The sequence below is a fragment of the Hippopotamus amphibius genome, chromosome 3, assembly GCF_030028045.1.
Source record: "Hippopotamus amphibius kiboko isolate mHipAmp2 chromosome 3, mHipAmp2.hap2, whole genome shotgun sequence".
NCBI lineage: Eukaryota > Metazoa > Chordata > Mammalia > Artiodactyla > Hippopotamidae > Hippopotamus > Hippopotamus amphibius.
Window position 1 is genome coordinate 47,032,113 of NC_080188.1, and position 137,196 is coordinate 47,169,308.

The following is a 137,196-nucleotide window of genomic DNA, read 5'->3' on the forward strand; positions in this document are numbered from 1 at the left end:
ATTTCGCCATACTTCTGACAACTATAACTATCACATCTTTTTGCAGATGTGCTCAGGAGAAACAGTGGTGCCCATGCTCTCACATCCCTCACCTTACTCCCAGCTGTACTTATGATCATAGAATTATGCCTGATGCAAAGCAGGAGGTAGAAGAGATGGAATTGGAAGAAGGAAATGTTGGACCAGGACAAGGAAACCCAGGAGCAGAAACCAGATGCAATCTGTAATCTAAGAATCATGTGGGGGTCCTTAGCACCAGTAACAGCAGTTTAAGAGGAAATGCTAAGAACTTAGCACATTCAACAATTTTACAAGTTATTTTTCAAGTTTCAGGAACTGTATGCCAGAAAATGTGCTAGGCACTAGAGAAAAAACAAGGCCAGTTCCTGCCCACAAGCAGGTTAGAGACTAGTGAGACGTTCCAAAATCCATAATTCAGGAACACCAAGGAGTATATTTCAGAAGGATGGGCTGCCTGATGCGTTTCTCCTCACTGTGCACTGCTTTATTAGTAGACACACATGCGCAACAGAATTCATACCACAACATCTTAAGTGTTTGAGTCTTGGTCTCATTCATTTACTATTTATCTTAGGCACATAAAAAAGTTTATAGACTAGCGTATTTAACATCATAACCCATTGAGTGTGCTGCCTTCAAAGCCCCAGACACTATTGTGAGGGATGCAAAGATGATAAGATGGAGCTCACAGCCTACAGGGACACAAACACAGAGAAGTGGGCAACGTGTCAGGACTGGGGCAGTTAAAGTAGATGACTATGGAATTATCGGAGCCTCCAGGTTCCAAAATGGAACTTACGTGTCAGTGTGGGCACTTTTAAGGTTCTGTCCCAGGGCCTGGATTATGTTAGCACGCTCCTGAGATGTGACCCAACCACCTGGGGAGAACCAAACAAACCTGGGTTCAAGTCAAGCCTGCCAATTTATTACATATGCGACCTGGGCCAAGTTACTGAACATCTCTGAACATTTACAAAATAGACAATAATACCTTCTTCACGCTGTTGTAGTGAGAATTATATTTAACTGGTTGTAAAACATAGACCATACAATGAGCTTTCTATACATTATTTTTCTCTCTTTAAATGCCATGGCAGGAGCATGGGGAAAGGAGATAAGAACAGAAGGAGGGCAAAACACAAGAAGAGATAATGCACTTGATAGGGAATAATAGTATAGGCAACAGTGGCCAGCTGAGCTAGCTGTGCCTTAAATAAACCTTCCCTCTCTGTGGCAGCTCAGAAGCAGGCAAGGAACATTGTCCCACTGAAAGGGAAAATTTTATTTAATCACATCCTCCCATGTCAACCCTGAGAAGTCATTTAATCCATCTTAGATATGTCTCATTCATTTATTCATTCAATTTCATAAAGCACTTTAGACAGTGCTTCTCATCATGTGGGTCAGAGACCAGTGTCCAAGTGATGGAGCTCACACCAGAAAGTAAATCAGCTATATCACCAAGCCCACTATTTAGTCATTTTTTCACAGGAAGGTTTTCTCCATGAATGAAACCGTGTGTTGATTTACATTCTAGAAAGAGTGCCTTATCTCATTCTGGACTAGCTACTTTGAATAGCAGTGTCTGAGAGTATCCAGTCACTTACTAAATAGACAGTCTTTGAACTAACCTTAGCTCCATGGTTTGTGGTCAGTTGATAGCTGAGGAGTCCCCGACAGATTTGTGTCGGATAATAAAGTCCCCAAATCCTTATGGTAGAGCTTGAAAAAAGTTGAAAAAAGTACCATCACATCTGACTCAGCAAATCTGGCCTCATGCTTTTTAGAAGTGTCTTATTAAACAAAGGTAAGGAAGCACACAGGCCATGCAGGGTGCTAACCACAAACACCGGCGGTGAGCACCTTGTGGAGACGGGCATCAGCCGCAGACTTGTCAGCAAGGTGTACTCCACACAGAATTTAACTAGAAATGAAGGGTACGAGTGCTTATAAAAGAGATAGACTTTATAATGGTCCAAAGTGCTGCCAAGCTACGCAGCTGAAGGGAATGATCTCGGAAGTCCTGAGGATTTAAAACAATGTTTTGGCTGCCACTCTCACTGTGACACTTGTGGGTGAGTCTTAAGAGTAGGGAATGCCTTATTGAGATGTACATTTCACCCTTCTGTGGCCATCACCATTATCTGAACATATTTTGTTGAAAAGATAGGAAATGGTTTTAGCCAGCAATGAAATGTGGCTATCCGAAGGATCAAACTCACCAAGGCCCACAGGCACTGGAAAATTTTAGAGTGAAATGAAAATGTGTTCCATAATGTAAATCTAAAAACAGTTTCAGCAAGTTACTTTTAAATGTACCTTATGGCAAAGGTACTCTGCATGCGTCCAAAGAGGGCTGTGAGAGGATTGTGTGTAAGAGCAGAAAATGGAAAGCAACCCAAATTCCATCAAGTGGTGAACTGATAAATAAAACTATGGTGCACCCAAACAAGGCAATAACAAGCAACAATTCAAAAGAAAGAGACGGATCTCTATGGACTGGCATGGAAAGAAAAGACATATTTTAAGTGAAAAGAAATAATTTAGAAGGCAACTCAAAATATTATCCCATTTATACAAAAACTTTTTAAACCCACCTACAAAACAATTTCTGAGTGTGTGTGTGTGTAAATATATAGAAAAAGGAATGGAAGGGTATATAGCAAACTGTTAAAAGTGGTTAGTTCAGACTTCCCTGGTGGTACAGTGGTTGAGAATCCGCCTGCCAATGCAGGGGACACAGGTTCGATCCCTGGTCCAGGAAGATCCCACATGCCGAGGAGCAACTAAGCCCCTGCGCCACAACTACTGAGCCTGAGTCCCACTCTAGAGAGGGGAGTGTATACTTCCTGTGCATGGCGGGGTGGGGGAGGGGTTGGGGGTATGTGAAAGAGAGGAAGGAGAGGAAGGAAAAAGGCAGGCGGGGGGCAGGGAGGGAAAGAAAACATTAACAGCATTCTACAACTTTAAATCACAACTATGCCATTTCTGAAAAACTGGGAGTTGCTTTTTACCATTACCCTCATCATCTCCTGGAGACATTGGCTAAAGTGGGATCCAAGGCTTAAATTACTACCATTTCCTGTAACTCCTGTATATCTCAAAGAACGCTCTCAAAGCCCTGCCAGCTTAACTATTGCGATTCACAGAAACCACTGTCTGGGAAGGTATGATGACAAGATTTTAGTTAGCTTGTGTCTGACTGGTCACCTAGCAGAACCCTGAAGAAAACCCCCTTCATTTCCTGTTAAGAACCTTCCCATTCAGCTTTCCAACTGACTCAATACCTCAGAAAACTAAAAAAACAGACCTTCAAAGTACTGCTATCTGAGAAGTATTGCACACTCTCACAGAAATGTTCACAGTTTTCATAAATCCTCACCTTCTGCCTTTGTTTTGTTTCGGATATCTAGGTTCTAGAGGAAATGTTTGTCTCAGGCAGAAAGGTATTATTTTCCAGTAGCAATGATAGCTAACATTTACATGGCGCCCATCTCCACTGAAAGCGCTTGAATGGTATTAACTCATTTAACCTCCCAACAACACTAGGAGGTAGGTACTGTTGTTATTCTCATTTTATAGATGAGGAAATTAGACCGAGAAAAGTCAGGTAACTTGCCCGTGGTCTCACAGCTGGTATAATGACACATTTTTTCGTCATTATACAGAGACACATTGTTGTCAGCCCTGATCTACAACTCCAGACCCAGAGATTTCGATTCCCTAAATGCTGAATCAGGAGCTCCCACTGGAGCAGTTAAAGGCTGAAGGACAAAATGTGAACTCGCCCTGTGTCTGAAGCTGGAAAAGCCCATAGTGACTCATCGCCACAATCTGGATCTGTCTGATGCTACCGCCAAGCATAAACAGGGCGGCTGAGTATGCAGGGTGAAGTCACCTCACCGCATATATCGCCAAGACATTCAGGTAGCCACAGCTTCCACCTGCGCGGGAGTCTGTCTAGTCACCGGGTTTCTCTCAGCTCTCAGGAAGAATGCATGGAATGAAAAAAAAGATTGGTCTTAATCTCTGCAAATGCCTATCCAACCACTGGAACTGACATAATTTTCTACTCCCTGTCTACTTCTATAGTTTGTAATCAAATACAAGAATATAAAAGTTAATAGCTCTTCTTTCCGTTTAGCAACACTAGACTTAAAATAGAATCTTTATTCTCTATTGTGATTTGCTACTATAAGTCTATGTTGGTAATACTTTAGAATCCATTGTTAGCATACCACATGCCATGCACTGTGTATGGCTTCAGGTATAGCTGGATCCAGGGGTTCAAATGATGTTGTCAGAATCTGATATCTCTCCACTCTGTTTTATTGAGCAGACTCTCTCTTCATATAGGTATGTCTCTTCCCAACTTCAAGTCCAAAGGCAAAATGTGTGCCTCTTTTCCAATCACTTATACAAAAGCCCCCAACTAGTTTTAACTGAGCCCAGTTGACTCAAACGCCCATCCCTAACCCAATCACAGTGACCATAGGAAAGCTATGCTGTGATTGGTAAGTGTAGGTTATAGACAATCCTGAAGCCAGGAGAGTAGAGAAATGATGGTTCCCCAGGGGGAACTCAGGGTAATCAGTGGAACTGGGATGGATGCTGGGCTGGGCAAGCAAAAACAATGGCAATGGAGATCAGAGCAGTGTTGCCTCTGGGAGGCGTGGTGGTGGGGACATAGCTTCAGAGTGAAGGTTTCTGTGTTAGTAAATCTCTTCACGTACATTTGTCCAGCAGGATAAGGTATAGGAGTATTTTGGTCCTTGGTATGATTGTGATAAATAAAGATGCCTTTAAATGCACGATTTGGTTAACAGAAACATACAGAATCACTTCATCATTATATTTGGCCCAGAAATTAGATTCTATTCCTGATCTCGTGACAGAATGGTTCTCCAACTCATTGTGAACCAGATTCATTTACATTCATTCATCCATATCCTCATGCATTCACATCGTTCAGAAGAATCCACTAAGAATCTGCCACGTGGGAAGTACTGGGGGTCACCCTCAAATCAATGACCCCCTGGAAGGCAAATCTCTGAAGAAGCGTCCCACCCCCTCTCTCCCTATGGGCTGTCATTCTTCCCACCATCCCTCCTTTGACATTTCTGAGAGAATAAAACAAACATTTATACAGGGTGATTGTTTAAAACTTTTTATAATGGAAAGTTCCAAACAAAAGTAGAGAATATAATAAATTCAAATGCACCCATCACCCAGCTTAAACAATTATTCAACATGGACAATCTTGTTTTATCTATACCCCCCACTCACTCTCCATCCTCTGATTATTTTGAAGTAAATCCCAGACAACATATAATCTATAAATATTTCAGCATCTATCTCTGAAAGGTAAGGACTCTATGTTTTTGACAGTCATCATTATCACAATTACACTAATCACTTAATATCATCAAATATCCCATCAGTGTTTATATTTCCCCAATTGTATTTTCTTTAACAATGTATTTGAAGTAGGATCCAAATAAGTTCCAAACGTTGTAATTGTTTGATGTGTCTCTTAAATCTCTTTTAATATGTAAGTTCTCCCTCTACCTTTTTTTTATGTATTTATTTTGCCTTGGGAAAAAAAAATTGTTTTAACAAACCAAATCTTTTGTCCTACAACACTCTGGTGGATTTTCAGGATACTTTCACAGAGCTTTTCCAGCAGTAAGCTGATGACCAGGGGCTCAGAGCCCACCTAGCACAGCAATGAAAGCAAGAATTCTAGAGCCATATTGCCTGTGTTCATATCATGCCTCTGCCACATATCAGCCACACAACCTCTCTGTGCCTCAATTTTCTCATTTTTAAGTGAAGATGACAATAGTACCTACCCCATTGCGTTATTTTGAGAATTAAATGGCTTAATGTATGTACAATAATTAGAACAGCGGTGCTTAGAACATAGCAAGTGATATATTATACAGATGAGGAAATTGAGGGTCAGTGAGGCTGACTGGTCCAAGGTCTCATAGCTAATGCGTGGCAAGGCACAGACTGGAACACTGATTTATCCCACTGGTTTAATACTGTTTCAAACCATTGAGAAATGAGGGCTCTCATGTAGTGGGCATCACGCTGACCCTGATCAGGATGTTCTTGCCTTTCTGCTGTTAAATCATTGGGATGACTTTAGGAACTTTCTTCAGGCCTCCGTCTCTGGATCTGCAAAATGGTGGAGTTGGAGATATGTCTAAGGTGCCTGAAATCCCTTTTAGGAGAAATCCCAGCAGAAGATACTCTAGCAAGCCTAACAGGAGAGTCATACAGGCCACTCCAGAAGCAGCGCCTTCAAATCGGCGCCAACCACAGAACCTTTAGATTTCCTGAAGGAGTATGTCCTTCCAAAAGAGAACACAAATCCACCCCCAGGCCTCCAGGAAATAAGCCTCCCAGCGCCAGGCGCTACTCTGACTCAGGGGTCAGGCCCGGTACACATCACTCTCCACGCTACCAGTAATCCTGACTCACAGCAGCTCTGATGGCAGCTTTTGGGATTATTCACACGGCCATGTAAGGGGAACCGCCTCCCCCAGACAGCTTCAGCGGTTTCTGCAGCAGGAGACCAGCCTCACTGGATGTAACTGTAGCTTGCCTTTGGTTCTCGAAGGCCTGGTAGCAAAATGAGGACTTCATCCCCACAGGACTGCAGAGATGAGCAAGGCAAGGTGCAGCTGATCTTCCCTCAAGCGGATATCCTGGGAGTCCTTGAGCATGTGAAAGGCGGTTCTGCTGAGTGGCCCTCAAAGCTGCAGGTGCACAGCTAGAGAAGTCCAGCCTTTCTGAACATCGCTGATATAAAATGCAACATACAAATAAAATAAATTGTCAAGACTTACTCTATAAACCAACAGTAAAGATATGTCAGTGGGACTTCCTAGGTGGCACAGTGGTTAAGAATCCACCTGCCAATGCAGGGGACAAGGGTTCAATCCCTGCCCCAGGAAGATCCCACGTGCTGCAGAGCAACTAAGCCCGTGTGCCACAACTATTGAGCCTGTGCTCTAGAGCCCATAAGGCACAACTATTGAGCCCATGTGTCGCAACTACTGAAGCCTATGTGCCTAGAGCGTGCAACAAGAGAGGCCACCAGAATGAGAGGCCCATGCACCACAATGAAGAGTGGCCTCCGCTTGCCACAACTAGAGAAAGTCTGTATGCAGCAACGAAGACCCAACACAACCAATAAAAATAAATTAATTAATTAATTAAAAAAAAAAAGATATGTTAGAATCTTCTGTCAAATAAGAATTCAATGGGGACTTCCCTGACAGTCCACTGGTTAGGAATCTGCCTGCCAATTCAGGGGACCCAGGTTCGAGCCCTGGTCCGGGAAGATCCCACATGCCACAGAGCAACTAAGCCCATGCACCACAACTACTGAGCCCAAGTGCCACAACTACTGAAGCCCACGAGCCTAGAGCCGCTGCTCTTCAACAGGAGAAGCCACTGCAATGAGAAGCCCGTGCACCACAACTAGAGAAAGGCTGCACATAGCAACAAAGATCTAACACAGCCAAAAATAAAGAAAATAATTTAAATTTTTTTTTCAATTTTTAAAAAAGAATTCAAGGAGGGACTTCCCTGATGGTCCAGTGGTTACGAATCTGCACTTCCACTGTAAGGGGCACAGGTTTGACCCCTGGTAGGGAAAATAAGATCTCGCATGCCACACAACCAAAAAAATTAAAAAAAAAAAGAATTCGATAAAACTTTTAAAAATTTCATTCCCTTTGAAGTTTTATTCCTTTATTTTATAAATTTCAGGACAATGGATGCAAACAGAAAAAGAAATTAAACCATTTTGCTTTCGTTATTTATTTTCATCAACATTTCAAATGAAAGGTCATCAGAAATCCAATACAGAAAAGAAAGAGGATCAGAAGAAATAATACAAATGTCCATCAACAAAAAATGTGGTTAAATAATTTGCAACAAATCCATAAAACAGAACACTGGGTGGTAATTAAAGAGAATGTGTGGGTCTAATTTTTTTGGCATGGCAATGTGATTCCAATTCAGGGGGCAAAGGAGTACATGTAATACACACCCAGTGACGTAAAATTAATTGTTTCTCTGCTGCATAGGCCCCAGTACTTCCTTCATCTTAACACTCAAACCCTTTCCTGTTGTTCCTTAGTTAATATTTAATGTCCCCGACAGACTGGAAGCTCCATGAGAGCAGGAACCCTATCTTTAGCCCCAGCACCTACACCAGACCTAGACATGGCACAGAACACAACGTCAACAGAGCCACTGAATCTAAGGAACTGAGTTTGTTCCCTACTTCCTTTCCAAACTGCTGGCAAATCGTCCATTTAGTCATCTGTTTCTGGAATTTTGCCTAGGATTATCGTCAAGCCTGTGGAAATTACCATTTTCTCGTTGGTGAATGTTTGCATTCTTCTTCACTTTGGTTCTCAGTTTGCACAGTCTCCCTCGTTAGATGGTCAGCCCAGGGACTGTGTTCTGTTTTGTTCTTTCTGCAACAGCCAAGAAAAGGTCTCTGCTCAACATGGAGACCTTTGAGTGATTGAATGAGTTGGCAAGTACAACCTCCTAAGAGAATTGGAGTCACTGTAATTTAACTGCAGCCACAGCAGCTCCCTTTCATGTGCCAGGCACTGTGGTTGGAGCTTTATGTCAATTACCTCTTTTACTCATCACAACAATCTCTGAGGGAAATACTACAAGCCCCATTTTACAGATGAGACACCTGAGGCTTCAAGTCACCCAGATAGTAAGAAAAGGAACCAAGGTTGGAACCAGTTTGTCCTAATTACAAGGTCCATGCTCTTTTTTTTTTTCATTTATTTTATTGATGTATAGTTGATTTACAATGTTGTGTTAATTTCTACTGTACAGCAAAGTGATTCAGTTATACATATATATATACACACACATTCTTTTTCATATTCTTTTCTATTGTGGTTTATCACAGGATACTGAATATAGTTCCCTGTGCTGTACAGTAGAACCCTGTTGTTAATCCATCCTGTATATACCAGTTTGCATCTGCTAATCCCAAACTCCCAATTCATCCCTCCCCCAACCCCCCTCCCCTTTGGCAACCACAAGTCTGTTCTCTGTGTCTGTGAGTCCATTTCTGTTTCATAGATCAGTTCATTTGTGTCGTATTTTGGATTCCACAAATAAGTGGTATCATATGGTATTTGTTTTTCTCTACCTTCACTTAGTATGATAATCTCTAACTCCAAGGTCTGTGCTCTTAGGCACTTGTGACCATCCCCTCCCATTCCTCCAGCAGCTGATGGGAAACAAACTGGGCATCCTGTGGGCAATTTGATGAATCAGAGGGCACCCTGGAAGGACAACTCACTAAATTAATCTTCCAAAATTTTCATTTGTTTAGACAGCGACCATGGTGGCTACTAGAGAAGATAGTTTTCTGACTCTGCTGCTCTTGGCTCTTCGACAAAAGCAGAGAAGTCGTAATCCCTGATCCGAGGTCTGTAAACAACCTCTTAAAATCGCCGGGGTCACATAGCCTGTGATAATGTCCTCCTTGTCCTGTTTGGCTTTGTTAAGTAAGGAAGCTACACAGAGGGAAGCGGTGCTGAATATGTCCTGGACAGATTCTCTTGCTGAGGAAGACCTATACATACAAGTAACGAGAAGGCACTAAGAGGAAAAGATTTGAAGGAATTAAAAGGATAATGAGGGCGTGGTTCTCCACAATCCAGCTCCAACCAAGGACAGATGAATGATGTTTGGCTGTCATTACAAGAAGCTCTGGTTGTTAAATACTGTCTGGTATTTCCTTGCTGATTTCTTACCCTCACACCGCAGGCCCTAATCGCTGTGGTCCACTATGCAAATGCAGTCTCCCTGAATCAGGCTGCAGGTGACTCACCAACCCCTTTAAAGCCACCTTGGGTTCAAGGCCGTGACTGCTTGGGGTAGAAGCCATGGCTCACAGACTCTGCTTCTCCTACTGGCTATTGGTTTGCTGGTTGGTGGTAAATGTGGCAGAAGGTAAGGATTTTGTTTTTATTCTACTGTGGGTCCAGTAATTAATAAGTTGTGTGAAAAGACAAAATTTGGCTCCATGATTATACATATCATGAATTGGAAATATTTACGTCAGCTTTCATCAGCTTGTGTGGTTAAAGAGAAAGAGGCTGAATTTTATTATCGGAAGACCGTGGTCCTAGTCTCTGCCCTAGCTATGTAACTTTAGACAAGGTTAACTGCTCTGATATCTGTTTCCTCAAGTGTGAAGTGACAGCATTAATGATGTCCATTATCATATGAGTTGTGAGGACCAAATGGGCTATCATGCAGGAAAAGCTCTTCATCCTTCAAGCGCTATCATGAATACCAGGTATTATTCTTATAAAGCTAACAATTTCCACCCTGAATTACAGCAATGTCCACCTCTTCATATCCCCAGCACCATGGTAATTTGCACATGGTGGGTGTTCAGTCTCTGATTGTTAATTGCTTTAATAAATCACGTCTAGTCAGTTGTGTCTTGGTGCTACGGAGGTGAGCCTAGACTTGCTTTTTTAAGATTCTATTTGATTCAATTTCTCTACTACTCCTTTCTCTTTCCTTTCCCCCCACTACAAAATTTCCAGGTAGCCTGAGCCGGAGAATTGGTTTGAAAACCCCAGGGACAGGAAAGAAAAGGAGGAGAGCTCCAGGAGTCGATCTGAGTCCTCCACCCCTTTCACGTGCCCTGGGGCTTTGCAGGGGCTCAGTCAGACCCTAGTCAGCCCCTAGTAAGTTTTCTGCGTCCATCCACCAAAGCTCACAACAGAGCAGGGAGGGGCAGGAACGTCAGAGCTGGTGGTGAGGTCACCAGAGATCACCTTGTCCAATCCCTGCATGAACTCAGGTGATCAGAGGGCAAGGAGACATAGATTACAAAGAACACCTGCCCAATTTCCAAGACAAGATCTGAAAGCATCACCTGCTAAAAGTGACATCTGAAAGTGGCACCATAAAACAAAACTTGCCACCTGATATCTTTCCAGAAAGTGAACCACGCTTTAGGAAATCCTGTAAACACATAGCTAAATAAGTTATAATGCAATTAGAGGTTTACTCACATTTTTTAAAAAACACCATTAAAATGTGATTTCTGATTTGGGCTCACTCTTCCCCACTGTCCCTCACACTAACCTCAACGACCTTCAAATGCAGCTTCACTCTCTCCAGTCAGCCCTGGTTGCAGGTCATCACCCACTATGGGGTCACGTGTGGGTCTCCAAATTCACCCGGTTCTCTCTCTCCTCCACAGCAGCAGCTATGACAGCCCTCCTTCCTGCTTTCACCTCTGTTTATTGCAATTCTGCTTCACATGATGACGTTTAATATCACTATAGTATTACCTTCACAGAGGCTTTCTTAAGACACATAGCTTTAAAACTGCAAACTCCTCTCTGACATCTTTGAATGGTTACAGCAATTTGTACTTCTCCCACAGTACTTACTGCATTCTGCTCTGTGTTATAGATCCACGTATTTGTAGCGTCTCCCCACTTCTCAAGGGCAGGCCCTGTGTCTTTATCATTTCTGCATTTGCCACAGCACTGAACACAGTAACCTGTTGAAATGACTAGACTTACAGCATACGATTGAAAGAGGCCTATGTGAACGTGTGTAAACTGGGCTTCAAAGTAAAACTAAAGATTTGACCAAAAAAGCCAGTCGTTCTGTGAGGCTACAAAATGAATTAAATTGCAGTTATTGTAAGCAAATTAATCACAGGACTTATATTTCTTTTTGGTTCAACTCTGAAGGCACCTGAGAATTTTTCTGATACTCCATACTTATACATCATATATAAAACTTACTTCTCTTAAAAATCAGGGTAGTTCACTACAAACCAGCTATTGTCTGACCAAATAACCACAGACTACAGGTAATTACATATTTTTTTAAAAGGTCATCTCATCCTTACTTTTTTTTTTAAAGTACCAGTTGTTGGCATACCATGAATTTCATGTCTAGACTATAATAAACCCACTTAAAATTGATGTCCAAACTCCAAACAATATTTTGGCTTGATTATTTTATTATCCTCTAATTTTTAATGTACATTATAATTGCCAATTTTCTGGGACTACGTTATAATTGCCAATTTCCCTGGCAGTGCAGTGGGTAAGACTCCACACTCCCACTGCAAGGGGGCACAGGTTCGGTTCCTAGTTGGGGAACTAAGATCCCGCGTGCTGTGCAGCTCAGCCAAAAAATAAAAAAAAAACTTAAAAAAAATTTTTTCTGGGACTGGAATGAACTACTCATTGAGCTTCACAGACATCTACAGAGAGGAACTCAGCACGTACACCCAACATCTGTCTGGCCATTCATCCAATTCATCAGCTATGTACTGGGCACAAGGCTAAGCCAGGCACTGTTCTGGGTACTAGGGACAGAGCAATGACCAGCAGAGTCAACAGTCCTTGTCTTATGGAGGCCCAATCACAATAGCTAAGACCTACTAAATGCATACTGTGTGTCAGGAATGTTCTGAGCGCTTTACATACCTTTTTTTAGACACTACAACAAGCCAATGAGATAGGTAGTATTATTTGCTCCATTTTACAAATAAGGAAAAGAAGATTGGGAGACGTTAAGGAAGCTGTCAAGGATCACACAGTTGTTAAGCAGCAGAGCTCAAGGATCCTATGCTTTTAAACACTATGCTGTTCTGCCTTTCAAAATGTTTCCAACCTGCGTTTAAATATTTGCCCCACTTTGGTCTAATTAAGGTTGCAGAAGAGCTCTTCTTTTTTGATATTCAGTATCTTTGGTGTCGTGTCAGTATGTTTCATAATGAGAAATATTTGCATATTAATGATCACATTATCCCTGAGAGGTAGGAACGTGGTAACTTTTGCAATTATGGAAGCTGAGATTTCTCTCAATCTGTTCAAGTCTAATGGAGGCACTGGACTAGCGATGAGGAGACCAGGTATACAAGATGATCATGCAGATACTTCGTTGGAGGAGGAACATAACCACTGAATAGTAACCACATGACTGGTGAATAGGAGGAAAGGGGACTAGGGAAGCAGATTGCCAGGGACCTTAAGCCAGCCTCAGGGGAGGCAAGGTCTCCCTGAGGAAATGGGATGTGAAATCTGCATAGGAGTAAAACAGGCAAAGAGGGCAGGAAGTGGTGCTCTAGGCATTTGGAACCGACTTTCTAAAAGCCCAGGACCAAGACTTCCCTGGTGGCGCAGTGGTTAAGAATCCACCTGCCAATGCAGGGGACATGGGTTCAATCCCTAGTCCAGGAAGATCACACATGCTGCGGAGCAGCTAAGCCCATGTGCCACAGCTACTGAGCCTGCGCTCTAGAGCCCACGAGCCACAACTACTGAAGCCTAGAGCTCATGCTCTGCAACAAGAGAAGCCACTGCAATGAGAAGCCCACGTACCACAATGAAAAGTAGCCCCTGCTCACTGTAACTGCAACTAGAGAAAACCTGCGCACAGCAATGAGGACCCAACGCAGCCAATAAACAAATAAATTTAAAAATAAAAAATAAAAATAAATAAAAGCCCAGGACCATTGATGATTTTTGCAAAGTAGTTTTTGTGAAATGGAGGAAACAGAGTCAGATTCCAGTGGATTAAATAGGTGGGAAGAAATAGACTCAGAAGTGTACAAACTACTCTTTGAAGTGTGAGTAGTAGAACCAAAGAAGTTCATGGCAGATCACTGAAGTTTTCTCTCTGAAATATGAAGCAAAGTAATCTACTTAGAAAGGTAGGGAGAATTGTGAAGAGAATTCTTCAAATGAATGAAGAAGAATGAGGCTGTTGAAGAGGAAAGAATGAGTAATATGGGATTTAATCATCCTCTGTAGTTTGAAATGTCTTAATCTAGTTTCGACCATAAGATTTAATACTCAGTAGCCTGTGTGGGTATGGGAGAAAGGGTCAGTATTTAATTCAAGAAACAGACACCCATTCAAGCTAGTTTAAAAAAATAAAAGAGCTGGAGGTGAAGTGATAACTATAGGTATATTTCCAAGAAGCTTAAGTACAGCCAGCCCTCAAAAAGACCAGCCCTGGAAAGTCAAGAGCCAAGGTTGCTCTCATCATCACTCTGTTACCACATAGGCACTTGTCTCTTTTTCTCTCTGAGAGGTCTTCCCCATTTTACAGCTATGGAAAGATTGGTTTCTGTGTTTATTCAACATTGAATCGGCCAACCCCTGACACTCCAGCCCCTGCCCTACACCTTCCACTAACATCTTCCACTAGCTGTGTTTCTTTGTTGAAATTCTTGAGTGAGAATTGATTGGTCACTGGTCAGCCAATGAATGAGTTGAGTGTCTAACAACAGTCCAATCAGCCATAGCCAAAGGGGTGTAGCACTGACCTTTCCAGGTATTATGGGTGAAACAGAATCTCTAGAAGGGGCTATGAACATAGGGAGTCAATAACCATATCCAGTACAACCAAGAAAGCTGAATTTAGCTGTTTAAAAGGTGAGGGGAATCTAGCTCTCAGCTTACTGTGAGGAATTCATGTTCCCATCATTCACGCTCAGCAGCCCTTTCCAGGCCTGTTTTGGTAAGTTTCTAAGTGAGTGAAGGAATAATTTCCTAAAGGAAAGCTTGCTTTTTCATAGCCAATTTGATTATGCGATACAGCTAGAGGGAAGACCTTGACACTGGAGACTGATCCAAATTTCTTCTCAGAAACTAATGTCATCCTGGTCCTCAGTGCTCATTCCCCTGTTGCATGTAGATGTTCCCTCCCTTCCTCTTCAGGGAAAGATTTCACTGCTGGGGAAGTGAAGCAGGCCTTTTCTTTTCTTATTACATTTTTTTCCATCACATTTTCTTTATTTATTTATAATATATGCACAGTAAAATGCACAAAGGTACAGATTGATCACATTTTACATACGTGTGTGTAAACATATGTGTATACATATGTGTTTTTGTGTATCTATGTATGCGTGTAAATATAAATGTGTGTGTATATCTCCATATTCACGTAACCACCACCCAGATCAAGATCTAAAGAATTCACTGGTTACTTTTTCCACTAAATAACACCTACACTAACCGTAAGGTAACTATTTTAGGTTTTTTTTTTTTTACCATAGGTTAGTTTTGCTTGTTCTTGAACTTCATATAAATGGAATCTTACAGTATGTACTCTGTTGTGTCTACCTTCTTTTGCTCAACTTAACATCATAGGATACATCCATGTTGTTGTATCAGTAATTCTTCCTTTTCATTGCTGAGTAGTCTTTCCTTGTATGAATACACCATTTGTTTATCCATTCTCCTATTAATGGACACTGGCATCGTTTCCAAGTTTGGGTTAATATGAATAAGACTGCTTGAACGTTCTTGAACTAGTCTCTTGTAGGCATAAGCACTCATTTCTCTTGGGTAAATTCCCCAGAGTGGAATTTCTGGGCCATAAGGAGTGTCCATGTCTCATTTTACTGACTTGGGTGGTTCTCTCAAACAAGCTTTCAGAATCTAGAATTTGCTCTTTCCCTCTTTCTCCCCTGTCTTTACCTGACGACTCTCCCCTCTTCTCCTGCCATCAGGCCCGTTTCCTGACTTGCACTTTTCTCCCCACAGGACAAGAAGAGGTGTTCACCCCTCCTGGAGACTCACAAAATAATGCGGGACCTACAGACTGCCAGATCTTTACACTAACCCCTCCCCCCACCACAAGGAAACCGGTGACAAGGATCCAGCCTGTCACCAGGACACCCAAGTGTCCCATCCATTTTTTCCCGCCACGAAGGCCCAGAGTCCACATTAGGTTCCCATACAGACCTTTCCTCCCTCCAACGTGCAACCACCATTTTCAGTTCCAACCATTTTTTTGGCCACGCAGTCGCCTTCCTCCTTATTATAATTATTTCCCCAGAAGAAGATTCTGGAAGGGAAGCTCCTCTGAGGAAAGCAGAGAAAAGAGAGGAGCCCTAAACATGCTGAAGTAAAAGAAGCCAAGGCCTCAGAAAAAGACTGGAAAAAGATTTCTGTTTTCAATTTCCAAACTTCAACTACTGGACTGGAAAATTAAGCATCTTAAACTCCATTGACTAGAAATTGTTCTCCTTGTCAGCAGTGAACGTATTGGTTTATAGCTTATTCGTGTTTGCAAAATAGAAGCAATAACTACGTTATTCTTATCCCTTACTTTTTATGAGCACAGGATATTTATGCAAGAAAACTTTCTAAAATTGGTGGCTCCAATAATTCCTATCATCCTGCAATACCAGGAGAATCAGCTCCATCTTCTAAATTACAGTGAAGAGCATTTAAATAAATTGAGATTGTTATAAACCAAATGGAGACATTAATGACACCCTTTTATACTCACTGGAAAACGTACAAAGCAAGACGCATTTACAAAGTGAACTTTAAAAGAAATTATAAAAAACTGAAAGCTTTATTTTATTCTCTGGCAGTGATTATTTATTCATTTTTAATTGGGATATAATTGATGTAATAGTTTATTAGTTTCAGATTATATAACATAATGATTCAATATTTGTATATATTGCAAAGTGATTGCCACAATAAGTTCAGTTAACATCTGTCACCATACATAGTTACAAAACTTTTTCTTTTGATGAGAACTTTCAAGATCCACTCTGTTTTCTAACAACAACAACAACAGCAGCAAAAGAAATTATAAAGATTAAAACAAAATAGTTATGGGGAGTCTGACTATAGCTAATACTTTAAAGACATTATAAACTAATTTACTTAACCAAAAACCTCTTTTTTAACTGTAATATCTGTGTATTTTAATGTTAACTGTTTAAGCAACCGATAAAAATTAGTTTGATGAGTATCTCACTGTTTCTCCTGTTATCGTCATATAGATACTAGTTTAAATGATATGCTTCCCCTAAAACTTTCAACATGATTCCAGGCTCAAAATTCTGATTAAAAGTTTACAGGGGGGACTTCCTAGGTGGCGCGGTGGTTAAGAATCTGCCTGCCAATGCAGAGACATGTGTTCGATCCCTGCTCCAGGAAGATCCCACATGCCATGGAGCAACTAAGCCCGTGTGCCACAACAATTGAGCCTGCGCTCTAGAGCCTGTGAGCCACAACTATTGAGCCTAAATGCCGCAACTACTGAAGCCTGCATGCCTAGAGCCTGTGCTCTGCAACAAGATAGGCCACTGCAATGAGAAGCCTGCACACCACAGTGAAGAGCAGCCCCTGCTCACCGCAACTAGAGAAAGCCCATGTGGAGCATCAAAGACCCAACGCAGTCAATAAATAAATAAATAAATTTATTAAAAAAAAAAGTTTACAGGGATGTTCTCATATCTGTAGGACTCCACAGACACAAGTTCACTCAACTATAAGAACCTTGTATTCAGAGGATGCCATGTGAGTAACAAATCCCTCAGGCTACATTCCTTGGCTATTTCTTTAGCCATTCTGTAAAACACTGCCTCCTTTTTGTGCTACTCACCTTGCCTGTAACATAGGAACTTTGGTTTCTCATATGTGGTCAGTGGCTTACACCTGTTGCTCCCAAAAGCTGTGCAAAGTTGCTGCTGCTTCTTCTACATGGGAGACATAAAGACATGAAGATGCTGGGAATGTTGCCTGGGAAATGGATGCTCTGTTTCCTCGCCATATGAAAAGATAAAAAGAAAAATACTATTTCCTTTACTCACTTCATAGCAAACTTTCATTCTAAGAACAGATATGTGCTTCAAAATTACAGGCTTAAATAAAACCTGTGTTTGAAATCCTCATTAAGTAAAAAATTCTATATTTTGTAATAAACTTGCTCATTCTTTTGCTTTCTTTTTGGTTCATGGGGCATAATCAGAAAAGGGCCAACCCTGGGCAAATTTGAAGACAGGTCAGTGCTGTATTTGAACCTCACCTCCCTCCCTGGACCCCCTCCTTCATTGCCTCTCACTGCTCACCAGCTGTTCAGTGAGCTCACGGCACTCCACTGCCCAAAACCAACCTGCCTTTGACTGGGCTTTCTCTCCCCAAACATGAGAACTTTTGCAGTCCAAAACTTAACTGCTCTACAATCCAGTCCCTGAAGGCCTTGCTAGGTAATACATAAACCTCAGGAAAACTAAGACAAACTGAAGAGGGAGTAGCAGCTTCAGTGCATCTGTTATAGAAAGTGGGCTACTCCTGGCATGTTTCATAGTGAGGGTCTTTTTCAAAATAACTCCAGGTAAAATTACACCATTCCTCACCCTTAAATATGCATAGAGTGGCCTTCATGAGAAGCAGCCCACAAACTACAATTAAAAGCATATGTCTTTGTGACTTTGGGTTAGTAAATTTTTCTTTTAAAACCTGGTACTTAGCAGGTTTATTGACTCAGGGGGGATAGTTTTCAAGCACTAATATGTCAAAGTGAACTAGTTTATCACATATGTTCCTCTTAGCATGTAGGTGGGATTGTCTGCTTTTGAAGCAATGGCAGTCTGTTGGGAGCATGTGTTTTTTTCTGCATCTTTTATAACCTTTTATACATGCTTAAATGCATCTTTTGCTCTGTGGCAGAAATAGCCTATGCAAGTCTAAAGTCTAATGATGCTAAAAAGGCATAACCTGAATCGAATCATCCAGCAAACCCAAATTGAACGACATTTACAAAACAACTGCCCTGTAATCTCCAAAAAACGTAGATGTCATGGTAGACAAAGTTTAAAGGTGATTAAAGAGATGTGACAACTAAATGTAACATGGTCCTGGAGGTCAGGAGGAAAAGGATTGCTATAAAGGATATTATTGGGACAACTGGCAAATTTTTTATGTGAATCATGTTGTAGGTAACAGTCTTATATCAGTGCTAAATTTTCTGAGTTTGATAATTATGTAAGAGAAGATCTTTACATAAAAATCTGTAGTATTTGAAAGTAAAGGAATATGAGTTCTACAACTTTCTTAACTTATTCAGGAAAAATGTGTGTGGTGGAGGAAGGGAGAAGGAGGGAGAGAGGGAGAGAGGGAAGGAAGGAGAGTAAAAAAACATGGCAAATGTTTTTACTATTGATGTACAAGGGTGAGTCAAAAAATATCTGCACTCTGGTTATATTAAAACTTCTGTTGGCCGCACTGTCGCATCAGCGCTTTCCATTCAAGGCTACTGTCTCCCCAGTCACTGCTGTGTGGGTGTGAACATGTTAAATCAGTTCATTTGTAACTGTGATGTGAGCAAAAATGGATGCCCCACTTGTGATCTGCACCAAAGAAGAGCAACGTGCAGTGATTCGTTTTTTGTGGTCTGAGGGTATACATGTCCGCACACTTCTGCCCACACTGTCGACACTCAGCAAAAACTTTGTTTTTAGGTGTTAAAGCATCCTCCCTGTAGTCTTGATCTTGCTCCATCGGACTTTCACCTGTTTGGTCCCCTGAAAGCAGTCCTACGAGGATGAAGTTTCACTTCTGATAAAGTGAAGACAGTGGTGCATTTATGGCTCACAGCTCAGCCTAACACATTTTTTAATGAGGGAATACAAAAGCTTGTTGACAGATGGACAAAGTGTATTGAAAAGCAAGGAAATTATGTCAAAAAATGATGTGTCTTTTCTAAAAGTTAATTAAAATAAATTCTACAGCCAGAGTGCGAATAATTTTTGACTCACCCTCATATTTGGGTGAAAGGCATATAGCAGTTCTTTGTACCATTCATGCAACTTTTCTGTAGTCTGAAATTATTTCAAAACAAAAGTAAAAAGACATTATTAAAAACAACACAAGATTTAGCAACAGGGGTTTAGTTGTAGGGGAGGAAGTTGGCAATTCAGGGCCTCAGGGGACAGATGGGGACATGACAGAGTTAGATGAGACTGGGGAGTGGGGACAAAGAGAAGGAAGGTTAAAAAGAAGACTAGATTTTGGGGGAAATGTTCTGGGAAAAGCTGCATTGAAAGTGCTTCTTTCAACATAATTACTAATCATTTTCTTCCCCTTGACAGCATAAAGGTTTGAGTTCTAAACCCCCCAAAAAATTCACAAAAAATTACTCTTGAATTTATCCATGCCTTGAAGATAAGTTAAAAATAAAACCCTATTCCTACAGCCCACAATACCACCAACCTTGTAATGACTCACTCACTGGTTATAAAAGTTATGGGGCATATAGATTGGTTGAGCTGGGACTCACATTCACTGATATTTGGGGAGGGTAGTTTTTAATTGGGGAAGGAGGGGAAGTTTGGGTCTCAAAGGGAGAAAAAGAAGGAATAAGATGGCATGTACTTCCACAACCACCACTTGGACTGAACTGGAGCCAAGGTAGTCAGCAGTGAGCAGCGGAAGCTCTTCAAAACGTCTTTTAAAAGAACTTTAGGAGCTTCTGAACACAGCAGAGCTGCTTTGGGGCCAACATGACGAAGTATCACACAGATTGGAGAAGAAGGCCCTTCTCCCCACCTCTGCACAGAACTCACTACTTCTCTGGAAAACAGCAGCTACTCTTGGAAAGTCAGTTCGTACCCTGGTCAGGGAACTAAGATCCCACAAGGTGTGTGGTATGGCCAAAAGATTAAAAAAAAAAAAAAATCACACCGGAGAGACAAAAGAATCAAGCAGTGGGAGGTACAAAAGAGCGGACACAGCTGAAACAATGTATTTGGGGCAATTTTACATAATTCAGCAATGCCTAGAGTTGTCACCACCAAGTAAAACCACTGAGTCATCATAAAATAGCTCTAAATTGGAAACAGCATGAATGTCCATCAACAGTAGAAAGGATAAATAGTTATTGTATCATACCCTGGACTACAACACAGCAATGAAAAACAATGGACTGCTGCTTCACACAACAGCATAAATGAATCTCACAATTTCGTGTTGAGTGGAAGAAGCCAGACACAATACGTATTAGGACTCCATTTACGTGAAATTCAGGAACTGGCAAAACCAACCCATAGTGTTGGAGTTCAGAATAGTTATGACTTTTGATGGGTAATTGGCTGAGTGAGGGCACGAAGGAGCCTGCTACGAGCTGAAGATATTCCATAGCTTGATGGGGGTGATGGTTACACAAGGTGTACGCATTTATAAAACTTCATCAAGCTGCATGCTTAAGATTTATGTATTTTACAATATGTAAGTTACATATCAGTTGAAAATATTTTAAATGCTGCAGTATAAAGGAAATCAGTAAATGTATACCAATTATAATTGTAGATTTCATTTATTAAACAAGCATCAAATATTCATTGACTGGTAGTTAGCAGGGTTATATTAAGTAATATTTCAGTAAGTCAGACATAGAAAGACAAGTACTGTATAATATCACCTATACGTGAAATCTAAAAAAAGCCAAACTCACAGAAACAGAGAGTAAAGCAATTGGGGGAGGCAGGGGAAATGAGGAGATACTGGTCAAAAGGTACAATCTTCCAGTTATAAGATTAACAAGTTTTGGGGATCTCATGTACGGCATGGTGATTATAGCTAATAATACTGTATTATATATTTGAAAGTTGCTAAGAGAGTAGGTCTTAAGTGTTTTCATCACAAAAAAGAAATGGTAATTATGTGACGGGCTGGAGGCATTAGCTAAGGCTTTGGTGGTGACCATTTTGCAATACGTAAGTGTTGCAAAAGCAGCATGTTGTACACCTTAAACGTACACAATGTTATATGTCAATCACATCTCAACAAAGTGCAGTGGGGGTGGGTGGTTGGGGGAGGCAATATTTCACTGCAGTATCACCTCCAACAGTAAGCAGAAGACTGCATGTTTTTTAGCATGAAACAATAAGTATTTGTCCTTCCAAACTAAGGCAAATGTAAACCAGAAATTTTTTAACAGCCTTAAATATAACCATAGAGTTAACTATCAAAAGAACCATACAAAGAGACAAACACACATTCCAAACAGAAAATATCTCCCTCAGTGTCGACCCTGGAAATTTATGATCAGCATGAACTGAACAGTAGCAGTTCAGTGATTTGTATAGAAGGGGCCATCTACGCTAACACATCTGAAACCTCCTGACACAGCTGTCCAGGTCCTCACAGTGGCCTGCGTGACTCGGCCTCCCCAGGCCTCATCCCCAGCCTCTCCCTCTCCGATCTCATCTCACTTCCTCTCTGACCTCATCTCACACTCCGCCCTTCCCGTCTCACTCCACTCCAGACACACGGCCCTGCTTGCTGGTCCTCACGCAGACCAGGCTCTCTCCCTCCTCAGGGTCTGTGCCTCTGGCCATGGTGCCCTTGCCCAGATAATCCACGTTATCCATAGGAGTCCTCCCCTCACTTCTTTCAGGACATTCATAAATTGCCACCTCTCCATTCCCGGCCACTCTGTTTAAATGTGCACACACAGAGCTACTTCCTCTTCCCCTTCCCAGCTTTATTTTCATCCCTAGCATGAACTACATCCAATCATTTTATATATGCATTCTTAGTTACCTCTTTTGTTATTTGCCTTTTACATCAGAAAGAAAGCTCTTTAAAAGCGGTGATTTGTATCTACTGTGTTCATTCCTTTACCCCTAGGACTTAAAACAATACCTGCATATAGTAGGGATTCAATAAAGATTTGTTACATACATGAACTTTTAAGCCTTCTAGTATGTTAACCCTATTTGCTTCCAAATCAATTCCCCCATGTCAGGCGAAGTCTCAGGACTTTAAAATCTTCTCCAGCAAAAAAGAACTTCTATTGAGGAGAGAAAGATAAGGTGTAAACATCTCCTTCAAATAAGTTACTGGCCACTGATGCTTTCAACCTTCTTTGAGGAATTTTCACTTGAATCTTTCTCTTTTTAGAGCTGATAAAAGTTTTCCCTTTCAGTAGTTCGTTAGAGAATAGGTCAGAATGGTAACCAGAGACAGAGAATCCTCCAGTTTCATTGCTCACTTAATTTTGTAATTTTTTCAGGCTTTTATTAGCAGCATCTATCACTTTTTTCAAAATCTGAGTCCAATCCTCTTTGTAAAATGTCTCCAGGCCAGGTCAAGACATATAGATTTACTGGGAAAGCTATTATTTGAGATGATCCTTCAAACTGTTATTCTTTAAATATTTGTTCAGCAGGCAAGGAGAAACTGATTTTCCAACAACAAAATTTATAGATATCTTGGCTTATGTTCTCAATAGGAGATTTATTATGTTCTGCACATAATAAACACTCGTTTTTGGAAATATCATTCACCATGTTTCTTCCCTTGGGGAATTAGATGCCCACCCTCACTCAGAATAGAGGTAGATTTCATATAGTCATAGTAATAAAATTGTGTATAAAATGTGTTTTAAGTTTCTGTTTCCATACTGGCAAAGTATTTCTCTCTATAGTCTCTTTCCAGTTTTCACTGGTGATTTTTTTTTCAAACCAACATGTTGAGAGATACACTGAGGACTTAATTTTAGATGTAACAGACAACATTTCCCCTAAGCAACATGCCCTGCACTTTTGTAAATTCAGAACTCCAATGGACTGACCACTGACTTGACATACATGTTAGCTGACTGATGCCAAGGTTGGAAGTGTGTCTGGGGCTGGACCACACAGGCTCTCTACGCTGCGTTCCAATATAATCAGTGCCAGTGTGGACTAATTTTTCAATTTCCATTCACTGTGAGCACCAACTTACATTTTGCTGCTTGTAAGTCACACTTGAAAACCATATTTCCAATTCATTCCAAACATGTTCCGTGCCCTTTTTGGATTAGCACTGTTGGAAGTAGTCTGATCGACCTTCCTGCCGCTCTGCCTTTGCCCATATGCTCACATTTCACCATTGTGAGGCAAATTTACACTCCTAATTCTCCAAGTTCTTTTTCTTTTACTCAGGATACTCAGTGACGTTCATAGCCCCTCTTCACCACCCCCACGCTCCCACCACCCCAGCTCTCCTCCAGCCACTAGTTCTGCCTTGCTGACCTCTGAGTCACCAGCCACCTGCTGACAGGAGGGGAGCCCTGACCCAATCAGAGAGACAAAGTCCACGTGCCTTGGGTCCCTTCTGCTCCCACTGTGCTTCCCAAACCTCTAGGAGGGGACTCATAGAGTGTTTTCAACTATCAATGTCCACCAGGGTGCGCCGCTCCACGGCCGGCAGCAACTGATGGCCCGTCTATTACAGTTCTTCCTTGCCACCCCTGATGTTCAAATGGATTAAGTAATCCTTAACACTGGACCCTTAAAAACAGGGAAAGAAGACCGCTTATTGTATGGACGAAAGAGCAGCTAATACACCTCAGGTGAACTTCGTCACAGGTTCTAGCACTTTTCCTCATGGGAAGGAAATGGCTTGCAGTGAGTGGGGTTTTACCGCCACCTCCTGGACCACGCTGGGCAGCACTGGGCAGTCCTAGGCAGAGCCAAAGGAGTAAGGTGTCATCGTAGTGAAATGGATGTGCAGCCAACTGCAGCAACCCCTGAGCTCAGAACTTTCCTAACACTCCTTAAATAATTCCTGTCCATCCAAACAGAACTGACTTCTTCATTCCTCTACCCTAGAAGGGAAAAAGTGTTTCTCTCTCATCAACTGATCTCCTCCCAAGACTCAACAGAAGAAAGAGACCTGACCACCTTACTTAGGATAAGTATAATTAAAAACACATTCTTCTGGCTGGATTGTATTTCCCAATTTAAATTAATTTTTGATCTACAATATACTTTAAGCCAAACTATATTATCTGAATCGGGTGTTTGCCTTTGTCTTCAGAAAGTACGAAACCCATCTACAAAGGAAAATCTCCAATACTTGAGCTAAAATCTGCTTCACTTTTTAAGACCTTTAGTATCCTTTATTCAAAAAAGGAACCCAAATGACCAATAAATATGTAAAAAGAAAAAAAATGAAAATATGTGTAACCTCGTTAGTAATCAAAAAAATGTAAACTAAAGCGAAAGCATTTTCACCCAGGAGATTGGTCCACATGTAAATTATTATAGTATTATCTAATATGGTCCAGGCATGGGGACTTACTTTCTCATACATTGTTAGTGAGAATGTAAATTGGTAGGTATTTTTGGAGAACAATTTGGCAGAATCAGTGAAAATCTAAAAGGAAGCATATCTTTTGCTGCTTCAAAACGTCCCTGGAGCACTGTGACTGTTTCTCCAGCATCTATTTCCTGTACACCTCCCCAGCTGTGTAGAAGCTGGGTGGTTCCATGGGTAGGCTGTCATCAACCTAAACCAATCAGTATAATCCCATTTCCTTTTGTGCTTGTTATTAATTCAGACAAAGGAATTTAACAGAGACCCGAGCCAATCGGTACACACCATTACCCTGGCTACAATGCCTGATTCAAGGTAAGCAGTATCCAAATCTGGTTTAATTAAAGTGAAGTTTTGTTTATGGCTGGAGAAACATGCTTCCTCCTCTAAGCTCTCAAAGTTTTTATTATCTAAACAAAAAAATTTTAATTGGTTCCAGATCTATGTAATCATGACCATATATTTATTTCAACAAACATCCATGGCTCTATCATTTATTGAGTGACACTGAGTAAATTTCTTAAACTTTCGAAGCCTATACAGCAAGTCCCCTACATACAAACAAGTTCCATTCCGAGAGTGTGTTCGTAAGTCCAGTTTGTTCCTAAGTCCAACAAAGTTAGCCTAGGTACCCAACTAACACAATCAGCTATATAGTACTATACAGTAATAGGTTTATAATACTTTTCACACAAATAATACATAAAAAACACACAGAATATAAAGAAAACATTTTTAATCTTACAGTACAGTACCCTGAAAAGTACAGTAGTACCAGCTACATCACCACTGCTTTTACTTTTGCTTCCAGACACCCTGGGCTTGAAATAAAGACACTGTACTACTGTATTCTATACAGTACTGTACAGTAAAGTACACAAAAGCACCACCACTTGTAGAGGATGCACGCATGTGACAATGTATGCCGAATATGTGAACTAACTTATGTGACTGGACATGCAAACGCATGTTTACATCTTTGGAAGTTTGCAACTTGAAGGTTTGTATGTAGGGGACTCACTGTACTTTGCCAATAAACCATGACTAACATTCCTACCTTCATAGGAATTACTATTTCTATTGTCATGTAGAAATCACAGAGCTAGACAGTGTGGAACGGAAATAGATAAATAAGATGTGGTCCCCAATCTTTAGAGACACAGAAATTTTGGTGGGGGCAGGGACACTGGGTATTGTTCTTGTCCGTGTGCCTTCAGAATCTGGCCCTGACTCTTTTGGAGGGTCTAGGAGCAATTTAATCAACAGCTTTTCTACTTAAAAAAATATACAGTGGAGGAGACAGACAGGTAGGTATACATGCAAGCAAAAGGAGTGATGATCTAAGGAAGACTAAACACAGGTTCAGGAGGGAAGTAACCAATAGACATTGTTATGGAATGGAAGAATTGTTTTAAATTCTAGGAGCAGTGTTAGTGGAGATCACTTTCCAGAACTAGAGGCCTGGAGATGATAGCTAAATGGACATAAACTGACATAAAAACCTGTTCTCTTAACTGATAAGAGATCCTACCCTAGTACAGGGACAGGAAAACGCGCTGAATTGAAATATTTTGGTTTCATTTCCCTGACTCTTTCTTATTTAATTCATGTTAACCAACAATGCAGTTTCCAAAATTTTGCTAGAACCTTCTTCACTTCCACAGGAGATGATCCTGCATGCCAAAGTAGAACAAGAAGGGATTAAATAAGGCTATGCAATGGGAGGAGATAAAATTTAACTGAAAGCAAAGGAAAATGACATTTCATGGATGGGTTTTTGTTTTGTTTTGTTTTCTGTTTCTCAGTATTTAGTAGTCAACATCGGATATCCACAAACATCTACAAACACAAAGCTCTAAATCACAAGTTACTTACAAGTGATGACAAGTGATTTGTGGTAAGGCACTTCTCAGAAAGACATGTTGGGACTTTCCTGGTGCCACAGTGGTTAAGAATCTGCCTTCCAATGCAGGGGACATAGGTTTGACCCCTGGGCTGGGAAGATTCCACATGCCAAAGAGCAACTAAGCCCATGTGCCACAACTACTGAGCCTGCACTCCAGAGCCCATGAGACACAACTATTGAGCCCTCGTGCCATAACTACTGAAGCCTGCACACCTAGAGCCCATGCTCCGCAACAAGAGAAGCCACGGCAATGAGAAGCCTGTGCACTGCAACGAAGAGTAGCCCCTGCTCACCACAACTAGAGAAAGCCCACTCAGCAACGAAGGCCTAACGCAGCCAATAAATTAATTAAAAAAAAAAGCAACGTGAAAACATAGTTTTTGATTCACATAGAGGAGTGTTAAGGCCCCACTTCTAATTCTAAAACACATGAAACAATAGAGAAAAATCCATCTAGTCCAATTCTCTAGGACTAGCCTTAAAACCTTATGTGCAGTGATGCTGGTGTTTCTAATTCCTGCCAATGGTTCAGTTATATAGAGGAGGGCTTAGAAAACAAGTGAAGCACATTTTTCCATTTAGTCTGACTCATAATTTAGTACAGATCCAGCCTTATATTGTAGCACAACAAAAATAAAGGAATCAAAACTGAGAGAGTCACATAAGAAAACATATCTTCTTTGTCCCCACGTCTAAAAGAAGTCAGCTATTCTAACTGAGCGAGGGATTCTCAATCAGAAGTGTGAGTCTGCCAGTACTTTCACTGGGTCTCTACAAGACATGCTACTTTAGGACCAGGTTGCTTGTATCACTAGCTACACAAGAAAATTAACTTGCCACCCCTATATCCACAGTTTCAAAAAGAGAATTAACAGATTATTTCAAGTTTATTAAAACTGTGCCGGGTCATATACATTATTCATGATCTCAATAAATTCAACTAAAAACCATATATGGAGCTCAGTAAGATATACTATTTATTAATTTTAAAACATACACGTACACAGCAAGTCCATTTCCTCCCACCAGTACATACACATATTTTCTATTAGTAAGTGGCTTAATCATATGCTTGTAGGTGAGACAAGGTAAAGTAACCTTAAACTGAAAAAAGGGATTATTTTGGTTCAGTATCTATGGCCCCAGTTTGCAAAATCTTCTTTTTCAAGTAGTTCTGCCAAGGTTCTAACCAGATATGATCCTCAAGTCTCAACGTGGACTTAATTCCACGTTGAGACTTTAATTCTAAAGTTCACAAAACGTTTCAATACACAAAAAATACCGAAAGCAAATATAGAATTGAGAAGGTAATTGATTTGGGGCCCTCAGACATTGAGGTGCTATTTTCACACTGATCTTTAACTAAAAGTAACATTGAAATAAGCTGGAGAAACACTTGGCTTTTAAGTATTATCTGCTTTCCGTGCTACAGAGCCTGTTGACAATATTTTTCAAAGTAAAAGTAAAAATAATAATATTTTAATGTGAAGCCTATTACTACTTATACACTAATTTTGTTCAGCATGTTAGTCATAACAAGCTAGTCAAACACCTGGTCAGAGGTTAAAGACAGGGCTTCAAAATCAAGGCCAAATTTTAGTTGAACCACCTACAGACTCTACATTGGAGCCCCTTATTTTGCCTCCTCCAGAATGTCCTACTCTTTTGAAGCCCAAATGTCTAAGGTCGGAATTTCAATATGAAGCTCCGTAGAGTAATAGAGAAAAGCACTAGTTACATTTTTAGGCCAAGTTCTAGCCCATGCCTTTTGGAAAAAACAACATATTGTTAATTGGTTAAGGCAAAAACGTCCACACAAATTCTGGTCCCCTTAACAACCATTCTCTAAAACGATGAATGCAGAGCATGACTTACAACCCAGAAACCAAAAACGTGCTGTCCAGTTGGTTTACCTCTCCCACCTAAAAGCTGTGGACAAGTACATTAGAAAAGACGTGTGGGCTGTAGGTAAATGATTTTGCACCTTGGTGAAAAGCTTTGGGGAAGGCCTAAGTGCTTGAGGAAACAAGGAGACAGGAACATCTCTAGGTTCTGTCCAATATCACCTTCAAACTATCAGTGGGACAAGAGTGAAGTCCTAACAGTGGACATCCCCTCCCCAAAGCCTCTCCAACTGGGGAGTTCCATAGCAACTGGCCCAGAAAAGAGTAATCAGCCCTAGACACTTGGTAACCCGGCTTCCATCCCCAAATTTTGTATGTCTACCTCTTTTTTTCCAATGAGAAGCACGGTACTCAGCTCCAAGGTAAACTTACAGAATTCTCCTTCACCACCCTTGTTCCAGTCACGTTCCTATACACAGGAACATTAGCACCAGAATCTTACAAAACAGAGGACTATCCAATGCCAGAGTCATACTAGGTCATTAGAAATAAAAGGTTTCTTTGCGAAATTTGCTTTAGTGTGGTTCTTCGAAGATCAGCAGAGAGACCAGATTCCCACAATAACACTGATCAAACATCAACAATAATCACAGAAACCAAAGCTGTACATTTATTCATAGAGAGCAGTTACATTTCTCCTTAAAGCCTAGAAACAAGCAAGATTTTTAAATGTGTTTTATAGTTAAGTTAGGGTAAAGGAAACTTTTTCTCTTACTGATCCTAGTTTTTTTTTTTCATTTTCTTCAACTGATTCTAGCTTTTATCACCTACCTCCACCAAACCCATGCCCAAATAAATGTACACATTTATACAGATAACACACAAGATTCAATGCATAAATAACATGACTTTTTAAATTCTTCTTTTTTTCTCCCTTTTTTATGCACTTTAAACACACAATCTACTAATACTAAATAGACATTTGTGTAACAAGAACCCTATCATGATTCTTTCATTGGGTATATCTTGAAACAGCATCAGTGGACTTGAAAGGTGATGAGATAACAGTTGGAAAGGGGCAGTTCTTCAGTCTTCCTTTGAAACACATGGATGTCTTTGTCTTTTGTTCTGCTGTGAGGCCTTTCTCAGAAAATTTAGGCAGTTCAGAAGTCAATTCTCAAAACCACGAATCTCTGCTTCTAGGATATCAGCACTTCTGTTGCACAAGGATGTCGTCTTAAGTGCTAGAGCAGCATCTAAATGCAAAGAAGGATATATGCCACCAAGTAGTTTACATAAATGCTTTCTAGAAATTGATTTCTACCTCTCTTGCTTTCTCACATTGTATATATTGATAGTATTGGTAGGTATTATGTGGTCTAAGAAAACCTTAGATCATATGTATCAAAAACAAGATTTTAAAGACAGTCTTCAGGATAATTACACACCAAAACTATCATGTGTAGCCCAACATCTCCTTTTGTGTAAATAATGACTAATTTTGACGAAATAGATCCAAGTCTTATAGAGCCTGCAGTTTATGTAGTAGAGCGAATGCACTGCAATGATGTCTACCAGGGCTTTGGAAGGGACCTGTAAAAATGAGAAATTAAAACTTAATATTTGTTCCCGTCACAGTAAATTCACATGTGATGTCACAGGCATCCAAAATGCTTTGTGGAGGTTAACAGATTAATTCAGACAACACAGTTATGAGAATGTGGGATTTTATTTTTGAATGACTTGTATGAGCTCACATAGCAAACTAGCAACCAAAAAGGTCTGTTGTTGTTTTTTTTTTTAGTACTAAAAAGCTATATTTAAAAGGAAGGAATCACTTGGTGTAGTGCTGATCCCTCTTTATTAGGAAAAAGATTACCAAGCACACATTTACTCTTTCTTGCTTTACAAGCCCAAAGGGCAAATGACTGATAAGGGAGATCAGTATATATCCTTCTGGAGCACTTGTCACCCTAAGTTCACATGACTGTATCCAATAAAATACAGGAGATTAGTTTAAAAGCAAGCTCTATGAAAAGGGATTTCATCCTGGAGACAGACGCTACTCCTGTTTTTTTAGCAGCATAACTCTTTATCAGGAGTTCTCATAGAGTCAGTCACTGGAGACTGTTTCAGCTGCAGAATTTGGAGCTTCAGCAAGCTACAAAATATTTCTCATGAAAGACTACACAGCTTCAAGTGTGAGAAATCAGACCTACCCAGTTCAGAACCAAAATGACACTCAGTGCTGGTGGTCCACTCGAGGCAAATCAGCCTCTGAAGCATCTGACAGGGGAGACCCTGATACCTACAAGGTAATAATTGAGCATTAAAGATTCTCAGTAATTGTAAAAGCCCTATTCCCCCCAAATCCCAATTCTTCTTCAAATATCAGATGATTAGAAATACCTACTCATAGCTCAAGTTGCTAACAAAGAAGAAGATGAAGTAAGGGCTTCATCTTACTCTTCGACTCCTTTGTTGATGCACATGTTAGAAGATACTTCTGATGTGCCAGGGCAATGTAAACCCACTACAACCCACGTCTCCTACCTATCACCAGAACAAATGAACAAACAAACAAAACCCTTCAGAAAAAAATACAGAAAGCGACTGAGGATTAAGGACAAGAGTCAAAACCCCTTCATGTGGGGGTAGGTTTCCAATTTTGTTTGCTTTTCACTCTTATGACTTTGTCCAAAGGGCAGGCCCTCGTCTCAGAGTATTATTAAGGAAGTGCAAGAAGCTAAAAGTTTGAAAGGAACCCCATCTTTACAACCAGAGAAACCAGGAAAAGGGGTCCCTACAAGGCAAAAATTATGGGAGTAGGGGGAGAAATTCTGGAGGGAAGAGAACTAGAGAAGGGGATCCTCTAATTCTGTGTATAAACCCACAGAAGTCTCAGTCCAGTTCCTGAGGTATGCATGTATGGGATAGCTCCAAACAGCAAAGCAAAGGCTTACAGAATTGAATGAGATTTAAATCACTCGTACAAGCCTCCAACTAAGCCCTGAACTACACAACTGCAGGGCAGATGCAAGCTAGGATGACAAAGACTTAGAGAACTGAGATTTAAACCACCTCTCCCAGAAGGTAAGGCAGAATTTGCAGTGCAAACAAAACTTGGGTGACTGCCTACTAAAATAAAGATTTCAACATTCTCCTGAGGATTATAACAAGACCCAGAGACTATACAACATTTACAATATCCGAGATACAGTTCAAAATTACTGGACATAAAAAGATCCAGGAAAGTGTGATTCGTTCTCAAGGGAAAAGGCAATCAAAGATGTCAACCCTGAGGTGGCCCAGATGTTGGAAATTTACACATACTTGGAATGAATGAAGGGACAGAAATTCTTAGTAGAGAAACAGAATCTCTACAAAAGAGCTAAGTGGATATTTTAGGACTAAAAAATACAGTATCTGAAACTTTAAAAATAATAGCGGAGTGGAAATGACAAAGTAAAGAGTCAAAGAACTTGAAGACAGATCAACAGAATTTACCCAATCTGAAAAATAAAGAGAAAAAAGATTGAAGAAAGCGAACAGTCTCAGGAACCTGTGAGAAAATACCTACCAAAAGTCTAACATATATGTCATTCATTAGAATTTCAAAAGGAGAAGAGAAAGAAATTGTGGCAGGAAAAAAATGGTTGAAGAAACAGTGACTAAAAACTTCCCAAATTTAGTAACAGAGACAAGTTTACAGACTCAAGAAGCTCAGCAAATTCCAAAAGGATCTACTCAAAGAAAACTATGCCTAGATACATCATATTCAAACTAATTCAAACAAAAGATAAAGATCAGATCTGGAAAGCAGCTAGAGAAAAATGAAACACTACGTATAGGGGAACAATTAAAATACCTGAGAATTTCCCACTAGAAATCGTAGAGATTAGAAGACAGAGAAATATCTTTATAGTCCTGAGAGGAAAAAAAATTTTTTAAACCTACCAACTCAAATTCTATATCCAGTGAAAATGTATTTCAGGAAAGAAGCAAAATAATGTCATTCTCAAATGAAAGAAAATTAAAAGAGTTTGTCACCATCAGACCTGATCTGCAAGAAACGCTAAAGGAGGTTTCTCAGACTGAAGGAAAATAATACCAGAAAATAAAACTGTACTCTTTAAGAAAGAAGGAAGAACAACAGAAACAGTAAGTAGCTAGGTAAATATAGAAAACAACTTTTTTCTCATAAAATACTTATGACTATTTAAAGCAAAAAAATATAACACAGTATAGTGAGGTTTTCAATTTTGTGAATAAAATATAAATGCTAACTCTAACATAAAGTTCAGGTAGGGGAAGGGAAATACATTTGCAAGGCTTCTACATTTTATAAGTGGTACAGTATTTACTCTAAGTAGACTGTGAAAGATTAGCTGTGCATATTATAATCCCTAGAGAAGTCACTAAAAAATAATGCAAAGAGGTATCTCCAAAAAGCCAATACTAAAAATATTCAAATACAAGAAAAAGACTGGCAAGGGAAAACAGAGGAACAAAAAACAACTAATAAAAAGACAGAGCTAGATCCAAACATATCAATAGTCACATTAATGTTAATGGCCTAAAAATTTAGTGGTAGGCAGGATTCTAAAGATATTCCCCTAAGATTCCTATCCCTGGTTAGTCAATCAAACTAATTTAGCTACTGCTGTGAAAGGACTTTGCACATGGAATTAATGTTACTAATCAGTTGACCCTAAGATAGATTATCCTGGCGAGCCCAAGAAACCACGTGCCCTTAAAATTGAAAGAACATCAGAGAGATGAGGCAGAAGGAGAGGTAAGAGAGCATCGAGGAGTAAAAAAGGTTTGACCACTGTTACTGGCTTTGAGGATGGTGGAATCAGACCATGAGGCAAGGAATGTGAGTGGCCTCTACAAGCTGAGAACAACTCCCAGGTGCCAGCCAGCAATGAAACAGGGACCTCAGTCCCACAACCACATGGAACTAGATGCCGCCAACAACTTGAATGAGCCTGGAAACGGATACCCCCTAGAGCCTCCAAAGAGAAATGCAGCCCTGCTGACTACTTAATTTCAGCCTATGAGACTCCTAAGGGGAGCAGCAGCTGTGCCTGGAGATTGTTTTACATTGGTAGTAATTTGTTAGCAGAAATAGAAAACAAACAGACATTCTAATGAAAAGAATCAGCATTGACAGAATAGATACAAAGGGAAGACCCTAACTTACATGCTGTTGGCAAAAGAAACATTTTAAATATAAAACCAGATAAGTTGAAGGTAAATGAAAGTAGAAAGATATACTATGGAAACAAATAAGTGTAAGCAGGCTGGAGTGACTATTTTAATCTCAGATAAAATAGACCTCAAGGCACAGAGCAGAGCACCATGAGAGAGAGACACTTCATAATGATAAAAGGGACAATGTATCAGGAAGACGAAACAAGTATAAGTGTATATGTACCTAATAAGACAGGTTTAAAATACACGAAGCAAAAATAAACAGATATAGGAGAAAAACAGACAATTCCTCAATCATAGTAAAAGATTTTGACAGCACTCTTTCAGGAACTGACGGAACTAAACAAAAAAATCATCAAGGATATAGAATGTCTGCACAATACTATCAATCTTAATTGAATTTCACATTTATAGAACACTACATCCAACAAGTAAGGATATACATTATTTTCAAGAGAACAAGGTTCATTCACCAAGATAGACCGTGTGCTGGTCCAGAAAACCCATCTCAGTGAATCTACAAAAATCGAAATCATACAGAGTGTATTCTCTGACCACATGGAATTAAATTACAAATTAATAATAAAATATCTAAGGAACACCCAAACACCTAACTAGTAAACCACACATTTCTAAAGAATTACTGGGTTAAAGAAGAAATTACAAGGAAATTTTTTTAAATGTTTGAATACAGCGATAACGAAAATACAACATATCGAAATCTGTGGGGTGAAGAAAACAACGTTTAGAGGGAAAAATCTGAAGCTATGTCTGTAAGTGCACAAGATGTGTACGCAGGTAGGGGATGAGGGAGTGGAGACAGATTCCATGGATTAAGCAATACTTTACTTACAAAATCTACCTTACAGATTGTTCCAGAAGGTAGATAACAGACTTTTATACATGTGAAGATGTTTGTGTTATGTACAGGAACAAAATGTAGCTCAGTGCGTTGGTGAAAACCACAAAGGAAGGGCGCAAGGCCGCTCACAGCCTCCGCCAGCAGGCCTTTTGCTTTCAGTCCCCTGTTGTTTCTCTTGCCACTCAGATTTTCCACACCTAAGCTCATGTTATTTTGGTGTTAATTTGTGTTTTTCGCTACACCTACTTTCTCCTTTATTGTATTCTAAACAAATACACTGAGAGTGAAAATACAGAACCGGTTTATAAATAGAAAAAGATGAGTTCAGAACGAGAAATAAAAATATTGAAAAAGTGGGAAGGCAGCCAAAGCCTTTCTTCCATGGCATGGAACTAGACTGAGCTATGTCAACCCTGAAAAATGGTTTGAACAACTGTGCGCTCACGAAGAGCAAGTGTGAAATTCTGCAGCCTTCAAATCCACATTTAAGTTTAGACGCATACAGGAAATTCCTGAAACTCTGTAGTTCCTAAACGTAAAGTCTGCAGCAGTGATTCATCTTCACACAAGGGGAATTTGCTTAGCTTTGACGATGTTGCTCCCGAAATTGCTGGCAAGAGATGAGGCAAAAGCAACAGCAGTCTATAAATGTTTTTTTTCAGAATCACCGGGTAACTGCCTCTGTAATTTGTTATCCTCGACAATATCATTCCCCTTGTTTGCAGAGCTCTACAAAATCATTTAAAGTGTAATAGTAGGAGAAAGCATCCACATAGAGAAGGGGGCTGCATACAGGAGCTGACTATGAAATGGAAATACTCAAACAATGAGGATGGAGAATTCCAAAACAAAAGTTGCCTAGCATCGAGCAAAGGAGCAAATCTGTTTGAAGAAGCTAAGGGAAAGTTCAATGACTCATATCTCAAGTTTGTAGTTAGTTATGGATGGCTCAGGAGATTAAAAAGTTTGCCAGTTTTCTTAGTGATATGACTGTTGTTGATATAAAAGTAGCAGAAACATAAATATTCTGAAGATAAGAGGAATTATAGAAAAAGACTATACAGAATAGAAAATCTTTAGCATGGATGGAATGGACTGCCCTGGGGAAAAGTGTCAAATAGACAGTACATTTAAAAAGAATAAAAACAATTCCAGAGTTTCACTCTTTGAAAGACAGGTAATAACTTTGGTATTAATGCAGTGAAATACCATAAACTACCATGAAGCCTATAGTTATATAAAAGCCACAGCTAGGCTACACACACACACACCCCCAATTTTTTAACCTGTGAAAACCTGATCACTGTAAGCTGGGAAATGTTTATGTAAATATATATGCAATAAGGGTGCTTAATGCAATGAACCATAAAACAAAATTTAACCTGTAAAGTTGTATAGATGCCACTAACAAACCCTTAAGAGCAAACTCTCCATAAGACACTTTAAAAGGAAATATGAGAGAGACCCGAGTTCCACGCGTCCTACAGACAGTATTTCCGTACCTGACGTAACGCAATACTGGGGGTGTACAAGTCAATAGCGGCCAGAGAAGGAATCCGAGATTCTGTAAGATTTTTGTTCTCTTTCTTTATTAGCCTGGAATTTCGAGCTAGATAAAAATAACCATAAACACAGTGAGAAAATTAGATGTTTTTGTCAGCTCTTCACTTTCTGTATCTGTCCCTCAGTATGTACTTATTGCACATAAGTCTGCACATTTTCACATACTTAAATATGTCATTACTATAAATTTTTAACATTCTATTAGTTTATTTAACATGCATTTTAAATAATGTAAACAAAAGTGAAAGCATTAGAAACATACCAATGCCTTCCAAGGCTTTTAGCTCAGGGAGATGGTTATGGTTTAGTTCAGGCAAATGGACATCTGTCTTTGAGTATTCCCTTCTTTTCTTACTTGCCTGAAGTAGGCTCTTTTCACTAGCAACCTAATATCATCAGAAAGGTTAACACAAACGGATTAGCTTCCAGGTAAGTTTGCCCCATTTCATAACTACTATGTTCCTCTCCTAAAATTTATAGAACTGAAAAGCTAGAATAATACAAAATTTGAAGAACACTGATAACAAACAAAACAATTTCACCCAGATATGTCAAACCTCTTCCTCATTAAATGTATTAAAATTACTAACAAGTGGATTGGTTAGTTGCCATGAGTTTCTCTTTCTCTCTCCACCAACCTACAGTGTAAGTCCTGGCAAGTAGTACAAGGTTAAAAGCTGGGCATCAATGTCCTGGTCTCGCAGGCCAGCAAGGTCAGGTCTTATGACACTTGCTGGGCTTTTCCGCATATAGTTGCCCTCGCCACATGAATTCTGAATAGTTCCTCTTGTCATGTATATCACATCTCCTAGCACATTTTTCACTTTCCCAATAATAATCTTGTTACTCATTTTTTAACATTTGCCCTTATCTTGCTCCTCAGTGTTAGCAAATATTATCTTCCTAGAAACACAGTTTATGAAGTATAAAATTATAATTTCAATTATTTTCCTAATCTTTCTTAGGACTATTACTTCATATTTGATAAAGTCTGGAAAAATAATACAGAGAAGAACAGCAGTAGCACTTCAGTTCTGCACCTTTATGAATCTGACACTTTCCCAGTCTGTTTCATTTGAGAATCACAGAAACTCTATATTCTTTTCCACATTTTCAAAACAGATGATACACAGAGAGATTATATGATTTGCTAAAGGAAAAAAAACACATATAGATAATGAAATCATATGTATGTCCATGTATGTATACTGAAATACACACACAAAGACTATGATGACACTATTAAGCCACTGAAATTCCAGATACCTCAAGTTTAATATTCTGTGAATTATGCTACTTTGCCTCCCAGAAAGTTTTCAGAAGTCCTGTAGTGAACTTTTGAGTGTCTTTCTTTTGGATGTTTCTATTTGCTCTTTTAACAGAATAAGTGCTAAGGCTCAAGGTTCAAATCAGCTACAAAATAAAATAATTAGTTTAAAAAAAACTATCTGCAAGTATAAAACAACATAAAATAATGAGTCTAAGCTACTAGATTTAGATGCTGAAAAAGTGACAAGTAAAATACATGAGATGTTTATAATAATATATGTATTCACATTTCAGAATTAGGGCATAAAGCATGGGAGAAGGCTATTGATATTCAACCTAGAAGTTGAAGAAAGTTTAGGCTTAGTTCTGCCTCTGTTAATTTTCATTAAGAAAAGATTCCAGTGGGTCTTCTCCCCACTAATCTTTACCTCCTTTCTTGATTTCATGTTCCAAAAAAGGATAAACAGAAATGAGATCTAAAATTGTCAGCCAGCATTGGTTACGCAATGCCTGAAAGAAGGCTAATATCCATTCCAGCAAAATGGTATTAAGCCAGCTACTTTGAAAAGTCTTGCTCATCAAAATAATCTTCCAAAGCAGACCAGGAATGTAAAACAAAAATATCCACAAATAAATGAATAGGGTATATACTATGGGTACAGAAATTATTGGCTAAGAATAGTTAAAAGAAAAACAAATGCAATGTCTAAATCATGAGAGCTGTGAAAAGAAGGCTATATTTTTCAGCTCTGAGGATAATGGAAGGGGGTAGAGAGGGGAAATTTGTGAGAAAAATACTCTTTGGGAATACGTTCATACCTCCCCTTCCCTGACAGGAGAATACATTCACCACATTTCTTAAGCAGCTTCAATGCGCTACACACTGTTCTAGGTGTAGGGCACAGCAGTGAGGAAAACAAAACACAAATCTCCTCCTTGGAAGTTTACATTTGGGATGGGGGGCAGGGGGAGGGAGAGATGGACAATATATAAATAAGAAACTACAGAGGATGTCAGGTAAGAATATGGAAAAAAAAAAGAATTAAGCAAGGGGAGGGGAGAGAATAATAGGAGACAAAATGAGTCAAAATATTTGGGAAGACCTCACAGCAAGCTTTCATGTAAGCCAAGGAGGAGAAAAAGCAAATTCTTTGGATTATCTGGGGAAAGAATGTTCAAAAACAGAGGAAATAGCAAGCGCAAAAACCCCAATGTGGCAACGTGTCTTGCCATGTTCCAGGAATAACAAGGAAATCAACGTGGTTGGAATAGAGTGATGAAAAATGACAGTAGCCCTAAAAGCACTCTGGTCTTTACTCAGAGATGAGAAGCCAATGGAGGGTTTGGAGCGGAAGAATGATTCAACTTAACTTTAAAAAGAAGCTTTCTGGCAGCTACTGCTGAGCTCCTCTGAAACTTCAGAAGACCTCTGAATCTTGACGTGCTTCTACCACTGCAACCTGACACTTGGTTTTAATCTGTTGATTCTCTACTAGACCATGAGATTCTTGAAGAGAAAGACTGATTTATTCTTCTCCAGTGTCTTAAACATTATAGCTAGTCAATAAGTATTTATTAAATGAATAAATAGAATACTTCCACCAGAAATCTGGTACGGGTGAGATAAGATAACTTGTCTTCTCATCTCTTCTAAAAAAAAAAACTGATCACCAAGCATTAGGTTAAGAAAATTTACCATTGTTGAAAAATTAAAACAGATGTCATTTTAATAATATCTTTTTTATTGAAGTACAATTGATTTACAATGTGCTAATTTCTGCTGTACAGCAAAGTGATTCAGTTATACATATATAAACATTCTTTTTTATATTCTTTTCCAGTATCTCATGATATTGAATATAGCTCCTTGTGCTATACAGTAGGACCTTGTTGTTTATCTATTCTATATAATAATAACATCTTATATTTAAATTTCTAGACTTATAAAACTTAAACTTGACTTTCACATTTGTGATTTTGACTGGCTGGGATGATATATACATAATTAAGCTTCTGCTTTATGATACATCTCCCAATAAAACTCTCAGTTCTTCACTCTCATGTTTAGTATTAATACAAGTCTAGAAACAACTAGTGCTCGCTCTTCTACCACTGAGGACAGATCACTTACCAATGTGGTCACATTAATGTTATAAACTCCTGGTGGAGAATGTTTATTTGGTTTAACAAGTGGAATACAATACTTCTTGGTTTTCTCATCCACTCTGTAGCAAAAACAACAAAAAAATTTATGTTACAACCAACAGCAATTATTTTCTTCAAGCGCAAGGTCAAATAACCCAACACCAAGTGACATGCAGTTTAATCAGAATTTAATGCCTATTCTTGAATATATGATGCTCACAGATCTGGTGAAACATTCTATCCTTTACCACCACCCTCATGACTCCCACCCAGCCTTCAATGCTTCATTTCAGCAAAATTCCCCAAAGGAGGTTCTTTGCACGACGAGATGCCCACACCCACGCCACGCAGCAGCAGATGCTCAAAACCAACTATCTCTTCTATTATGACAGCCTCCTTTTGTGTTACTAGACTACATAGCTATAGATTCTCTTCACCTTAAATAACAGAACCCTATTTTCTTAGGACTCAGGTAAATTTTTTGATCAAGTGCTAATAATCTTCATCACATTGGCCAAGAAGTCTTTTGAAACAGCAACCTGACAAGAATGAAGAGCATCCAGAAGCCTGAGGGTAACAATATACATGGCTGAACTGATAAATATCTGCAGTTTGTAAATATGTCCTTAAATGACATTTTGTTCTTATCTTCCTAATTCATACCTGTAACTCTGAACTCCTGAGAGAGTTCCCATTCCAGAATTAATCGTGGGAGCCACTGCAGAAAGATTGTGCGTAAGTGGGGGAATTGCCATGCCTGGATGTCTTGTGTGGTCCACACTGCCACTGCTGCACTCTCCAAGGCTTGTTGAAGGCACTGTTTTGACGTGGTTCGTCCCATTGTCATTGAGACAGCTGGCATTTGAAGCTCGACTGACTTTTTCAACTTTTTCTCCATCCATTTTTGACCCTTTTATTTTAAATACTTTAGAATCCTTAATTTTGGGATCAGCATTGGTATCCTGTTATAAAAATGTTTATAACATTAATGATCTGAGAATGAAAAGTCACCTTTTCCTATAAAGTATTTATCAACGAAAGCAGAATTCCAGAGATACCACCTTCTCGTGCTCCAGTTTTTCTTATTCTGCTTATGGAATTATAAACCTGGGATTCTCAGTCAGACATCTATTTCAAATGAAAATGCAACTCATGCAAGCTCTGATATATCAAATTTACTGATATACACGCATATCACATTCATATTTCAGTGGAAAACAATGGGAGAGGACTCAAGCGTGCTCATTTTTGTTTTATATATTTAGACTCAAGGAACACAAAATTGAGGACTCTTCCTTCTTTGGGTTCACTTGAGAAAATGGGAGTGGGCTGGTGACAGATTTGAATTATCTTACCAAGAACAGATTCTGGATAAGTTATCAAGAAAAGGAAACTTCAAATAAATTGAGTGCCCAAATCTCAATTTTTAAGTGCTTTACTTTATGTAAAATTCTAAAAATTGTATTTTTCTCTCCTATCATTTATGGCAAAAAAAATGGTGTGTGCATGTGTTTGCATGTGGGGTGCGCATGCATGTGGGGTGTGCATACACGTAGGTCTAAATGTTCTTAGATGAGTATGATTTCCTGACAAGCCCTATTGCACAGGCTGGTATACAGCAGGCACTCAATACATAATATGCTAAGTTTTTTTGTTAAATAGGTAATGTCTACAGAGAAGATACATATTTACAGCTAAGCTAAAAGTTAACTTGTTAACCATTCAGGAAATTTTTAAGATCTTCATTATTCCCTGCCACCCCCCCAAATTTAAGGATATATTAAATGTAAAATTTAATATTCATTAAAACATGGAAATTTACCTGAATCACAAGGGTTTTTCTCTCTTCACCCAAGGAATCTTCTTTTTCCTTTTCCTTCTTTCTGCTTTGTGGTTTTTTAGATAAAGAAATGTTTCTGGCATCTTTCTGTACTTTTAGCTGCAGTTCCTGAGAAAACCTACATAAAAATACATTTGTCGATAAAGTAAGATTGTAGGAGGCAGATAAATCTGGAAAAAAATTGGTTTTCAAGATATTTATTTTTTAAAATTAAAATTAAACTAGACTGTGTTATTCTAAACAAGAAATGAGGTAGTCTGCAGACCCCGGGGAATCCCTGAGAATCTTTCAGGAGTTTCATAAGGTCAAAGCTCTTACCTTATTACAAAGGTGACTTCTTTTTCACCATATTAACATTTGCACTGATGGTATAAAAAGCAATAAGGGTAAAACTGCAGGTGCCTTACCAAGAATTGAAGCAGTGGCACCAAACTGTACTAACAGTTATTGTATTCTTCCTAGCCACACATTCTCAGGTTAAAAAGGGAGGGAGGGCAGTTTTGTTTAAGAATGTCCCTGATGGAGCAGTAAAAAAAAAAAGTATTTATTTTATTCAATCTAAACCCCTGAACACAGCTTCTTCCACATTCAGTGTGAAAAAATAGGACTGTGCATAAAGTACCTCTGCTACAAATCAAAGTGCAATGGTTGTCTTAAGAAGAGCACTTGTGTAACTGGTTGAGATACAAGCTAAACTAGCCACTTTCTGCATGGAACAACATTATTACTTGAAAGACTAACAGAAAAATTATTATTTATTATACTTATTATTATTATTCAGACAGGGTATTCCGCAGATATTTTCTTTTAAAAAAAAATGAAGGAGCTTGTTACTTCAAGGAAAACAACCGATAATATTTGCATCAATGATAAAATTCAAATTTTTATGCAATATTAGAATTCTGTTCAGCTTGTCTCCACTACCATGAACTTAGCAGATTCCTAATACTAAAGACTTCTCTAATGAGAGAGAATATGTCTTTTTGATACTGTATATTGAAATGTCAACATTTTAAAAGTTCTGCGTAATTTAGCAAAACAATTTCCAAATGACTAATGTATGATGCTACAAAAGCATGCATGGGTAAAAGGTTAATTCAAAGTGCAAGTTAGACAAGTTGACTTAAGTATAATGGGGTAAGAAGTTCATTGATATGGTTTCAGATTCCACAATGCAAGCAACCTTTAAGAAACTGCCACTCTCAGTTTTGATATAGTATCAAAGTTTTTGGTATAGAATCAAAGAAGAATACCAACAGTGATCTAAAAGGACTATTAAAATACTTTTCTATTTTCCAGCTACGTATTTGTGTGACGCCAGAGTTTCTCCATATACTTCAACCATAACAACATATCACAACTAATCGAATACAGAAGCAAATACAAGAACCCAGCTATCTTTTATTAAGCTAGATAGAAAATAGATTTGCAAAAATATAAAGCATGTCATTGTCACTCATCTCACTGTTTTTGTCAGCTGCACTGATGCCAGCAGCTGGAACAGCACAGGAGACCATGCCAGCCGCTCTGGCACCTACAGGTTTGGGTCTCCAGCACATCAGCAGTGTCAACAGTGTCAAAGGACTGGGTGTGGTGCGAGTTCAGCAGCAACAGGAGACAGCACCTTTGCAAACACATCAGCACCCAAGATGATGGCATCACACAGCTGGTAGCAACACAGAAATCAGTGACCTGCGTGGTAGACGTCACCACGGGGAGACAGAAAGAACAGCATGAAGGGACTGCTTTGTGAAAACCAAGAGCCCTAATTTAGTGAATGCATTATTGCTAAGGGTGAATGGAGGGAGGGTGGTAAATATTTAAGATCCAGTAATAGTATGTGGGTAAAGAAATAAGAGAAATACTGCTCGTGTTTGTACTGTTATGCGGGCCTTACTTCGACTCTAGGAAAACACAGTACTATACCTCTCAGCAAATCCATCCATATGAAAGAAATCATGGTGCAGGAGCTCAGCACAGAAGGGCCTTTTGTCTGGGTCAATATGTAAGCATTTCTGGGAAATCAAGGAAAATATACAGTTCATATCAAGAAAAACTGCCTACGTTTACATTTCTAAATATAGAAAATTCCTTTTCATAGTCAGTGAGTTTTAAACACCTATAATATGTGACTTTGGTGTACCTCAAAAGCTGGTTAAAAAGTGTAAAGCAACTATATTCCAATAAAGAGCTTTAAAAAATTAAAATTAAAATTAAAAAATGAACTGTCAAAAATAAAAGAATAAAGCACAAATCTTGACAGTGACCACCAATGATTGCTAATATCACAAAAAGCAAGACCACCAGACACTCAGTGTCTCTGGACAGAAATATACAAACCTCTTGTGAAGTAGCCTTGCCAAAAACATCAACCTGATTCTGATCAGGCTCTAGCTCTACTATGAATTTATAAGAAATACAGGACACAGAGGAACATATTAAACGACGCTATGTGGAAAATTCTAAGGGGCAAACAACCTATTTTCTTTAACAGATAAATGGCAAGGTTCAAGCAAAAAACAAAGAGATGAAAAGGAGCTTGTAAATTAAGACTCCTAAAAGACATTAACCAATTGCCATTTCTAGACTTCATGTGGATCCTAATTCAAACTATAAAAAGAAATTATGAGAAAATCAATGAAACTTTGAACACTGGTTAGACATTTTATGATATTGAGGAATTTTTGTGAATCTTTAACATTTAAAGTACTTGCAGAATGGAAGGGAAAGAACCTACTCTGTGCTTATTACTGTGATAGGTACTTGACATTGATGATTTTATTTTATCTATGTTCTTTCATTTTACTATAGATTTTTATTATATCTTGTTCTGATTCAGAACCACTCACTGCCAGTAAGAGTAGAAGGCACTCAATAAGTAGCTTTAAATGAACAAGAAAGTTCAACAAATAATTAAGGCATTTATAAGTGAAATAATATAATATCTGGGATTTGCTTCAAAATACACCAAAAAAAAAAAAAGTTGCTGAGTGTGTGGACAGGATGGATGAAATATTTTCCAAAGATTGTTAATTGCTGTAGCTAATGACTAACTGCTGAGGGTTCATTACACCACTGTTTTTTCTACTTTCTTTCCCATGTTTGAGATTTCCTATAATAAAACGTTTAAAAAGTTATATTATTCTACCATAAGGGACATAAGTTGGACAACAGCTGTACCTTTATTCCCTCTAAATCTCTTCACAGATCATAAAGCTAGTCTCAATGAAAAATATCTGTATTTGTTAGAGGACTATGTAGAAAGCTAACAATGTATTATTCTAAGAACAATGTATTATTCTAATTGTTATAATTAGTTATAAGCTTACTAAACTTTTTTTTTAATGAGTTATTTAAGGAAGTAAAAAAGCAAAAAATAAATGTTATGTGACCCTGCTCTTTTAGAGACACTTATTTTTATCAACACTTTAGGACAATCCTAACTAATAATAATTTTTTGAGCTAATAATTCCAAAAGGTCCGCTTTTAGAGACAATTTGATCCAGTAGGAATCTCCTAATATCTTCTTCAATAAAATACAAGGCAAAGGTGATGATCATTTAAAAATCAGCTTCAGCGAATCTAGTGGTTAAACAAAAGCCTGTTTTTAACAATACACTACAGGTCATGATTCTACGCCTTAGACTTAATATTTTCCTACTTCTCTACCCTTCTTTTTATTTTCTTATCCTATTTTTCTTCTCTTTTCCAATTATACAAGGCTCCCATTTTAAAGGTTAAGCATTAAAAACATATCATTATGAGAATGTTTTCACACATGAGACATGCTAGATAACATGAAATGGTTTCTTAAAATAAGCAAAATTTTTGGCCTTTATCTCTGAAGTCCCTCCATCCCCACCCACCTGCACGAAATTAAATTCTTTCTTAATGTATGAAAATTTAAATCATTGGAGGAAATTAACCTAAAAGATCAACCAGACAAGAAAAAAAGAAGAGAAAATCAAATCTCCATAATGTAAATTCTCTGTCAGAAAGTGCAAAGAAAAAGTATGATTACCTTTGCTAAATCTATCACAACTTCAGAGAGCCTGGGATAGCGTCTTTCAAGAGGAACCGTTTCTTTGATTTCAGGCAACCTTACTCCAGCAAACACAGGATTTTTATAAAACAGCTCCTGATGTCTTGGAATTAGATTACCTGGCAGTGAGAATGGCACATATCTCTGTCACTATGCATCACGGAACAGGCGGTGTGGAATAGAGAAGAGTATGACATAGCTTGTAGAACGGGGACTCTCTCAGCATGCAAAGGCAACCAAACACAGTGCTCTTATTGCGGTGGTGCCTGGCAGTCTTTATGGTGGTTTTGACATAAGTCAACTCAAAAGAAATTAACATTCTTATCTCAACACACTCATTCAGAAAAGTTCACATGCTACTATACATAGAACTGAAGACATGAGGGAACATAGGAAAAGGACAGGTAAAGAACATTTTATAATTTCTTAGATATACGTACTAGCACTTCATTTCTAACAACAAAGCATAAAGTGCTGACCAAAACTGAAAATATTAATAGTCATATGGTCAGAATCTAATCTAGATAAATAAGTTCCACCCTTTAAGAATTTAATTTTTGCCAGGTGTACCTGTATCTAAGGTCTAGTTTGATCACTTTCATCTTTTCTCTCAACTTTAATACCTAACCTAATATAAAATATATATGAAAATTCTTCTATAAGAAACCATTGTATTGTTTATTGAATTTCTAACCTGGAAACTAAAATCTAAGAGGTAACTAAACCTCAAGTAAATACCCATTATTTCCATTTTCCAAACTCCCTCACCCAACAGAAAATTGATATTTCAACAAATGTAAGACAACTCTGATAGTCTAGGTCTGAAATTCTGTCCAAAGCACTAGCAACAAAATTCAGAACTGCAGCAAGATTAAATTACTTTGCAAGTCCCTGCATCTCACAGTTTGAAGATGGGAATGAGGGTAATAGTTATATTATGCCAAATGCTTGCTGACCCAAAGATAATATGATCATTTGTATTCTCTCTGCATGTGATTTACTGAATGCAAAAGTGCAGAGAGAATGTACACTGTTTGCTCTTTTCTTTAGGGGGCAGGAGGGCAGGAGGGCAGGTGAGAGCATGATCAGGACCATATGTCAGATAGACAAAAGCCAAACTGAGAATGAACGAGTGAATATATATAGAGAGAGACATAGATGAGGTTTTCCTATTTGCTCCCTACATTCCTTCAAAACACGTATTATCTTTAATGTACCAACAGCTTGTAAAATCAATATAAACAAAAACATAGGGAAAACATCACTAACATTTAAAATGCAGATGTTTAATCTTACCCAAACACACCATAATATGATATAGCTGATCAATATCAGAATCTCCAGGGAAAAGGGGTTCCCCCATGAGCATTTCAGTTACCAGACAGCCAATGGCCCACACATCAACAGCCCTGAAAGAAAACCAATGTGGTGTAAAATCTGGCATCCAAATGTTTACTATCACTGAATCTGTTCTGCATATTACTATTTGATATTCTTGGTATTGAGAAAAGTAGTAGTAGTAAGCCTTAAATTACCCCCCAAAATACATTTCCCTATAAACTTAAAGTGCTAACTTCCAATTTTACATAAATCAGATTTCCAGAAACTTCAATGATGTGACGTAAGAGGGAAAAGGCTTCTGAAGAGTCAAAACAGTTAAGTATATTTTATTCTGAAAATAAGCCTTTTGGGTTTCCATTCTGTGGCTATTCATTATTTGTTTACACATAATTTTAACAAGGTTCATCAGTCTGTCCCACTGTACACTGAAAACAGCATACCAGAAGGAGATGGTTGTTGGGGACATAAACAACAAGAACTGAAAGCCTGTATGGGGAAAATAGAAAAACCATCTTAAAAATCGGTCACAAGAACTTAAAGAATATTCTGACATCATTACCATAGGGACAACTACCTTGAAATGGCTTAAGGTCATGGCTGAATTATAACATGGTACAAAAGTTACAGTATGATGGTCAAATGAGAGCTCAGAGTAATTAAGAAAATATTAAATGATGTGTGCTCTGAAAATAGAGAAACTGTAGAAAATATTTTAGAACAACTTCTATCAAAACCAGTAAAACTTACAATCTCTTCTTCTTTGAAGAGTTCATTTATGAAGACAATTCGTTTTTAAAACTATTCACTCAATTCCGTTTCTACCCTCACCCTTGCCCACTGTACGTCACCTCATTGCAAGTGTCACACTTACCCAATCAGTGTTACCTTCCTTTACAAGTGATAAATATACCTATTTCTAACTTAACATTAAAAACAGACTACTAACTCACCTTGATTTCCCTGCCTTTAAAATAATTATACTCACACCAACTTGTTTCTCAAGAATGTTTAAAGGGGAAGCACCAAAAATGATTACAAATAACTTCATAAAGTTCTCTAAACTGAAAACTTGCTTTCACTGTTAGAGTGATCTTTCATCATATTAAAAACATGTTTCATTTTATCAAGAAAAGAGAGTTAAATCTGCCCTCCCCAGTCCCAACCTTGCAGATGTCTTACTTGCCATACTTGACATCACCAACCAACAGTTCCGGAGCTCTGTACCACCGGGTTGCCACATAATCAGTATAAACCTCCCCAGGAGCCGCCAGTGTCCGCGCAAATCCAAAATCACATAACTTGACAACACCAGACTGGGAGACCAATATATTCTCTGGCTTTATATCTCTGTGTATGATCTAAGACAAAAAGCAGAGTATGACATATATTGCCACATCAAGTTAAGCAAATTAATTATTTTTTTGAGCACCTGTCATATGCAGGGCACTGTTTTTATCCCTATAGTAAGTACAAATAAAAGCATATGAAATTGTTCCTGGCTTTAAAGAACCTGGGACCTAGTTGGGAAAAACAGAACATGTATGCTTGAAATTTTGTTTAAACGATCAAAGATATTGGATGAAATATATATTATTAATTACCAAATTAATTGCTCTGATAATGACTGCTCTTTAGACTAAGAGAGTTAAGCTATTATTGAAGACAAGGCTGGTCAGGGAAAATTTCTGTGGAAAAGGGTGGGCCCTAAGACAGGTCCTTAACACTCGTATGACCTGGATAAATGTAGAGATGAAAGGGCAATCCAAGTGAGAGTAACAAAAAGAGCAAAAGAGTGAAAATAGGAATAGATGAGGAGACCCTGGGGAAATGTTTTTTCTGGAGTAGAGGTTATGTACTAGGTTATGCCTCAACTGCCAGCCTGAGTTTGTGTCAAGGCCATGGGAACCCATGGAAAGTGACATGACCAACATGGTGTTTAAAGAAGACGTTGGCCATGAACAAGGTAAAGCAGAGAGGGGGGCTAGAAATGGGGAGAAGAGCAGTGGGACAATTAGAAGGTGATAAGGGCCTACACTAATTTGGTGCTCAAAGGAATGGAAAGGAAGAGGTACAGTGTAGAAATATTTTAAATCAAGAATCAACAGAATTTATGAAGTAATGTCAGATATTTTACTTAAACCTCAGAATCTAAAAGAATAGTGCATCCATTAGCAAAAATAGAAAAGTCAGGAAAAAGTTAGTTTTGATTAAGAATAATTAGTAGTTTAGTTTTAGCCATATGGGCTTTTAGGTGGATTTCTGAGCACCCAGGTAGAGGCATTCATCAAGCAATTATAAATGTAAAGACAAGGTCAGCTGGTTAAGATTTCTAAAAGAGAGGCTATGGAATAAGAAAACAGGCCACTGGGAGACAATACTAAAAAATTCTAGAGCTGGGCAAAACAAATTATTAGGTCTAATTCTCTAATACAAGTAAACTGTATTTTGAAACTTTAAAAAACATATTTATTGTAAACTCTTTCAGAGGACCAGCATCCTAATTGGCATTGCTGAGCATTTTTCATAAGCAACCAACTTCTATTACATCCTATTCATCCACGGTAAAGGTCACAGGGCCAGCCCCACATCTACTGTTAGCATTTACTTTTATAATCATACCAAAAATGTCATTTAAAATATTTTGTAAAACTGGCAGAATCAATGTGTTGAGTTATTCATTTCATACTTTATAAGTGTCATTTTACCTAGAACTGCTCCTATATGATTGTCAAAGGACATAAAATTGTTGTGACAGACAACAGAGTAATAGCAGGGATTTTCATATTTTACAACCAGGCAACAGAATCTGAACTAACAAATAAATGGATCCGTAGGTGTATGTATTTGTCAAAACTCATTACTTAAAGTTTGTGCTTTTCACTCAGTAAATGTTAGCTCAAAAAAAATAAAAAACAAAACAAAACCTGCAAACAAACTCTAGTTAATGACACGCATAGCTGAAATATTTAGAGTTGAAGTGAACTGATGTCTGCAACTTACTTTAAAAAATGCATAAGTAAGACAGATTAATAAGTAGATAAATGGATGAACAGATGAATAAATATGTTATAAAACAAATACAGCAAAATGTTAACAAGTATGGAATTCAGTGGTGGGTATATGGGTGTTCACTGTATACTCTTCTAACTTTTCAACTTTTTAAATAATTGTTTAAACACTTACATTGTGACTGTGACAAAATCCAATTCCATTGATAATCTGAAACAAATACTTTTGAACTAGTTGGTAGTCTAGTCCATTTGGAAAGAGCTCCAAGTCATCAAGAACTGTATGGTCAACAAATTCAAAGACTAGGTACCATCGCTTTTTTTTCTTACACACTTCCAACAGATTCACCAGATTTTCATGTCTCAGTTGCTGTTATTTAAAAAAAATACAAAATAGTTTTTATAAGATCAAATTATGAGTAATTAATCACAGTCTAAAATAAATCTTAGCATAAGGAAAACATAAAGAAAATGTATAAACAGTATAAATTGTGAAAATATACCCTGGTTTTTAAATTATAGTCAAAAGACCATATTGCCCCATTCTCCTCTCAGAGAACACAATAAAGTCAATGAGAAAGAGAAATGTAGCTCCATCTTTGATGAAACTAAGAAGGATCTATGACCCCTACCCACAACAAACGAGATGGCACTATCAAGATACCAAGAGATCATCTGTGGCTACAAGCTGGCAGAGCAGAGTTTTCCAAAGTGGGTAACATACCCTGAAAAGAAAAACAACAACAACAACAACAAAAATAAGAAAGCTCCTTTGGTATAATGGGAACAGGGTTCACAGACTGTCAGTGAAAGCATCCCTAGAACTGAACGGCACCAGGGAACAGGAGGGGAGGGGATCTGCATAATCACAGAGGAACTCTTGTGCTGGAAGCAATCTGTCAGTGAAGCCAAGTGGAAGGCAAAACAATTCATTACGAGCAAACCTGCAACTGATACCAAGCAGGGCCCTGTGGGGCTCGTAGGCACAAAGCCTTTCTGTGTCCCCTATTTCTTTGATTAGAGGAAACAGCCTTCATTCAGCCTCCATGACCTTCCCTGAGTTCCAACGGACAGATTCAAGCAGCTGTTAATTCGTGAAGGGAGGGGATGCATGAGACCTGGGAGAAACAGTCAAGGGCAGCCTTGGGGCAGGTCCTGTTTCCCCAGCAACAATACACACAACAATATCTTTGAGCTATTTTCCAGAAGTTGAAACCCCTCCAGGTGTGAGAAGTTAATGATTAACAATGGTACGCTGCCCACAAACATGTAGACTCCAGACCAGTTGGACTTGAAGGCTGCTGATGCTGACTCCTACTTAGCTCACCACCAACCCATCAGAAGAATGCAAGACTGTGACTGCCTTGATCCTTATCGCCTACCCCTGACCAGGAGCCCCACTACAAGACCTCTCCCTATTCCCCAGGGAGGGGGGCATGGTTGTTGAGGCGCTAGCCTACTGTGTTCCCCCTTTGCCTGACAAAGCAATAAGCTATTCCTTTCTACTCCTCCAAAGCTCTGTCTCCATATTTCTATTAGGCATCCGTGAACAGAGGCCAGGTTTTTCTCAGCAACACAACTACAAGTTTCAGAGAAATTAAGAATAACATAAGTCAGTCCCACACTCAGGCTTGTGTTGTAAGGAACATCATTGTGAACTATAGTGGACTCCTGCCAGCCTGGTACAAAACCACAGATTCTCCTGAAAATGAACCTTCTACAAATAGCTGGTCCAGGAGGGGCTCACTTTGTTATAAGATAAGAAACAATCAAAAAGGAATGAATCCAGAATCTATTCAAAGATACTATAAGAAAAGAGAATGAAACACAACTGGCAGAAACACAACTCACCAGAAAATGTTGCTTTTTTTTTTTTTTTTTTTTTGTGGCCGTGCCTTGTGGGATCTTAGTTCCCTGACCAGGGATGGGTGCCCTCAGCAGTGAAAGCGTGGAGTCCTAACCACTGGATGGCCAGGGAATTCCCTGTTGCCTCTTTTTTAAAGAGGAGGAGGGACTTCCCTAGTGGCACAGTAGTTAAGACTCTGAGCTCCCAATGCAGGGGCCCTGGGTTGGATCCCTAGTCAGGGAACTAGATCCCACATGCATGCTGCAACTAATAGTAAGCCTGCCACAACTAAGCAGCCCACCTGCCACAACCAAGACCTGGCACAACCAAATACATATAAAATAAATAAAAAATTTTTAAAAATAAACAGGAGGAAACTACTAGAATACAGTCCTCAAAATCCTCAAGATAAGAAAGAAACTTTATATGCAACAAAATTGTCATTCAAGTAAAAGACAATAGAGAAAAATTTCTGAACATGAACAGTAAATCTATTAGTGCAGGACTAAGTCTTATACAAATGTGGGCATCACAGTTATAAATTAGAAAGTGAATATTTAAAACCTAACAATGTACAAATGATACTAGTAACAAACAGCAGAAAGAAGAGAAGATGCAAACAAAATAAGAATATGTATGCTGATTTCCTTGTCAATGGGTCAGAATTATATTTTTGACCTGAAAGTTTTCATTATAAGGTCTAATTACATTTACAGGTTTAATGGTAAGCACTAGATAAAGAAGATATCTTCTAAAATCAGATGGTGGATGAATGGGAGAGAGGAGGAAACAGAAATATAATAATTACTTTATGAAGGATTAATTATATAACGCTATAGTTATAAAGGTAACAAAAAGTACAAAATAAAACCTTTCCAACAAATTATCATTTATAATTGTTATTTAATAGTTTATGTAAGTTACTTCTGAAGATTCAGAGAAATCATTATAGATTAAAATAAGAAATAAAGATTTGCATTTATAAGAAAAAAAATCTTTGCAAATTACCAAAGGAAGCACATTCAATGTTTAAAAAGGAATTATACTATACAGAAAAATATTTTTAAATAGTAATAAAATACATAATATTATAAATAATAACTAACCCATACATAGTGCTCACTATGTTCTATTACTTTATTTTATTTTTTTGCAAGTTGGTGGAGGCCAGGGTGGTGTTCTATTACTTTAGTCTAAGCACAAAACCCCTAAAAAATAGTTGCAATTATTATCCTGTTTTACAGATGAGGAAACTAAAGCACATAGAGGTTAAGCAACTTGTTCAAGGTCACATAGCAATAAGCGGCAGAGGAGGATTAGAACCCAGGAATTGTAGCCTCTGTCTTTTTCTGAAAATATTTGGTTTTTCTTCAGTTCCTCCTTCATGTCCAGAACATCTGCCTTATAAACACACCTAGACCTGCAGGTGACTGGTATACAAAATATTTAGATTTCTTATTCTTAATCACTAAGCCACTCTGACTCCAGAGGGGAAAAAAATGAAAACTACCACCAAACTTATCTGTTACGTCATAACTATAAATGGGCTAAACTTAGCTATTAAAACAAAAGATTCCAGATTGGATCACAAAGCATTTTCCAAATATATTAAGTGAATTAAGGTATAGCCATACAATGAAATAAAATGTGGCAGTTAAAAAGAACAAAGCAGTTTTATGTCCAGTGGAATGCAATAATCACTAAGCTACATTAAGCGGGAAAAAAAGCAAGATGCGGGTCCGTGTGTGGAGTATGCTGTCATTTGATATGTGTACACACACTGCTCCATGTACACCCTTATGTCTGTATATGAATAGAATTCCTCTCATGGTTATAGTTGCTTATGGAAGGTGTAACTAAATAGCTGGTACACAAAGGTGGCAGGGAAATGCATTTTAATTTTATAGCATATTTATATGTTACCTTTTCAAAAAGTAAAATAAGTAGATGAATAAAATTTGTATTAGTGTGTTAAAAGATAAACACGTTAAAATGGACAAGAGTTTATTTGAGCAAACATTGACTTGAACTGGGCTGCACCATACTGAAAGAGGTTAGGAGCACTACTGGTAGGAGCTACGGTAAAGGCTTTTAGAGAGCTGACACAGATGCAAAGCAAGTAAATTATCTGATTGGTTCCAGCTTAAGTGGTTGTTTTGCTTGGGAAAGCCTAGTTGACTATTTGTCATTGGTTGTTCTTAACTTACAATGTCTTAACCTTGAGCATTTACAGGAATTGAGTCTGGTTTAGGCTTCCTTTGATTTGTTTACATAGCGTGCCAAGGCATTAGAGCCACTGCAGTCTAATGGCCTATTGTTTCACTAGCCTTTTTATACTATAAGTACACACACACACAGAGTTCTAGTAAATTTAAATTTTAAAAGGTATGTAGGGGACTTCCCTGGTGGCACAGTGGTTAAGAATCCACCTGCCAACGAAGCGAGAGAGTAGCACAGACATATATATACTACCAACTGTAAAATAGATAGTCAGTGGGAAGTTGTTGTATAACAAAGGAGTCCAACTCGAGGATGGAATATGCCTTAGAGGACTGGGGCGGGGAGGGTGGGGGGGACTCGGGGGGGGGGAGTCAAGGAAGGGAGGGAATACGGGGATATGTGTATAAAAACAGATGATTGAACCTGGTGTACCCCCAAAAAATAATAAATAAATAAACAAACAAACAAATAAATAAATAAATAAAAGAATCCACCTGCCAATGCAGGGGACACGGGTTCGAGCCCTGGTCTGGGAAGATCCCACATCCCGCAGAGCAACTAAGCACGTGCACAACTACTGACCTTGCACTCTAGAGCCCGCAAGCCCCACAACTACTGAGCCCGCGTGCTACAACTACCAAAGCCCGCATGCCTAGAGTCCATGCTCCACAACAAGAGAAGCCACCATAATGAGAAGACTGAGCACCGCAACAAAGAGTAGCCCCCCGCTCACCAAAACTAGGAAAAGCCTGCGCACAACAACAAAGACCCAACACAGCCAAAAGTAAAAAATTAAATTAAATTAAAAAAGAATTTAAAACAAATAAATAAAAGGTATGTAGACTTCCAGTTTCCCGTTTCACATGTAAGGAGCTTGGAAGTCTCCACTCCATCCTAACAATTAAAAAAATGAATAGACTAAAATTTCCCAACTCTTTTCAGAGTCACAAGAGATGGGAGGATATAGGGCAAACCACTGGCTCAAAGACTGGAGAGACAAACTGGCAGGGAATCTCTGCTTACTGGAGCAGAGACTCACAAGGGGAAACCTCTGTGGGAACCAATGCCAAGGTAGGAAAACCTGAACTGTAAGTGATGAGTTACTGGAAGTTCAATGTGGTCAAGCCTGAGAGTTAAAAACTCCAGGGAAACCCAGTCACGGGGTGCCCACACAATATTGTAAGATTTATCTCTAGGAGCTCAGCCAGGTTCCCACAGTAAATTTCAGGGGAAAATCTCCTCCAGCTTTCACAGGGAGAGGAAAAAAGGAACCATTCTGAAATGTGACAGAGCACTTTGTCCTTAACAAGGGCCTCCCTTGGTGGAAAACAGTTTATCAGAGCCAACTCCAGCCTACTCCAGCCAACCTATCCCACCTAAGAGGGGGAGAAAAACCTACAGAACACTTGTAAAATTCAGTCTAGACGCATAGGCTCAGAATTCCTAGGTGGTGCAGTGGGTAAGAATCTGCCTGCCAATGCAGGGGACACGGGTTCAATCCTGCCCCAGGAAGATACCACATGCCGCGAAGCAACTAAGCCCATGCACCAAAACTATTGAGCCTGCGCTCTAGAGTCCGTAAGCCACAACTATTGAGCCCATGTGCTGCAACTACTGAAGCCCAAGTGCCTAGAGCCCGTGCTCTGCAACAAGATAGGCCACCGCAATGAGAAGGCTGCGCACCACAACAAAGAGTAGCCCCTGCTTGCCACGAGTAGAGAAAGCCCAGGTGCAGCAACGAAGACCCAACACAGACAATAAAATAAATAAATAAATTTATATAGAGGCATAGGCTCACTAAAAGACTGAGACCTAATCATGGGACTATAGAACACTTCCCTTCCCCGCACTTCACTACCACATTACTGAAAGCCTATTTACAGCAGTTCCTTTCACCTGGTACATCATGCCCAGCTATCAAGGAAAAAATTACAAGGCATACTAAAAGACAAAAACCACGATTTGAAGACACAGAAAAAGCATCAGAAGCAGACATGGCACAGATGTAGGAATTATCAGACCAAGAATTTTAAAACAACTATGATTAATATGCTTAGGGCTCTAATGGGAAAGGTAGACAGCATGCAGGAACAGATGGACAATGTAAGCAGAGAGATGGAAATCCTAATAAAAAAACCAAAAGAAATGCTGGAGATTAAAAAAATAAAAAACAGGGATTCCTCTGGTGGTCCAGTGGTTAAAACTCTGTGCTCCCAGTGCAAGGGGCCCAGGTTCAATCTCTGGTCAGGAACTAGATCCCAGGTGCTACAACTAAGAGCCCACAGGCAGCAACAAAGAGAATCAAACTATATGAGGCAAAAACTGAGAAATGCAAGGAGAAATAAACAAATCCACTATCATAGTTGGAAACTTCAACATTCCTCTCTCAGAAATAGACAGTATATTAACACATATATGCAGAATATAGAGAAATGGTACAAATCAACTGGTTTGCAAGACAGAAATAGAGACACAGATGTAGAGAACAAACATATGGAAAGCAAGTGGGGAAGGCGTGGTGGTGGGGGTGGGGATGACTGGGAAATTGGGATTGCCATATATACATTACTAATAAGAAAAAAATATCAAATTGTACACTTTAAATATATGTAGTTTATTGTATGTCAATTGTATCTCAATAAAAGTTCTTAAAGAAAAAAAAAAGAAATAGACAAATCAGTAAGGACATAGTTGAGCTCAACAACACCATCAAACAACACCACTCAACAACATCATCAAACAGCATATAATTGACATCTATAGACTACTTCATCCAGCAATGGCAGAAATAACATTTTTCTCAAGCTCATATGGAATATTCACCAAGATACACCACATTGTGGGCTACAGAACACATCTTAACAAATTTAAATGACTAGAAATTGTGCAATGTCTGCTGTCAGACCATATGGAATTAAACTAGAAATTAATAGCATAGAGATAATTGGAAAATCTCAAAATATGTGCAGATGGGACAGCACACTTCTAAACTAAATTAAAACACAGACTATCAGTTCCATATTTTCCTCTATCTGTGCCTCTCTCCCTCTATTTCTCATTTTTTTTTTTTTTTTTTGGCCAGGTGGCTTGCAGGATCTTAGTTCCCTGACCAGGGATTGAAATCAGGGCCAACGCAGTAAAAGTGCTGAGTCCTAACCACCGGACAACCAGGGAAGTCCCCCTCTGCTTATCTTTTTAAAAGCAGATGACTACCACATTTGGTAGTAGTAGGTTAGGTAACTCAGACCAACCCTCCTATAGAGAATTCCTTAAAAGTTGGACAAAATATTTTAAAATCTTCTTAAACATATAGAAGACCTAAGAAAATAGTGAGGAATTACTGGGTCAAAAATAATAACAGGAGAACTCAGAGAATTAATCTCAAGGCTCAAAGCTGATTTTGCTATAAAGTTAACAGATATGGAAATGAGGTTGGATTTTTGTGGCCTCTTGGAGCTAAGAGGGAAGGAAAAGTCAAGTCTAAATGCCTTGCAAAGGTGAGGTCTTTGAGAAACCACCTTCAGTTTAAGCTGGGACCCTAAGGACTACACCTTCCCCAGTGAAAATGGACAGAAATGAACCAGTCTTCACTAGGCTTCACATCACCTGTTCCTTGAATTTGGACTAATGTACTAGACTGGGAGCATCCCCATGCACCTGGCAGAAGCAAATGAATACCCTCTCTGGAGGAATATAGCTTTTAGCCTCAAAATATTTCTGCAAATAAATTTCCAAAAACAATATCCAATACAAATAATAATGAAGAACACAAGAAAATAAGACACTATAAGCAAGTACTTTGAACTTATTAAGGAGGTCCTGGGCCAGTAGTGTGCCTGTACCAGGAGAGGGAAAATTTTAATGTACACAAATGTTAACTAGTAAAGGCAGTTAATTACTAAGAGGGATAAGAGGAATCCAAGGGATATTTAAAAATATAGCAAATACAGAGTAACTACTAGTTTTAGGACTGAGGGAAAATGCATAGGAAGTAACTAAAAATTTAGAAGAGCCCCCAACCACCACCAAGGCTGAGATTCAGACTTCATCAGAGAAGGCACAGCTGCCACAGGAATGTACAGGCTGCCAGTGGTGAAGACATTTGCCATAGGACATAAGCCAGCCAAGTGGTGGAAAAAGCACAGGCAGGCGAGAGCAGTCCATGAATGATGCTGATGTAAACTAGAAGGTCCCCCATGTGGTGATCTGCTCACCTCGTGCCGAAAAAAAAAAAACAAAAAAACACCACCACCAAAACAGAACCAGGAAGGGAAGCCTCCACTGACAAAGCCTAAAATCAAACAAGTTGGCAAAGGAGAAATGTTTAGACAGTTCAGCTCCAGTTTCACAAAGCAGGGCAAAAAGGAGTGATTTGAAGTTGAAAAACAATGAATCGATTGCTGGCACAGTGCCTGTGAACATGCAAGAAGAAAATAAAAATCTTCTTGGGAAGAAAACATCTTCACTTTAGCCTCAAATTATCCCTAAAAAATAATGTTTCAAATGTAATGTCCAATAAAAAAAAATTCAAAGATAATCAGGCATGCAAAGAAATAAGATACTATAAGTAAAAAACATCAGAGGATAAAGTTAATCAAAACAGATGCAGAATGAGTTCAGATATTGGAATTATCACATACAAGCTACTATGCTTAAAAAGCCAACTTTAAGAAATTCAGGGAACTTGAAACCATAAAAAGTGATATAGCAGATTTGGACCCAAATAAAAATTCTAGAACATAAAAGTATAATTTCTGAATGTCAGTGCCACCCAGTACCCTCAAGGGTACCCTCAAGAGCCTCACAGAAGCAAACATAACTCCTCTCAGGGGGAAGATAACATCATCCAGAAACTCAAACTATTTACAGAATTTTTAGAAATTAATACTGGCATATCAAGAGATAAGACTTGAGCAAAAACCAAGAGAAAAAAACAGACAATGGAAATAAATATGTGGGAGATCTAGTTATTGGATACAGACTTTAGAAAAGCCTGTGATTTAAATAGTCAAGAAAGGAGAATAGAGAGCCTGGTAGCGAAATGGAAACTATACGAAAAATATCTAATGAAAATACTAGAACATAAAAATATATCTTTAATTAAAAAATCAGTGGTTGAGTTTAACAATAGATTAGACATAGCTGAAACAGAACTACTGAATTGGAGGGTAGGTCAGAAGAAAATCTATAGAATGAAGTAAGGAAAAATGAAAGGATGAAAAAACAGAAAAGAGTATGAGACATATGGGGACGTCTATTATATGAAACTAAAATCTTAAATGGAGAAGAGGAAGAATGGGACAGTAGCAATACATGATACAGTAATAGCTGAGCATTTTCTAAAAGTGACAAATGACATTATTTTATAGATGCAAGGGCCATAAAATCCAAGCAAAATAAATACAAAGAAACCCACACCCAGGCTAATTATTGTAAAATTGCTGAAAGCCAAAGTCAAAGAGAAAGCTTAAATACATCCAGAAGAAAAAAAAAGAAAAAGACACTAAGGAATGTCTGACCTTTCAATTGAAGCAATGAAAGCCAGCAGAAAAGTGTAATGATATCCTGAATGTACTGAATGTAATTAACTGCCAACTTAGAGTTCTATATCCTGTGAAAATAGTCTCTTAAACAGAAAGTGAAGACTGTTTTTGAAAGACAAACACAAATGGACACCATTTCTTACCAGCAGATCTGCTTTAAAGAAAATAAAGGATGTGATTTAAGTACAAGGAAAATGATCCCAGATGGAAGCTCAGAAATGCAGGCATAATTTATAAATAATGGAAAGGATAAATATTAGGTATTTATTTAAAGGAATAAAATCTTACATGGCATATACTCAGATCACAGGGCAATTGGGTCAAAAGTAAATAACCAGGATTAATCTCCAAAATATACAAGCAGCTCATGCAGCTCAATATCAAAAAAGCAAATAACCCAATCCAAAAATGGGCAGGAGACCTAAAGAGACTTTCTCCAAAGAAGACATGCAGATGGCTAACAAACACATGAAAAGATGCTCAACATCACTAATCATTAGAGAAATGAAGCCAAAGCCACAATGAGGTATCACCTCACACCAGTGAGAACAGCAATCATCACATGATATAAAAACAGTAAATGTTGGAGAGGCTGCAGAGAAAAGGGAACCCTCCTGCACTGCTGATAGGAATGTAAATTGGTACAGCCACTAAGGAAAACAGTATGGACGTTCCTTAAAAAACTAAAAATAGAACTACCATATGACCCAGCAATCCCACTACTGGGCATATATCCTGAGAAAACCATAATCCAAAAAAAACATGTACTACAATGTTCATTGCAGCACTATTTACAATAGCCAGGACATGGAAGCAACCTAAATACCCATCAACAGATGAATGGATAAAGAAGATGTGGCACATATATACAATGGAATATTACTCAGCCATAGAAAGGAATGCAACTGAGCTATGTGTAGTGAGGCGGATGGACCTAGAGTCTGTCACACAGAGCAAAGTAAGCCAGAAAGAGAAAAACAAATACTATATTTTAACTTATGTGTATGGAATCTAAAAAAAAAAAAAAAATGGTACTGATGAACCCAGTGACAGGGTAAGAATAAAGATGCAGATGTAGAGAATGGACTTGAGGACACGGGGTGGGGGGCAAAGAGGAAGCTGGGATGAAGTGAGAGAGTAGTATTGATATATATACACTACCAAATGTAAAATACATAGCTAGTGGGAAGCTGCTGCATAACACAAGGAGATCAACTTGATGATGGGTGATGACTTAGAGGGGTGGTATAGGGAGGGTGGGAAGGAACCTCGGGAGGGAGGGGATACGGGTCTATATGTATAAATACATCTGATTGACTTTATTGTACAGCAAACACTGGCACAACAGTGTAAAGCAATTATACTCCAATAAAGAGCTTGAAAAAAAAAGTAAATAACCAAGGGAGAAAAACCTAAAAATTTTCCAGGTTTGGCAACTAAGGAAAATGAGAAAATATTTTGAATTGCTAATCAAAATTTCTAGGATACATACTAAGCTGTTCTTAGAAGGAAAGTTACAACCTTAAATGCATATGTGAGAAAAAACAAACAAACCTAGAAATTAAAGAAGTAAGCATGTAACTCAAAATGTTAGGAAAAAGAACTGTAAAATAAACCCATCCAAAATAAGTAGAAGGTATGAAATACTAAAGAACAAAAATTAATGAAATAGAAAAGAAATACACAACAGGAAAGATCAACAAAGCCAAACTTGGTTCTTTCTAAAGATAAATAAAATTGATAAACTTCAGGTTAGACTGATGAGGGGGATGAGGGGTGGTGGGGAGGAAGTTAACATAGCAGCGTCTGAGACTCTCATCCTTAGAAAGTTGGCTTGCAAAGTGAGCCCTTGGCTGGTGCCTGGGTACTTGAATTTCACAAGTGTTCCTTCATTTCCAGAACTGATAAAGTGGCTCACTATGCAAACAATATGGTTTATGCTGTATATCTGCATTTCTTCTGGGAGTCTGGAATTTTGGTATGAGCCACGTAGGGGGTACCTCTGTGACAAGCCCCCAGTAAAAATTCTAGGCACTCAGTCTCTAATGAATTCCCTTGATAGACAATATTTCACATGTGTTGTCATAACTCATTGCTGGAGGAAATAAGTGCATCCTGTGTTAATCCACTGGAAGAGGAGTGACAGGTTTCCTCTGGAATTCACCCCATGTGCCTTTTCCCTTTGCTGATTTTACTTTACGTCTTTTCACTGTAATGAATCATAGCCAAGAGTACAACTGTTTGCTGAGTTCTGTGAGTCCTCCTAGTGAATCATCAAAGCTTGGGGGGTCTTTAGGACCCCCAACACAGTTGTTGGTAGATAGATAAGCAGATAGAGAAGCAATAAATAATTTTAAAATCATGTTTATATTCATGAGATAAATGAATATGCATATGTAATCCTAAAGAAGAAATTTAAAACTAGTTATGGAGGGACTTCCCTGGTAATCCAGAAGTTAATAATCCACCTTCCAATGCAGGGGACCCGGGTTCCATCCCTGGTTGGGGAACTAAGATCCCATATGCTGAGGGGCAGCTAAGCCTGCATGCCACAACTAGAGAGAAGCGTGCCACAACAAAGAGCCCACATGCCACAACGTTTAAAAGATTCTGCATGCCGCCACAAAGAATCCACAACTAAGACCTGACACAGCCAAATAATAAATAGTAAATAAATTTTTTAAAAATAAATAAAACTAGCTATGGAAATAAAACAAATATAAAAACTGCATTTAAAAAATTACTGTCATTCAAGAAACAACTCAATTTTTTTTCAATTCAACATATGTGTTTACTCACCTTTAGTAACTTGATTTCTCGCATAGCAATTTTTTTAACCATTTTGTCATCATCACTTTCTAAGAACTTCTTGATGGCCACAATTCTTCCACTATCTTTATTCCTACACTTCATCACCATTCCATAGCTCCCTTCTCCAACCAACCCTAGGTTCTCATATTTTTCCATTTTAATTAAAAACCAGTAGGAATTTTTCTTGCTGTGGAAATCAAAACATAGAGTTAATTATGTTGAGTACATTAATTTCCTCCACCTCCCAAATTAATTCTTCCCCACTTGTTTTCCATATTAAACAGACACTGCATTGATGGCTGTCCTGTGTATTGTTTCTGCATCTAAGCTACGTTTTCAAAATATTCACATATATTTCATAATAGGCAAGGCAAACGGAATTGAAGCCATTAACTTCAAATTTAAATTACTAAATGTCATGTTAATGAAATTTCAACATATTTTTAATTCAGATAAGGAAATACTTGAACTGTTATAGAAAAGTTACAGTTTACTTTAGAAAACCACAATTCCTTTTCACTCAAGGGTGAAAAAGTCACAAGTGAATTTGGTTTCAGTGAAAATAAAATTTATTTTTTTACATCAGGTTTAAAAGATCAAAATTGACAATCTTTATGTGCTTTCTAGTCAACTGGGAAAAATATTACCAAGTTAATACTAACAACTCCTGATAAACTATTTTTCTTTACTTTTATTACCATAGTAATTAAATTCCTATATTGAACATATAAAATAACAGCAATGACATCACAGTATGTAAACAGCTTTTTAATAATTAAATGTTAGTGTATCAAATATAGTATTTCAAAAAATCCTTTTAATGATTAATCATTATAAGTATGATTATTTGAATTTTGTGTTTAGGATTCTTTACATCCCATTATATGACATTTTCTGGATGAAGGCAATCCTAACAAAATCTGTCTTACTTTACTAATGATTGGTGAAGGACCAGCAATGATTTCACTATATATTTTGGTATAAAAACTTTTCTGTCCAGATATGGTGAGATTTTAATTCATAAGTTTTGATTGCCATGAAATATAAAAGCTAATAAACTACAACTTCAGAGTTAAATTTATTTTTACAATCTGATTTTGAAATTAAATTCCAGAAGCAAAGAATAAATATCGCTGTTAATCTTAATGTGGTTCTAAAAGTTTTGTGAGGAAAAAAATAGTCTTTTGGTAACTGTATATTCAAATAGTGATTCATAGTTGAACTTTTTTTAACCTGACAATATAAAAACACTCATTCATAAAACTTGGAAAGGAAAAACAAATTCTTACCTATAACATTAGTTGTGTACCTATGGCACACATAGGCACACAAAATTAATTTACCCAGTCTGTGAATTGTGATGTTTTCCTTGCTTCCCTATTGGTATACTGATGACAAAGACAAAACAAATACTCTCTTTGTTCTAGCAAACTGTGATAATCCAATGTACACAATACATTTTCGACAGTTTATATTTGACAATTTAGGTGTGTATTCCATACCTAATATAGTAGTATATACTATATATACTTTCCATGTATAGTAGATATACATGGAAAGTCAGAAGATGGATCTTCTGGAGGAAAAACAAATAAATCGCAGTCAACGACAACACAATTATTTCATTATTTTACTACCAGCTTTGATAGTAGGTTCTACTATAAAAACTGTTTACAGAGCAGTGTTCCTGACACTATATATTTGACATTTTAACTTCCATTTAACCTCTATTAACTTTTAAATAAAATATCAGTGTTTGAAAAAAAATTCTCAATGTAATTCTCTCTCTGCTTTCTTTAATCTGTTTTCCTTCCACTAAGATAGCTTATTTGATTAAGGATTAAACTTTAGGCTTATCATACCATGGACAAAAATAGCTAGAATTTATAACCTGGATCATTTAAAAACGTTTGCAATTGGTGTCCTCAATATTTGGAAATGCAAAGTGAGCAAAATTAAAATTACCTGAAGCATGTCTAAGAGGTTTTGAAGCATGGCAGAAGACAACATTCTGCAAGTTGACTACTCCAGGCGTATTCTCCAACGAACTGCACTTTTGGTCACAGCACACTGAACACACCTGCTTTTTCAAGTGGCACTGCCCACAAATACCTTAAAACTACCAAAGCTTAAAAAGCCTCCTGTTTCCTGAAACAGTTACTAATAAACCATAACTTCTCAGGCCTTCTACTTGTGAATGTCAAGGGTAACACAAACTAAAAGGAAACCTGGCCAACTGGCAATGCGGTAGTTCTGGACATGCGCCATGGAAGCGAATGGTTCTCATACCAATAATTTAGATAAAAAAAAAAATAATGCTATTTTTTATTTTGTTAAAGACAGGTTGAAATCTATTATAGAGAAAAGAACGAGATAATAGAAGTTTTAAAAACTATTCTACTTACTGTTTCTTTTAAATCCTTGGAAAGCCCCAAAGGTTTTCAACTTGGAAACAAAATTGAGGTGAACTGCATCTCGTTCGCAGGTCTAGAAGATGCTGACTAGCAAACTAGCAATTCTACTGCTGTCGTGATTTCTTCCGCGGACACAGTCACGGGTCCCAGGTGAAGCAAGCAGAGAGGCAGACTGGCCTCAACCCGCCGCAAGCTCACACTCAGGAAGACCGCGGGGCCGCATGCTGTCGTCGTCAAGGCAACGACTTCACTCTGTCCCCAACCATAGGCACAAAGTCTCCAGAGAGAGAGACTGTCGGGGTCTAAATGCGTCCACGGCAGGCACCAACACCTGTTAAGGCCAAGGCCTGCAGGGAAATTAGGTGCGGTGCGAGGGCACCGCCTCCCAGCTCGTAAGGTGCCGGGTCCCTAGAGTCTGTGAACCGGCTTTGCTCTAGCTAGCCCTCGGCGAAGGCGTTGGCCACCAAGCTGCAAGGGGGCGGATCTTTACCCGCCCGGGCCCGCCCCCAAGTGCTCCAGGCTTCCAGTGTTCTGATTGGCTGAGATCTGTCGTCAAGACCCCTGATTGGCTTAGCGCCAACCACCCAGCCAGTTCACCTGGGGCTTGGCTCAGGTTCTGATCACTGATGCGCAGACGCTAACATCCGCACACACCTACATGCTCAAGTAAGGAAGCAGCTTTCTGCCTTCTCCCGGAGACTTCTCCTCGCGACTGAGAGCAAGAGGCGATTCGGGTGCTCACGGAGAGGCTAAAAGTGGTGGTGGTTGTGTAGGACTGGGTGAAAATGGAAGGGGGGAACCGTGTAAAGAGCTCGATGGAGTGTTCTTCAAGCTCCTCCGCTGGGCCGGGGAGTGGGCTCTGAAGCGCTCATCCGGGAAGTTTCGGGCCTGACCAAGATTCGACGCTTCCTTTTCGGTCTGGGCAGTGGGGTCAAGTCTAAGACAGGTAGGAGATGAGAGTGACAGTTTAGGAGGTGATAAGTAGGCGAGGCAAGGTGAGAGTAGGTAAATGACGACAGAACTGATGTTAGAAGGGACCCTGTGGAGGTCAGCCTGGGCACTGAAAGTGACGGAAATACTTTGGAGAAAACAGAAGGGCAAGAGAGGACATGAATGAAATAAGAGGAAAAGGGCTAAGACGGTGGGGGAACTAAAAGACATGAGCAATACTAGCGTATGACAGACAGCCAAACAGGGGGCAGTTGGGGGTGCCATGTTTAAGCTACAGACCAACTCAATCCTTGATTAGGCAAAGCCTTGTAGGTGAGAATCATACACAAGCTGAAGTCACACAAGAAACAGGGCTTTCCTCATTTTCAAGGAATTTACAGTTTAAGCCATACCTCTGCAGTAAGAAGGACTTAAGCACTCGGTTATTTTAAATAACTAAATCATGAAAACTAACCATTGTATAATCATATTTGGTTTCCATAATACCTCGATCCAGTTAGGAGACTGTCCTGGATAGCAGATATTTATACCCATAGTCAATATTAAGGTATTAATTCCTTCTTGCATAAAAAGAAATAAACATTCTGGTTTATAAATAAGCTTTTGTGAGTTTGTTTAGAATGAGTTAGTCTTCCACTGCTGGATCACCTTGATCAAACTGCTTAAAGTCCAATTCCTGAAACTGTAATAATGAGGACCAGACTTGGGACCTGGGTATGGAAAGAATATAATTCTTTCGTGAAATGCAAGATGTAATTAGCTCTACCCTTAGCTGTGACCAAGTTGGAGGGAGCTATGCCCCATTTAGTCACCTCTATAGGCTGTAACAGAACGTGATGAACTTCTTTTATATTATATGAGACTCCCTTTTATAAAGTGGCAAATCCGGGTTGGTTGGGCCTGAAGCTTGAGAACAAGAATGTAAAAATGTTACTTTTGTAACTTTACAAAAATATTCAACAACATAAACATTTTAAAAGTACCTCTAAGCAAAAGGCCCTGAAGCTTAAAACAACCTGTTTATACCCCACAGGCAACGAAAAGGATAAAGACTAAAAAAAACTGTATTTGGTGATTAGGTAATGGATGCTTGAGAAAACAATTTCAGAAAGAATCGAGTTTGAAAGCCAACTGTAAAGGAGACATGGGGTATTCAAGAATTACACATTCCTGGGGCCTGGTCCTGCCCCTCAGCCTAGGCCTCCAAGGAGAGCCAGGTTGTACTATGTAGGAAGGGGGGATATATTCACAGGAGGCATGGGATGGGGAAAGGGCCAGAGGGGAGGGAGTCCTGGGGATCTCTAAAGGCTTGAGAATGGGGCTGCTTGGGGGATGGAGAGGAGGCAACCTGGCAGGGGACAAGTGGGAGACCCAGCCAGGTTGAGCCCCTGAGCCCCAGGTCCGTACAGTACAGTTTGCTATAAAACTTAAAATCTTCTGGGGGATGGCAAGGGGGGAGGGGAGGCGGAGAATTACACATCCTGGGTAAAGTCATCTATTGATACATGTTTGCTGAAGAGGAGGTAGTATTATGTAGAAGTGGGATTGAGTTGTTTTTTTCTTTTTAAACAATAAATTTTTTGGAGGGAAAAGAAATGGAGTTGACAGGGGCTTTACAGAGGCAAGAAAAGGAATAATTAATGAAAAACCAAGGACAGGTAGTGAAGAGAAGGTAATAAAATATGAAAAGGGCTTAGCTTTGAAGAGGTTCAGAGAAAAGAGGAAAAACAGAAAAGTGCAGGACAAACACATTAGCTGGCTTAGATCTTCTCTGTAAAAAAAAATTCTGCAGATAAAAAAGGTAATGGTGAGACTGAGGCTCAAGGATTTGTGAGCAGAAATACCTTGAAATAGGTAGTTATTAAAGAAGACACTTTGATATGAAAGGAATACAAAATAGTAAAATGTGCCCACTTGAGCACGGACACCATGAATTTACAGTGAAATAAACTGACCGTTTCATAGGACTTGGCATCCTCAGGGTCAAAAATGGAGAAAACAGGTGGTACATAAGCTACTTAGAGAAGTGGTAGTACAACAAGATTAAACAAAAAAGTTAAGAAATCAAGGATGATGGAGAAAGCACCATTGAAATGGTTTGCCATGGTTCCAGTTAGATACGAAGACAAATTATGACAGAAGTTAGCTAATAAACTGAAAATACAGAGGCACTGAGAAAGTGGAGGTCATCATAGGCATGAAAAGTAAATTTAATGGAAGTGAAATAGGAGAAAAAGTTACTGTCAAAGCAAGCTGTGAATTTAAGATGTTACAAATGGCACAAGATGATGATGATTAGTTCTAGAGTGGAATGTTTGGCTGTTCCTTTAGGGGAGCTGAAGTTTACTGGAAAATGTCATTGGAGCTGAATTCAAAGAAACTTGATGTCATAGTATGAAAAGTCATAAACTTTTCCTAAAAAATCGTAACATGAACAAGTGGGACAAGAGAAAGAGGTTAAAAAGGACATTTTAATCATTAAAGAAAGGGAAATGTTCTAAAAACCTCAAGAAAGCACTGTGGGAGTGTATGAGATTGCCAACAAGAGGAGAGCCTGAGAGATAGCAAAAAAACAAAGGTTAAAAAGAGACTAAGGACCATAGGACCCAGCAATTCCATTCCTAGGCATAGACTCAAGAAAAATGAAAACATATGTTCACACAAAAACTTGTACATGAATGTTCATAGTAGTATTGATATTCATATGCATTGATTTCCAATAACAGCCAAAAAGTGAAACTCAAATCTCCATCAATTGATGAATGGATAAACTGTGCTATATCCATATAATGGAATATTATTCACCTATTAAAAAGGAATAGAGTACTCATAGATGCGACAACATGGATGAGTCTTAAAAAAACAGAATGCTGGGATTACCCTCGTAGTCCACTGGTTAAGACTCTGTGCTCCCAATGCAGGGGGTCTGGGTTCAATCCCTGGTCAGGGAACTAGATCCCATGTGCCACAACTAAGACCCAGCATAGCCAAATAAATAAATATTAAAAAACAACAACAGTATGCTAGGTGAAAGATTCCAGACACAAAAGGTCACATATTATACGATTCCACTTATATGAAGTGTCCAGCATAGACAAAACCATACAAAGAGAAAGTAGATTAGCAGTTACCATGGACTGAGGGGGAGATGGGAATAAGGAGTAACTACCTATGGGTATGGGGTTTCTTTTTTTGGCCCCACTGTGTGGCTTGCAGGATCTTAGTTCCCTGACCAGGGATCGAACCTGGTTGAGTCCTAACCACTGGACCACCAGGGAATTCCTTGGGGGTCTCTTTTTAGGGTAATGAAAATGTTCTGGAATTAGATAGTGATGAGTTATAATACAACCTTGTGAATATACTCAAAGAACACTGAATTTTACACTTCAAAAGGGTGAATTTTACGTATATGAATGATACTGCAATTTAAAACAATAGGCTTACGGGAGGATAAGAAATACATAGCCTGACCAGAAAGCTTTTTATATATTTATAAATATAAATTTATATATTTTAGCTTAGAGTAGCCCAATTCTCTTTCTCACCTTAGCAGTCATCTCTGTGAAGTAACTCTTGGCAACAATCATTCTCTATACATCTGGACATCCCAAAAAATGTGCTTCAATTTCTTGCCAAAAACAAACAAACACAAACATCTCTCACTTAGGTCTCATGAGATACTGATTGATCCTGGGTTTTTGGCATCACTTCAGTTGAGTTACCAAGTGAATGTAAGAACCATAAAATCTTCAGACTACAAAAAGTAAGCTGCTTTATTTTCACTATATTATTGAACATGCAGCTATGAATACATTCTGTCATTCTATTAAGAAAATGGACTGATTCCTTTTGAAGTTCTTGTTCTTTGATGGAAGGACATTTGCCATAGAAGAGAGAATTCTGTTCACAACCTACTAATTTATTCAATGACCTCATTACTACATTTAAAAGTGATTATGACAGTTAGATTTGGAGTGTGGAGAAAAGGGAACCCTCCTACACTGTTGGGAACATAAAATGGTACAGCCACTATGAAGAACAGTAGTATGGAGTTTCCTTAAAAAACTAAAAGTAGACCTAACACATGACCCTGCAATCCCACTCCTGGGCATATATCCAGAGAAAACGGTAATTTGAAACAATACATGCACCCCAATGTTCATTGCAGCACTATTTACAATAGCCAGGACATGGAAGCAATTTAAATGTCCATTAACAGAGGAATGGGTAATATGGTACATACATACAATGGGATGTTATTCAGCCATAAAAAAGAATGAAATAATGCCATTTGCAGCAACATGGATGGACCTAGAGATTCTCATACTTCATTTGAGTGAAGTAAGTCAAAGACAAATATCATGATATCACTTACATGTGGAATCTTAAAAAGTGGTACAATTGAACTTATTTACAAACAGAAAGAGATTCACAGGTGTAGAAAACAAACTCATGGTTACTGGGCAGAAGCATAAACTGGAAGACTGATTGACAAATACACACTACTATATATAAAATAGATAACTAATAAGGACCTACTGTATAGCACAGGGAACTCTTCTAAATACTCTGTAAGGGACTATATGGGTAAAGAATCTAAAAAAGAGTGGATGTATGTATAACTGATATATTTTGCTGTACAACAGAAGCTAACGCAACACTGTAAATCAACTATAATAAATTTTTTAAAACATGGAGTACTGTGCAGCTGTAAATAAGTCACTAAGACCTACATAAAGCCATCTGTGGCAGAGATTACATAGCTACTCACAATAAGCTGGTTCCTTTTTTCTCTATGGCTTATTTTCTGAAATCACCGCAGTTAGGGGTGGTTATGCAACTGAATTCAAGCCAATGCAATATGACATGTGTACCATTTCCAGATCTGGCCCACAAAAATCTCCATTCAAGATCCTCCATCTTCCTTTTCCCTTCCAGCTAGCTGTAATGGAGATGACTATATGATCTTGAAGCCACACTGTGAAGCTGGTAGAGTCTTCATTTATCTGGGTCCCTAAATGATTAAATGAGGGGGAGCCAGACTACTGACCTCTTCACCACCACTCCCTCTTTTTTTTAACATGAGGGGGGGAGAAACTATTGTGTTTGAGCCATTAGACATTTTGGGGTTTATTTATATTAGCAGTTAGTGCACCCTAATTAATTTACCACCTTCTTTGACCTCTCAGCAGCATTTGACACAACTTGCTATACTTCCAAGACAAATTCTTGAAACTTAAGCTTTCCATGACACCAATATTTGCCATATTCTGTCTGTTTTCTTTGCATGGTTCTCTTGTTCTAGAACCCTACATGTTGGGAGTGTCTGAGGGCTCAGTCCTCAGCCTCTTCTCTTCTGTACACTCTCTTCCTAGATGATCTCATTTAACCCAATAGCTGCAAAGACCTATAATGACCAATCATAGCACAGAGCTCTCCTCAGAATTCCAAAATCATACCACCTGATTTTTCTTCTTGGATATTCAATTGGCATATGAAACTTAACATGGATATAAGAACTTTTGATTTTCCCTCCACATTTCATTCTCTATCTCAACAAGAGTACTGCCTTCCACCAAGTTGCATAAAACTCAAGTTGCATAAAAATCAAGTAGGCATCCTTGAATATTACCTTTTTCTCACATTCAAAATCCAATCCATAATAAAGTCTTGTAGGTTGTATCCCAAATATTTTACTAACTGACCTTTTATCACCATCTTCACTGCTCCAAGCCTAATCCAAGCGACCACTGCCATCACCCAACAGCCCTTCCTGACAGGCTCCCCACTAATTCAGATCACATCACTTCCTTGCCCAGATCCCTACAGTCCCAGTTAAGAGTAAAATCCAACTACAAGGACATCCTCCATTTAGCTGTTACCTACCTCTTGATATCATCTGCTTACTATTATGGCCACACTGGCATTAATGCCCTTGTACATACCAAGCTCCTTCGAAACACAGGGCCTCTGCATTTGTACTATTTGGAACACTCTTCCTCCTCAAAGCTGTCTTCTCTTCATTTCAGATTTCTTGAGGCCTTTCATTACCATCTCTGGTAGTGATTAAGGAACAACCCCATCTCCAGTTACTACTACATTCTCTACTAGTTCTATCCCCTATATAAGCCATGTGCTATTGGAAAAGTAACCAGCCCCACTGTGCCTGAATTTATCCTTATGCAAAATATAGTACTCCTCCTCAAAGGATTGCTGTTGGAACTAAATGAGTTGTATTATGCCCAGGACTAATTAGGACTGAAATTACTTGTTTGTTGCCTCCCTCCCTCAAAAACTACAAGTTTCCTGAGGGTAGACTGTATCTGTACTGCCAGCCAGCACCTAAGGAGGTTTCTGGCACACTGACTGCTGTACAAGTCTTTCTCACTTCCTTCACACATATTGGTTATTTTAGTGCCTGCTTTGAAACATCACTAACTCCTTCCTGGTAAGTCACCAACCAACTGAAATGTCTCACATCTGTTTTCTATCCCAAGTCACTATCCTCATCACCACATACCAGGCAGAGCTTTGTTTTTACCTCTCCAAGCTTTAGTTCACCTCTTTAAAAACAAACAATAAATGAACTTAATAGATTATCAGATTAAGATATAACATATGTAAAATGATAAGCCCTCAAAAATTCCTTTTTCTCAGCTCAGACACTCACAGTATTTAACAGCTATTTGATTTCTGTTCCAAGTCTATACTCTGCCTCATTACTTAACGCTGTACTGCCCGAATGTAGTAGTTCCTGAATTAATTTTTAGGCCTACTAATGCTGGAGGCTATTTTTCAATTTTCTAAAATAAAGCCAGAATAAAAATGTGTTGCATTCAAAGTTTAAATTTTTTAGTGCTTAAAACCCATTTTTTCTAAAATTACTCATTTTTTAAAGCAGATCAACATTTTTAGCTAATCCAGTATTTCAAATCATTTCATACTAGTCTGACTATAATAAACTTTCTGAGCCTCACTGTCCCTGACTGTAAAATAGATAACTACACCTTAGTTTGCCTAAATATTAAATCAGGTGTAAAGCTGCCAGCAGTGATTCATAGTATATCCTCAAACGTTAGAGAAAACTCATTTTAGAGATAAAAATAGGTGTAAAGGTAACTATTTTACTGGTTACACTAAAGTGGAAATACCTGCTTCTCATTGATTTGTATGTTTATGCTAACTATTCAGAACTTGATTCATTCTCAATTCCTTTCAGACACCCAAATTCAGCTGCCAAAACATAACTTAGATCTATTTCCCTCCCTCAGATATAGTAGTCTTGAAGTACAACAGCCTCCCGTTTCCATTCTTATCCTCCTACCCTCTAACCTCTACACAGCATATCACTCCCATGCTTAATTCTCTTTAATGGCTTCATATTGCAATTAGAAAGATATCCAAATAAACTGCTTATGCAGGCTGATTAATATTCTAATCTAGTTCACCTCTTAACATTATGTCACCCCTTGACCCAACTTCACCCATCCTAGCTTATTACCCTCTAAGCTTTTCCAATTTTATAGGCTTTACACACTAGCTAGTCCCTCTGACTGGAGTGTTCCTATGTTTCATGTCAACTCTAGGTAACCAGGGAACACCTCTCTAAAGTTGCCACTCAGTTGCTTTGTATTATTTTACATCACATTTACAACTACTCTTCTCCATTGTCATGTACATAAGCTGGGAGGGAGACCAACTGGTCTTGCTTGTGTATCCTCAACATCAAGAACAGTGCCCTGAGACTTTCCGGGTGGTGCAGTGGTTAAGAATCCGCCTGCCAATCCAGGGGACACAGGTTCGATCTCTGGTCCGGGAAGATTCCACAGGTCGTGGAGCAACTAAGCCCGTGCACCACAACTACTCCGCCGGTGTGCTATAACTACTGAAGCCTGTGTGCCTAGAGCCCGTGCTCTGCAACAAGAGAAGCCACTGCACTGAAAAGCCTGTGCACCACCACTCTCTGCAACTAGAGAAAGCCTGAGTGCATCAACGAAGACCCAATGCAGCCAATAAATAATTTTAAAAGTAAATCTATAATAATAAAAAAAAAATAACAGTGCCTGGCACACAGAGGTGCTCAATAAACACTTGATAAACGCCATTAAGTGCTTTGTCTTCATTAAAACAATGTTTAATAGTATAAAGGAACACACACACGCACACATCCCAAGGTATTAATAGGGATCACCCACAGGTTGGATTATGGGTGTTCATTCTTTTGGATTAGCTCTATTTTCTATAATGTGCAAAGCATGCTCTTGCGTTGTCGTAAAATAAAATATACATACATTTCAGGGACTTCCCTGGTGGTCCAGTAGTTAAGAATCTGCCTTCCAGTGCAGGGGACGCAAGTTTGATCCCTGGTCAAGGAACTGATAAGATCCCACATGCCGAAGGGCAACTAAGCCTCCACGATGCAACTACAGAGCCCACACCACAACTAGAGAAGCCCATGTGCCACAATGAAGATCCCACGTGCCACAAATAAGACCTGATGCAGCCAAAAAATAAATTTTTAAAAAATCTTTAAAAAAAAATTTTTTTTTATTAAAAGAAAACAAAAACAAAAAACTTGCCTTTCTACATACTGTTTCTGAAACTAAAAGGCACAAGCCAAAATTACATACCCTCCTATACAGCTTCCTCCTTTCAGGTCCAGTTCACATCAAAATCCAAGAGGGTTCCACTAGCATTCTTGACTTCCTACCATGAAACCCTGGTTTTTTACCAATAAATTTGTGTTCCACATATCACTTTACGTTTTCAATTATGCAAGTGAACTTCAGATTCCTGATACTATACCACCTTCTTCCTCACCAAGACCTGGCTGTTTTACACCATGAGTCTTTCAAATTCTTTAGATTTCTAACATCACTCTAGTCCAAGCCAGTGCAACCACACTACTATCACAGCTCTTGACTGAAATACTACAGCATCCTTTCCACCTCATTTACTCATTACTTGACTCCAATTTGTTTACTCTGCAGCCAGAGATTTCAAAATAGAATTACCCTCCCACCACTCACCATCAACTTCCTACTGCTCTTGAGATAAGGACAAACCTCCTTATGGAGTGCCCCAACCTAGCTATCTTCTTAAATATGCAACCACTCACTCCAAAGTTTCAGACCTTTTTAACTTGAAAGCAAGGAAACTTGTTCACCTCATCATTTATCAACAGTACATAGAACTGTACCTGGCACTTAGAAGCTCAATAGTTAATGAATTAAATGAGCCAGTGACAGTTAATCAGAATAGCACGAACAAATATTTCTGCAGCCTGAAAAATGGATAGAATGGAGACAAATAGAAAATATTAAGTAGAACACAGACATCGAACATTTCTAGATTAAATAGGTGAGAAAAATAGAGACGTTCATTATCAGAGAACCAGGTATGCATGTCACTTAGAAAGAGAAAACACATTGTTTTGGACTTTTGAATTCTGAATTACCTAAGGACTTCAAATGGGGATGACAAGGCAAGAAAAGATTTAAAAAAGAAGTGCTTGAAACACAGGATAGGGAAACAGTAGAAATTCAACAGAGTAAAAAACATTATCAGGCAACACTTGCTAAGTGCCCTGTCCATTGTTTTAGGTGCTTTTTATATTAACTCACTGAATCCTCACAATCATCCACCTCATTTTACAAATGAGTTAAACAGGAGCACAGGAAATATCTAACCACTGAATGGTGGAGTTGCCATTCAAGGCCGGGCTCTCTCCGGAGCGGAGCCCTTCTCTTGACCATCATACTATATGGAATCTCTACTGAATGGACAATATACTGAAGCTAAGGTTGTTCCTGGCCTAAAAGAAACCATTCAGAGAAAATTTGTAGGGAAAGAGACTGAGGACATAAGAGATGTGTGTGTGTAGAGGGTGGGTGGTGGTGGTTATGGAGTGCTAAAGAATGAGTACAGAAAACAGAAGCAGTTAAAAGATTATTAATGTCACAAAACTGAACGCATTCAAAGTACGCAGTCAGCTTTATCAAAACTCTTAAGAGATCAAGGACAAGAGTAGTAATCCTTCTGTGAAAGTTTAATTTTAAACCCACATTTATAGTATTTTGCCCAGTATTTGGTAATGCTACAAAGACTTCATTTCCTATTAATTTTGAAGTAATAAGGTGTTTATATACTATATACACAGATTGAAAGATTTCAGTCTTTGTCAGAAATACCCAGAAACTTCATTACTTAGGAATTCTGACTTATTATGCAAATGGTTTTAAACAATTACTCTCTATATGAACCTACTGAAATCTATCACGAAGGGAAATCTTTTTCGGGATATAATAAATAATTCATTTACCCAGTAATTTAAAATAACTTAAAATTCTGGCATTAAACTGATCAAAACTTAATCATTAGAAAGTCTTATGAACACAAAATGAAAAGAAAAAAAAAATCAAGTCTTTATCTGCAGTTAAATATAAATGATGAGCAATTGTCCTAATTTAAAGGAAAAATATGAACATCTATCCACTAAATTTTCAGTCACTTGATACAAAGACTATATAACAATTAAAATAAAGCATCATGTATGGATAAAACTTTCAAATACTTTGTTCCATATAAACTTCCTGGACCAAATGATATTTTGCTCCTTCAAATTTGGCTCTGTTTTCAATAATGTGGCATATACATTTTATCCCTTCTGGAAAATGTTTTTCCACAGGCATAAAATTAGGTAAGTTATTATACAGTATAATTAACACTGAAAGTGAATTTAATATACATTTAAGTCTTACTTCCTAAGAGTATTTAAATAATGGTTATTCTGGCTTTTCTCCAGTACAAACCTGTAAAGATTGATCTAAGAAATCTTCATAAACAGTGTTATGAATATATCAGGAAAAATTCACTTATACCATCCCTTTTAACAAAGTAAAAGTCTCAAGTTCTGAAATTACATTTACCTTATGACTTCATTTTTTATTTGAAGCATATATTCATAACTATGACTAAATTATCCTTTCCTTTTTAATATTCCTTTAGAGCTTGACAAATTTGTTCCAAATGCTGAATTGGATCATGTCCATAACTTCAGACAACCTCAATCTTCCCATCCCATTTTTCTTTTCCTTCTGAGATGAGGTAGCAATCCTTCAGAAAACCCAAGATTTAAAAAAAAATAAACATTTAGTAGCCTGCTTTAGATCATCCTCACCTTCCTTACCACTTATTATTCTGTTCTAACATTCTTTATCTTGTATACCAGCTATCTAACTGAACTGGGATAGATCTCTAACAACATTCAAGACTTACTTAAATAACTTATTTTATACATTAAATTTCACAAATAATAATCAGTTGGTTTTAGAATAATTCCTTATTTTTACTTAGGTTGTGCAAAATGCAATTGGGAGAAAATATTTTGGAACACAAACCTACAGATTAAATTAGGGACATAGATAAATGCTGCAGACATCAGTAGTTTATTGTTTGTTTAGTCCAAACACATTCAAAATGGAAACTCAAAGAATACTTTCCACCTGAAACAATTAAACTAGATACTACTAGCATATAATGCTTAACACATTACAGCAATAAAGATGGTAATCCATTGTCTTCTATACCTACTAAAGCCAAGATGGTAAAGCCAATTTGGTTGCAATAGTGTCACAAGGATAGAATAGAATATTACCATCCAAAAAAAATAGAACAAAATAAAGGAAAAACAAAAACAAAAACAGCAAATAACAGTAATGGTAGGTGAATATTTTTACTCTGGTTCACTGAAAGGGAACAAAATGTTAAAAGTCCACAGTACTGCAGGTGAACAATCACCATGTAAACTTCTCCATGTGATGTTTTAATGTGTTTTATTCATGTTATGTAAAGACTGAAGCTGAATGGCTCTTTGCTTTAATTTTCTATTACACTTAACATCTGTCATTACTTTTGGTGCCGTAACAGTTTTCATGGGTGGCAGGGCAATATCTTAGGCTGAAAATTTTATATATATATTTTATATATATATATAAAATGGGAAGGAGAAAGAAATGAAAGAGGAAAATCACGCTATAAAAAAACGGAAACAAAACACTGACAAGAAACCACTTATTTAAAAGCAGTTTGAATAAAGGCTTCAAAACTCAAAAGTAATTTTCTGGTAAGAACTTCAAGTACCATACATCAGAAAGTGTAAAAGTATTTCAACAGGAAAAAAATCTTTAACCCCCCAAAATGGAAACTGAGAAATCTGTGTCCCCAAAAAATATGCAATAGTGCAAGACTTTTCCTTGAACATGGAAGACCTCATTCAAGGGGGAAAAAAAGGGACAGATTTAATTTTACTCATATTGCCCAGTACATGAAAAAGAAAATATGTGCATCATTTGCTAGTTTACTAAACAGCAAACAGTTCCATAATTCAGAATCAGTTTGCTATTATGTCAAGTGCATTTTTTTGTTTGTTTTTACTAAGATAGAATGGAGAAGTCTTCCATGCTAACAAGCAGCTTTAAGTGGTCACACGTATTTACCCCACTCCTAGCCTGAAACATCAGAAACTGGTAGGCACCGAATGCTCCAAGCATAAAATTGGATATCCCTTGTCATACTTGTGGTTTACTGGAACTTGCTATAAAGACAGACAATAATCCAGCAGCTACAAACTTTGCTCACAGAATTGTTTAGAGATTCATGTAAAAATAAAAGATGTCGTCCCAGACTTAAATTCAGAGCCACTCGGGTGCTGACATCAGTTCAAGAATTGTGCAAAATGAATGACACTTCCCTGCCCCCCAAATAGAAAATGCAAACACTTAAGAGCTGCTGTTCCTTTTGAAAATTGCAGTATCCTCACTTCAGGTTTACTTGCCATTTACGGAATCTGACTGCTTTTAAAATGTCACTAAAAATGTACATCAAGTTGATTGACTTTTCCAAGCACCTCTCAAGTGATACGCTTCAACGTTCACATTCAGGCTAACGGAAGAGTCAACAAGAGACTTACTCAAATAACTAACTTTCTCCTTCCCTCTCCCTCCCAAACACACAAGACTCCCTCCCACAGAGAACACAAAGTTGTTAACTGAAGAACAAGGTAAATAATATGCTAGTCAATTTTACTGATTTTAAAGATACTGCAATTTTTATACATCTCAATGATTTTTCAACATTTTGCAGCTGTTTGGCTTTGCAGCACAGCAATTCATACACTATACTGTACAAAATTACCAGCAAGACTGGAATGATGTATTAATAGAAGGCACCATCATGCTTATTACATTACCAGAGAACAAAAATACAGTAAAGACAATTTTCACTGTACACAGCTTAAAGAAAGGAAAAGGGGGAGGAGTGTGTTGAGCAGCCAGCCATCCCTGTACTGAAGAGGGGCAGGTAGAAAAATCTTAGATATGGAGCTACTAAATCTGGTCAAATACTCAAGACCATAGCATTTGAAGTTCTGAATTTTGTTATTTAGTTCATAGCTAAATGATTTCCTTCTGGAATATATTTGTAGTCTTGTTAAGGTTTATGTGTACACACGCTGGTCACAGCAAGCAGGTAAAAATGCCCTCATCATTTCACAAACTATGCTCTACTGGAAAAAAAGATGAAAGATTTTTTTCCCCTGTTGCCTCCTGTTGCAGATGTCAATGTTAATGAGTTCAGAGTACCCATTAGTGCATTTTGATGAGTGCATAACAAGTTTCTGTTGGTTTGTATTTTTGGGGGGAGCCAAGGAAAAAGGCAAGATTCTCCAATTGCACAAATTGCACTACTTGTGTTTCCAACATTAACAGGCAGAAACAGTAACACTTAAACAAAATGTGCAGCAGAGGATTTTTTTGACTCAAAGGACCTGAATTCAGTTGGGCACGTCCTTTTAAGTTCATTTTGTTGCAGACAGTTTAAGATATGGTCATTTCTCAGTCCTTAATTCTCCAAGTCTAGATTTATAAATTAACAATGCGAATCCTGTTGTAAAATTGGGGAATTAATGTCCACCTCAATTTAACTGATAACCAAAAGATGCTTTTCACATCAAAGAAATGATCAAAAAGGCTGTGTCACATTCCAAAGCCAAAAAAAAAATTAACAAGAATGCAAACACGATGACTAATGTACCACTGCCAAGACTTTGCCAACAGTGGAGCCTCAGCGACGCTGTCCTGTGAAGCGGCCTTCCATCTGCCCGGTTCCTCTCCCAGAGCCAAGTTTCTGTGCCATGCCACCTCTTGGAGGGGGTCCTCTTCCATCCCGGTCCCGCATCATTCCACCGCCCACTATTCCACGGGGACCACCAGGACCTCGATCATTGCGCCTAATATCCCTGCGATCATCACCACCACCTCGAGTTTCTCGCTCTCTGGCAGCTCTTGTCTTTTTCTCTTCCACATTTAAACGTACTTCCCCACGAAACATAATTGGCTTTAAAAGGGAAGAAAAAATTTTACATGGGCAGGTTGGACAGTAATAGTAATGTAGTATATCATACATAAGAAAAGCCTAAGAGGCAAAAAAACTTTTCGTGAAATTCTCAATATGCAATCTACTCCAACCTTCTTTACCAGAGCAAATAATGAAATAAATTTAAAAGGATCCATACCTCAGACTTTAAAACTACTAACAAATCTTTATTCTTTGCATAAATACCATTTCATAGCAAACTATTTTTATCTTTACCATCTAAAAAAGGCTTTCTAATTAATATTAAATACAACAGGAATAATAAGGTATTGAATTATGCCCTTTAAGTCACTTACTTTGGCAATTAAGATTCTCTGAACTGGTTCAGAGTCATCAAAAACCACAAAACCAAAATTTGGAAGCTTTCCCCCAACACCCTTGGTATTGATGCGAAGTTCCACAACGTTTCCAAAACCTGTGGAAATATACATTACACCAAGGGTTAAATATATTAACAGAATATTTTGTGACTTTAATTGTTCAGGATGTAATACCTTAACCTCCTTGATCCATTTCAAAACAAAAGTTGCAAGCTGCTATACCCAGTGACAAGGTACATTCACTCTTACAGATCACTCACTTAATATGCCAAACAACTAGCTTCTTTTTGTTACCCTTTTGCATCTTCCTTCTGCATCTTTATTAGTCCTTTCAAAAGGAAAGTTACCTACACAGTTTTAGAGAGACAATGCTGTTTTCTATTTCTGACCTGAATTTGCCAAATGAACCCCATTTCCAAATTTAAGACTGATTCATCCAGCTCTTTTTTTCTAACCCCTACAGAACCAGGCCAGGCAACATTAAGTATAGTCATCGAGAAACCTCTGATATAATCTATTCCCTTCTGATCAATTAAAAGTGATTAGTACCTACACAGTACATAGAAAGGTATATGTTTTTTTAAAAAATCCTCATTACATTATGAAAAAAGCTCTCTTCTCCTGCTTAATTTTACAATAAAGCAAAATAAACCACTTACTCATGAAGAACTCTTTCAGTTCATTTTCATCAATATCATGTGGCAAGTTACCAACAAAGAGTTGATGACTATCTGGATAGCGAATTATTCTGCGGTTGTCAGATTCATTCTGTTCGATATCTCCTCTGCCTGAGAAAAGGAACAGAGCAGATATTAAAGTTTACAGTGTCATATAAAAATTAATTCAAAGCAATGAATGTAAAAAATAACAAAACTTGATATTCCTGTTTTAGTTTATTTAATAAGATAGTGAGCTCCTGGAACAGAGGTGGAAGTGTCTGTTACTAGTAGGTTAGTTAGAAAACAACATGACACTAAAGCGTAAAGTGAGGGTATTAACTACATTGCTAAAGTCCCTTCTTCTAGACCTACTGGTCTGATTATATGAAAGCCAAATATTAGCAGTGCAAGTATTCCTCCCTAATCAAACTCCCACCATTAACCAGAAACCAAATAGATTTCAGATAGTGAAGTATACTTGTACTAAATATGTGTTTAGTATTTTGAAATTCACAAATTAGTCTTTGGTTGTATGAAAATTACAGCCACATCAGGAAATTTAATAGCAATATCTAATTTACATAGCCTTTTACACACAGTAGAGTGCTCATATATATATAAAGATCTTATTTGATCCTCCCAATAACACAAGGAACACAATGAGGCATATAAAGAAAGGTATCACACATGGAAAATTTGTGAAGTAACTGAATGGTAGAAGAGAAGCTCATGATTTAAGGGTCTCACCCAAGATCATAAACTCAATCAGTGACAAAGCTAGGATAAACCCCAGCTCTCATGACTTCTGATTTAACAGCACATCACTTATTTTACTTTTGTGGGAAAAAATTACATTTTCTAAATCTGATGTATACAATCTCCCATCTCCTCCCAAAAGCAATCTAAACATACTTACAGAATTCAAATAGAGGTTCTACATATATTGCTAACAATGGAAACAAGTCAAAAATCATGGCAACTTACTTAATACCTAAGACAATCAAAATAACAATCAGGGTGTGCTTACTGTTTGTCTGTGAAGAGATAAGAGTGCTAAGTACAAGAGTAGGTTATTGGCAGCTTGGTTTTGAATTCTTAGAACCAGTGACAATAACCAAATAAAATGTGTCTCAAAATTCTTTTGTACCTTCAAAATACATGTCGCTATGGCATATCAACTAATCTCCCCCTAAAAGTTGTTTTGCCCTGGCTCTATTTAGCAGGTTACTTAAGCCTTTAAGCAGTTTGGTACTAAAAGGATTTGATATAAAACACATTATACAATTTTTTTTTAAATAATTAAGTTCAGTCTTCTCCAAAGTGTCAAGTGCTAAGTGCTGAAGGCTACAGAAGGGCTGACTCACCTGGTCTTGGTCCTCTAGGAGGGAAACCAGGTCTTTCTCTAGGTCGTTGTTCACGCACACGAGGTGGTTGAGATTGAACTTCTGGTTTAGCTTCCACTCTCGGCTATAACACAAGGGAAAAAAACACATTATAAAGAAACATTCCACAGGAGAAAAGCAACTAAAGCCACAACCAAGTCACTAGCAGACATAATGGTAATTTTAAGTTTAGAATGTTTTTAACATAGTGTCGTATATATGTGAAACATAAATTTTTATAAAGATATTCTGTACCAATCTACGACTGTAGGGTAAATTTTGTTTTCTCACTCAAGTCTATAACTCACAACAAGCTGGTTTTTACAATCATATTTTTTCAATAGTTATACCTACATTGAGACAGCATAAAAGGTATTGCTACAAATTTCACAAAAATGCAAGATGAGCCACTCCATGTAAATACATATACAAAATAAAAAACCACCTTTATCTTAGGAAGACAAGAATATATGACACATACTTTCTAATTATCTAGCTTGCTGCCCTTCAAATTTAATAGTGAGCAGCAATATCTTCTAAACCTCACCCCACAAATAATTTTCTTTTAAAAATCAATGTTTTAATAGTTCAAAATATACAATTTAGAGTACTCTAGCATTTAAAAATACTACCTTGAAGTTAAAATGCACATAAAAAGCAAGATAGGAACATGTTTATAGTATCTCAAATAGTCAAAGAAGTCCTTTAGCTCCCTATTGTTCTTCCTAATGGGAGAAGCGTGCATTTATTTAAGGACTGGCCCCAACAATGTTTCTTAATTGCTTCTTGGGGCTGGCAAGGGAAGTAATAGATCATTTTAAGGTACCCTCCAAAAGTTTCTGCTAAATGCTAAATTAAACACATATAATAAAGTAACTGTTAAAAACAAAATGACATCTGGATCTACTATTACCTTTTCCTTAATACACTGGCATTTTCAGTATTCCCAACCTCTTCAGGCTGTCTACTGCCCAAATATTTATGGTCCAAGGAAGAGACAGCACCTTCAAAGGATGCTGAAAACACTCAGCAGTAATATGAAGAATGTGTCCTCAAATCAGTCCAGTCTTTATGACTCATCATCTCTGAGTACCTCAGCCCAAGCAGTGGCTCAAACTCTTTCACAATTTATATAACTGGGATATTATAATTTGGACAAATTTTGTAAGGACAAAGAGCTATGTTTCTTTCAAAAACAACAATTTATTATGAATAATTTCACCCACTAAAACCAAAAGGTATATTATCTCCTATCTTAGCAGTTTTTAACAGATTTGTGGGTCGCCCCCAATTATTTTTCTTCCATATAGATTTCCCATTTCCCTCAAAATGAAGCTGCTTCCCATGTTCTAGAATTTTGCTAGTTAAAAAAAAATTTTTAATGTTTTACTCTCCCAGGTTTTTAATATGTATTTATTCCTGCAAGACCATATCTTAATTTATTTCTACACCAGATGAAGAACCAAGCACAGTGCTATTAGACATAGATATTCAGTAACTGTTGTTTCATTTAAAATTATATTTTTAGTTTTCTAACCCAAAACATGTAGGAGAATGTCCTATGTCTGACCAGGGGACCTAAGTTACAGCCCTAAGACCACTGCTATCTGTATTTAGAATTTAGGACTACATAATAATTTGACCGAAAATGTGATGCCTGAAAAAGGCAGTTTAGAAATTTCAGCTAAGCGGGGCAGGACCTAAAAGCACAACTTACTTCAGTATGAATGTAAAACAGAATTAAAAGATATGCTCTAACAAAGTTTGATGAAGCTAGTATGTTTATTAATAAAAATAACAAATGTACACCTTTTAATTTAAGTATCTCAGAAAAACCTCGACTCATTCAATCCAAGACAAAGAATTCTGGCTGATTGATTCAGATGCTTTTCAAAACAGATTACTGAAACAAAAATAACTACACACGACAAAACAAAGTTCTTCATTATCCTTTAAGGATTTAAAATTAAAAAACACAAATTTAAATAAGTTCCAACATCTTACAAATAATCCATACATTAATTTAGCAACCTGACTTTTAGATATTTGATAATGCCAATACAGGAAAAATGAGACCAAAAAAAATTTTATCAATATTTCTTTTAATAACTGATTAATAGGTCAACTAAGCCAGCTGTACACTTATAATTCTTCAGGCTCAATTTCATGAAAACTACTTGCTCCAAGGGGATAAAATAAGATACCACATACAACTTTAGGGCCTTAAAATTAATTCCATGAAACCAGAAAGTGTGCTCATATGACAAATTCCACAAATGAAAATCAAATAGAATATGAAATAAACATGAAACCACCAAATTGACTCAACAGCAGCAGATAAAATCACAACTAAGAGGTACTTCAACCAAACATAAGCTATTTAAATGAACTGATCAACTTCCAAGAAATTTACCAAGAAATTACCTTACCTACTTCTAAATTAATGCCTACAAATACCCTGGAATTAGATTTAATTCTCCTTTTATTAACAATCTATGCTAAAAGTGTTAAGGAAACGGATACTACACCAAAGTGACAAAATAAAATTGAAAGGTTTATTAAACCAAGTGGAAAAATATCATGAATCCATTCTAATACAGCTGAAAAGAGATCAGAAAGTTCTTTTAAAGTTTAAATAATAAATGTTTAAAATTTGTTTTAATAAGGGGGTAGGTTGGGAAACAATCCAGTTTCTTACAATTTTTCTTAAAACTTAAAAAAATTTTTTGCCCTAGACAAGAGGCTAGGATCTAATATAATGTAATTTAGACATGGCTTAGATACAGCACTCCTCTTCTTTGATGTAAATAGAGATACATTCCCCTCCAAGAGCTAAAGAAACCTATAGGCTTGCATGAGTGTCCAACTGCGTGAATTCAAAGCCCTACTATTTTATTTATGTAGCTATCTCACCTTAGGTGAAGTACTCTAGGCCTCAATTTACTTATCTGTAAAACAGGAATAATAATAGTAACCATTCTCACAGGGTGGTTGCGAGAATTAGATAAGAATAAACATGAAGCGCTTTTGCACAATACCAGGTGCTTTACTAAAGACATAACAGGCATTAGCTACTCTTTTAACTAGCATTGAGTTTAAAATAAATGTAGCCAGCTCTCTGAAATCAAGTAACAATCCAAAGGATTCCAAATGCAAATCTGATAAGAAATCAAGCATTTCAGAAGAAAATCCAGAAGTCACTTATCAAGTCTTCAGATGGGTAGAAAATCACAATCAATACTTGGCAAATTAGTTTTCTTCAAGACAGAATTCTAGTTTGTGATCTGACATAATTACTCAGTATTTCCTAACTATCTGCACCAACACCAGAAAGAGTGTCTAGTAATTACTAGCTACTGATACTTTTGAAATCTCAAAGCTTTACTGTTTAGAGTATATGAAACAGTTTTATGTGCACTAACCATTTTAAACATAAATTTTCTAGTGGAATCAAGTTTGGCTCAAAATGTAGGGAAAAGAATTGGACACTCTTTAACTGTGCCTATTAACTTTAGAATTTGGTTAATTCTACACTATACCTAATAAACATATTAGGTAGCCAGTGTCTTTTTTTAATGTTTTTTAAAGCTCTGAAATGGGTAAGATGACAAACAGACAAAAAGCAGAATACTAGAACGATCAGTTAAGGTGAACACTACAGTCATAAGTTGGTACAGGCTTCAATTAAATGGTATGAACCACTTACAGACTGAGAGTTTAGGCAGTGTATTTTTTATAGTTTTCTATTTTTAAAAAACAATGATTCTTTATAATGCCATATTAGTTTGTGCCTTTCCAAATTTCTTCCCTAAAATATTTTTGCTAAATAAAATTTTAAACTTTTAAAAGGAATTTTTTTTGTTATTTTAAGAAGGCTTTTAAATGACAATATATATATTGGTAAAACTAACTTAGTCTGTATTTCACACACCCAAACCCCAAATACCACCTATGTAGATGATGAATGGAGATTTGGCATTTAAAGTGGGTGCACTGACATTTAATACAATTTTTTGTATATTTAATCCATAATATCTGATTGATTCATTTTAAAAAGTATAAAAAAAGATAAGCAATTGGCAATGTAACGATACAATCCAATGTGTTCACAGATTGGTTACCTGTGAGACTGGTGCTTTAACATGGGGTGGAATTCCAGAGGAAGAAACAGTACCACTAGGAGGCAGGTTTTTACTGGTCACTGAAGCCCAGGAGAAAGCCTGCAGGAAATGCAACAAACCTAGACTACTAATCATGGAAAACCACCAACATTCCTATAGGGAAACTTCCAAATATATATTTTCTTTTCATCTCTAAACTATTGCTCTATATTGGCGGACTCCTGAAAGAAAGGCACACACACACATGCCAGTCTATGTGCCAGCTTTCAAAATCTCATTATGCAAGATTGACTGTTTTGTCTGAACTACTAAATAAATCCGCAAGCAAGTTCCTATATGCTCTAAGTAGATGAGCAAGTGGCAAACAAAACCACTAACAGCTACACATGCTAGAAAAATAAGAACCTAATAGAACCAATTTCTTTCTCCTTCTGGGGAAAGATAAGGTGTTGTGATGGTGTTAAGGGGAGAGGGGAAGGATAGGAAAGAAGAGAGTACTAGCTGGAAGCTTTAACAGACATTCACAAATTTAACAAGGAATCTCCTCCTCTCACTGCCCAAATATACTTTAACCTTCTACTTTACAGAAAGATAAAAGATGCTTTAGGTAGATTTAAGTGATATACTATGGTGTCACTCATCTTTCCAAGATAGTTTAATTGGTGTAGTAAGGAAACTGTTTCCATTTAAACCAGAAATAACATGTATCACTTCCTTAAATTAACAATAGGCCAAGTTGTTTTAAGTTGGGAAACTGCATGACTCCTGTTGCATCTGTGCATAGAGGACATAATACAGAATGGAAGAGCAACTCTCAGCTTTATTACATGGACTCGAATAATTTCACGTAAGATACTAAACACTGCACACAGACAAGGATTAATCTTAAATTTTATTCTGAGGGGTGTTTTTTAGGGGGTGAAAATACAATAAAATTTCCTCAGAATTACAAAAAAAAACCCCCACAGCTTCTTTCATATACATAAAAAAAAGCATAGTTTACTATTAAATAATTTAACATAACACAACAAAGGTCATGCTTCATTAATGGCACCAAGTATGAAAGTGTGATGTTACAGGTCTAAAGAGTTCCTTTGATCTAACCTTTGGTGGTTCCTGTGGCAGAGAAACAGGCTCAGCAGGAGGAGGAGAAGTAGACTTCTCCTCCAACTCTTCCAAGTTCTTCTCCTCCACTTGCGGTTTCAGCTCTTCAGTCTTTGTTTCAGATTCTGGCTCAGGGTCAGGTTCATGAGAGGATTCTTCCAATGTCTCCTCTATGCCATTACTATAATAAAATATTTTGTTCACTTTTCAGTAGGAGTGAAATGGTCAATTCAAATAAAAGAAAATCAGCATTTCTCTAATTTAATGGGCATAACTAGTAATAAGCTGTTTTGAAGCAAAAGTCCATTAAGAACTAGAAGGCAGAAAGGAATAATACTCTCAAGCAGCATTTCTTTAACTTAATTTAAAAACCAGATTACTAAAAATGTTTACTTTAGTACTAACTATAAACAAACCCCATATTTAAAAAATAAAATGCTTACTCTCTGTGTTGTCCCAAACACTATGCATTATCAGCAAGTGATCAGGTTGGACCAAACCACATTCAATTTTCGGATTAAATAAAACAATGCCTCCCAAATTTCTTGCATATACACAGTAAATACTCAAAAGCTAGTTTCATAGCTTTATCAAAAATTTACTTTTAACAATAATTCTAGGAACAAAAACCACCCTGCAACTACATTAAAGTTTAGACCAAATTTGGCCTTGCAGACACTATTCTTACGTCACAGGGTGAGCTTCATAGTAACCACTGTTAGCATTTTCTTGCACAGGTTCTGGGGATGGCTGCCTTTCTTCTTGTTCCTCTTCTACTTCATCTTCTGATTCTGATAATACATAATACACCACATCTCTTTTTAAGAGGCTTTAATACACAATTAGATACACGTATTTTTAATGTTTAAAGAAGTCATATGATAGTAAAAAGTATAGCGTATTTCTTACAAAGAAACTTAATTGCAATATTCCTTGTTCTCTTAAAAAACTGAAGAGAAGACAAGATGAATTTTGGAATTTATTCTGTTTTTTAAAAAGGTCTATTAAGAAAAGGGAAGGGCAGGAAAAAAATATTAAAGTCTTAACTCAGTTTCCTTTGTCCCATCGATTCAATGGAGCAAAAATGATAAAGAAAAGGAAACAACTGATGTATATCAATGGAAGATCAATTAAATGATTAAGGTATAGCCAAACAAAAAACAAGAAAACAAAACAAAAAATAGCCAAAGATACATTACGTGAAAAAAAGCAAGCTTTGAGTCAGCATACTTACACTTTTTATAAAAGTACTGGTCAGTATAAAATACAACAGAATTCTATAATAGGCACCAAACTCTTAGTTATCCATAGAGGATGAGATTGAGGGAAATTTTTTTCACTTTGCATGTATGATTCTTATATAATTTCATATAACGAACTATTTCTTTTATGACAACATCAACAACAAAAAAAGAAAACAAAAAGGAGAAAGGGGAGTTTGACTCAGTTACAACAGAGGCAAATTTCTCTAAGTTTCACACTTTCCATGTCCTGAAAGAGTAGTGAACTGATAAAATCCTTGTATCTTGAAAGTAACCTCACCTTCATCAAGTTCTGGTTCAGAATCACCAAATACTTCATCTTCATAACGAAACATATCATTGTGAACATAAAACTTATTTGGAACAGATCCCTACAAGAAAACAACATTCAAATATTCCATAAATACCCATAAACATAGCATTACATAAAAAGAACAAATAAACACAATTTCTATTTTAATAATACAGAATATAGACATATAATTTTCCAAAGTTGAACATGCTATGATGTTAATATAAAGTAAATCACAGAAGATCACTTAAGGAATACTGAAACTCAAGAAATGGCTACTTAATATAAAATAATCAGGATCAATATACAAATAGAATTTTTCCATTTTATTTAATATGTAACCTATTGAATATAATAATATATTTTTAATATTATTTCTGTAATCTTTTTTTAAGCTCATTATTGGAATATAATTGCTTTACACTGTTGTGCCAGTTTTTGCTGTACAACAAAGTGAATCAGCTGTATTTATACATACATCCCCATATCCCCTTCCTCCGGCAACTCAATTTCTGTAATCTTAATCATCTATTCACACATTTGTATCAGGATCTCATTTTTACTTCTCAATAGTCAAAAGTAAACACACAAAGCTCAAATAAATTAATCAACAGGTCCAATATAGATTTCTCAAAAATAGCTACATGCATACCTATACCTGTAAGAAGAAACTCTGGCCACTTCAAGCAACTAGTAACAGCAAAATGAAATCACAGAAGTGAAAATTAATTGAAATGAAAACTTACTTCAGGAGCCAGAACAAAGGTTTGCATAAACTTCCTCTCTGGCTGTCCACTATTAGACAGCAAACCCATGACCTGGACCACTACTCCATCACTCAAGGTTGCATGAGCATCCACATGACGAATTTTAGTATGACATTCGCTGAAGTTCAGAGATAATACTTTGTGGTGTATATCCTTTATTAGGAGAAGAAGGTGGGGAGGAAATACAAACTCATAATACTGTATTACCTATTCAATACTACATTACCTATTCAATACTACAGACTTTGATTTCCTCGTTAATTCTAGAATATTAACTACTTAATCTCTGTGCCTCATTTGAAACCACTCCACCATACTATGCATTACAGACACACTGATGTTCCTAAAACCACTAGTTTCAACATGTCACCTCTCTATGCATGAAGTCACAATGGCTGTCTCATATTATAGGCTTTATACAGCTTTCTCCCACTGTTCTGTATTAAGTATTTAGTCATTCACGTAAACTATGTTGACTACTTCTTGAACTCACACCTAATTTTACTTTACTGCTTGTCTGCTGACGCCACTTCTCCTATTTTAATTGCCTCTTGTTTGGTAAGGCCAAATCCTATAATTCAGAGTCTAGTGGAAGTCCCACATCCTCCACAAAGTCCTAAGGAGTATATACTCCTATGCATTTCTGCAACATAAGATTTAGCCCACATTTCCATAAAGGTTATACACTGTCTCAATTGTTTCATGTATAAAATACACCAAGGATATTAAAATGTTCCACTTTCTCTTTCATACCCATACCAGTATAATACCATGCTTCTATGTTTATAAGAAGTCAAAGCACATGACAATTACTGTAACAAATTCTAGTAGAGCTGATTACATTCAAGAAGAAATCCATGGCTGTTTTCCAAATCTCTATATTACCTCAAAAAAAAAAAAAAACTAAAATGTATATGAAATTGATACTTACATTTTGGCCATAAACAGCCTCCTGGGGCTTTCCACTAGCATCTACTCCACCGTGAACATAAGAAGAATTCCTGCCATAAAACCTGTAAAACCATTGATAATGATTAACATTCAGTTGTGAAGAGAAGTCTAAGAAGCAATAGAGTTTTGGTGTCAAAGAGACCTAGTTTTCAGGTCTGGCTGTCACTCATTAGCTATGTAATCTCGAGACCTAACAGTATTCAAGTTCAGTTTCCTTTGTTATAAAACAGAACAAGAGTAACTTCTCCATAGAGTTGTTCTAATGATTAAATGAGTAATGACACGGAATTCTTAGTGTGCCTGGCACACAAAATATATACTTAGTTATTAGCTATTCTCATCTAATTCTTACCATATCTATATTTTGTTAAGTGGAAAAATGAGGTATTCAAAATATATTGTAAATGCTGATGCTGTAGTTAATTTACCCATTTTTTTTCCTTCAGATACAAAAACTCAGTTATCTAGATTTGTTTGAAAATCAGACACTGTTTAATATTCATTCTACTGATAGTTCCAAATGATTAGTAATTTCAAACACTTAGGTTAAAAGTTTAGATTTAAATTAACTGAAATAATTCAGAGACGAAGTAAAAAAACACCTACATTATTTCAGCATCTAATTTCTCAATTATATTTTTATACTGCTTTTAAGTACATGATAAATTAGTGTTTCTCTCATATTACCTAAAGCAATTAGAATTAATGTCTTCTTAAATTAAGGTTATCAAACATGCAAAGTTAATTTTTTCATAAAGAGAACTCAGCTCCTATTTTAATAAAACATGTATGACTTCCTCTATGCCAAGCAATGGTCTCAGTGCACTATGTATTATACTGATTCATTTTACTCTGCTAACAACCTCAGCAGTAAGTGCTATTATCTAAATGAGCAAATTGAAGTTCAGAAGACATTATATTTACTCACACACCTATCAAGTAGGGGCAGCTGGCTCCAGAGTCCATGCTTTTAACCACTACCCACAGTTTAAGTTTACACCATTTTCTCTTGTGTAGTACTGGCAAGCATGTACACAACTATCATTTTTTTGGGAAGAAACTTGGCGGTAAGTGTGTATAAGAAAAGCCTTACAGATAATCATACCTTTGACTTAACAATTCTACTTTCAGAAACTTATCCTAAGAAAATAACCAGAAAGGTGCACAAAAATGCATGAGTAAGGATATCCATTAGTGTCAACAAGTGAAAAATTAAAAATGAACTAAATTTTCATTAATAGGGAAATCTGTTACATAAGCTAAGTATAAAACAAAAGTCTGTGCTATTATTTGAAATGATGGTAGAGCCTTGTTTCTCCATTTTTTAAAAAAAAGCTAAAAATGATAATGCCTACATTGTGAAGACTAAATTTCATACAAAAGACCTTATTAATTCCATTCTCCCTCAAACTCATATACACCGTCAAAAAGAATGTCTGTATTTTTATAATTAGAAAAATGTATAGGTATTCATTTTGATGGGGGCAGGGGGCAGCAGTGGTTATATAAAAATGTCCCGTGGAATAACACAGGGAATATTACACACATTTTTAACAATGGAGGTGCATAATGCAAAATAAAACTTTAGAATGCCCAGCATATTTATAAAGAGAACCTATAGATAAAAGAATAAGTCCTTTTAACAGTCTTTCCCACATGAAGTGGCAATGATATATTTATCCTTAACTCACTTGGCCAGTGTGCTCTACAACAAATGCTTTCAGAGCCTAATCCTTACAAAGGTCTCACTTATCTTCCACCTGCTAAAATACACCAGGTAGAAGAAAAATTATAAATACTACTCATAATATAAATCAATTTCATTTCAATCTCTAGAAAAAAAATAAGCTTACAGATGCCCAACTCTCGCCAAAATAGTAAACAAGGCTACTGCTGCTGTTTCACCAAGGAATACTATCTTGTTGATCAATCAGAAGGAATTTTCACAAGTATAATCATGTAACAGATTCATTTCCTAACCCTGCTACAGGGGACTCAAAAAAACACAAAAAACAAAAAAACCCCACCACAAATGATTTAAGCCTGTGATTTCAATCAAGACAGGAACCCATTAGTTGGTCAAGTCTGTGTTGTTGTTGTTGTTTTTAATAAATATAAAATACCACAGTATGTAAGTGTGTGTGTACAGATGTGAATGTGTTATATAATGGGATATAATGTGAGGTGTTATTCTTACTGTGGAGTTCAGTCAAAAAAAAAACTTGAAAAAGACTGGTTTTAAGCCATCAGATTGCTAAAATACTGGATGTGCTTTGCAAAGAAACTGTCAGGACATGAGGAGACAGGAAAGACAAAAAGTATATGTAGTCACATTCAAGAAAATAAAACTAAATAAAAATACTAAATAATGCAATTAAAATTTACCTGTGTAAATATTCTGGAGCTTTATTCAGTAAAGTATAATATTGCCTCACAAACTCCCGCCCTACAAGCAGCGGACTGGGCTTCTCCATAACCATTTCTTTGCTGCACAATGTCAAATGCTAAAGGAGCAAACATAAGGACAATTACTATTAAAAGTCATCTTTGTTAAATTCCATGAAGTAAATTTTCTTAGCCATTCAAATGAAAATGAAGAAAATATCATTTATTAAAAAGAGTAAAACAGGAAAAGAATAAATTCCCAGCAACTACTGATAACCTCCAACATTTGCCATCTCCCTTTCGTCTCTATTTCTTGATCTCCCTATCCTTCAAAATAGGGACAAGCAGCACAGTTCTCTTTATAATTCCCCAGAGTCCAGTACTGTCTCAGACTAGGGGCACCATAATAAAGTCTTCCCACTCACAGTATCTTTTTCCTTTAGGGACCATTATCTCCTACATTCTTGGATTCCAATGGTTTACTTTTGAAAATCAGGTAAAGGGCACAAGTCGGGACTTAGAGATTACACTTATCAAGTACAGTACTGATTTTTGTCTTCTTTGTACCCTCATTCTAGGGATTAATTTCATTGTTTTCAAAACGATAATGATTACCATTAAAAATCAGCAATAACTTCAATACTCAGATAATGGTTTTTTACATTTGGTGTATGTCTTTCCAACCTTTCTTGCTATTAATTATCTAATAGCTAGGACCTGTTTATAATAAATGGGATACCCTAGTGAACAAGACTCTAGCTCTCAGGAGTTTATAATCTGTCGTGGAATATAGACAAGCAAACAGGGAAAAGAATGGGTGAGGTGCTATGATAAAGTACCTCTAAGCCCAAAATCTCAAAGATAAGGTCAAGGAAAACAAGTACAAAATAAAAATAGAAACACAAACTTTCATCACTTAAAGTAAATGATTTTATGTTTATAGCCCTCAAAACAGTAAAAATTATAACATTAGGAGCTGGAGGAAAGGGAGAGAAAAAAAAAGAGAAAATCTGAATTATTACTTGTTTAAACACATATTTATATACGCACGTTTGTGTGTGTTTATCTACTGGGCAAATGAGGATGCAGTTTAAGCTCTTTATTGGAATATAACTGCTTTACACTGTTGTGCCAGTTTTTGCCGTACAACAAAGTGAATCACCTGCATTTACACATATATCCCCATATCCCCTCCCTCCCACCCTCCCTATCCCAGCCAAGTCATCACCCATCATCCAGTTGATCTCAGTGTTATGCAGCAGCTTCCCACTAGTTATCTATTTTACATTTGGTAGTATATACATGTCAATGCTACTCTCTTGCTTGTCTCAGCTTCCCTGCCCCATGTCCTCAAGTTCATTCTCTACATCTGCATTTTTATTCTTGTCCTGTCACTGGGTTCATCAGTACCAATTTTTTAGATTTCATATATATGAGTTAGCATACGGTATTTGTTTTCCTCTTTCTGGCTTACTTCACTCTGTATGACAGACTCGAGGTCCACCCATCTCACTACAAATAACTCAATTTCATTCCTTTTTTATGGCTGAGTAGTATCAGGATGCAGTTTAAATTCCTGTTAACAAATTTCAACATAGGTTTCTTTTTTTTTCTCCTTCCTTCCTTCCTTTTTTTTGCTGCACCACACGGTTTGCAGGTTCTTAGTTCCCTGACTCACACCGTGGGCAGTGAAAGTGTGGAGTCCTACTGCCAGGGAATTCCCTCAACATAGGCTTCATTTAAACAAATAATTTCACAGAGACAGCCCACCATAATCATTACAAGTGTGATGCTGTTTTTAATAAAAATCAGATACCAGCCATAATGTAGCCTACAATTCTATTGACTCCCAACTCAACTTTTACATAATGCTCTATTAGTTTCCCTTTCCCTGTTTCTCTTTTTGCAACTGTCTTGCAACTCTCAGTAGATACTAAAAAAAAATCTGTTTACATTTTTATATAATGCCTAACTCACTTTCAAAAATAGTTAACTGCTCCCAGTGGCAGGGTCTGGGGAAGGGCCAATGGCAAGAAGCCCTTGAAGCAGGCCAAGGATATGGAAAAAGACAGTAAGGTTTTCAAGCAATAAAAGCTGAAGGGGCTAAGAGGGAAGGCTACAAGTAAAGGTCCCTTGGCCACAGCTGGAATTAGGAATTCTGGCAAAAAGTAAGCTGTTCCTTATGCCTCAGGTGATGGTTACCCTTACTTCCACTGCTGTTTAAACACCTAAATTCTCTTCCATAACATCTGTTGCCACCTATAGCTAGAATTAAGTGTTGTCTTGGAGCCTGTGGCACATTTAAGGAAAAAAAATGTTCATACAGTGGCTCATGTCTTCAGTTCACCCTTAGCCATTTCTACCTTAGCTGTGAGGTCAAAGTAAACCAGCCCAGAATCCTGCCAGTCTGCTCTTCAAGATTTGTTCTACCTTGAATTCTGTAACACCTACAATTAAATCAACTCATTAAAAAAAAAAAAAGTTAATTCACAAAGCACAATCTAATACTGTCATTTCAGGTGCCATTAGTTTCCCCCAAACCTAAAAACCTCCAACAATAAGGATTAACAAATCCTAATGCATAAAAGGACTCTCATTTGCTACATTTAAAGTAATGAAACAAAGAAAACACAGTATTTTTTATTTTGAATGATGGGGAAGGTTGAAGAACAGTACATTCACCTAGAAAAATTTTATAAAATAACAAAAATGTGGAAATTATACACATTTAAATACTGTAACAACTGATTTAAGCTGTGGGAAGACACTAACTTGTCCTCTGAATAAAATAATTATGGACTTTGTTCATAATTTAGTTCATCAAAAATACTATCAGGGATTATTTCTGGGTTTGGGGATTCTCCTTTTCCCTTCTTTTTTCTCCCAACTTCCAGATTTTCTACAACAAGACTTTGTCATTTATCCCAAATTCCCATCACATTTGTAAAGTACATATTCACCTACAATTTTTGTCACCCACGTATAACCGAAGTAAAAAAAAGGTAGCAATTACACATATCAATATCAAAGAAAGGTCAAAATACACTAGAGTTACTGCAACAAAGTTTAGGAGAGGCTTCACCTTACCCAGTACCTATACAGTCACTAAAGTGGATGGCCATAAGGCCATGATATCATCAATTTAGATCAGAGACTCAGGCAAAGAAGATGGGCAACTGAGGTAACTTTTACTTGATTATCACTCAATAAATTAGTATTTATTCAAGAGAGGGAACTTGAAAAGTGAACTTCAAATGGTGAATGAGATAAGGCAATGCTAATCTGGTAAAAGCTTAAACAAATAGCTATACATAAGAGACTATGCAGAGTTCACTTTTTAAAGTTACGGGGAGGGTCCCACAGGGAATGGTGAAATGAAGATGTTACTTAGAGGATGGTGTTTCAATTAATTATACTGACATATAACTTACAGATCAGTTACTTGTTTAACTAATTGATTTTAAGTGACTCAATTTAGAGGCTAAAATATAACTGACTGATGGAGTCAACTATATCAACCAGAAAGCAAAAGTATAGGGGGGGACAAAAGCAACCTCACTCACTCACCTACTTTTAACGACAGGTTAATTTATGTATTCTACACAAACAATTGCCATCTTCCAGTTTTCCTCCCTGGAGTAAGGAAATTTATTCACAGCAAAGATCCCAAGTCAAAGGTAAGCAATTTCTGGGATTTGGGTCTGCGCGCGCGCGCACACACACACACACACACACACACACACACACACATACAAAACAAACCTCTAAACATGAATGTAAGAAAAAGGTTTTAACTACCTAAGGCCATGAAAAAGTCATGACCTTTTTGGATCTTGATTTCTTTTTTATCAATCAATCAATCAATTTACTGGCTATGTTGGGTATTCATTGCACATGGGCTTTCTCTAGTTGCGACAAGCGGGGGCTGCTCTTAGTTGCGGTGCGCAGGCTTCTCATCGCCACGGCTTCTCTTGTTGCAGAGTATGGGTTCCAGGCACATGGGCTTCAACAGTTGTGGCATGCAGGCTCAGTAGTTGTGGCTTGCAGGCTCTAGAGCACAGGCTCAGTAGCTCTGGCGCACAGGTTTAGTTGCTCCATGGCATGTGGGAATCTTCCTGGACGAGGGATTGAACTCATGTCCCTTGCATTGTCAGGCGGATTCTAAATCACTGCGCCACCAAGGAAGTCCCAGATCTTGATTTCTTAATTCACAAACTGAGGAATAATCACTGGTCAAGCCTAAAAGACTATACAGTTCTACAAAGACAGCCAAGATTTAAAGATACTTATGTACAAAAAGAATCTTTAGAAGGTTGTTAGCCTCTATCACCTTCAAAGATAAGAGCAATTATCATCTAACACCTTTTCATAGAAAATAGGGACTTCCTAGTGGCACAGTGGCCAAGAATCCACCTGACAATGCAGGGGACAGGGGTTTGATCCCTGTCCCAGGAAGATCCCACATGCCACAGAGCAACTAAGCCCATGTGCCACAACTACTGATGAGCCTGCCAGTGCCCCAACTACTGAAGCCCACACACCTAGAGCCCATGCTCCCCAACAAGAGAAGCCACCACAGTGAGGAGCCCATGCACCACAATGAACAGAAGCCCCCACTCGCCGCAACTAGAGAAAGCCCGTGTGCAGCAATGAAGACCCAACACAGCCAATAAAAAATAAATTTATTTTAAAAAAAAGAAAAAAAAAAGAAAATTCTATGTATTAAGCCCCACTTTCCCCAAACACTTGAATGTGTGGAGACTGCTGTCATACTGGGATGTACAATATAAAATGTACTCTTTTCTTGTCAGTTAAAAGCAATAATCAATCCTATTTATTCATCGAGATACCAACATGATTATATCCAGCTTTCCTTACTATTTACAGAGCTTAGACTACTTCAGAGGTCATTCACTAACACTGCCCATAATTCCTATGTATCTTATTAATCAACATCCTTTTTTATTCATTCCTATCTCTTAAAATGTTTCCTCTCCATTTGCCTGGACTAATTTCTGAAGCACATCTATCCCAGCTCTCATGGGAAATTGCTCTATTATCAATTGTCACCATCTTTTCTGAAGCTCTTTATATCCACTGAGAGGGGAATGGAGCAGAGGAAGAAAGTAACACTATAAACACAAAGCAAAGAAAGTCACAGTGTGCTTCATATCCTACAATATGATCAAATTTCCTCAATTTCAAGAGGTCTTTTGAAAAAGTTATGGCTCTTTTCCTTCCTCAACTAGAGCTTCAGCTATTAGTTAAATACTTAAGGGTTTTTGTTCATTTGTTCTTTAGTTAAAAGTATGTTCAGGGGACTTCCCTGGTGGTGCAGTGGTTAAGAATCCTGCCAATGCAGGGGACACGGATTCTATTCCTGGTCCAGGAAGATCCCACATGCTACAGAGCTACTGAGCCCATGTGCCACAACTACTGAAGCTCATGTGCCTAGAGCCTGTCCTCCACAAGAGAATCCACTACAATGAGAAGCCCATGCACTGCAACTAAGAGTAGCCCTCGCTTGCCCCAACTTGAGAAAAGCCCATGCACAGCAACAAAGACCCAAAGCAGCCATCAATCAATCAAGCTTTACAAATGCTAACTTGTTCGAGACCCACAATAAAAAAAAAGTAAGTTCAGTGAATCACTAGTATAATGGGGCTTCCCCGAAAGCAAACAATCTCAGGCTACATTAATATGGATGTAATGTCTAAAATGAACTCACAGTCCTGTTCTCATTTACGCAAGTTAAATAGTGGTTGAACATTGAATGGAAACTATAGCAAGGTAGATTTAGCTTCAATATAGTGCAAGAATAACCAGAACAGTTACTTCACGAATAGCCAGTCACTGCAGGTAATTATTCCAGAGACTAAACAATTTAGCAGAAATGTAATAAAATAATATGTCCAACAAATGCATTCATTTGGGCCCACCCAAAGTACTGTTCCCCTGAAAATCTTTCCTGATTCCCAAATAGAATATAATTGTCTTCCCTTTGAATTCTCAAAGTACTTTGGGCCTTTATCATGGCACTTTATTAATCATATTCTGACCTAAACTGCTAACTGCATCTATTTTAGTCTTCCCCTTCTCTAGCCCCCTCTCAAATATTATATAATCTGAGTTCTCCCTTAAATGTATTTCTCTGAAAGGTCACAATTTTCAAAAATTCAATGACCTCAGTCTTTCATCTGTCTGCATTATCACTGTTGCTCACCTCCTCCTAATGCATCTAGATTTCTATCATGAGACAACTTTCTCATCAAAATGCGTAAGTCCTTAAGGTCTGTCTTCCAATATGGCAATTTCAACTGTCAAATGGCTTCAGCTCTCAGATATACTAAAATTTATATGTAATCTCTGCCACAAACTCAAATTTGACATTTTTAATCCCTTGCTGAATACCCACACATGAACTCACAGGTAACCCTAAATATGCACCCTCCCCTACACAGAGAAGGCAGCTTCCTTATTTCTGTTAATGGTGCCACCATATTCTTTGCTTGAAAGCTCAGTCCTAAGTGACTTTCCCCTCTTTAAACTTCAAACTGTGAAATCTTGCCAACTCAAAAATCTCTTGGAATTTGTCCCATCCTTTCTGTTCCCACTCAATTCAGACCCTTTCAGTTCTTCCTCAAAAGTCTTCAACTTCTGTATCATGTGTAGCATACACTGTATACGTAAAATCCAAACAGCTGCATTTGGTTTGAAGTAAAGGCCTTCCACAGAAATCCAGTCCGGCATACAAGGTCCTAACCAACACTTCAAATATATCTTCCACTACACTTCTCAGCTCTCTAAACAAATTCTATGCTGAGAATATAATCATTACTCTAAGTCACTGTCTTACTTCATTCAACACAGGCTGGGTAAATAGATGGGACAATAAAAATTCATTCAACATTTATTGAATTATCTACTATATATGTGCCAGATACTATGCAAGGAAAAACAAAGGTGAACATGACAGACCTGATCTGCTGCTCCAAAGAAATTTAAAGTCCACTGGGAGATAGAATTCCTAAACACAATTATCTAATATGATAAATGCTACAGCCCTACCACAAAGAATATACCACTTGAAATGGAACAGGAGTAGAAATATGACATGCAAAAAATGAGGAAGTGAGTATTGCAAGCCAGAGCTAAAAGAGAAAAGAATTTTTAGGGGATGACTGTCTCCTCAAAACTACCAAATGCTCCCTCATGCACTTTTCAAAAACCTACTCAAGATCCTATTCCAACCCTCCCTGGCTTTCTTAGCTAAGTCCCTCATACAGGATTAACCATTTCTTCTCTCAGTACTACATATCTTCTTTAGCTCTTTTATTAATGCATTCAGTCCTAGTAATTAATATGTGTGCCTGTGCACAGGCACACTCTCTCCTGTTTGGAAGGCTCCTTTAAGTTAATGCTAAGCATAAGCCTGGCAATGTTACACTTCCAGGAGATGCTCAATAGATATTTTTTGTAGCATCTACCATTACTTTGTACATAAAAGGATTAAAAAAAATTTGTTGAACAAATCTGTGATACTAAAGATCTCTTAAAGAAAGTCCCTGGCGGTCCAGTGGTTAGGATTCCCCACTTCCACTGCAGGGGGCATAGATTTGATCCCTGGTTAGGAAACTAAGATCCCGCATTCTGTGTGGCAAGGCCATTAAAAAAGACCTCTTAAGAGAAGCAACCTACCAAAATACAGATATTTCAATAGTTACTGAGTAAAGCTCCTATGAGGTATGTAATGTACGACATGATAAATATAATTAACACTGCTGTATGTTATATATGGAAAGTTAAGAGTAAATCCAAAGAGTTATCACAAAATTTTTTTCTGTTTCTTTAATTTTGTATCTACACGAGAGGATGGATGTTCAAAAACTTAATCCTGATAATCATTTCAAGATGTACATCAATCATCACACTGTACATAAACATACTGCTATGTCAATTATATCTCAATAAATCTGAAAGGAAAAAAAGCTGCTATGGGGGAATGCTAATGAATAAACAAATCATTAATTGTGTAATTTCTAAATATTTTTAAAGTCAATCTTCTACACTCTAGTTCTTATTTACATGTAAATGTATATATGTCTATACGTCTATTTACATGAACACATACTGCTGCAATATGAAGTTAAGAGTTTTGAGATTAACTAAAGGTCCAAACAAAACAACTACAACAGCTTTAGCACAAATTCTAAGAACTTTTAGAGCTAAATCTAAAAAATTTAGCATTACAGTAGACCCACACAATACAGTCAATTTATTTTCAAAGGTACCAAAGTAATTCTCTTTTCAACAAAATGATTTTGGAAGCACTTGATATCTATACGTTAAAACAAAGTTTGACTCGTACTTTGCATCATGTACAAAAATTACCTTGAAATGCACCATGGACCTACATGTAAAGCCTAATGCTAGGCTTCTAGTGAAAAGGACAGGAAAAAAACCTTAATAACCTTAGGTTAAGTAAAGATTTTAGATAAGACACAAAAAGAAAAAAAATTTAAAAACTGACAAATTGGACTTAAGCAAAATGTAAAACGTCTGCTCATTTCAAGTCATCATTAAGAAAATGAAGACAAGCCACGTTGTGAAAGAAAATGTGTAGAATACACATCTAATAAAGGATTTATACCAAGAAGATAGACCTCTCCTAACTTAATAAGAAATACAATTTTAAAAGGGCAAAAGATCTGAATCTACAATCCACATCAAGATATACAGATGGCAAATAAAGATGAAAAGATGCTCAACATCAATAATCCTTCAAAAATTGCAAATTAAAACCATTATGATATACCACTAAACACCTTGAATGATGGCTAACATTAAAATCTAAAAATACTAAGTGCTTTCAAGGATGGGGAAAATTGGTAGGAACAAAAAAAATGGTACAGTCACTTTGGAAAACCGTATGGCAGTTTCTCATAAAATTAAACATATGTCTCATATTACTCAACAATCCTACTCCTGCATATTTATCCAAAAGAAATGAAGCCTGTGTTCACACTGAGACCTGTATGTTGTCTGCAGCAGCTTTATTAATAAACACTCAAAACCTGGAAACAACAAAATGACCATTAGCCAGGTGAATGAACAAACTGGCAAATGCAAATAATGAAATACTACCTGGCAATAAAAAGAACTTATTGATATATGCAATAACATGAATGAGTTTCCAAAATACTACCCAAAGATAAAGTTAATGCTATATGATTCTACTGATATGTCACTCTTTAAAATGAAAACTATAGGGCTAAATCATATCAGGGGCTAGAGACATATACTGGGGTGAAGGAAATATATCTTTTGACTGTACTGGTGGTTTCATGACTGTGTATGCCTATCCAAAGTCATACAACTGAACACATGAAAAGACTGGTTTTTACTGATTCTAAATTATTCCTCAATTTTTTAAATTCAGCAATACAATTATGCTTTATACGAACCATTTCACAAATATTTGTGGAGAATCTACCACATACCAAGCATTTTTTAGGTGCCCGGAAATTGACAATATTCAACAGTTCAAAAAACACAATTTATTCAGTTTTCATTTATTAGATTAACAAAAATGAAAATGACTGATAATATCCAGTACTGTTAAAGGGGTGGGGGAAACAGGCTCCTTCACATACAGTGTTGGTGGAAATATAGTTACAACCTTTTGGAGATGCAATTTTGCAGTTTTAGTCTAATTAATTAAAAATACATATAACCAGTAATCCCACTTCTAAGATATATTAAAAAGAAAAATGTGCACAACTGCACAAAGATAATAGGAAAGTTATAAACATAGACAAAAAGTACTATCCACAAAAGTTAAGTAATAACCAAATTGTAGAATGCTACAAATCCCATCTTTGGGGAAAAAAGGCATGATACGAAAAGAAATATACAAGATAATATGTGTTGTGGGTCTAGGAAACGAACAAAGGGTATATATTAACTTTGTAATTTTAAAAAACACTAAAATTTTCATTTAGTTTCTAATAACCATCTAACAGATATATGTTATTGGTTAGAAAACATGGCTCTAGAATAAATGTTGAAAGTTTGAAAATTCATTTAGCACTACTACCAAAGCAAAAAAGTAATCTTGACATTATGCCTACAACATTAGTGACAATTTATAGTTAAAGTCTGAGTGTGCTTAACTACTACCAAATAACTGAAGATAAAATTGAGGAGGAGGAGATGGGGGAAACAGACTAATAAAGATACCATGCTGGAATTTAAAATAAGCAGCTACATAGACAGAAACAAAAACTTACTGCCTAGATCTTAAGGTGCACTCCTGAACTTTGTTGTTTCCAAGAGGTAATTTAAAAACCATCTGATATGCTTACCTGATATAGTACGAGAGAGTCAAAAATTATCCGCACTCTGGCTGTAGAATTTAACTTTTAGAAAAGACAAATACATCAGTTTGACATAACCTCCTTGCTTTTCAATACATTTTGTCCATCTGTCAACAAGTTTTCCGGATTCCCTCATTTAAAAATGTTTTAGACACTTTCCTGGTGGCTCACTGGTTAGAAATCCACCTGCCAATGCAGAGGACACGGGTTCGAGCCCTGGTCCAGGAAGATCCCACATGCTGCGGAGCAAGTAAGCCTGTGCGCCACACTACTGAGCCTGTGCTCTGCAACAAGAGAAACCACTGACTGCACTGAGAAGCCTGCGCACTGCAACAAGAGTAGCCCCTGCTCACCACAACTAGAAAAAGCCCGTGTGTAACAATGAAGACCCAAAGCAGCCAAAAATAAATAAATAAATCTTAAAAAAATGTTTTAGGCTGAGCTGTGAGCCATGAAAACTCCACTGTCTTCATGTGGACAGGCATCCAGCTCCTTCTTGATGTTGATGGCTAACATTTTTGTGACCTTCTTTGAATTTCTCTATCCATTTATACATACTTCGTGACAAAACACTTTCTCCATACTGTGCACAAAGTCTTGGGTAAATAACCGCACCAGGTACACCTTCAGACTACAAAAAACAAATCAATGCGCACTGCTGTTTCATGCAAACGACAAGTGGGGCATCCATTTTTGCTTCTATTGCAGTTATAAATGAACTGATGTAACACGTTCACACCTGCACAGCAGTGACTGGGGAGACAGTACCCTTGAACAGGAAAACTCTGATAAGACAGTATGGCCAACAGAAGTTTGAATATAACTGGAGTGAGGACAATTTTTGACTCACCCTCACTATTTTTTTTGATAACCTATTATTAAATTAATGGTCTTAAAAACAAAAATACAATACACTGAACCCCAACTGTGAACCATCAGTTCATATGCAATCATTAAAATATTGTCAAAGATATAAAACTATAGGAAAAATAGAAACAGTATAAAATTTGCAACTAAGGTATGATTTCAATAACATGAAGGCAATGTGTGCACTTGGACAAGAAAATGAAATTAATTCCTTAGGTTTACTACTGCAAAATAATTATTAGAGTACATTACAATACAAAACACCAGGTAATTCAAGTGAAATAATTTTGTATTCCACTAATTCTTTTTAATCTTAGAGACCTCTGCAACGGCACCTCCATTCTCTATTCAGTAATAAAATGGCTGTATCTACATATGATCATAAAATCTAATTATACTAAACTATTAACCCTAAACACCTGGCTGCAACCATCACTATACATAAGCATCAAAACGCACAATCAAAAATTCACTGAGGGGCCTGGAATGTTTCTGACCACCATCAATAACGAGTGATCAGAAATGCAGTATCTCTGGCTCAAGCAGTTCGAGGGGAAGGGGGTAGGTAGAATTTCACTTACTGCAAATTACTTGCATGAAATTTCATGTCACAATTTGGTGGCTATTTTAATTCTTGCAAAAAAAACGTGCAAAATGAAAACTGCTGAGAAATCAAGAAACTAAAAGAAAATGGCATTTTGAAAAATAGAAAACTGCAAAAATAATTTTTCAGTACTGTAAAGTTGGATGTAGTACTTTATCTTGCTTTCTATAAAAAGAGTAAAGATGCAGTAACAGGATGCAGTTCTCTTACCAGAAACTATGTTACCAAAGGCTATGTCTATGCTAGGACACGCTAATCTCTTACTATTGGATACTTACCACCCTTTCTCTCTAAAGCACCTCACCCATGGCTGGGCTCACAGTAAGTCAGGCCCGGGCCCATTCTCACTGAACTATGGATTGTAATATCGGTTCTCAACAGCTAACCGCATATTAAAACTGAAACCTCTGGAAATTCTAGATAGTCTTTCCTTAAAATGACTTTACCAATCAAAATAGCAATGCGTGGACTTCCCTGGTGGTGCAGTGGTTAAGAATCTGCCTGGCAATGCAGAGGACACGGGTTCAAGCCCTGGTCTGGGAAGATTCCACATGCTGTGGAGCAACTAAGCCCGTATGTCACTACTGAACCTGCGCTCTAGAGCCCACGAGCCACAACTACTGAGCCCATGTGGCACAACTACTGAAGCCCGCCCGCCTAGAGCCTGTGCTCCACAACAAGAGAAGCCATCACACTGAGTAGCTGCCACTCGCCGCAACTAGAGAAAGCCCTCTCGCCGCAACGAAGACCCAGCCAACAAATAAATGAATAAATAAATTTTTTAAAAAAGCAATGCATATCTATTTAGAGCACCGACCTTCAATCTGTTGTGGCACACCACAGAATGAAAGCATCACAAACAAGATCTAAGCACCAGTCACAGAAATAAAAGGTAGTTGTGGATTAAGCCTTTTCTTTCCTCAGGCCCCAAAGGTCTAAGGAGGCAAGCTTTGCAGTTCAGAAGCTATTAAAAGTGACCAAGCATTAAAGAAATGCAAATGCTGCCCCACAAAAATTAAAACATGCATTTATGTTATGCTTTAAGCTTTAACAAGTAGCCTACACATTCCTTTACCTCCTTGAAATAGATAGGCTATTAGCTCCATTTACAGAAAAGGAAACCATGATGTTTTGAGAGCCTAAGGAAAGGAGTTCAAGGTCCCTCTGTTATACTTATGAGGACAGGATTTGAAAACAGGTCTCCTCCCTCTACTGATGTTTTCATTACATCTGTTTAAGAACAACCGCTTTTGAAGAACTGTCAGGGATGCAAGAATATAAAAAAATTTAAAGTCTAACTGTTAGCTTATTTGATACTGTAGGAAGGCGCTAAAAGGCAGAAAACAGTAACATAATAGGAAACCCAAAACAGTCATCCCAACATACCTACAACAGTATATCTACATAGGGTAAAATATCTAGAAATTAAAAGATAAAAATAAGCTGAGGAACAGCAGTCAAGTGATTCTACTGTTTCTGAAGCCAGTCCAAAGTTCTGGGAGATAGAACTTGTTTGTTCTGTCAGAAACATTTAAAAAATGTTTCCCAGTGGAGAGTTAAGTCACGTTTGTCAATTAAGTTCAGAAACAACCCTCCAGTCTGTACCTATCAAAACCATCCTTGAAAAGGGGTCATTCCTCACCTCCACACACACTCAGTATACAATATGTGGGGAAAAGTCTTATTTAAAGCATCCTAGGATACAATTTTCAATCCTGACAATGGGCAATCAACAGCAATAATTCTTCAGGGCAAGGAAACTGTTAACCTAAAGACACTACTGGTATTTATAGATTTTCAGTAACTGATGCGTAAATTTTCATTTTTGATCTCACAAGTGAAATATGGCTAATAAATATATCGTACTAGCAACAGTGACAACACTATTCAAACTCGAGTAGTTGCTAACAATTCAACTGCTCACCTGCTAACTCACTCAATTCGACTATCAAATTATTAAAGACTTATTTTCTTCTTCAATTTTTGATCCTCCTCCACCCCATAAGCATCCTTTCTTTCCTCTTGCTATTTGTTCACCATTGACAAATATTTCAACCCCTGAATATTCAACAACCTGAAATGTAACAGCTCTTAAATAATAAGCAATGCACCTGAGGTCCTTATCCTCCCTACAATTCCTTGATAACCTTTCAGAATTAAACAGCCTTTAGAGATCAAATCATAACACAAGGATACACATGAATAATTCTAAATATTTAAGAAAATGGGAAGATATCACCAAAGAAACAACACATAATTCACTTCTAAGAAGTTTAAACTAATCATACCGTTTATTTTTTAAGACCAGGAATTCCAGACACCAAAAAGACGACTGGATACTAATAGGGCCAACTGTTTACTTAGAAACTTTGTTCAAATGCCTAAAGCTATATTAACTGCCAAATATGGAGGTGGACAAGGAATTCCCAACTTCTTCCCCTCTAGCATACGGGGCTCCCCAATTGCAGTTAATGATTTACAGATCTAGGTACATGCAACGCCAACATTTGGAAGACTAGCACGAGGTGTTTAAAACCACTATTTTAACACGTTATTGCCACAACAACTATATACGGGGGGGGGGGGGGGGGGGCTTTGCTATTATTCCAGCTTTGGTGCACGTGTGTGGTTTTCATGAGTTTTTGTTTTTGTTTGATTTTTAAGAGAGCAAAGGTACCGCCCCTCCAAGAGGGGGAAAAAAAGTCTGTTAAGAAATTAGGCATACCTTGGAGGAAAAAAAAAATCGATCTGTGCAGAAAACTGTAGATGCAAATCTATACTCGTCCCAAAGCGGCACAGGGCCATCTTAAGAAATCTGCCTTTAGAGATGCAGGTGAAATTCGATCAGATTCGACTAACAAAATTAACACAATCTACGGACGCTATGTTCCTCCTCTTGCTTATCCTTCCCACCCCTTCCAAGAAGAGATGAGGGAAGAGGAAGAGACCCACTCTTCAAAGCGCTCAAACATCTCTTCTATTCCTGGATCAGTAAGAGATCGCCTGCATAAAAAGGGCACCGAGAAGGCGTACGTTATATATAGCCCGGGTTTCTGAACTCCTTCGGGATAAACCGGAGGGGGTCAGAGACCGCGGAACACCAGGTACTGGGTAAGCAGAGCGGAGGCTGCCTTCAGACCCGGATTCTGTTTCCGTGCACATAAATGGTGCCCGGAGGCCGCTACTTTCGCATCTGCGTCGCTTCTGCCTCCGCCGACACAGCCTCTTTTCCCCTCCCCCACGGGCGGGGCGGCGGCGGCCTCCCCGCTGCCAGGGAACCGGGAATAAGAGGCGCAAGAGTCGGGGACGAGGCTGGTGGGCTCCGCACTCGAAACGGCCTCTCCGGCAAGCCCACTCCCCCCACGTCCCGTCCGAAGCCTCCAGCAGCGCGCCTTTGGGAGCCGCTGTGTCCCCTTTCCCAGCTCGCCACCTCATCCCCAACCAACCCCAGCCCCACCTGTGCCCTCGGAGCCCTCCGTCCGCACGGCGCGCGCCAGTCACCCCTCTGCCCACGAGGCCTCCCATCCCTCACCTGAGAGGAAAGGCTTGGCTTCTCTCTCACACGCGCGCGCGCGCGCACACACACACACACACGCACACGCACAAACACAGCAGCGTAGGCAGCGGGCAAGAACAATGTCTCTCTCTGCCGCGACACCTCCGACACCGGGGCTCACGCACAGGACGGTTGCCTGGAGCCGCTGCGCGCGACGGGAATGTCCCCTTCCGACCACCACACCGACCGCCCTTCCCGGCCCCCGTACACACCTCCAACCAACAGCAGCGGCCGGTACGTCGCGCGGAGGTCAGCGGGTAAATCGCCGAGGACCGGCTGCAGCGGATTCTTCTCGCTCGCCGCCCCCTCCCTCCGAGAAGCCGCAAGCCTCGGAAGCCGGAGAGCCGTGAGCTGCTTCCCCTCACAACCACCTCTTCCCGGGCGCCAGGCGCTGCGGCGAGCGACAAGGAACACGGACGTCCCGCCCCCTTTGCCACCGCCCCCTCTTATTGTTTTACCCCTGCCGAAAGGGCTGGGGAACCCCCCAGCACGGCTTCAGCCAATCACACATCTCCTCCGCGAGCTGGACCCAACCTTCTCGCGTCCCTCTGCGGAGCACGCGCAGAACGCCGCCGCGCTCACGTACTCTCGCGCCCGGAAAGCCGGGGAACCGGAACCGGCGTGAAGCCGGGGCGAGAGTCCGCTGATTTGACGTCACAAGGAGGCTGCCTTTCTCCTGCCTCGTCGCTCTTCGAGGTCGCGCCCCAACAGGAAGCGGGTCTCTGCAGCGCTGTGCCTTTCGCGCAGTCTTTTGGGGACTGATTTTTCTGGTCCTTTTATATTATTAAGAGGAAGGGAATTTAGTGATTTTTCTCTCTGAACTAGGTGTCTGCAGGTTGTTGCTCTAGACAAGCCTAAAATGCAGCCCGTGGTTTCAGCTGCTTGCACCCTAAACTCAGCCTAGAAAATGGAGATTTTTAAGCTCCACCGAGAAGGTGAAATCGTTCAACGCAGTATATATTATGGGGCCTACTGGGTGCCAAGTACTGGGATATAGAAAAAATAAGACGTGGTCTCCACAGAGAAAAAAAAATTCTATTTCTTTGTGTCCCTGTTCAATGTTTAGGCGTTGCTAAATACATACTAACTAAGCATTTTACATGCTAAAGCAGCTAAAAGGCTGAAATCCCAGGAGATATCAGGATTACAGCCCTGTCCTAGATCTAGGCCCAGACTTGGCCCCAGGGGCATAGCTGGGAGAACACTAGACCCTGACTCTAATGACCTTGATTCATGGAAAAAACCAAGTCTCCTTACAGTCAGGGAAGCCACTTTGCACCTTAGTTTTGGCAGCGCTTCGCAGAGACTATCAAGACAGCTGAGGAATTTTGGAAGGGCTGAGGAAATGGTGAAAGAAATAAAAGGCAATTAGGAAAGAAAATGCCCATATACAAAACAAAACGCAGACATAACACATTTCACCAGTTTTCTTCACAATTCTTTTAGAGTAATTTTAAGGTATTTTCCACGTGTTTTCACACGTTTACGGGGCAGTGCCAGCATTTGAAACTCCAAAATCTACACTGCTTTTTACTTATGTTGTTCAATCATTTTGTTATATGCAAACTATATGGGCAGACTATCACTTTTATGAAATGAACCGACATGTTTCTCCTTAAAGTATCATAATACATTACATGCAGATTGCCCTTCAAATATAATACTTATGTACCAGCCACTCTCTACTTTAATTGTTTAATCCTTACAATAACCCTGTAAAGTAGTTACTATTTTTATACCAATTTTACATATGAGCAAACTGAGGCTTAGGTCAAGGTAATTTGCCCAAGGTCACACAGCTACTACTCGGGTGGAGCTGGGATTCAAACACAAGGAGTCTGCCTTTACATTCCGTGGCATGCCCTTAACCACAAGCTATGGAATACTCTCATAGTATTAATTGTCACAACTTATTATCTCTTCTGTTGATTGAAATTTCTACTGTTTCCAGTTTGAAGCTCTTATGCACAACGCTGTTACTCTTAACCAGGTACAAAATTTCTCTAGGGCAGTGATTCTCAGAAATTAACATGCATCAGAATCACCTGAAGAGCTTGTGAAAGCACAGAATGCTGGGCCCCACTCCCAGGGTTTTTGATACAGCAAGCCTGTGTTGAGGCCTGAGAATCTGCATTTCTAACAAGTTCCCAGGCGATGTTGTTGCTGCTCTAGGAACCACACTTTAAAAACCACTGATCTACAGCATGGATTGGCAAACTTACACTGTTAGGGACCAGACAGTAAATACTTTAGGTTTTGAGGGCCACAAATGGTCTCTGTTACATATCCAACCCACCCATCCCCGTTTTTAAATCCTTTAAAAATGTATTAATAAAAGAAATATTCTTAGCTCTGGAGCTATATCAAAACAGGACTCAGGCAACCCCTGCTTGAGGGTATATATCAATAGGTAGAGCTATTGGGGAAAACGACTTCATTATCTTCCAATTTTATTGAAATACCCAAAACTGTTTTCCTAAGTAGTTATTTTTACTTCCTAAATGTCTCTCAAGTCTGTGCCCTCTGAATACCTCTCCATACTTATAGCTTCTGCCCAGGTTCAGGGCCCTTTCATCTTTCCATAATGACTGCAGTAACCTCCTAAGGAATCTTCCTGCCCTACAACGATAACCTCCATGAAATACCCCCTCCCCTGACAGATAATAAGGCAAGGACACAAGTATGAACATATTCATTCAGTGGCTCAAGCCAAAAACTTTTAAGTCCCTCTTGACTCTGTTCTCACACCACACAGCAAATCACCAGTAAAGTTCTGTTCCCTCTACCTTCAACAGTTATTCTAGAGTAAACACTTCTCATCACTATTACTGCTATTATCGTACTCCAGGCCTCACCGTACCCTCGCCTACTGCAACAGCCTTGATGTTCCACTCTTATGCTGCTATAGTCTATTCACGCAGCAACCAAATCCTTTACAGCTATAAATCAGATGACAGTCTCAAAACCCTCCAAAGGCAACACAATAAAATCCCAAGTCCTTACCGTGCAAGGCGTCCTGTCTCTAATTTAGTCCTTACCTATCACTTCCACGTCTTTTCTTACTACTTTTTCTCTTATACACCTTGACCTTCCTTTGACCTTCCCTAATTTGCATCTTGGATGTGAACCTTTATCAAAAGTTTGTGAAAAAGAAAAATAAACTGCATCTACCAATTTCCCCAAGAACTCATACTGAAATATCTCGCTCAGGCATTCTAAAAGTGAGTTAGGCATGATTTCCCCTGACACAAACTACCCTTCATAGAATTTCAATTAACCTTATACTGCTTAAATAGTCTACTAGCTTGTCTAAACCGTATGTCGCAGTTATTTTGTAATCTCTCTATATGACATATTTCCTAGGTTCTCTTCTAGGTTGTTTTTTATAAATAGTGTAACTCAAATGGTAATCTACAGATTGTGTGGCAGTGTGTCCACTCAACAATAGCTTACAGGACTCATTCATTCATTCATTCCTCAATTCATTTATTCAGTGGTCACCATTGAATGCCAGAGTATCAAGCAGAGCACAAGGCTCAGGATGACACGAAAATAATCGAAACACAGTGTCTTCAGAAAACTGGGAGAGAAAGACAGGAGGGAGGAAATGACAATAGAGGGTCTTGTTAAGTGAGACTACACTAGGAGCTGAATAGAAGTTTGTACTTCTCCTTCCTGACCTTCACTGAATGTTTGAATTTATAATTTAATATCCGGTATTTCCCTTCTCGTACACACACACACACACACACACCATGGAAGTTCCTCAAAGGGATACTGTTTGTCTCTCTGATCCAGCACTTGGTAGTGGCTCACTGAAAATGCTCCCTAAACTGCTCCATAAATTGGCTGACGACCACTGTGAGAGCACAGAGGGAGGGCACCACAATCTTCCTCGTGGGCGTCTACTAATTTTGATGTTTTTACCCTAACTTCTAGAACAGTATATGATTTATTTTTATTCTTTCTTGATGAATAATAACAGTTTTCAAACTATAGGCAGATTTTCCCTTGCCTATAGTTTAGACCACATCCCACAGGTTTCATTCACTACTATTGTATTCTAAATAGTTTGGAAGTATAGTATTTCTTCTTTGATTCAGTTATGGTTTAGAAAGAGTTGAGATTGTCTAACTAGTTTGGATTTTTAAATTTAAACGTATTTTTGCTTGCTTTAGTGCTTGTAGTCTGAGTGTAGCATGTACATTTCTGTGCTTTGTGGAATTTGTTGTGATCTTCCTTTGTGGCCTAATACAGGTACAATTTTTTTAAGTTGTCTATAAAACTCTAATCTATTGAAATCTTCTTTCACTGTCTTTTAATTTCTTTTTATCTTTCTAATAGTTTTTACAATACATTTTTATCTATTTATTTTGAAATAATTTCATAGATCCTGAAAGGTTGCAAAAATAATAAATGAATTCCCATCACCTGCATTCCTCAAATGTGAATATTTACTACATTTGCTTTATCATTCTCATTAATTCTCTCTCTCTCTGGCTTCTTTCCTGCAGGCTGTCAATTCCCTGAGGACACATTTCAATTGTTTTTGCCTCATCCTGGGCCCAGTAGTGTGCTTGATACACTGGCACTCAATGGTGGCTACTGAATGAACAAATCCAGGAGTTTCAAAGAAACCAATAAGTGGTTATCATGGATACTCTGTCAGACAACTGGTAGGTTGTCAAGTGACCTCTGTCCATAAAAAAGCATCTAGAAGAGGCTCTAGTTGAAATTTTCTTTAGACATGATATCCCTTTACCCCTCAACACTTCACTGTGTATGTCTTAAAAAATCTTAACATTTATACAGTACTATAATCTATAGACACTCAAATTTCATGAATTGTCCAGCTAATATCAAAAGGAAAAGTTGTTTTCTGGTCCAGGATAACAAATGAATCTAGTTATCATATGTCACCTTAGTCTTCTGTAGTCTAAAGCTGTTTCTCAGTCTTTCTTATGACCTTGATATTTTTAAAGAGTGCAGGACAATTATTTTGAGGAATGTCCCTGAATTTGGTAACCTTCCTGATATTTATATCTAGGTTATGCATTTTTGGCAAAAATACGAGAGAAGTACTGTTCTGTCCTCAGTGCATCATATGGAGGCACGTGATGTCCATGTGTCCTGTTACTGGTGATGTTCCCTTCCTGGGTAATGCAGGGTCTGACAGGATTCTCCACTATACAATTACTATTTTTTCCCTTTGTAATTAACAAGTGTCTTGTGTAGGCTGGTACTTTGAAACTACGTACATATCCCATTTATCATCATACTTTCACCGAGTTTTAGCAACCACTGATGATTCTTAGCCAAAACAGTTTTTGTTATGGTGGCTACCTAATTGTGATTTTTCTAACTCCATCATTCTTTCCACATTTATCAGCTGCAATTCTACTGTAAGAAAGACCTTTTCTCCTTTCTGACTTTTTAAAATTCTTTTATTTATATCAGTGTGAACTCACGGATTCCTATCTGATAATCCATTACTATCAACATTTATTTTCATGCTCACATTGTCCCCATTTGGCCAGTGGAAGCCCCACCAAGTTAGCTCTCATGCATTATATAATTTAATTGTGCATTATTTATTACAAAAAAATGAACTAATATATCTTTTCAAAAAGTGAAAAAGGACAAAAACTGACAATGGCATAAGAGAAGACAGTGGCAAGTAGAAAATAAATCTAGAAGTATATAGGTGGCAAAAATGTGATGATTAACTAGCTATGGGGAGTAAATGAGAAGTCTAGGATAGGATGCTTTGCTGGTTTTGTCTGGGTGACAAAAGAGCCAAGGGTAATATTCACTAACAAGGGGACTACAGAACTTTGGTATTTTTCTATCCACGTGCTTATATAAAATATTATACTAGCTACTTCGTTCAATACTTTCTGATCTAATGCCACTTTAGAAAGGTCTCTGACCACTGAATCTAAAGGAGTCAGTCACTCAGTCACTCTTCCATCTTCTCCATCTCTCACCCTGCTCTACTTTTATTGATAGCACTTACCACTGTCTGACATTTTATTTATCCTTTGATGGGTTTTTTATAATTGTTGGCCTCTCCAATAAACCAGGTTCCATAAGGGCTCAGATTTTGTCTGTTTTGTTCAATGCTATATCTCTGCCACAAAGGAGACATTCAAAATCAATTAGTGAATAAATAAATGTGTATGGGAGGGGGGCGGAGAGAGAGACATAGAATCATAATTAAACACTGTTTTGTAGGATTCTACTTTTTTTCTCTGAACAGTATAACTTGGACATCATTTTATGTTTGTACATAGCAGGTCTACTTAATTTTTTTTCCAATGCTTACATAGGTGGGGAATGACATCCTAAGCTTAGAGGCAATAAACTAAATAATAAAGTTATGAGAAAGTAATCAAAATAAATACAAGCTATGTAATTGCACATTTCTGCCACAAATTTGAATCAAAGCACTAGCAAAACTTGATAAGCAATCAGTATGTAAACCTAATCAATAAATATGCAAAGTATGTTCCATATATAGAAAAAAGGACATAGGATTAAAATATATGATGAGCTATTAAACAGAAACAATGGCTAACTATAAACTGGCAAATATTTTAAAATGAAAACATCCATGGGACTTCCCTGGTGGTGCAGTGGTTAAGGATCTGCCTGCCAATGCAGGGGACATGGGTTTGATCCCTCATCCAGGAAGATCCCACATGTCGTAGAGCAACTAAGCCCGCATGCCACAACTACTGAGCCAGAGCTCTAGAGCCCTCGAGCCACAGCTATTGAGCCCATGTGCCACAACTACCGAAGCCCGCTCGCCTAGAGCCCATGCTTTGCAGCAAGAGAAGCCACTGCAATAAGAAGCCCACACACCGCAACAAAGAGTAGCCCCCACTCCCTGCAACTAGAGAAAGCCCACCCAAAGCAACAAAGACCCAACACAGCCAGTAAATAAATAAATGAATATATAAATAAAATAAAATGAAAACATCCAATATGCAAAAAAAAAAAAAAAAAAAAGCTCCTTTGTAGCTTTCTGTTGCAAGTAGGTATTAATTCATCCTTCTAAAAAAGCAATTTGGCAAGATACATCAAAAGCTTTAAAATGTTTGTACTTTTTGAATCAATAATTCTGTTTCTGGGTATTTATCCCTCTTAAAATATGCACCAAGAAATTCATTGTGATGTTATTTATTTTCATTTAAAAACTGGAGGCATCTTAAATATCCAATAACAGTGAACAGTTAAATAAATTATGACACATATCCTTTACACATATACATCGAAAGCTATAGATTTAAATGTTTAAGAATATATTTTTGTTATATTTTCAATCTTAAATCAAACATGTTTATAAATCAATTTTAAGTTGAAAATACGGTTGGTAGTTTTTTTTACAAAAAAAAAGAAAAGAATCAGATCCAATCACCGTTAGCAGGTGAATTTTTAAAAAGAATAAAATTATTAGAAATATATTAACTGATTCCTTATTATTATTATAGATTTCAGCATAAAATACTTCTCCGATGTTTTACTTTACAAGGCTTTTCCTCTATAGCCTCTCATTTGACCATTTTCAACCTTACTGGATCTTAAAGGATCAACCAATTCCATTACCACCATTTTGTTGATGATGTAGGTGTTTAAGGGATGACTTTACATGCATGTTTAAGGGCCACACGCTCTATATAAGTAAGGTAGGACTCAAAACTATGAAGACTAGGCATTGGAAGGGAGTCAACTCCAAATCCTTAAAGGATACTCGCTTTTCTTAGAGAGTGTCTTTATTCATCACAATGTTAACCTTCCAAGACTTATGTAACATTTAACCTTTTGAGACATGCATTACAAATGTCTTGGACCTGCTACTAATTCAGTTAGTAAGGATTATGCTGCCAGCAGTGTAGTCTGGGCTCTGGAGCCAAGCTGCCTGGATTTGCATCCCAGTGTCATCTCATCACTTATTAAATGTATTGCCTGGGTATATTTCCTAGGTATATTACTTTGGGCAGGATGCTTAAGTTTTCTGTGCTTCAGTGTTTCTCATCTGTAAAATGGGAACAATAGTATATACCTTATTTGGGTACAGTAAAAATTAGGTTAATTAATAGAAGTAAAACATTTATACCGTGACTGGCACATGGTAAATGCTCAATAAACATCAGCACTTCATGTTTGGTGCTTGAAAAAGTATATGCACCAATTGCTTTCAAATGCTTCCTTTTTCACTGATGACAACTGCTCACTGCTTTGCTCTGAAATAACAACTTAACAATTGTATATAGCATTTTATAGTTTTCAAAACACTTTCAAACACATTATCTCATTTCAGTTTCACAAGCAATTCACCAAGTAGGCAAGCTGCGCAGGGTTAAAAGTGGCCAATTTAGAAAGAGACCCCAGAGTCCCCCATGGCCTGTGGCACTATACCATAGCCCACAACTAAATGATGAACCTCCTTAGCCTTGGAGCAAATATTCCTAATTGAAAACCTGTTACTCAAGAATTTCAGGGCTGTCTTGGTGCAGCTGGCTCTTTACAAAGCTTTTTGATGCAAAGAGAAACCTACTCCCAGGAGTAGGATGAACCTATTCTGTTTAGAGCAGACAGGGAGAAAGACTATTACAGCCTGAAGAAAGAATCAAATGTTCATTTCTCTTGAAATCTTTCCATCTATTATCTTTGTGAGACTGGGACAGGTTAGGGTCTAAAGAGATGTTCTTCCTCTCCTTTTGGGCGCTGTATGTGAAAATATCACACATCCAGAAAGATATGTAAAACACTTGCACAGCCTGCTCATTTGTTGTTAAGTATTAAATGTAAATAAATGAATGACTGCTATAGGTAGTGGATTTTAGCTATGCAGCTGGTTTTGATCATATCTATTAAAGTCTTCCTGAAGAGGAGATTCTAAAAGCTCCCAAGCTTGAGAGAATAAAGCCTGCAAACTCTGAGAAGACTTCTTCAGCATTTAGAGACAAAACTCTCATCATAAATCAACACCCAAAGAATTAGGCTTGGGATTACAAAAGTAACCCACCCTGAATAATGGTATGTAAATTCTAATGGATTCTATCCAACGCTCAGAAAGTTATGATGACAGCTAAAATCACCTCAGGCTAAGCGATCTAAGAGGTACAGTAATTCTGGCAAGTGTAACAACTGAAGATAGTATAAATAAAAGAGGAGCCATCTGCCCTGAGTTGCCAGGAGTCCAGAAAATGATGACTTTGGAAAGAAGCTTCATTAACATTTATCTTGCACTGTTCAAGGTAGACTATATTTGGCAGACATCTAGCCATCCCAGGGCTACAGCGTGTGTTTAATTCTTCAGGCCTTACATTCTGGATATGAGATGCCTTGAGGTTATCCAATTCTCCCTAAGCACTCTGATCCAGAGGAAGGGCCGTGGTCAGCAGATATTCTGTTTATTGGAAAGGCACCTCTCCCTCTGTGAAATGGCATTCTGGGGTCGTTAATCAGTCTCCAACGGATTAAGTTAGTGTCAACTCCTATCCCTGAACCAGATTTCCTCATGGAGGGGAGGGGGGACGAGAGAGGTTGTACCGTGAGAAGCCAGAGTTGAGGACCAAGTCCTCCGTTTAAATATAGGATGAAACACATGGGATCTAATCCCATTTTCTGCACTGACTCATTTTGTAACACTGGTCAGGTTAGTTCATTTCTTTGACCTTCAGTTTCCTTATGGATAAACAGCCAAATTTAGGGGACTTCGCTGGTGGTCCAGTGGTTAGGACTCTGTGCTTCCACTGCAGCGGGCATGGGTTCAACCCCTGGTCCGGGAACTAAGATCCTGTATGCTGCGTGGTGCAGCCAAAACAAATTAAAAAACCCAGCCAACTTTATGGTTGTTGGGAGGATTATTTATAGTGTTTAGCACAGTGTCTGGCATGGTCTGATTCCTGTTATAAAACTGAGGCAGACCTTCAACAACAGGGGACCCCAACACAGCACTGCATAAAGTCATAAACAGACACTAGCCCAGGACCACCCTCCATCCTTCCACTCCCCATTCTCCTCTTAGGTCAAATACTTGGTTTGACAGTGCAAAGAAACCATGGCAAAAGACTTTGTCTTAAGTAGACAAATTCAGGAGGAGGAAATGGATACCATACCTTTGAAAGCAATTTGTTCCACTAGTCTTTTTTAGCAACCAGGCTATAGACATATTCAGGGCAGTAAAAAACCAACCGTATAAAAAATACAATACATTTATCAGCAGACAGAAAACTTAAAAGTGGTAGAGCAGTTGTGAAACGTCCTCTGATCGGAAAAAGATCATCATAAATAATTAGGTAGGTGATACACAGTGAAAGCATTCTGGCTTTCTTCTATCTTAACCAACTGAGAGCAAAACACAGCCAATTCCGCATGCAAAGTGTCAGCATCAGCCCTTAATTCCACCCACACGTTTCTAGGTGTGACCACTTCCTCGTAGGTTCTTGGGTAGCTAAACCCTGGCTTCTGGCTCCACGGCAGAACACTTCTCTGAGCTTTACCTCATCAGGAAGCATATAACAGGTTTATGACTAAGGCAAGAATCTTCCTCAGAATCAAGATTTGTCCCACCCTTCTGGTCAGACCATCAGCTTGGCGTTTTTTTTAATATATCTCTATCCTCCTACTTCCGGATTGTGGCTCTGACCTATGCCTTGTTGACTCACATTCTCTGGGTCAGCCCTGGCTGTGGAAATATTATATATTTCCTGGCTCCTGGCAGCTGGCTCAAAACTGACAGGAGCTCCCAGTTACATTCTCATATCTAGCTGGGCTTCAGAGCTCCCAGGCCTGATCCCTAACTCCAGAGCCATGACTCCAAATTACCCATGTTCCTGGTGGTGACCTGAAAAGGGAAAGACAGCTTAAAAGTTACTGACCAAAGGACTTTTATGCACAAGAAAGCAGACTCAGATAAATTGTGTTCATAGGAGCAATAATGTTGGAGGCGGAGCTGTAGAAAATCCAAGGAACTTTCAGCCCCTTGAGTAAAAGAGTAATAAAAGGGTTTGGAGGCTTTTCTATAAGCAGAGTTGAGAAAAGATAAAAAAGCACTAGGAAAGACTGTTTCAGATTTGAGTAAGTATAATGGGGTTTTGTGTTGTTGTTGTTTGTTTTCTTTTTTGGCCACACAGTGCAGCTTGCGGAATCTCAGTCCCCAGACCAGGGATTGAACCCAGGCCCCGGCAGTGAAAGCACCGAGTCCTAACCACTGGACCACCATGGAATTCTCAAATGTAATTTCCTTAAATGCTGCTCTAAACCAGAAGTTTTTAAGCTGAGTCTATGCATATTTTCAGGGGTGGAGATAGAGAATGTTTATGAAACCATGAAGATTTGTATATATGTATGCATTTGTCTTTTTTTGCTGAAAAGGTCCATATTTCATTGCTTTCTAAAATATATCTAGGGACTTCCCTAGATATATGTTAAGAATCTGCCTGCCAGTGCAAGGGACACGGGTTCAAACCCTGGGCCAGGAAGATCCCACATGCCGCAGAGCAACTAAGCCACAACTACTGAGCCTGCACTCTAGAGCCCAAGGGCCACAACTATTGAGCCTGCGTGCTGCAACTAATGAAGTCTGCGCGCCTAGAGCCCGTGCTCCGCAACAAGAGAAGCCACCACAATGAGAAGCCCTCACACTGCAATGAAGAGTATCCCCCGCTCACCACAATTAGAGAAATCCCATGTGCAGCAACGAAGACCCAATGCAGCCAATAAATAAATAAATCTTTAAAAATAAAATAAAATAAACTGCATCTATGTCCTAAAAGGTTAAGAACCAGTGATCTAAACCACATTCTTTTTCAGTGTAAATCACGGTAATAATGAGTTGTTTATTAAAATGAAGGCTTTACAATATAAAAAACGCTATTTTTTTCAAAAGCCACATTTAACTAAAATTCTGTGCTAATCAATGGCCTCAGCTTACCCTACTAATGAATGCTGAACTATTTCCTGGTTTTGATATTATACTACAGTGATGCAGAATGTCAAAGGGGGAGATGGGGTAAAGGTTGCATAGGACATCCACATATGTTTTTTTGTAATTCCCTATTAATCTATATTTATTTTCTTTCAAAATAAAACAATTAAAGAAATTTAAAGCATAAGTTCTAGAATCTGGTGAAGTTTGGTTCTTAAACCCAGCTCTGCATTTAAAACTTGTATGATGCTGGGCAAGTTATTAAGTTCTCTGAATCTGTTCCTCATCTGTAAAAAGGCACAACTGCAATTCCTATCTCATCAAACTGTCGCATATACAGTTCTTAGCACAGGTATAAACTATCATGATTACTGTTAGGCCATATGGTCGTAGCCCAGATATCACCCTTCACTGGGTGACAAGTACATAGTTTTTAGACGTGGTTCTGAAAGGGGACATAAAACTGCCTCCTTTGAGGTAGTCTTGGAAACCCAAATCCATAAAATGACAGTAAACAGCATAAACAAGGAACTGCTTTTTGGAAATCAGAAGAAAGAAAATCTAGTGTAACAGAGACCATAACGGGTAAGTAAAGTCAGGGACACAGACACACAAAACAAAAGCAGGGAATGAGACAATTTTTTAAAATGTGCATTCCAGTCCATATTTGCTCAGCATCAACATGTGTTTAGAGTTAGACAGAATCTTCATCTAAATTGTTTCTGTTTAACAGTAGACAAAATAATGATAGTGTGCATTTCATCAAGCCGCATGTTTTCCATTAAGGATTTAACCAAACCTAAAGTTTGGAAATGGGCCAAATATTATGATTTTTAAAAGAAAAATAAAAGGACAGTTATATAATTCATCATTTTTATGAACAGTTTGCTTTCAAGGAGCGTATACGCTGAGGTTTCAGGCAGAGATTTGCTCAGGGTGCAGTCAGAACAAACAGAAGGGGCAATGACGTCCAACAAGGTTCAGAATTCCTGGAGGAGATGACACCTGAGCTCAGTCTTGGAGGCGAAGTAAGGATGAGCCAGTGAAGAAAGTGCAATGGTTGACAACAGCTGTCCCAGCGAGAAGGAAGAACAAGCACAGAGGTGGCGCAGTGGTGACATGCCAGCAAGATTAGGCAGTTTGGTGTTACCACAACATCAACTTCGAGGCTGGGCGTGATATCTCAGAAAGGACGGGGGTACAGTAAATGGCATTTAAAGACAAATGCCCTTTAAGCCTTCCCACTGTATATAAATCCTAGAAAAAATATTTGCACAAGCACTTTCATCCCAGAACCTATTTCTGTGATGAGCAAAGATGACAAGAGAGACGTCTCAGAAAAGCTGGGCTTAATTTCCATGAACAAACTCTTCATTTCCTCTCTACTTGTCTCCACAAACTGAGAAAATATAGAGTTTTTAAGCATTTGAAAGCAGCCCTTTTTCTTTCCCTTGGAACAGGCAGGGGTCTGATGACCCTTCCTATAAAATGTGGGGTCTTACGGGAATCACAGAGGAAGCTGGAGCAACACTTAGTCATAGAAATCTGTGGAAGTGATTGGTTTCTGCCAGTTGGCTTAGGGATACATATTTCAAATCATTTTTGGAAATTTCTGATCTGAGGATTAAATATCATTGCTAATTTTACGGACACAGGGAATTAGTATCTAGTGAAGGAAGCACATTTATCAGTTACTGTGTTTGTTGTGTGTATTTTAAACGTCACAGTGCCTCCATTTTCAATGCTTCTGATCTGGTTGGTCTCAAATCAAGACACTGACCTCACACCCCAGCTGCTCTGTGATATTCTGGAAAAGAGAGCACTACCCAAGACCCACATCCCTCCCTCGCTTTCAGAGCCTCCCTAAGGCACCTGAAAATTCAAATACCTTAGGAAAGACCTGATTCACAAAGACCTGCCTTGTGCTTTATACTGAAGGGCAAACCTTAGTGGTACATAAAAAGAAATTCCACAGAGAACAAATTTCTATGCAAAGTTCTTCACCATGTTTAGCATGCATTCTGCTTAGCTTGTTTGAGTGTGCAGGAGGAGAAGAAATCACTAAAGGAAACTAGGCACTTCTAACACTTGCAGGTATAAAAACTCTACTTCACCCCTAGCCTTATGTTTGGTCTTAAACATTCCTAAGTAAAGAAAGGGAATGGTCTACAGTACTGGATATTACATATGAAAGAAAATATATATATATACAGGAAGAAAAATCGTAAGCAGTTCCCAAAGACAGGCCAAAATAAAAGATCCCAGAAAGAAAGACCTAGATAAGGAATTCAATTTCTTATGTTTGTTAAATGTTTATAAACATTAAAGTTTATTCAGTTCAAGTTTAATAACTAGTCCAACTAGCTCCACAAGCCAAAGATGCTTTACTTGTCCTCAACAATGTCAGTCTTCTGAATTTAAATTTCCAAAAAAATCTTCTAGGAATAGATTATTTTCATACTGACCAAAGGAGGTGGCTTATTCAATAAATCATCTGAAGAATATTTTAGAGTCTCAATGAACCTTTCCAAATAATTTATTCTACAGGAAACTAGGTGAATTTAACATCAAAAGATCACCATGGCTACTGGCAAGGATGGATCTCACACACATTGTTGAGTAAAATAAGCCAGAAACAAAAAAAGGACATATTCTAAAAGTCCATTGGTACAAAGTTCAAAAGGAGGCAAAACTAATCTATGCTTGTATAAGTCAGAAAAAATGGTTACCCTTGAAGGAGGAGGGCACAAGGGAAGCTTCTGAGATGCTGATAACCTTTGTTCTTGACCTGGGTACTGGTTAGATGGTGAGTTCAGTTTGCAAAACTGTTTTGAGCTGTAGACTTATGGTTTATGCTTTCTTCCTGTACATATGTTATGGTGTAATGAAAGGTAAAAAATAGATAGAAATAACAAGGATCATCATGGGTCCTGCATCAGTGAAGCACCTGGGTTAAAAACTAACATTTGGGTCCAGAACAGGAAAATCTACAGAGAAGTAAAGTAGATGAATGGTTGCTTAGGGCTGGTCATTGACAGCTAAAGGGTACGGAGTTTCTTTTTGAAGCAATGAAAACGTTCTAAAATTGACTGGTGGTGATGGTAAAACACAACTCTATGAATATAGTAAAAGCTACTGAATTGTATACTTTTAAAAAATGAAAACAAAACCCAACATTTTATACTCTCATTGCTCAGTTCCACTGACTTAATTCCATTATTCCCTCAACTCCCAGACTGGATATCTGGTTGTAGAATGAGTTCAGATGTACATTTCCACTGGAAGAAAGAGCTAATTAAAATACTACTACTTGAGTTCCACTGGCCTCCTTGACCCCTACCTGTTTATTACTCACAGTTTCCCTTCTCTCTGTGACCTGTACCCAGCAGGGGTCAATACTGTGGGAAGGACTCAGTTGTTCTCCACCTTGGCTGCACACTGAGATCACCTGGGGAACCGTGAAAGCTATCAATGCCTAAATCCTACCACTAGAAATTCTGTTTAATTGGTATGGGGTGCCACCTAGGTACCTGAATTTTTTAAAGCTCCCCAGGGATCAAACTCCAGACACAGTGATATATTGCCTAAACACACACACACAGACACACACACACACACACACACACACACACACACACACACACACACACACTCCCCAGGTGATTCTAATATTCAGCCAAAATTGAGAACCACTAGTGTAGTGGTTTCCACAAAGAACTGAAAATCTAAATTCTCACTCTGCCATTTTATTAGCTGTATGACATGCATAAGCTATCTGATCTCTCTAAACTTTGGCATGACTTTGAGACATACCTAGCACAGAGTAGGTTAGCTGCCCTTCCTTTTTTCTTTCCCTTCAAAAACGAGAGAATTCTGTTTTATTTTTAAAAGCTGTTGTCTTGGACTATCATGAAGCTCCATTCTGATCTTCGGTGTCCCGTGCCTAGTACTTGCTCAGACTCCTTCACCCAAGTCACTGAACCTCTTGTCCTCTGGCTCCCTGTCCCCTGGACTTGCAGATCGAGAATGTGAGCCCTGCCTTGGCTGACCTCCCAGGATTTGGAATCTAGACCACCTGTCAACCCATTGCTGCTTTTGGATTCCCCTACTTGCTGCTGAAAAGCCAAGCATGCCACACGGCAGACTTTGAGTTTGATCTTAAAGATCAGGTAGGAGTTAGGATTTGGATCAATGGAGAGAATGGGGTTGGGCAGTTCAGCTAATGGGATGCAAAAAACAAAAGTAAGAGCCAGGAACCACAAGGTATCAGGGAACACGGAGGGCTTGGAGGGGTATCTGGAGACTAGAGGTGCAAACTAAGAGCCTGCAGGCCAGATCCAGCTTATGGTTGTTCTGCTTAGCCTTCACAGGGTTGAAAAGGTTTTTGTTTGTTTGTTTTAATTATTAAATTTATTTATTTATTTATTTATTTATTTATTTATTTATTTATTTAATTGGCTGCATTGGGTCTTTGTTGCTGTCCACAGGCTTTCTCTAGTTGTCCTGAGCAGGGGCTGCTCTTCTTTGCAATGCTCTGGCTTCTCATTGCAGTGGCTTCTCTTATTGCAAAGCATGGGCTCTAGGTGCACGGGCTTCAGTAGTTGTGGCACTCGGGCTCAGTGGTTGTGACTCGTGGGCTCTAGAGCACAGGCTTAGTAGTTGTGGCGCACAGGCTTAGTTGCTCTGTGGCATGTGGTGTCTTCCTGGCCCAGGGCTCAAACCCATGTCCCCTGCATTGGCAAGCGGATTCTTAACCACTGCGCCACCAAGGTAAGTCCCTTGAAAAGGTTTTTAAATTGGTTGCTAACATTTAAAATTGAGAGATTTCACATCAAAATTTAGATGTCCAGCTTCTCTTGAAAAAGATAATGATTTGACAGCACTGGACCCACAGTCCACACGGAAACAATGGGGAGAGCAGCAGCTGCTGCTCCCTTGGGATGGGGCATCATCCCTCCAGTCTTCCGCAGCCCCCACTGTCGCTGACATCACCTCTTTATTTACTGACCTGACTCTCTAGGTGATCAATAATTATTTAGTCAATGAATGAATTAGAATGGGAGAGAGAGAGGAAAAAGAAAAGGAAGAGGAGGGAAGAAAATCCCCCTATTAATAATACTAAAGAGTTATATTAAATCCTCACACTGTACACCTTAAAGTACACAATGTTGTATGCCAACTGTATCTCAATAAAACTGAAAAAAAAAGGGGAGGCTAAAAAAAAATACTAGAGAGTAACTGCAGAAGACCTCCAATAGCATACCAGTGCGTGTGGACTATGGCCTGGGGTGAAAGGCACCTGAAGGCATTTTCCCATGCGGCAACATGATAAAGCGAGTATTTGAAAATATTTTAGGTACAACTTTAGTAAATAAGCACGTATGTCAAAAGAGTGCTTGCTTGACTTTATGGGACACTAGCAAAGCCAGGTCCTCCAACCTTTTGAGAATAAACAATAAAAATAATGCTAATAAATTAAAAATTGTAAAAAAAAAACCTACTTTAAAGGTAAGTATATCTTTATACCTCACCAAGTTCCAGGAAGAATTTAAGATGGCACTAGAAGGTAGGATGAGCTGAAGTGTGAGGTACCACATCCAGAAATAACAGTTGGAGGGATTTTTCAGAAATTATGAGCATGAAGTAATAAAAGCATGAAGGAAAGCTGGGGCAGCAGAACACAGAAGAAGGCAGGACTTTGAGAAGAGGTAATGGTCAAGACCTATGAATGTCCAGAATAGCTCTATGGCTTAAGGCCCAGTACCCAGAAAATTCTGCCAAGAAGGTTGGGACACAGCACTAGTGGGTTGGCAAAAAAACAAAACAAGATTTGATTGTCTGCGAAGGGACATGGTAAAATTAATCAGCATTTTCAGGGCCTCAGCAAAACAGGCTTCAGACCTAGAGGGAACGTGAAGTTCTTGAAAAGAAAAGACAAGCAGCATCCAGGTGCCCTGGCGGGAAGGCTGTGTGACTGCAGCCCCTCTCAGGTACCACAGGCTCAATTCAGGCCTGTCTGGTTTATAGCAATCAGATTCAATTCTAAGAGTCACCAAACTGTGATCCTTTTTGGTTGCTGCCATGATCATCTCCTGAGCTTGGTGGGTCTGAGCCTGAAGATGTTGGGTACTAGCATCCAGGGTCTTAAGTTCAAAGCAGAAGTTGGGCTCAGAAGCCTGAATTAAGCCAAGTCAACCTGGCCATCCCTGGAAATTAGCCAGAGACGTGGGTCAGGAGCTCAGCAAAGAAGTTGGGCTTAAAAATGGAGCAAAAACTCTTTGGAAGAAAAGAGTTGAAGCTGAGGAGTGAGTGCCAAGAGAGAAGCACAGGTGACTCTCAAGGCCTCCAGAGGAGCCACAATTAAGGGATGAAGGGAGAGGAAGCAGCTACCAGAGTAGTCAAAGATTCACACAGAAAAATGAGTACAACAGAGTCACTCAGCACCGCAAAAGGTAAGAGAAGAAGAAGTTTAAAGAAGGGGGCCATTAACAGCCACTTACCAAGGAAAGGACACACAGGACAGAGACTGAAATAATGTTCAGGGTCTGGCTGGCAACCTTCAAAAGAAGAATTTTCAGAGCAAGGGGTGAAAACCAGATTGCAAGGAGTTAAGAATAGGAAGTCAGAGGCTGCCAAACAAATCAGCTGGTATTTACGGTAGGAAGGTTTGAGTTGTGTTTGTTTCGGCTGTAGAGTTGCTAGGCTATGACAAGCACACACTGAACTCCTGCCCCACCTCCCCCTTTTATGTCTGGAACTCTAAGATATCACCTGGATCACCTCGTCTTGTCCAGTCCTAATTAATAACTGTACTGGTTATATTTCTTCTTTTCTGACGTGGAAGCCGATGGCTCTCTAATTCCATCTCTGGTTGTCAACAGTCCATCATAGTGAGGGCTGTGTTAAACAAAGGACCGTGGGGCTCATCCCTTTGGGAACAGGAATGGGGTCACCAAGCAGCAGACTGACGATGAAGGGGATATGGTGTTCCCCTCGGTTTCGTACCTGTTTTTACTTCCCAGTGCCCAGAGGCATTGGCAAAAAACACTGAAAAGTATAAATGGTGCAGGCGTGGCAGACAATTGCCAGCCTTCTAGCAGTTGTTCTCAATCATCAGTGTCGTCATGGAAAGAGGACTAAATCAGGAGTGCGGACACCAATGGGCAGGCTGCTAATTTTATAATTATAATCCTTTTACACGGTTCCCTGTTCACACGCACGCAAAGGGTAATATGAAGTTGAATTCACAGCATTTTCCACATGGTAGGTGCTCAAATATACTTGTTTAAGCAGTCAGAAAATGGTCATTCCTAATAAAAAGAAGTTAAGAAAAAGGGAACATGACTTCCTTAAAAGGTACAAAAACATATATTCAGACTTTATTTTCATCCCCTTTAAAAAGACAAGTGAATTGGGCTTTTTTTGTACATTGCACTGAACCCAGAAACATTAGAGAAAATAATCTAAGAAAACTGAAATCATAAAATTAATGTATTTTGCTGAAATACTTGTGGATGAAATGATATGTCTGGTGTTCAATATAACAAATAATTTAGGGGAAGTAGGGGGGAATATGCAAAATGCTGCACTGTTAGGGTTTATGTTCTTAAGAGAGAAAGACTAACAGCTAATAGAAAAAATGTCAGGAATGGGTAATTCACAAAAGAAGAAATACAGAAAGCTAATAATCATATGAAAACATATTCAGCTTCACTAATTATGGGAGACAGAATAATGCGCCCCCCACCCCCCGCCCCCGGATGTCCCAGTGAGTCCTAATCCGCAGACCAGTGAATATGTTACTTTACATGGCAAAAAGGGACTTCCCAGATGTGATTAAGGATTTGGGGGTGGGGAGATTGTCCTGGATTATCTGGGTGGGCCCAAAGTAATCACAAGGGTCCTCAAGAGAGGGAGGCAAGAGGATCTGTGTCAGAGAGAAGGCAATGTGAGGAAGGAAGCAGAGTCAGTGAAGGAGATTAAACAGCACTAAGTTGCTGGCTTTGAAGATGGAGGAAGGGACCATGAGCCAAGTGGCCCCTCGAAGCTGGCACAGGCAAAGAAACCAATTCTCCCCCAGAGCCTCCAGAAGGAAGCAGCCCTGCTGACACCTTGACTTCAGCCCAGTCACCGTGCCTGGAGGAGAACACACAAAAATGCCAGCTGATCTCGCTGGCCTACTGACTCCCAGCGGGCCCTCAGTGACCCTACCTCCACTGCCACTGCAATTATACATTTCCTATCAATTTACTTTCCTAAACGACTATGTCACAGCTTCTCTGCTCTCCTCAATTTGCCAACTTCCCCCACTTACCTCCCCAGTGCATTCCCTTTGGTGGTGCTGTTTTCTAGAGGGACTTAATCCCACAACACAGTCAAGAGCAACCAAGACACTTGCAAACTCTCCCACGTACCAGCATCTGCTGCTCCCCTCTCACCTACTCAAGAACGTCACTCTTACAGTCCTCCCACATCACTAATTTTTCTCTCTCCATTGGATCATTCCCATCAGCACATAAACACGCTTTAAAACAATAACGAACTTTCCCTACCACATTCCCCTCTAGCTACCACTCCATTTCTCTGCTTCTCCTTAGAGGAAAATTCCTCAAAAGAGTTTTGCTAATTCCTCTTCTACCCTTTTTGAGCCCACTCCAATTGGCTCCATTCTCAGCACAGATCTGCATGGTGGGAATCATTATTTCCATTTACAGAAGAGGGAACTTGTTCAAAACCACACATCAGTGCACAGCTGACTCTGAAAGCTGGGCCCTTCCTATTCACTGCTTCAGCCTGGCTCTCCCGTTGTCCTTTCTTATTTTCTCCTGCAAGTTGGATTATCCAACCAGCCTCTTATAACCCTGGCTTTGTTTGCATGTCTTACAAAGTGTTTATAAGATTTGGTTCTAATTAGTTTACGAACCACAACATACTATATTGATTTTGAAACTAACGTATTTCAGATTTTATCTGCCTGTGTCATGGCTTATACTGAGATAATGTTTTCTCTTGTAATTACTGCCTTTAGGAAGGATGAATATTTCCCTAAGTATACCACATCACTTATTCTTAAGTTTACTCCTTACTTTCATTTCCATTAATACATACTCAGTACAAAAATGTAGACAATGGAAAGCAAAAATACATCAGCCATAATTACACCACCGAATACAAACAATGTTAGCACTTTTATTTCCTTCCAGGTTTAAATATGTATGTTTTTTTCCTAGTTATAAGCATAGCAAATATGGAAAAGTAATCTTGTATTAACCATTAAAATATGCAAAGAAATCAACATAAATAAAAGCAGGATTACTTAAGGACATATGATATGAATGTTTAATTCAGCATGGAAAAAAACAGGAAATAATATCCATCAATAAAAGAATAGTTACATAATTTGTTTCCTCTTCTGTAAAGTCGAAATAATACTAGTACTTTATGGGATTGTTCTAAGAACTACATTAGAAAATGTTTAGAAAGCATATAACATAGTAAATACAACTGATCAGAAAGCATATTATTTGTACAACAGCTTATCTCCTCAACCCTACATTCTCTAATTCAGCCCTTTGTAGCTCAGGTCAGACTTCTCTAACCTGACATCACTATTCTAGAAAGCTTCACTACTCTCTCGATTTCTAGGTTCCAAAGAGATGAGGTCATTCTGTCAACCTAACATATCAAGGATATTTATTCTTCTGTGTCCTACTTCCTCAAAAGATAAGGTCTGCTACATTATTTTGTGGGTATTGAATCTTTTCTCCAGCTTTAGCCATAATTTACCAGTTCTAACCTTTTAGGAGTTAAGACTGCTCGGCCTACACCTCTGGTTTTTTCCTTTCTCTTTCAGTGGCTACTTCCTCAAAGTTTTCATGCCCTTCTTCTCCCTTGGGATAACAAGTTCTTGGTCTTTTTAATCCTGTATTTAGTTTCCTTGTCCATCTTTGGCATCACAAAACCAGGTATAAAATAAAACTCCCAGCAAATAGAATAGTGCTAGTATGATACATATTTCTTGAATGAATGAGATTATTTTTTATTGTCAAAAAAAGAGACGAATGCAGAAAATACACTATTAGAGTTTATTAATGCCACCCTTAAAACTGGGAAAAGATTAAATAAAATTGGACTAATAATTTTAAAGCATTTGGTTTGCATAAAATTGTTTTCTTATCCCCTTTAATTTGCTAAAAGGAATCTTGTTGAGTAAGCAATATTTTACACTTGGAACAACAGTGTCATCTGGAGCCAGTAAATAATATCCTAGTCACTATGTTTGTTTGTATTTGTTTTATAGTCTAGCCACTTGTTTGAAGGTTTCTGGGCTCAAATATAAATACTGATATAATTTGGGAAAATAATTTCATCCAATTCTCTCCTACCCAATGGAATACTCTAGAGTAAAAAGAAAGACAGTGAAGGGGTCCAGAATATGTCACTGTGGTATAAGAATTATTTTGATCAGAAGGCATTTGAGTTCCTAAAATCTCTTATCTGCCAAAAAGCAGAGCCTCCCAAAAGAACCCGAAGAACCCAATTGTCAGAAATCAACCAAGGAACATTCTTGCCACCAGAGATCTCGAGAAGTCGCCACACCACACCTAAACAAACAGTCTCACAAAAACTATCACATCTCCCATGATACTCCTCAGGGTCCATTTACCTCTCCAAAAACTCACTTGTTTTCTCAGACATGCCCTTTCTCCCCCTCCCCTTCCCTTATTAAGAAGCCTTTTGTGGGACTTCCCTGGTGGTGCAGTGGTAAGACTCCACACTCCCAATGCAGGGGGCCCAGGTTCGATCCCTGGCCAGGGAACTAGATCCCACATGCATGCTGCAACAAACAGTGAGCATGCCACAACTAAGGGGCCCATCTGTCGCAACTAAGACCCACTGCAACCAAATTTAAAAAATTAAAAGTCTTTTGTTTTCCTGTAAATGCCCTTCTCTCCTTCCCTTTTCTCCATTAAGATGGTATATAAGCCCCAAATCCTAACTGCCTCCCTGTCACATTTTCTGTGAACTTCTGAACACACATTAATAAAAACACGTGATTAAATTTTGTATTTTCTCTTGCATATCTGTCCTTTGTCAGTTTAATTCAAAGGCCTCCAACAACTGAACCTAAGAGTGTAGAGCAATTCTTTCTCCCTGACAACCTGATGATCAAGTATTTGCAATATTTCATTGCAAATACTCAAATTTTAAATCTCCACATGGGCCCTGCTATAAGAATAAGCATTATTTATGATTATATCAGCAGAAGTATACTTGGAAGCTACAAGCAAGGTGATGACTGCCCTGGACACCCCGCCCACTGGGCCCACCCTGGAATTTGGAAATAAGATTGGCATCAGACACAGCAGAGGTATGTCAATGGCCCAGAAGAGACTTCTAAGTGCTTCCTGGAGGTAAATCTGGACATGACCGGACTTAATAAGTAAACAGAAGGGATCAGTGAGAAGGTCAGTTGGTTAACCTTGAAAGGGTAAAAGAAAGGCACCCAGGGCCCAGTCTTGGGGTGATTCCTGCAAATCCAGGGCTAGGGCCACTCTACTGGAACAGTAATGCCTCCATAGCAGGGAGAACAGTCCCCTAACTTCTTCAGCTAAAGGACAGTCCTTAAAATCACTCACACGCTTTTGTTCCAATAGAGCAGGCACTCAGTAAATGCTTGCAGAAGGAAGGAAAGAAAGAGGCTCCTACAAGCAACCTTCTGATTGTAATCTGGCTTCCCTGTAACTTCCTGTGGGGAGAAAAAAGTGCTGACAAGGAGTCTCTGCCTCCTGACAGTCAACGTATCTTCTTACATATTAACAGATGAACAAACCTAAGGTTGGTGCAAGGTTCAGTTAGCAGAAGCCAGTTTTCCAGGGTTTCAAGCAATTTACAGTCCAGCTGTGAGGACCAGGCACTCAGAGACCTTACACAGAACATGGGAGCAGTCTCCAGCCCACAAGACTACACCTGTCAGTCCTCCCATCCACAGCACTTACCAATCATGCAGCTTCCACTGGTACCCCCTCCCCCGGCCATCCTTTCATTCAACAACTATTTACTAAGTGTCTACAAGAGCCAAACACTAATCTGGAAGGAGGCCTGTGAGACAGACAAAACAGGATTCTCAGCCGCCTGTAGACTGCGGTCTGCTGAACTGGACATACAGATTAGCCAGCAGGGAAGTTTAACGCAGTGGGATAACATCTACAGGAGAGGCAGATGGGAGGACCAGATTCTGGGGGGTGGGGAACTGAAACAGAAAGACAAGTAGAAGCCAACTTTGTGGATGGGAAGTGGTCTAGGTGGAGAGTAAGCTCGGGCAAACTCCTGGAGGTAAGAACAGTTAGGAACTGAAAGCTGTTTAGCGAAGCTGGAGTTCAGGAAGTTGGGGCGATGACAAGGCAAATTTGAAGCCTGAAGGACTTATATAAATCAAACATTTTGAATTTTATCCTGAAGGCAATGGGGAAGCACTGAGGTCTGTTAGCCAATAGAGAAACCACATGCGGTTTTCTTCTTTAAAATATCACACAGGCTCCAGCAAGAACAAAAGAGGGGGCAAGAGGAAGACAGAAGGCAAGAGGTGCCTTTAACTAATATCTTAGGCAGCTGGCCTAACAACTTACCTTTCATTCATAATTCCCTCCCTTCTTTCGCCACTCATTTGACTCATAAAATGTTTTCAAGGTCATTTCATTTTCTTATTATGAGTTGGATTACAAGATAATTTTAATCTAAATATAATTTCATTTTATGGCAACATCTCTTGTCTATCTCAGAGTAAATGCTTCTCTTGATAAATATATTTGGACCTTAGGCAAAATGTCCTCTATAACTTTTCTATGCATTTTTGCTTTTTATTTATTTATTTTTTTACCTCTAGCCCCGTCCCGAGATCACCTAAACTCCTTGCCCAATTTAGGGAGGAAATACCCAGAGGGGATAATCTCCAGGGAGGGGAAGGTACCTTTAATTGCCTGAGGTCCCCACCTGCAGTTCCTCAAAGATGCAAATTGCCCACCTGAGGAAACAGAACACCTATACCTGCCTGGGTTGCACCTTCAGTCTACCTAGGAGGTAAAGGCCCACCCAGAGAAAACTGTTTTATTCTCAAAAGTAAAAGCACAGAGGCGGAGCCTGAAGGGGATTCTAGTTTACCATTTCAACAGAAGTCAAGATTATAATTTAGAGTCAAATTAAGTCACCTTTGTACTTTCTTATGAGTTTTCCTATGGCTAGTTTCCAGTCTGTTCCCCTGCAGAGTAGCTGTAAAGCTTATTTAGAAAACAAAAGGTTTGTGCTAAGCAGAACAGCCAGAGAGCACTTCTCACCCACATTGAGCCTGGGGAGAGGGGTCCCCTGAGAAAGAATGGAAGCGGGGGCAGGCTGGCCAGGAAAAAAGGCAAGTGGGGGTGGAGCAGGTCCCAAGGCTATAGAGCAGAAAGTCCGTAGGACCCTGGAACTGTTCTTCAGCCACGTAGGAGAGCTCCTACCTGAATACTGACAGAGTCCTTAAGAGTTGATAGAGGGTGAACAAGGACCTACAATATAGTATAGGGAACTATATTCAACATCTTGTAATAACCTATCATGGAAAAGAATCTGAAAAAATATGTGTGTGTGTGTTTGTAACTGAATCACTTTGCTGTACACCTGAAATTAACACAATATTGTAAATTCACTATACTTTAATAATTTAAAAAAAAAGGTAAAAAAAAAAAAGAGTTGGTAGAGGGTAAAAGAGCTGTGGAAGAGGGCTATGAAGGAGGAATGAGTGTGAGGGGCTTCTCAGTACCTAGAGATTATTATAAGAACAGCTCTCATTTATTAAGCACAGGAATAGTGCTTAGCATAATGAGTACTTGCTATATGCCAGGTCCTATTTAAGGTTCGTCACATATGCACAAATACATACATACATATACATATACATAAACACACACACCTCACTCATTTAATCCTCAAGCAGTCCCATCAGGCCAGTTCTATTATTATATCTACTTTATAGTTGAGGAAACAGTCTCAGAGAGCTTAAATACGTGTAAAAAGACATAACTCACAGCTGAGTCCTTTGGAAACTCTAATAGGATCCCACTTACTCTTGAACTTCAGCTATTCTAATACACCTGAATATTGAGGCAGTATTGTATATTTTTGCATAGCTCTGTAGACTCTGTAGCCCAATTGGGTTTGAATCCCAAGCTGTGCCTCTTGCTGGCTGTGTGACTTTGGCCAAATAATCACAGAATGGGCATAATAATAGTAGGTACTCTACTAACTACCTAAGGGTAGTTATGAGGATTCTATTAGCTAATACCTGCAAAGTCCTTAGAACAATGCCTGGAACACAGCACAAACTCGATAAAAGCTGGCCACTACTAAAGGTCCACATTAGATCACAAGGAGCAAATCAGAGCGCAAAGGACTAGCATGCATAGCAGTGGGAACTGAAAGCTAACAACCTTAACAGCAAAAAGGAAATGTAAAAGCATAAACAACCAACTATATATGTGGAAATGTGTTTGATGGGAGAAGAGCACAATAAAAGACAAATATGTGCATGACATGTGGCCCTTCAGTCCTGCACATTCACAACCAGGCTAGGGTGAAGGAATGACCCTGAGATGATGTCTATAATATTTCAAACAATCATCGAATTGATGAATGAGGATGCCATTCACACTTCTTCTATAAAGGATCATTATTGGTTAGCTTTATTAGAATCCTCGGGTCTAACAAATCAATTTAGAAAAATGTTGATTGGCCTTACTCTTGCAAAATATAAATATTATAAAATTAAAATAAACTTGGGACTTCCCTGGTGGCACAGTGGTTAACAAACCACCCGCCAATGCAGGCGACACGGGTTCAAGCCCTGGTCCAAGAAGATCCCACATGCCACAGAGCAACTAAGCCCGTGCGACACAACTACCGAACCTGCGCTCTAGAGCCCACAAGCCACAACTACTGAGCCCACATGCTGCAACTACTGAAGCCCTTGCACTCTAGGGCCCACAACAAGAGAAGCCACAGTAATGAGAAGCCCGCACACCGCAACACAGAGTAGCCCCCGCTCACCACAACTAGAGAAAGCCTAAGTGCAGCATTGAAGACCCAACACAGCTAAAAATAAATAAATAAATATTTTAATAATAAATAAATAAAATAAACTTATGTCATTCAAATTTTATGACATTTATTCAGAGCAGAACTGGATTTAATGAAAGTAGAATCTATTATTCAATATTAAATATTGAATCTTGAGAAAAAAGATGTAAACATAATCCCAACTGAATGAATTAGCTACTTGGTTTTCTTAGCTGTTACTATTAATACCTGCTTTTTGGCCAATTTATACAGAAAATAGAAATTTATTTCATAGTAAATTGAAATGCATATGCAACAAACGGACCTTCAATCATCAAGTACGTGAATTGACAAAAAGAGTTAGGACTGTGCTACGTGCTGCAACAGCTAGTCCCTACTGGATCTAAGGAAGGCTGCCTTTGCCATGTCTCTCCCCCACTAGACTTGAATGTGAGAAGGGACCTTGCATTTTGTTCTGCCCGACCCCTAGCACCCAGCCTGGTAAATAATTCCTCAGTGTCGGGATTAAAGAGGGCCCAATCTGCATCAATAGTCCAAGAGCCAGGAAGACAGGATCAATACACTCTCTTTATAAACCAGATTATAAAGACTGGCATCACTCTCACTCTTGGTGTTTATTTCCCTGTGGTTATTTCCTAGTAGATAGGACACAACTTTAGTGAGGCTCAGCTGTAGATTTGATTCACAGCCACTGACAGGTCCACAGCCTTCGAAGGGAAACAGTGCCTCCTAGAGGCCAACACGTCGGTGGCAGGAGTAATTTGTGAGAGACCTGGGGACACGATGATATTATGGTCCAGTTGATCCCTCTCCACCAGGACCTTATTCTTCAAGTATAAAGTCTGAAAGTCTGTGTCTCATTTTTACTTAAAAAGTGTCATTTTTTTTTTTACAGAATCTCTCTTCGAGACATTGCTAACCTATTAATCATGATTCCTTTCAGTTCTATCAACTTACGTTCAACTCTAACTTGGTGCTAAAGTCTGAATACTTGTGTACCACCATAAATTCATATTTGAAATCATAATATCCAATGTGACGGCACTGTAGGTGGGGGCTTTAGCAGGTGAATAGGTCATGAGGGCTCCAAATGGGATTAGTGCCCTCGTAAAGGAAGCCCAAGAAACCTCCTTTGTCCCTTCTGCCTTGTGAAGACACAGCAAAAAGATGAAGGTTATGAACCAGGAAGTGGATCCTCACCAGATGTAGAATATGCCAGCACCTTGATCTTGGAGCTCCAGCCTTCAGAACTGGGAGAAATAAATTCCTGTTGCT

The 137,196-nt window shown here is 38.4% G+C and overlaps 3 protein-coding genes across 10 annotated transcripts; 1 reads left to right on the top strand and 2 right to left on the bottom strand.

The window, feature by feature from the left end:
* Positions 1-9,968: 9,968 nt before the first annotated feature.
* ODAPH (odontogenesis associated phosphoprotein) lies at positions 9,969-15,994 on the top strand. Its single transcript, XM_057730018.1, has 2 exons — positions 9,969-10,035; positions 15,627-15,994. Exons 1-2 carry the CDS (start codon positions 9,969-9,971, stop codon positions 15,992-15,994), a joined length of 435 nt encoding a protein of 144 aa, XP_057586001.1.
* A 9,468-nt stretch (positions 15,995-25,462) lies between these two features.
* On the bottom strand, positions 25,463-65,282 carry CDKL2 (cyclin dependent kinase like 2). Of its 6 annotated transcripts, XR_009052726.1 has the most exons (15): positions 64,834-65,277; positions 62,417-62,615; positions 50,184-50,378; positions 48,180-48,358; positions 46,956-47,068; positions 45,639-45,778; positions 43,544-43,632; positions 41,600-41,735; positions 40,441-40,739; positions 39,764-39,857; positions 36,626-36,749; positions 36,303-36,409; positions 30,941-31,029; positions 30,170-30,314; positions 25,463-29,977 (listed from the first exon to the last, which is right to left on the bottom strand). XR_009052726.1 is itself a non-coding variant. In XM_057728217.1 (14 exons), exons 2-13 carry the CDS (start codon positions 62,582-62,584, stop codon positions 30,964-30,966), a joined length of 1,710 nt encoding a protein of 569 aa, XP_057584200.1. In that variant the 5' UTR covers positions 62,585-62,615; positions 64,834-65,277; the 3' UTR covers positions 25,463-29,977; positions 30,941-30,963. The 6 variants fall into 6 exon arrangements, 4 of the variants coding, with proteins under 4 accessions (XP_057584200.1, XP_057584199.1, XP_057584201.1 ...); XM_057728217.1 differs by lacking the exon at positions 30,170-30,314; XM_057728216.1 differs by having other exon boundaries at positions 25,463-30,314.
* Positions 65,283-78,858: 13,576 nt separating this feature from the next.
* On the bottom strand, positions 78,859-109,296 carry G3BP2 (G3BP stress granule assembly factor 2). Of its 3 annotated transcripts, none has more exons than XM_057727331.1 (12): positions 109,085-109,296; positions 93,470-93,588; positions 91,065-91,146; positions 90,113-90,286; positions 89,355-89,445; positions 88,501-88,603; positions 87,813-87,993; positions 86,709-86,807; positions 82,570-82,672; positions 81,206-81,334; positions 80,523-80,641; positions 78,859-80,187 (listed from the first exon to the last, which is right to left on the bottom strand). In XM_057727331.1, exons 2-12 carry the CDS (start codon positions 93,562-93,564, stop codon positions 79,915-79,917), a joined length of 1,449 nt encoding a protein of 482 aa, XP_057583314.1. In that variant the 5' UTR covers positions 93,565-93,588; positions 109,085-109,296; the 3' UTR covers positions 78,859-79,914. The 3 variants fall into 3 exon arrangements, with proteins under 3 accessions (XP_057583314.1, XP_057583315.1, XP_057583312.1); XM_057727332.1 differs by lacking the exon at positions 109,085-109,296 and adding an exon at positions 108,849-108,860; XM_057727329.1 differs by lacking the exon at positions 86,709-86,807 and having other exon boundaries at positions 109,085-109,276.
* Between the last annotated feature and the right edge of the window lie 27,900 nt (positions 109,297-137,196).

What these genes read in the sequence shown, in the direction of transcription:
- ODAPH (XM_057730018.1), top strand. Translation starts at nt 9,969, where the DNA reads ATGGCTCACAGACTCTGCTTCTCCTACTGGCTATTGGTTTGCTGGTTG. An exon ending in GGTGGTAAATGTGGCAGAAG is followed by an intron (nt 10,036 to 15,626) that starts GTAAGGATTTTG and finishes TTCTCCCCACAG; the next exon opens with GACAAGAAGAGGTGTTCACC.
- CDKL2 (XM_057728217.1), bottom strand. Translation starts at nt 62,584, where the DNA reads ATGGAAAAATATGAGAACCTAGGGTTGGTTGGAGAAGGGAGCTATGGA. An exon ending in ATGGATGGATTTGCTGAGAG is followed by an intron (nt 41,736 to 43,543) that starts GTATAGTACTGT and finishes ATTTTTATGTAG; the next exon opens with GTTTTCTCAGGAACTGCAGC. An exon ending in AAAAGCCTTGGAAGGCATTG is followed by an intron (nt 36,410 to 36,625) that starts GTATGTTTCTAA and finishes ATTTTTATCTAG; the next exon opens with CTCGAAATTCCAGGCTAATA.
- G3BP2 (XM_057727331.1), bottom strand. Translation starts at nt 93,564, where the DNA reads ATGGTTATGGAGAAGCCCAGTCCGCTGCTTGTAGGGCGGGAGTTTGTG. An exon ending in GCTCCAGAATATTTACACAG is followed by an intron (nt 91,147 to 93,469) that starts GTAAATTTTAAT and finishes ATGGTTTTACAG; the next exon opens with GTTTTATGGCAGGAATTCTT. An exon ending in TTAAAGCACCAGTCTCACAG is followed by an intron (nt 82,673 to 86,708) that starts GTAACCAATCTG and finishes CTTGTGTTATAG; the next exon opens with CCGAGAGTGGAAGCTAAACC.